This window comes from Oncorhynchus clarkii, chromosome 4 (assembly GCF_045791955.1).
Source record: "Oncorhynchus clarkii lewisi isolate Uvic-CL-2024 chromosome 4, UVic_Ocla_1.0, whole genome shotgun sequence".
In the NCBI taxonomy this organism is placed as follows: Eukaryota; Metazoa; Chordata; class Actinopteri; order Salmoniformes; family Salmonidae; genus Oncorhynchus; species Oncorhynchus clarkii.
Window position 1 is genome coordinate 6,646,673 of NC_092150.1, and position 127,868 is coordinate 6,774,540.

Below are 127,868 nucleotides of genomic sequence, written 5' to 3' on the forward strand. Positions count from 1 at the left end.
CCTGTCCCCTCCTCCCATCTCTGTTACTGTACCCCGTACCTGTCCCCTCCTCCCATCTCTGTTACTGTCCCCCGTACCTGTCCCCCCTCCTCCCATCTCTGTTACTGTCCCCCGTACCTGTCCCCTCCTCCCATCTCTGTTACTGTCCCCCGTACCTGTCCCCTCCTCCCATCTCTGTTACTGTCCCCCGTACCTGTCCCCTCCTCCCATCTCTGTTACTGTCCCCCGTACCTGTCCCCTCCTCCCATCTCTGTTACTGTCCCCCGTACCTGTCCCCTCCTCCCATCTCTGTTACTGTCCCCCGTACCTGTCCCCTCCTCCCATCTCTGTTACTGTCCCCCGTACCTGTCCCCTCCTCCCATCTCTGTTACTGTCCCCCGTACCTGTCCCCTCCTCCCATCTCTGTTACTGTCCCCCGTACCTGTCCCCTCCTCCCATCTCTGTTACTGTCCCCCGTACCTGTCCCCTCCTCCCATCTCTGTTACTGTCCCCCGTACCTGTCCCCTCCTCCCATCTCTGTTACTGTCCCCCGTACCTGTCCCCTCCTCCCATCTCTGTTACTGTCCCCCGTACCTGTCCCCTCCTCCCATCTCTGTTACTGTCCCCCGTACCTGTCCCCTCCTCCCATCTCTGTTACTGTCCCCCGTACCTGTCCCCTCCTCCCATCTCTGTTACTGTCCCCCGTACCTGTCCCCTCCTCCCATCTCTGTTACTGTCCCCCGTACCTGTCCCCTCCTCCCATCTCTGTTACTGTCCCCCCTCCCATCTCTGTACCCCCCGTACCTGTCCCCTCCTCCCATCTCTGTTACTGTCCCCCGTACCTGTCCCCTCCTCCCATCTCTGTTACTGTACCCCGTACCTGTCCCCTCCTCCCATCTCTGTTACTGTCCCCCGTACCTGTCCCCGGCCCCTCCTCCCATCTCTGTTACTGTCCCCCGTACCTGTCCCCTCCTCCCATCTCTGTTACTGTCCCCCGTACCTGTCCCCTCCTCCCATCTCTGTTACTGTCCCCCGTACCTGTCCCCTCCTCCCATCTCTGTTACTGTCCCCCGTACCTGTCCCCTCCTCCCATCTCTGTTACTGTCCCCCGTACCTGTCCCCTCCTCCCATCTCTGTTACTGTACCCCGTACCTGTCCCCTCCTCCCATCTCTGTTACTGTCCCCCGTACCTGTCCCCTCCTCCCATCTCTGTTACTGTCCCCCGTACCTGTCCCCTCCTCCCATCTCTGTTACTGTCCCCCGTACCTGTCCCCTCCTCCCATCTCTGTTACTGTACCCCGTACCTGTCCCCTCCTCCCATCTCTGTTACTGTCCCCCGTACCTGTCCCCTCCTCCCATCTCTGTTACTGTCCCCCGTACCTGTCCCCTCCTCCCATCTCTGTTACTGTCCCCCGTACCTGTCCCCTCCTCCCATCTCTGTTACTGTCCCCCGTACCTGTCCCCTCCTCCCATCTCTGTTACTGTCCCCCGTACCTGTCCCCTCCTCCCATCTCTGTTACTGTCCCCCGTACCTGTCCCCTCCTCCCATCTCTGTTACTGTCCCCCGTACCTGTCCCCTCCTCCCATCTCTGTTACTGTCCCCGTACCTGTCCCCTCCTCCCATCTCTGTTACTGTACCCCGTACCTGTCCCCTCCTCCCATCTCTGTTACTGTCCCCCGTACCTGTCCCCTCCTCCCATCTCTGTTACTGTCCCCCGTACCTGTCCCCTCCTCCCATCTCTGTTACTGTCCCCCGTACCTGTCCCCTCCTCCCATCTCTGTTACTGTCCCCCGTACCTGTCCCCTCCTCCCATCTCTGTTACTGTCCCCCGTACCTGTCCCCTCCTCCCATCTCTGTTACTGTCCCCCGTACCTGTCCCCTCCTCCCATCTCTGTTACTGTCCCCCGTACCTGTCCCCTCCTCCCATCTCTGTTACTGTCCCCCGTACCTGTCCCCTCCTCCCATCTCTGTTACTGTCCCCCGTACCTGTCCCCGGCTCCCATCTCTGTTACTGTCCCCCGTACCTGTCCCCTCCTCCCATCTCTGTTACTGTCCCCCGTACCTGTCCCCTCCTCCCATCTCTGTTACTGTACCCCGTACCTGTCCCCGGCTCCCATCTCTGTTACTGTCCCCCGTACCTGTCCCCTCCTCCCATCTCTGTTACTGTCCCCCGTACCTGTCCCCGGCTCCCATCTCTGTTACTGTCCCCCGTACCTGTCCCCTCCTCCCATCTCTGTTACTGTCCCCCGTACCTGTCCCCTCCTCCCATCTCTGTTACTGTACCCCGTACCTGTCCCCGGCTCCCATCTCTGTTACTGTACCCCGTACCTGTCCCCTGCTCCCATCTCTGTTACTGTCCCCCGTACCTGTCCCCGGCTCCCATCTCTGTTACTGTCCCCCGTACCTGTCCCCGGCTCCCATCTCTGTTACTGTACCCCGTACCTGTCCCCTCCTCCCATCTCTGTTACTGTACCCCGTACCTGTCCCCTCCTCCCATCTCTGTTACTGTCCCCCGTACCTGTCCCCTCCTCCCATCTCTGTTACTGTCCCCCGTACCTGTCCCCTCCTCCCATCTCTGTTACTGTCCCCCGTACCTGTCCCCTCCTCCCATCTCTGTTACTGTACCCCGTACCTGTCCCCTCCTCCCATCTCTGTTACTGTCCCCCGTACCTGTCCCCTCCTCCCATCTCTGTTACTGTCCCCCGTACCTGTCCCCTCCTCCCATCTCTGTTACTGTCCCCCGTACCTGTCCCCTCCTCCCATCTCTGTTACTGTCCCCCGTACCTGTCCCCTCCTCCCATCTCTGTTACTGTCCCCCGTACCTGTCCCCTCCTCCCATCTCTGTTACTGTCCCCCGTACCTGTCCCCTCCTCCCATCTCTGTTACTGTCCCCCGTACCTGTCCCCGGCTCCCATCTCTGTTACTGTCCCCCGTACCTGTCCCCTCCTCCCATCTCTGTTACTGTCCCCCGTACCTGTCCCCTCCTCCCATCTCTGTTACTGTCCCCCGTACCTGTCCCCGGCTCCCATCTCTGTTACTGTCCCCCGTACCTGTCCCCTCCTCCCATCTCTGTTACTGTCCCCCGTACCTGTCCCCTCCTCCCATCTCTGTTACTGTTCCCCGTACCTGTCCCCTCCTCCCATCTCTGTTACTGTACCCCGTACCTGTCCCCTCCTCCCATCTCTGTTACTGTCCCCCGTACCTGTCCCCGGCTCCCATCTCTGTTACTGTCCCCCGTACCTGTCCCCTCCTCCCATCTCTGTTACTGTCCCCCGTACCTGTCCCCTCCTCCCATCTCTGTTACTGTCCCCCGTACCTGTCCCCTCCTCCCATCTCTGTTACTGTCCCCCGTACCTGTCCCCTCCTCCCATCTCTGTTACTGTCCCCCGTACCTGTCCCCTCCTCCCATCTCTGTTACTGTACCCCGTACCTGTCCCCTCCTCCCATCTCTGTTACTGTACCCCGTACCTGTCCCCTCCTCCCATCTCTGTTACTGTCCCCCGTACCTGTCCCCTCCTCCCATCTCTGTTACTGTACCCCGTACCTGTCCCCTCCTCCCATCTCTGTTACTGTCCCCCGTACCTGTCCCCTCCTCCCATCTCTGTTACTGTCCCCCGTACCTGTCCCCTCCTCCCATCTCTGTTACTGTCCCCCGTACCTGTCCCCTCCTCCCATCTCTGTTACTGTACCCCGTACCTGTCCCCTCCTCCCATCTCTGTTACTGTCCCCCGTACCTGTCCCCTCCTCCCATCTCTGTTACTGTCCCCCGTACCTGTCCCCTCCTCCCATCTCTGTTACTGTACCCCGTACCTGTCCCCTCCTCCCATCTCTGTTACTGTACCCCGTACCTGTCCCCTCCTCCCATCTCTGTTACTGTACCCCGTACCTGTCCCCTCCTCCCATCTCTGTTACTGTACCCCGTACCTGTCCCCTCCTCCCATCTCTGTTACTGTACCCCGTACCTGTCCCCTCCTCCCATCTCTGTTACTGTCCCCCGTACCTGTCCCCGGCTCCCATCTCTGTTACTGTCCCCCGTACCTGTCCCCTCCTCCCATCTCTGTTACTGTACCCCGTACCTGTCCCCTCCTCCCATCTCTGTTACTGTCCCCCGTACCTGTCCCCTCCTCCCATCTCTGTTACTGTCCCCCGTACCTGTCCCCTCCTCCCATCTCTGTTACTGTCCCCCGTACCTGTCCCCTCCTCCCATCTCTGTTACTGTCCCCCGTACCTGTCCCCTCCTCCCATCTCTGTTACTGTCCCCCGTACCTGTCCCCTCCTCCCATCTCTGTTACTGTCCCCCGTACCTGTCCCCTCCTCCCATCTCTGTTACTGTCCCCCGTACCTGTCCCCTCCTCCCATCTCTGTTACTGTACCCCGTACCTGTCCCCTCCTCCCATCTCTGTTACTGTACCCCGTACCTGTCCCCTCCTCCCATCTCTGTTACTGTCCCCCGTACCTGTCCCCTCCTCCCATCTCTGTTACTGTCCCCGTACCTGTCCCCTCCTCCCATCTCTGTTACTGTCCCCCGTACCTGTCCCCTCCTCCCATCTCTGTTACTGTCCCCCGTACCTGTCCCCTCCTCCCATCTCTGTTACTGTCCCCCGTACCTGTCCCCTCCTCCCATCTCTGTTACTGTCCCCCGTACCTGTCCCCTCCTCCCATCTCTGTTACTGTCCCCCGTACCTGTCCCCTCCTCCCATCTCTGTTACTGTCCCCCGTACCTGTCCCCTCCTCCCATCTCTGTTACTGTCCCCCGTACCTGTCCCCTCCTCCCATCTCTGTTACTGTCCCCCGTACCTGTCCCCGGCTCCCATCTCTGTTACTGTCCCCCGTACCTGTCCCCTCCTCCCATCTCTGTTACTGTCCCCCGTACCTGTCCCCTCCTCCCATCTCTGTTACTGTCCCCCGTACCTGTCCCCTCCTCCCATCTCTGTTACTGTCCCCCGTACCTGTCCCCTCCTCCCATCTCTGTTACTGTCCCCCGTACCTGTCCCCTCCTCCCATCTCTGTTACTGTCCCCCGTACCTGTCCCCTCCTCCCATCTCTGTTACTGTCCCCCGTACCTGTCCCCTCCTCCCATCTCTGTTACTGTCCCCCGTACCTGTCCCCTCCTCCCATCTCTGTTACTGTCCCCCGTACCTGTCCCCTCCTCCCATCTCTGTTACTGTACCCCGTACCTGTCCCCTCCTCCCATCTCTGTTACTGTCCCCCGTACCTGTCCCCGGCTCCCATCTCTGTTACTGTCCCCCGTACCTGTCCCCTCCTCCCATCTCTGTTACTGTCCCCCGTACCTGTCCCCTCCTCCCATCTCTGTTACTGTCCCCCGTACCTGTCCCCTCCTCCCATCTCTGTTACTGTCCCCCGTACCTGTCCCCTCCTCCCATCTCTGTTACTGTCCCCCGTACCTGTCCCCTCCTCCCATCTCTGTTACTGTACCCCGTACCTGTCCCCTCCTCCCATCTCTGTTACTGTCCCCCGTACCTGTCCCCGGCTCCCATCTCTGGTACTGTCCCCCGTACCTGTCCCCGGCTCCCATCTCTGTTACTGTCCCCCGTACCTGTCCCCTCCTCCCATCTCTGTTACTGTCCCCCGTACCTGTCCCCTTCTCCCATCTCTGTTACTGTCCCCCGTACCTGTCCCCTCCTCCCATCTCTGGTACTGTCCCCCGTACCTGTCCCCGGCTCCCATCTCTGTTACTGTCCCCCGTACCTGTCCCCTCCTCCCATCTCTGTTACTGTCCCCCGTACCTGTCCCCGGCTCCCATCTCTGGTACTGTCCCCCGTACCTGTCCCCGGCTCCCATCTCTGTTACTGTCCCCCGTACCTGTCCCCTCCTCCCATCTCTGTTACTGTCCCCCGTACCTGTCCCCTCCTCCCATCTCTGTTACTGTCCCCCGTACCTGTCCCCTCCTCCCATCTCTGGTACTGTCCCCCGTACCTGTCCCCGGCTCCCATCTCTGTTACTGTCCCCCGTACCTGTCCCCTCCTCCCATCTCTGTTACTGTCCCCCGTACCTGTCCCCTCCTCCCATCTCTGTTACTGTCCCCCAGCTCCGCTTTCAGCTCTCCATCCAGCAGGAACCCTGGGCCCTGTCTGTTCCCTGTCACGTCTGTCCTGTGTCCTGTCCTGGCCATGAATGTGGGGAGAGACCTTACCTATCCAATTGTAATGTTTACTATGCAGAACAAGGGCTGCAGATCAGTTCACTACTGACTGTCTGCTCTCTTCTCGTCTCACTCTCATAGCACTCTCCATAGACACAGAATGACTAGAACGGACATGCCCATTCAAGTCATCGGTCCGTAATGGGTGGACGAGACTGGCGGCCATATTGAGTGCACCCGTTAAATTGCTGTGGTCTGAGGGCCTTTGTTCCTTTCTATGTCATTCTATTTCTACGTCGCTCTTCTTCTCTATGTGGCAGCTAGCCTATAGCAGCTTGCTATGACATGAGACACTCCGGTCCGGTCCAGTCCGGTCCGGTCCGGGTGCAGCTCACAACACAGCTGTGTATTCTGTGTTTGTCTTCCATGGACTTGGTACAGGCCAGTCACTGTCCTACGTGGCCGTCTGACTGTGCCGCTGTACTGTGGCACTGCTAGTGGTTCCTCTCGTTGCTTATTAAGTGATTCTATTGACGTATGTTCGTGTCTACCAAAAAATAACAATGGACAATAATAACGTTGTTTCCGTATAATGACTGTAAAGTAATATTGCCCTCAAAGCATGCTGATTCGTTAAAGCATTTTGGTTCATGTGTTGAACTGCAGCATATCTGGGAAGATGTTACCATTCGGAAGTTTGATAGAGGTTTAATTATCTCTATTTAAATCATGTAAAAAAATGCACGGTTGGTTTTGTTTTTTGTATTTTCTTGGATAGACAAAGTCCCTGTCTTTGATGCCTGGTTTACTGCACAGTGCGTTTCTATTCTGTGGGAGCTGAATGTTAGACATTTATTTATAATATTGCTGGTCTTGAGTTGTGGATGCTAATATGTGAATATGGTGTGTTGATATTACTACAGTTTTAACAAACCACAAAGTGTGTCACAAACATCACTCGTGCCTGTTGGTGCTGCAAATGCTTTGCTGTACATGTAAGAAAATGTTTCTTGTCATTTTTCTCCAGTAATGATTTACCACAACAAACTGAACTGTCTTGTCCCCCAAGGATTTCATTTGGAGGAATGTTGTGATGAGAAAAATATGAAAATATAAATTGCCAAATTCTGGCATTTTCCTCTGTTGATAGCTCTGCAAAGTAGAGGAAACCAACCCAACAGTGACATGTGAGTCCTGTAGGGAACTATACTGTACAGCCACTGGAGGGCAGTGAGTGCACTGGCAAATCTGTTCTTCCATGTACAGAATCGGTTTCCAATTGGCTACTGGAAGCAGAGAATCTGTTTTCTCACTGGCTACTGGAAGCAAATAATCTGTTTTCTCGTTGGCTACTGGAAGCAAAGAATCTGTTTTCTCGTTGGCTACTGGAAGCAGAGAATCTGTTTTCTCATTGGCTACTGGAAGCAGAGAATCTGTTTTCTCACTGGCTACTGGAAGCAGAGAATCTGTTTTCTCATTGGCTACTGGAAGCAGAGAATCTGTTTTCTCATTGGCTACTGGAAGCAGAGAATCTGTTTTCTCATAGGCTACTGGAAGCACTCAGAATGTGGCTGATTGTACATCCCAAATGGCACCCTATTCCCTTGGTAGTGCACTGCTTTTGAACAGGGCCCATAGGGAATAGGGTGCACTACTTTAGAACAGGGCCCATAGGGAATAGGGTGCACTACTTTAGAACAGGGCCCATAGGGAATAGGGTGCACTACTTTAGAACAGGGCCCATAGGGAATAGGGTGCACTACTTTAGAACAGGGCCCATAGGGAATAGGGTGCACTACTTTAGAACAGGGCCCATAGGGAATAGGGTGCACTACTTTAGAACAGGGCCCATAGGGAATAGGGTGCACTACTTTAGAACAGGGCCCATAGGGAATAGGGTGCACTACTTTAGAACAGGGCCCATAGGGAATAGGGTGCACTACTTTAGAACAGGGCCCATAGGGAATAGGGTGCACTACTTTAGAACAGGGCCCATAGGGAATAGGGAAACTGGGTCAGATTAGACATACCAGTGGCTTGGATGTTGTGGGTATCAGAGAGGAACATCCAGGCACTATACTATACATATTTCATACTTTCATGCCAAAATACATTAACAGCTCTCCAAATATCATTTGGTTTTCATTCTTAAATTGAGCTCAAATATTAAATACAGTCAGATTATTACATTCTGTATTGATTGAAAAACAACAACATAAATTAGAGGAATTAGTTTAGTTGTACCCGAGCAAACAATATGAAGTTCTGGGAACGTTCCGCTGAAAGTTAGCGAAAATCATGAGGATTTGAGGACACAATGTAACGTGTCCTAGACTGACTTTTGTGATGCCGCCATTCTTGGTGGTCGATTCTGATATTCTGAAATGTTCTGAAAGATCTGGACTATAGCAGCACGGTTTTGACCCTGAGGATTTCCAGGACAAGCATTTCAGGAGCATGACAGACACATACCATCTGTGAAAGTGCCAGTAGGCTAAGAAAATATAATAATATTTAGCAGGGAAACGAACCCACAATCCTGACATTAAAAGAACCATGCTCTACCAACTGAGTCATACAGGACCACAAGATCACATTCCCTTGTCCAACTAGTTTAAATATTCAATCACACCTTCTCTTTCCTTTTGGATTCGGCACTTTGGAGATATACAAAATATGATAGATTTAGGAAATGGGATTTGACCTAGCCCTGTTTCATTATAAACAACATTATAACTCTGTTTAGAGGTGACCTATCCCTATTTCATTATGAACAACCTCTGTTTAGAGGTGACCTAGCTCTATAGCATTATAAACAACCTCTGTCTAGAGGTGACCTATCCCTATTTCATTATAAACAACAATATAACTCTGTTTAGAGGTGACCTATCCCTATTTCATTATGAACAACTTCTGTTTAGAGGTGACCTAGCTCTATAGCATTATAAACAACCTCTGTCTAGAGGTGACCTATCCCTATTTCATTATAAACAACAATATAACTCTGTTTAGAGGTGACCTATCCCTATTTCATTATGAACAACCTCTGTTTAGAGGTGACCTAGCTCTATAGCATTATAAACAACCTCTGTCTAGAGCTGACCTATCCCTATTTCATTATAAACAACAATATAACTCTGTTTAGAGGTGACCTAGCGCTATTTCATTATGAACAACAATATACCTCTGTCTAGAGGTGACCTAGCCCTATTCCATTATAAACAACCTCTGTCTAGAGGTGACCTAGCCCTATTCCATTATAAACAACCTCTGTCTAGAGGTGACCTAGCCCTATTCCATTATAAACAACCTCTGTCTAGAGGTGACCTAGCCCTATTTCATTATAAACAACCTCTGTCTAGAGGTGACCTAGCCCTATTCCATTATAAACAACATCTGTTTAGAGTTGACCTAGCCCTATTTCATTATAAACAACCTCTGTCTAGAGGTGACCTAGCCCTATTTCATTATAAACAACCTCTGTCTAGAGGTGACCTATCCCTATTTCATTATAAACAACAATATAACTCTGTTTAGAGGTGACCTATCCCTATTTCATTATGAACAACCTCTGTTTAGAGGTGACCTAGCTCTATAGCATTATAAACAACCTCTGTCTAGAGCTGACCTATCCCTATTTCATTATAAACAACAATATAACTCTGTTTAGAGGTGACCTAGCCCTATTTCATTATGAACAACAATATACCTCTGTCTAGAGGTGACCTAGCCCTATTCCATTATAAACAACCTCTGTCTAGAGGTGACCTAGCCCTATTCCATTATAAACAACCTCTGTCTAGAGGTGACCTAGCCCTATTCCATTATAAACAACCTCTGTCTAGAGGTGACCTAGCCCTATTCCATTATAAACAACATCTGTTTAGAGTTGACCTAGCCCTATTTCATTATAAACAACCTCTGTCTAGAGGTGACCTAGCCCTATTCCATTATGAACAAAAGTTGAACTTAGAGAACTTAGAGTCACTGTTACTTTTATTGTAAATTATTTAACTTTTAATTTTTATTGTAAATGATTAAAATCTTACTTTTATTAATTATATTGCACTTTATCGTAAATGATTTAACTAACTTTTATTGTTAATGATTTAACTTTGAATTTATTGTAAATTACTTTAATGTTAAACCGTTATCATTTTCCAATGTACTTTTCTATGTATTGTATATACTGTTTACTTTCTATAAATGTCTTATTTTTTTCCAGTTTACTTTGCAACGTATGTTATTTTCAAATGTATTATTATTATTATTATCTATGATTGTGTATAATATTTTTTTTTAGCAATTCTGAATGCAATCGACCAGCATGACGCTCACCTCTCTGTACCCTGCAATCGAGGCAATGTAACCATAGAAATATAATTACAAGAACAGTATTCCTGTTCATTCTCCCTTGTTCTAATGGGCTTTGTCCCCGAAATCTAGAAATCATATATCTATGAATGTTAAAGAGAAAAAAAAATCCACTTTTTCCTCAGCTGTCCTCTGAATGTTTGGCAGGTGATTTAACTAAGTATCATATTTTCTTAGCTGCTATCAAATAAGACATTCATCTGCTATTTAAAAAATATATATTTTTGCACTCCTGCATTTGCATGACTATGATGCATCAACATTTATAAGTCAGTTGCTTATAAATTAAAGTCAATTAAAGTAAAGAAGCTGTTAATTTATTGTATCAAATGAACAGAGTTGATATTATTATAATCATCCGAAAATAACCCCAATCAGTCAGTACATCCACGAATAGTCAAGAATATTTTTATTTTGTATTTTTTTATACATATCACTGTTGCTATTGTCAGAATAAACTGTCCAACATATCAGTTAAAAACATTATTTGCTCAATATTAATTGATACAGTGCCTTCTGAAAGCATTCTGAAAGCAATTTACTTTTTCCCACATTCTGTTGTGTTACAGCATGAATTAAACATGGATCAAATGTAGATGTTGTGTTACTGATCTACACTCAATACCCCATAATATTCAAAGTGGAATTATGTTTTTAGATTATTTTTTAAAACAAATTAATTAAAAATGTAAATCTGAAATGTCTTGAGTCAATAAGTATTCAACCCATTTATTATGGTAAGCCTAAATAAGTTCAGGAGTCAACATTTGCTTAACAAGTCACATAAGTTGCATGGACTCACCCTGTGTGTAATAACAGTGTTTAACATGATTTATGAATGACTACCTCATCTCTGTACCCCACACATACAATTATCTCTAATTTCCCTCAGTCCAGCAAAGAATTTCAAACATCAATTCAACCACAAAGACCAGGGAGGTTTTCCAATTCCTCGCAAAGAAGGGCTCCTATTGGTCGATGGGTAAAACTATAAAAGCAGACATTGAACATCCCTTTGAGCATGGTGAACTTATTCATTACACTTTGGATGGTGTATCAATACACCCCAGTCACTACAAATATCCACGCTTCCTACAGTTACCTGGAGAGGAAGGAAAACTGCTCAGCGATTTCACCATGAGATCAAAGGTGACTGTAAACAGTTACAGAGTTTAAAGGATGTGGATAAGAGAAAACTGAAGATGGATCAACAACATTGTAGTTAACTCCACAATACTGACCTAAATGACTGAGTGAAAAGAAGGAAGCCTGTACAGAATCAAAAATATGACGAAACATCCTGTTTTCCAGAGTTTGGTGGCACCTTAATTGAGGAGGACAGTCTCGTGGTAATGGCTGGAGCGGAATTGGTGGCACCTTAATTGAGGAGGACAGTCTCGTGGTAATGGCTGGAGCGGAATTGGTGGAATGGCATCGAATACATCAAACACATGGTTTGATGCCATTCCATTTGTTTCGTTCCAGCCATTATAATGAGCCGTCCTCCTCTCAGCAACCTCCACTGATCCTGTTTGCAATAAGGCACTAAATTAAAACTGCAAAAAAATATGGCAAATCCAACACAACACATCACTGAGTATCACTCTTCATATTTTCAAGCAGGGTGATGGCTGCATCATGTTATGGGTATGCTTGTGATCGTTAAGGTCTAGAGAGTGTTTTAGGATAAAAAGAGGCAGAATAGAGCTAAGCAGAGGCAAAATCCTAGAGGAAAACCTGGTTCAGTCTGCTTTCCAACAGACAGTGGAGACAAATTCACCTTTAAGCAGGACAATAACCTAAAACACAAAGCCAAATATACACTGGAGTTGCTTACCGAGACGACATTGAATGTTCCTGTGTGGCCCAGTTATAATTTTGATTTAAATCTGCCTTAATATCTATGGCAACACTTGAAAATGGCTGTATAGCAATGTTTAACAACCAACTTGAAAGAGCTCGAATAATTGAAGCATTTTTTTAAAAGAATAATGTGCAAAAACTGTACTATCCAGCTGTGCAAATCTCTTAGAGACTTACCCAGAAAGACTCACAGCTGTAATCTCTGCCAAAGGTGATTCCAACATGTATTGACTCGGGGGGTGTGAATACATATGTAAATGAGATATTTCTGTATTTCATTTTCAATACATTTGTGAAAAGTGTCTAGAAAACATGTTTTCACGTTGTCATTACTTGCTGACGACTCTGTAAGTACAAGACACAGTCTCATCATACATTTACATATTTTGAGGATTGTTTTGTTTTGGCACTGATTGGCTGAGGAATGGTCAAACATTTTCCCTTCGATGTGATTGGACTGAAAAACACCTTCCCTTCGATGTGGTTGGTCATTTGAAATCTATGCATGTCGTAATCATGACTACAGCATCCATCTTGAACAGTGTCCAAAGGAGATATTAATTATTCGTGTTTTTTTAGTGCTGAGTCTGCATTAAATAGAGCTTACTTGTGTTAAGTCTATAAATCACTGATTAGTGTCTTGGAAAAACATGTCACTATTCTGTCCTACAAAAAAAATAGTTTCTTATTTCATCATGATTGATCGTACATGATGTTTGTCAGTCAAGATAATGGATTGTTGATTGATTGTATAATACCCTGATTGATGTACAAGGCTGATATTTCTTCCCGAGACATATTGTGACGAAGAGCATTTTGTTCGCATTGTGTTTTCATATGTCATCATAATGCTTATTAGTGTTTCTGGGACGGACGCAACGAAACCTTCCTTGGTTGAAGCTTAAGGCCTAGATCCAATCAGACCAAGAGTTAACGGCCGATAGCCAACACCCGCATAGCCGATGTTTCGGAGGTGTCGCTGTAAAGCTGAATTTGAGATGAATTTCCACGATGCGGATTAAACAAAGCCCTAAAACTGTCAATTGGAATCTGGGTGGAAATATTGTTTTTGTTGATATTATTTTAGAACTCACCTGGTTAAAAAAATATTAATAAAAATATATAAATACAAAGATCAAATAATCTGGTGGGTCACATGGAAAGCACATAAAAAAATATATTTTTGCACCTTCAGGGGGACGGTTTCCAGGACACAGATTATTAAGACTAGTCCTGGACTAAATACCAAGATCAATGGAGAATCTCCATAAAACTATGGATTAGGATTAGTCTTAATCTGTTTTAGTCTTAAACCCTGAAACGGACCCTAAAGGTGTTTGATGAGGAAGCACAGTAGACCATAGATTTACTATCTACACGATGTCATCCGTTTTTCTAACATGAGGTATGTCAATACTGCACACTGTTATCACCTCACCCCTATGGAAAAGCATACCAGAATATGTACAAAGAAAATGATCGTGTGATGTAACATAATCAGATTTGGATATCACCCTTTTTCTGTAATAAATCATGGCTCTTTTAAATCAACTGCTTCTCGGGATGTTATTATGTGTTACTTCATATTCACACACCTCATTTTGCACTCTAGGTGCTTGGAGTACAAAGTCAACGAAGCAAATGAAAAGAATTGGCTCTGTGGCACTCTTCATTACTTTTTGTTTTACAGAGTGAACTAGACTGGTGGTGAGTAGAAGACAGAAGTCACTGCTCTTATCATGTAGTCACTAATCATCTTTGTTTTAATAGAGTGAACTAGACTGGTGGTGAGTAGAAGACAGAAGTCACTGCTCTTATCATGTAGTCACTAATCATCTTTGTTTTAATAGAGTGAACTAGACTGGTGGTGAGTAGAAGACAGAAGTCACTGCTCTTATCATGTAGTCACTAATCATCTTTGTTTTAATAGAGTAAACTAGACTGGTGGTGAGTAGAAGACAGAAGTCACTGCTCTTATCATGTAGTCACTAATCATCTTTGTTTTAATAGAGTGAACTAGACTGGTGGTGAGTAGAAGACAGAAGTTACTGCTCTTATCATGTAGTCACTAATTATCTTTGTTTTAATAGAGTGAACTAGACTGGTGGTGAGTAGGAGACGAGAGTTACTGCTCTTATCACGTAGTCACTAATCATCTTTGTTTTAATAGAGTGAACTAGACTGGTGGTGAGTAGAAGACAGAAGTTACTGCTCTTATCATGTAGTCACTAATCATCTTTGTTTTAATAGAGTGAACTAGACTGGTGGTGAGTAGAAGACAGAAGTTACTGCTCTTATCATGTAGTCACTAATCATCTTTGTTTTAATAGAGTGAACTAGACTGGTGGTGAGTAGGAGACGAGAGTTACTGCTCTTATCATGTAGTCACTAAACATCTTTGTTTTAATAGAGTGAACTAGACTGGTGGTGAGTAGGAGACAAGAGTTACTGCTCTTATCACGTAGTCATTAATCATCTTTGTTTTAATAAGGTTAGGGAAAGGGTTAGCTAAAAGGATTACGGTTAGGGGAAGGGTTAAGATTAGGAGAAGGGTTAGCTAACAGGGTTAAGGTTAGGGGAAGGGTTAAGATTAGAAGAAGGGTTAGCTAACAGGGTTAGGGTTATAAGAAGGGTTAGCTAACAGGGTTAAGGTTAGTGGAAGGGTTAAGATTAGGAGAAGGGTTAGCTAACAGGGTTAGGGTTATAAGAAGGGTTAGCTAACAGGGTTAAGGTTAGTGGAAGGGTTAAGATTAGGAGAAGGGTTAGCTAACAGGGTTAGGGTTATAAGAAGGGTTAGCTAACAGGGTAAGGGTTATAAGAAGGGTTAGCTAACCGGGTTAAGGTTAGTGGAAGGGTTAACGTTAGGAGAAGGGTTAGCTAACAGGGTAAGGGTTATAAGAAGGGTTAACTAACCGGGTGAAGGTTAGGGTTATGAGAAGGGTTAGCTAACAAGGTTAGGGTTATGAGAAGGGTTAGCTAACAGGGTTAGGGTTATGAGAAGGGTTAGCTAACAGGGTTAGGAGAAGGGTTAGCTAACAGGGCTAGGGTTATGAGAAGGGTTAACTAAACGGGTTAAGGTTAGTGGAAGGGGTAGCTAAATGGGTTAATGTTAGGAGAAGGGTTATGCTATGCTATGTAGTTGCAAAGTAGCAAGCTGTTCAAATGTTGTCTGTGATGAGGTTCGAACTCACAACTTTTGTTTTGCTAGATGCTGGCATTATCTGCCTACCCATCCACCACGACTAGCCATTAAATAACCATCTGTACGTTTACTATGTCAGTTCTAGTCAATGAGACCGGGCTGGATATACTGACCACAAGTTAGACCCACTGCAGTAAATACATGGCAGACTTTCCTTCCCAGGTCATTCAATAATGAGTTAATTATTAACGGTGTGGTTCTCACTGATGCTGTACATATAATCAATGGTTGTCTAAATGGCCTTTGTGTGATTGTAAAGTACCACATGCATTGCCTAGTATATTAAATGGCAGTTCTAGTTGAATCATTCCATCCATTTGTGTTGGACTATTTATTTTACTAGGCAAGTCAGTTAAAAACAAATTCTTATTTTCAATGACGGCCTAGGAACAGTGGGTTAACTGCCTGTTCAGGGGCAGAACGACAGATTTGTACCTTGTCAGCTCTGGGATTTAAACTTGCAACCTTCCGGTTACTAGCCCAACATTCTAACCACTAGGCTACCCTGCCTCCCATGTTTTGGACTATAACTAGACAGGGAATGTAATGGCACAAATGCCCTGTTTATACCTGCCACTAACACGCCGTGTCCTTCCTCCTGATCCTGTCCGTTTACACTTACAAGATCTGAATGAAATCGGATCACAATGCGTCTTTTCATCATCTACACCGGTCTATAAAGGTGGGCACAATCAGAATGTGGACATAGAACCAGGTTTAAACGGGGTTAGGGAGTACTGGAACCACAGTGGGTCATAACTCAGAGGTTTAGACCACTTTCCCTGTTATCAGACGGCAGCCAATGATCCTGCTATCTCTGATCTCATCCTGTCGATGAATGTCTCTCCCAAGGTGGCTGCGCTGCACTGCAGACCAACGAGATACAACGAGATAGAGATACAACGACATACAACGAGATACAACGAGATACTCTGAGTGGACAAAATATTAGGAACATTCCATAACAGACTGACCAGGTGACTCCAGGTGACTCCAGGTGACTCCAGGTGAATCCAGGTGAAAGATATGATCCCTTATTGATGTCACCTGTTCAATCCACTTCAATCAGTGTAGATGAAGGGGGAGGAGACAGGTTAAAGAAGGATTTATTAGCCTTGAGACATGGATTGTGTATGTGTGCCATTCAGAGGGTGAGATAATTGAGACATGGATTGTGTATGTGTGCCATTCAGAGGGTGAGATAATTGAGACATGGATTGTGTATGTGTGCCATTCAGAGGGTGAGATAATTGAGACATGGATTGTGTATGTGTGCCATTCAGAGGGTGAGATAATTGAGACATGGATTGTGTATGTGTGCCATTCAGAGGGTGAGATAATTGAGACATGGATTGTGTATGTGTGCCATTCAGAGGGTGAGATAATTGAGACATGGATTGTGTATGTGTGCCATTCAGAGGGTGAGATAATTGAGACATGGATTGTGTATGTGTGCCATTCAGAGGGTGAGATAATTGAGACATGGATTGTGTATGTGTGCCATTCAGAGGGTGAGATAATTGAGACATGGATTGTGTATGTGTGCCATTCAGAGGGTGAGATAATTGAGACATGGATTGTGTATGTGTGCCATTCAGAGGGTGAGATAATTGAGACATGGATTGTGTATGTGTGCCATTCAGAGGGTGAGATAATTGAGACATGGATTGTGTATGTGTGCCATTCAGAGGGTGAGATAATTGAGACATGGATTGTGTATGTGTGCCATTCAGAGGGTGAGATAATTGAGACATGGATTGTGTATGTGTGCCATTCAGAGGGTGAGATAATTGAGACATGGATTGTGTATGTGTGCCATTCAGAGGGTGAGATAATTGAGACATGGATTGTGTATGTGTGCCATTCAGAGGGTGAGATAATTGAGACATGGATTGTGTATGTGTGCCATTCAGAGGGTGAGATAATTGAGACATGGATTGTGTATGTGTGCCATTCAGAGGGTGAGATAATTGAGACATGGATTGTGTATGTGTGCCATTCAGAGGGTGAGATAATTGAGACATGGATTGTGTATGTGTGCCATTCAGAGGGTGAGATAATTGAGACATGGATTGTGTATGTGTGCCATTCAGAGGGTGAATGGGCAAGACAAAATATTTAAGTGCCTTTGAACAGGGTATGGTAGTAGGTGCCAGGAGCACCGGTTTGAGTCAAGAACTGAAACCCTCCTGGGTATTTCATGCTCAATAGTTTCCTGTGTATCAAGAATGGTCAAACCACCCAAAGGACATTCAGCCAACTTGACACAACTGTGGGAAGCACTGGAGTCAACAAGGGCCAGCATCCCTGTGGAAGGCTTTCGACACCTTGTAGAGTCCCAAGCCCTGACAAATTGAGGCTGTTCACTGGGCAGAAAAAGGGGTGTGCAACTCAAAATTAGGAAGGTGTTCCAAATGTTTTGTGCATTTAGTGTATCATACTAGACAACACATCTCATCTAAAAACACTGACCCCTAGTGGTCTGATAATTGACTTTGATCTCCTGCTCTTTTCATACATTTCTAAATGAACATATTATTTCCACAGCTTAGTCTTCCAAATTAACATATTATTTCCACAGCTTAGTCTTCTAAATTAACATATTATTTCCACAGCTTAGTCTTCTGAATGAACATATTATTTCCACAGCTTAGTCTTCCAAATGAACATATTATTTCCACAGCTTAGTCTTCTAAATTAACATATTATTTCCACAGCTTAGTCTTCTAAATTAACATATTATTTCCACAGCTTAGTCTTCTAAATTAACATATTATTTCCACAGCTTAGTCTTCCAAATTAACATATTATTTCCACAGCTTAGTCTTCTAAATTAACATATTATTTCCACAGCTTAGTCTTCTAAATTAACATATTATTTCCACAGCTTAGTCTTCTAAATGAACATATTATTTCCACAGCTTAATCTTCTAAATTAACATATTATTTCCACAGCTTAGTCTTCTAAATGAACATATTATTTCCACAGCTTAGTCTTCTAAATTAACATATTATTTCCACAGCTTAGTCTTCTAAATTAACATATTATTTCCACAGCTTAGTCTTCTAAATTAACATATTATTTCCACAGCTTAGTCTTCTAAATTAACATATTATTTCCACAGCTTAGTCTTCTAAATTAACATATTATTTCCACAGCTTAGTCTTCCAAATTAACATATTATTTCCACAGCTTAGTCTTCTAAATTAACATATTATTTCCACAGCTTAGTCTTCTAAATTAACATATTATTTCCACAGCTTAGTCTTCTGAATGAACATATTATTTCCACAGCTTAGTCTTCTAAATTAACATATTATTTCCACAGCTTAGTCTTCTAAATTAACATATTATTTCCACAGCTTAGTCTTCTGAATGAACATATTATTTCCACAGCTTAGTCTTCTGAATTAACATATTATTTCCACAGCTTAGTCTTCTAAATTAACATATTATTTCCACAGCTTAGTCTTCTAAATTAACATATTATTTCCACAGCTTAGTCTTCTAAATTAACATATTATTTCCACAGCTTAGTCTTCTAAATGAACATATTATTTCCACAGCTTAGTCTTCTAAATTAACATATTATTTCCACAGCTTAGTCTTCTGAATGAACATATTATTTCCACAGCTTAGTCTTCTAAATGAACATATTATTTCCACAGCTTAGTCTTCCAAATTAACATATTATTTCCACAGCTTAGTCTTCTAAATGAACATATTATTTCCACAGCTTAGTCTTCCAAATTAACATATTATTTCCACAGCTTAGTCTTCTAAATTAACATATTATTTCCACAGCTTAGTCTTCTAAATTAACATATTATTTCCACAGCTTAGTCTTCAAAATTAACATATGGATTTCCACAGCTTAGTATATTAAATTAACATATTATTTCCACAGCTTAGTCTTGTAAATGAACATATTATTTCCACAGCTTAGTCTTCCAAATTAACATATTATTTCCACAGCTTAGTCTTCTAAATTAACATATTATTTCCACACCCCTTATTGTCATTGGTTGCAAATTAACATATTATTGTCTACAGCCTGGTTCAAGCATTCAACATTAACATATTATTTTTAACCCAATACGCTGCATCTCAGTGCTAGAGGCGTTACAGACCCTGCAGGGTAGCTTATTTAGAGCGTTGGACTAGTAACTTGCCAAATGAGGTACAAATTATTTCTTCCCCTGAACAAGGCAGTTAACCCACTGTTCCTAGGCCGTCATTGAAAATAAGAATTTGTTCTTAACTGACTTGCCTAGTCTTCTAAATTAAAAAAATTACATATTATTTCCTCTTTAGCTTATAGTCTTGGCCCTAAATTAACATATTATTTCCATGACAGCTTAGGCTTCATGCCAAATGAACCTTGGGAAGAGATGGCGTTGAGCTGGTCCGAGTCTGCTGGGTCAGTCATAGCCAGGTCGTACTATCACCTTTTGGGTAAGACCCAGGTGCAGACAGAGTCGAAGTAACAACATTTATTATTCTAACAGGGGCATGCAAAAGGACAGGTCAATGGCAGGCAGAAGTCAGGCAGAGGTCAGTAATACAGATAGATGGGGCAAAGGTACAGGATGGCAGGCAGGCTCAGGTCAGGGAGTGGTCAGTAATTCAGATAGGTGGGGCAAAGGTACAGGATGGCAGGCAGGCTCAGGTCAGGGAGTGGTCAGTAATTCAGATAGGTGGGGCAAAGGTACAGGATGGCAGGCAGGCTCAGGTCAGGCAGAGGTCAGTAATTCAGATAGGTGGGGCAAAGGTACAGGATGGCAGGCAGGCTCAGGTCAGGGAGTGGTCAGTAATTTAGATAGGTGGGGCAAAGGTACAGGATGGCAGGCAGGCTCAGGTCAGGGAGTGGTCAGTAATTCAGATAGGTGGGGCAAAGGTACAGGATGGCAGGCACGCTCAGGTCAGGGAGTGGTCAGTGGTCAATTCAGATAGGTGGGGCAAAGGTACAGGATGGCAGGCAGGCTCAGGCAGGGAGTGGTCAGTAATTCAGATAGGTGGGGCAAAGGTACAGGATGGCAGGCACGCTCAGGTCAGGGAGTGGTCAGTAATTCAGATAGGTGGGGCAAAGGTACAGGATGGCAGGCAGGCTCAAGACAAACAGGAATGGTCAAAACCAGGAAACTAGAAAACAGGAACTATAGCAAAGCCAGAGGCAAAGGGGAAAAAAACCACTGGTAGGTCTGACGAACATAACGAACTGGCAGCAGACAACACAGGTATAAATACACAGGGGATAATGGGGGAAATGGGTGACACCTGGAGGGGGTTGGAGACAATCACAAAGACAGGTGAAACAGATTAGGGTGTGACAACACCGGCCAACCCTAACGACGATGGGCCAATTGTGCTCCGCCCTATGGAACTCCCAATCACAGCCGGTTGTGATACAGCCTGGATTCAAACCAGGGAGTCTGTAGTGACACCTCTAGCACTGAGATGCAGTGTCTTAGACCGCTGAACCAGTGTCTGTAGTGACGCCTCTAGCACTGAGATGCAGTGTTTTAGACCGCTGAACCAGGGTCTGTAGTGACGCCTCTAGCACTGAGATGCAGTGTTTTAGACCGCTGAACCAGGGTCTGTAGTGACGCCTCTAGCACTGAGATGCAGTGTTTTAGACCGCTGAACCAGGGTCTGTAGTGACGCCTCTAGCACTGAGATGCAGTGTTTTAGACCGCTGAACCAGGGTCTGTAGTGACACCTCTAGCACTGAGATGCAGTGTTTTAGACCGCTGAACCAGGGTCTGTAATGACGCCTCTAGCACTGAGATGCAGTGTTTTAGACCGCTGAACCAGGGTCTGTAGTGACGCCTCTAGCACTGAGATGCAGTGTTTTAGACCGCTGAACCAGGGTCTGTAGTGGCGCCTCTAGCACTGAGCTGCAGTGTTTTAGACAGCTGAACCAGGGTCTGTAGTGACGCCTCTAGCACTGAGATGCAGTGTTTTAGACCGCTGAACCAGGGTCTGTAGTGACGCCTCTAGCACTGAGATGCAGTGTTTTAGACCGCTGAACCAGGGTCTGTAGTGACGCCTCTAGCACTGAGATGCAGTGTTTTAGACCGCTGAACCAGGGTCTGTAGTGACGCCTCTAGCACTGAGATGCAGTGTTTTAGACCGCTGAACCAGGGTCTGTAGTGACGCCTCTAGCACTGAGATGCAGTGTTTTAGAACCGCTGAACCACTCGGGAGCCCAGATCTATACGATGCATAGATCTGCCACGGCCAGTATCACTGTCTCCTCTCACAGAGGGTCAGAGTCTGAATGGACCGGCTATCTTGTATTGTATAATCGTTACATTCCACAACCACAAGAGCAACGGTTCGTATCATCATTTTATTTTTCAAAAATATCTTGATGGTACTATCATGATCAGTAAACTTCAAGAACATCAAAACATTTCCCATCAAATACAATCTTGTATCTTAATGCTCATGTTGTTTTTTTAATACACACAAAAGCAAACCTGCATACATACATTTTCTAAATCGACATTTACACTTTATTTTGTTATCAATGGGTACAAACAGTAAAACTACTACACGATTGCCCTTTGAAAATGTGAGAATGCACATCCTTGTTATTTTAATGTATTACAACTTAGCTTGGGGTATATCCTAACTTTGGGACTCCTGTCGAATTTTCACTTGGCCATGCATTGACGTCAATGGGAGAGTCAGTGAAAGATAGACTTAAGTAGAAGTTAGAATTCATCCCTTAAAGTTTGGCTATTATTGTTCTTCTGTGTTCTTTTATTTTTTTTTTAGAACCAGCATCAAAAGGTCAAAGGTACAGGAAGATATTTTAGGAGAGTAACTTCTCTCCTCTTTTAATAGCAAGCAATAACACCGAACAATTCATTATTGGGACAAAAAAGATCATTTTGTAACTGTTGACATTTTGGAGGAAGAAGGAGGAAGAGGAGGACCGAAGACAAGAAGAACTGAATTCCTCCACAGTAAACAGTCACCATCCGACCCCCTCCAGCTGGAGAACCAGAGCCAATGTCTTTCTGTCTGTTTCTTTCTTTGTGCAGTCAGACACACAGCACTGACAGATCTTAGTTCTTAGTCCCTGGGGAACGTCTCCTGTCCAGTCAGAACAGAAAAACATCTCTTTTTCATAGAAGAAACAAGACTTAGGAGGGATGAGAGTCCTGTCACTGGAGATTCTGGCAGACACTGAATGTCACAAACTCCTGTATTCAACTCAAATAGTAGTTGATTTCTATGGGGTCACACACAGCCGTTCTCGTGTCGGGGCTTGCGTTGCGGCCTCTCTACCATGGTGTGAGGGACAGGGGGGTATAGGGAAGGAGCCAGGGTGCACAGGAAGCCGGCCAATAGGGTGAGACCTAGGCCCCCCCATGCGCAGAACATGGACCAACCGTATCCGTGACTGATGTCCTCTGGTATCCCATACATGTAGCGAGGATAACGGGACAGTTGGAAGTTGATCCCTGATACACATGTACACAGAGAGATGATACAGCACGTTCCTGATGGGACAGAGAGAGAAGAGGGTGAGAGAGACAGAGACAGAGACAGAGAGAGAGACAGAGAGAGGGTGAGAGAGACAGAGAGGGTGAGAGAGAAAGAGAGAGGGAGAGAGAGAGACAGAGAGAGTGAGAGAGAGAGGGTCAGAGAGAGGGTGAGAGAGACAGAGAGAGGAGGAGAGACAGAGAGAGGATGAGAGAGAGGAGGAGAGACAGAGAGAGGGTGAGAGAGATGAGGAGAGACAGAGAGAGGGTGAGAGAGACAGAGAGGGTGAGAGAGAGGAAGAGAGACAGAGAGAGGGAGAGAGAGACAGAGAGAGGGTGAGAGAGACAAAGAGAGACAGAGAGAGGGTGAGAGAGAGAGAGACAGAGAGAGGGTGAGAGAGGAAGAGAGACAGAGAGGGAGAGAGAGAGAGAGAGAGGGAGAGAGGGTGAGAGAGAGGAAGAGAGACAGAGAGAGGGAGAGAGAGACAGAGAGAGGGTGAGATAGAGAGAGAGACAGAGAGGGTGAGAGAGAGGAAGAGAGACAGAGAGAGGGTGAGAGAAAGGAAGAGAGACAGAGAGAGGGAGAGAGAGACAGAGAGAGGGTGAGAGAGAGAGAGAGGGAGAGAGGGTGAGAGAGAGGAAGAGAGACAGAGAGAGGGAGAGAGAGACAGAGAGAGGGTGAGAGAAAGAGACAGAGAGAGGGTGAGAGAGAGGAAGAGAGACAGAGAGAGGGAGAGAGAGACAGAGAGAGAGGGAGAGAGTATATACAAGACTGTTTCATGCATTTATTGATGGTATTACAAGACCGTTTCAAGGTTTTTACTGCTAACCTACAAAGCATTACATGGGCTTGTTCCTACCTATCTTTCCGATTTGGTCCTGCCGTACATACCTACACTTATGCTACGGTCACAAGACGCAGGCCTCCTAACTGTCCCTAGAATTTCTAAGCAAACAGCTGGAGGCAGGGCTTTCTCCTATAGAGCTCCATTTTTATGGAATGGTCTGCCTACCCATGTGAGAGACGTAAACTCGGTCTCAACCTTTAAGTCTTTACTGAAGACTCATCTCTGATATGATTGAGTGTAGTCTGGCCCAGGAGTGTGAAGGTGAACAGAAAGGCTCTGGAGCAACAAACCGCCCTTGCTGTCTCTGCCTGGCCGGTTCCCCTCTCTCCACTGGGATTCTCTGCCTCGAACCCTATTACAGGGGCTGAGTCACTGACTTACTAGGGCTCTTTCATACCGTCCCTAGGAGGGGTGCGTCACTTGAGAGGGTTAAGTCACTGACGTGATCTTCCTGTCTGGGTTGGCGCCCCCCCTTGGGTTGTGCCGTGGCGGAGATCTTTGTGGGCTATACTCTTTGGCCTTGTCTCAGGATGGTAAGTTGGTGGTTGAAGATATCCCTCTAGTGGTGTGGGGGCTGTGCTTTGGCAAAGTGGGTGGGGTTATATCCTTCCTGTTTGGCCCTGTCTGGGGGTATCATCGGATGGGGCCACAGTGTCTCCTGACCCCTCCTGTCTCAGCCTCCAGTATTTATGCTGCAGTAGTTTATGTGTCGGGGGGCTAGGGTCAGTTTGTTATATCTGGAGTACTTCTCCTGTCCTATCCGGTGTCCTGTGTGAATTTAAGTATGCTCTCTCTAATTCTCTCTTTCTTTCTCTCTCTCGGGGGACCTGAGCCCTGGGACCATGCCTCAGGACTACCTGACATGATGACTCCTTGCTGTCCCCAGTCCACCTGGCCGTGCTGCTGCTCCAGTTTCAACTGTTCTGCCTGCGGCTATGGAACCCTGACCTGTTCACTGGACGTGCTACCTGTCCCAGACCTGCTGTTTTCAACTCTCTAGATACGGCAGGAGCGGTAGAGATATTCTTAATGATCGGCTATGAAAAGCCAACTGACATTTACTCCTGAGGTGCTGACTTGCTGCACCCTCGACAACTACTGTGATTATTATTATTTGATCATGCTGGTCATTTATGAACATTTGAACATCTTGGCCATGTTCTGTTATAATCTCCACCCGGCACAGCCAGAAGAGGACTGGCCACACCTCATAGCCTGGTTCCTCTCTAGGTTTCTTCCTAGGTTTTGGCCTTTCTAGGGAGTTTTTCCTAGCCATCGTGCTTCTACACCTGCATTGCTTGCTGTTTGGGGTTTTAGGCTGGGTTTCTGTACAGCACTTTGAGATATCAGCTGATGTAAGAAAGGCTATAGAAATAAATTTGATTTGATATTAGAGTGACTTCTGAATTCCAAATCGAACCCTAGTCCCTACTCCCTAACCACTCTTGCAGATCTGAGAGGATTTGATAGGTGGAAGCACTATGGTGACATTCCCACCAAGCCAATTAGAGGGCAGGGCAGGTAGCCTAGCCTATCCTAGCATTTAGAGCGCTGGGCAAGTAACCAAAATGTTGCTAGTTCAAATACCTGAGCAGACAACGTGAAAAGTCTGTCGATGTGCCCTTGAGCAAGGCACTTAACCCTAATTTGCTCCAGGGGTGCCGTACTACTATGGCTGACGCTGTAAAACAACACATTTAACTGCACCTATCTGATGTGAGTATAGGGGCTAGAACAGAGGTAGATTCAGAATATGTCTGCCCAGTAGGACGATGCCTCACTCTCCATAACAAACACTGTACCCCCCCCCCAGTGGTACTTTATGGTATTGCTATGTATTCTGAAAACATCATTTGTCATTCACCTCCTATGAGGAAGAGCAGTCCATAGTGTGCGTGTGTTCTCTCAGAACCTACCTCCCATGAGAAACAGGAGTCCAGCTACGTACTGCATCAGGTCATGCTGCTGACAGCAGCCCAGAGCTCCGATCACCCAGCCGAACAGGATGATGGACACCGCCATGCCGATGAAGCTGGCTGTCATTCTCTGCAGGTCTACACAAGGGGAGAGAGGAATTTGGGATGAAGAAATCAAGACGTCGACATAGTATTAAAATCATTTATTTTGCTGTGGTGGTGGCAATTTAGTTAGACTGAAGGGTTGGAATTACACATTGACTGTTGAGGGTACTCAATGTCTCTTGGGAGTAATTGATGTCAATAATCTTTGACAATTGTGGGAGGGCCCACATTGATATTCCAATTCTAATGGATGGGGGAAGGGCTGATTTGGATAACACATTATTTGGATAGTCCATCTGTAGATGCTCTACAGAATAGCAGTAAAATTTCAAATAACTATCTACTAACCCTAACCCTTACCCATATTCTAAACCCAACCCTAACCTTAGTAAGCAGTTGCTTATCCTTACCCATATTCTAAACCCAACCCTAACCTTAGTAAGCAGTTGCTTATCCTTACCCATATTCTAAACCCAACCCTAACCTTAGGTAGCAGTTGCTTATGAACAGATAGTATGGCTATCTACTAACCCTAACCCTTACCCATGTTCTAAACCCAACCCTAACCTTAGTAAGCAGTTGCTTATAAACAGATAGTATGGCTATCCGGGCTATCAACAAACTCTGTAAATAAAGTGTGACCCAGGTGTGTTCTGGGGGTTTCCCAGACACCCTTTAACCCCACTGTGTTTCCAACCAACCAGGCGCCATTTTGTAGGCTCTTTCTAATTCCCCCAGACCTAGATTGAAAAAGGGTTTACGATGGTAACTTACGGAGTGCGTGCCACTCATCCTGACCAATAGTCTTGGTTATATTGATGCTCAGATGTCTGGGGAGGGCTAAAGAAGAGTAGTAGTATTTTATCGGTACGCAGCGTTGAACCAAACCTGCAGAGAAGGAACAAAAACAACACGTAGTTTCAAAGTGTACAGGGCTCTCTTGGAAAAAATTTATTTTTTTTAAATCTCAATGTGACTCCCTGTTTAAATAAAGGTTAAATAAAAAAATAGAGAGGCCATATTGAAATTACACATATTTTTGCATATGTAGCCTACCTAGATTTTTTTTTTTTTTAAGAACTAGCAGCATGAACCATAGTTTCACCACATATACTCACATACAGTGTCAGTGTTAGTATGCAGTGTTTTTACATTGGCCTATGGTCTTAGTTTCAGTTCTGTAGCCTATAGGTTTTAATCCATAAATACCAAACAGACAAGTGGGGCCTATTCTAGTACAATATGACCCCATGAACACACTGACATAATGTTGAGATGACACAAATAAATCAAACGTCAACATTTGTGTCACATTGGTGTGTTTGGGGGCGGCAGGTAGCCTAGTGGTTAGAACGTTGGTCCATGTAACCGAGAGGTTGGTCGCTGGTTCGAATCCCCGAGCTGACAAGGTAAAAATCTGTCGTTCTGAACAAGGCAGTTACAACACTGTTCCCCGGTAGGCTGTCATTGTAAATAATAATTTATACTTAACTGACTTGCCTTGTTAAAAATAAATTAAAGTCACTGTTTTATGAAATGATGGCTGAAATGCCGTGCTGTTGTTGTTGCTGCGTAGGCCTTGAATGTGGGCGGACCGCTAACCGCTAGATCAGCACTCAGCACCTCGGATAGCACCTCATGCAGAGCTCAAATTCCGATGGTGATTCGCTCTATTCACCACATCAATGAGCATGAATACGCCTTGTAAACAGACTACAATGCCACTGACATTATATATAAACAATATATTGTGTTGTGACGTGATCAAATGATGACACCTTTAAAGATAAGATCCTCTGTCTCCAGGTCGAATCCCTCTCGATGGCATTTCCTCCACAGCCCGGAGATGGTGGAGTTGTACTGCCGACTGCAGAGAGACTCCATGGCCGGGGCAGGGGGCAAAAAGTGCCGCTTAGCCCGCAGGAGAACTCCCCCACTCGACCCCTTCCTCTCCACGTTATTCTCCTTCGGTAACATACGTAGTGGGAGATTCTGGTTGGAGATATAGATGAATCCAGGGTCGTTTCTTTTGTTGGAATAATTCTTACAACGTTCCTTGTGCCTCCTCGCATCCGTCTCGTACCAATTGTCAGTACATATTGCGACTGCTATGAGCCCCAGAGCGCAAAAAGACAAAAACAGTCCCGCCACCGTCAATGTCCTCATAGCAGACATGATGTTCCACGGCGCGCGGTTTAGAAGAGATGCCTCCTGTTCTACGCCCGGAGGGTTCCAGCCGCCTGGATAATTCCTTCCACTGGACAGCAATCAATGGTTCGTGGGGGGGGATGTCGTCGCTCTCTGCCGCAGCACCAAGATTATAATACTGTGATGACCGTATCACGATATAATCCTAGGCCATTATTGACAACGGATCACAAATACTATCGTTAATTGTCCCAGCACGACCAAATACCAACATTACGTTGTATAAAATTGTTTTGTTTTTTAAAAAAGCATTCGGTGATTTATATCAGGACGGGCCTGTATTTTGGTTCATTTCTCTCTTGCTGTGGGTCTGTCCAATATTGCTCGAGGGATTTATTAGCGAGTCCACTAGTCGATGCCAGCAGATGGAGACAGAGCAAACATTTGATAATGCATGGGCCAACACAATATAATTGTATGTTCACTGTTCATATAGTCAAATAAATAAAGTACGAGATAGAGTTTACAGTACATTTAACAGAATAGTGTTAGGACTGATACCCAAACAACTCAGCACATTGCCACCCTTCAGATAGCTATGTTTGTTTCTCTCTACCCTTCAGGTAGCTATGTTTGTTTCTCTCTACCCTTCAGGTAGCCATGTTTGTTTCTCTCCACCCTTCAGGTAGCCATGTTTGTTTCTCTCTACCCTTCGGGCAGCCATGTTTGTTTCTCTCTACCCTTCAGGTAGCCATGTTTGTTTCTCTCTACCCTTCGGGTAGCCATGTTTGTTTCTCTCTACCCTTCAGGTAGCCATGTTTGTTTCTCTCCACCCTTCAGGTAGCCATGTTAGTTTCTCTCTACCCTTCAGGTAGCCATGTTTGTTTCTGTGGGGCCGGCTGGAGATGAGCTGTGTTGAGTTTGTTTGGTGGTTGGTGAGTCTGGTTGGAATGGCTGCTGCAACCCTTGTGTCTTTGAGTCATGAGAGAAAGAGAGAGACATATAGGGGTTTTCTCTAACTGACCTCATCAGGTGTTTTTCCATAATTTAAGATTAGTTTAGCTGAGACAAATTATTCATCCAAAATGGCACCCTATTCTCTATATAATGCACTACTTTTGACCAACGCCCTATTGCTCGTGGTCAAAAGTAGTGCATTATACAGACATAGGATCTTAATTTGAGCCAGTTTGCTACAAAAGGATAATAATCCTGCAGCAACAGGAAATGTGAATTATTATGTGAATTATAATTATTGGACATATTTGTAGGGGTTGATACACTTTTTTGTAAGGAAAATTAAAGTCTGAAATTTTAAAGTGGAAATTCCACATTTCAGAAGCTTTTTTTAAACCTCAAATACACGACAAGTTTTAAAATGTCCTGCATTGCAGGAAGGTTCTCCTGCAACGTGACCAAATTAAGATCCTACATCTGTACCGGGAAACGGTTGCCATTGGGGACTGAGACAGGGCCCTGGTCAAACGTAGCCCTCTAAGAGTGCCTATGGGTTCTGGTCTAAAGTAGTGCACTACATAGGGAATAGGGTTCTATAGGGCTCTGGTCTAAAGTAGTGCACTACATAGGGAATAGGGTTCCATAGGGCTCTGGTCTAAAGTAGTTCACTATATAGGGAATAGGGTTCCATAGGGCTCTGGTCTAAAGTAGTGCACTGTATAGGGAATAGGGTGCCATTGAGTACTGAGAGACAGTTGCTGTGGAGATGCTTTGAGAGTTGTGTAAGAGAGAGACGGTGTTTTCTGCAGATCTAACAACCTTCCTGCAGGGACAAGAATATACACTCTAACATGTCGGGGAAAAAAAACACAAGAATCTTCACACATTGGCATTAATAGGAGGTTCTGTTACTGATGATACTAGCCTCTTGTTTAATAAAGCAGATTTAGACAAAAAATATAGTTAAAAAAATAATAATAATAATCTGGGGTCCAAAAACAACCAATGTAACAACAGGTCTGAGGCCAGCAATATGATGCAACTGTCCAAAACAAAACTGTGTTTCCACCAATCATGAGAATGATGATGTCTTTCTGTACCATCACGTACGTAACTATACAATTCAATCCATGCATCTTGGTTCCCAGGCATCTTTGGGTTGTGGTGGCTTGCAGTTGTTTTTCTCATTGTCATGACTCGTGTATCTAATAAGGAATTGAATCTGTTAGTTCAATCACAGTTCCTCATTTAAGAGAGTGTGTGTGTGTGTGTGTGTGTGTGTGTGTGTGTGTGTGTGTGTGTGTGTGTGTGTGTGTGTGTGTGTGTGTGTGTGTGTGTGTGTGTGTGTGTGTGTGTGTGTGTGTAAATGTGTGTGTGTAAATGTGTGTGTATGTATTTATGTGTGTGTGTATGTACACTACCATTCAAAAGTTTAGGGTCACTTAGAAAATCTCCTTGTTTTTGAAAGAAAAGCACATTTTCTGTCCATTAAAATAACATCAAATTGTTTAGAAATACAGTGTAGATATTGTTAATGTTGTAAATGACTATTTATATTTATTTATTCACTGTGTTCATTCAATCTATTTATCTGTAGCTCTATGTGTCACTGTGTCACTTCCTCCTATGTATTATTATAGGACAGGACCTTTAATTTAAAAAAAAGGGAACAAGTGCTTTTCCCAACTTCACTTTTGGTTCAGACTTCTCTCAAAACTCTTCAACAATAACCTCTTATCTAAGTCAATGTTTTGAAGTATTTACTGACAATACCATTATAAACAATATCACTGTTATATACAGTAGCTAGCTATAACTCTCCCACGAGTAAAAAACATGTTTTTTTATGTTCAGTTATTTTAGTGCATTTACCAGATATAATAGTTAAAATCCTGAAAGATAGGTTGAGTCATTGTTTAAAATCTTGTCAGAAAAGCAGTGAGACCAAACCCATGAATGTGAATATGATTGGTTCACATCCTCTGACAAATCAGCAACTGTCAGGAATTGGATAAAGGTGATAGAAGTGGAAGTAGAGTAATGGTGTCGGTTTTAATGCTCTCAGCATTGTTTTTCAGCTCTGTTTGATCTGACAGTGGTCAACTGTCAACATTTGTATACAAACTTTAAAAAAAAGGATTTCAATCAGAATTTCAATCAGAAATTCAAGGGAATTAAATCTAAAGGATATTTCTCAGTTAGTTCATGTAATCGGAACTGTGTGTTTTTTAAAAGCGCTAAACTCACAAGGCTCTTCTAAAGTCATCTCCATGCATATGATGGAAAGCTACATCATATCATCTGTAAGTATTTTGTGTGCATTTTGTTTGTTGCAAATGTGGCTGTGAAATGTGTTAAAAGTACATGTGAAATATGCCAAAATGTGGGTAAATTGTCAATTTACGAGCTGTTCTTTATGATTTTTGTTAAATATATAATAAACTTTGTATTTATATCCAATGAGATGTGTATTACATTGTACAATTGGCCCAGCGTCGCCCATGTTTGGCCGTCATTGTAAATATGAATTTATTCTTAACTGACTTGCCTAGTTAAATAAAGTTTAAATAAATAAATTATATATATATATATATATATATATATATATATATATACACACACTACCGTTCAAAAGTTTGGGATCACTTAGAAATGTCCTAGTCTTTGAAAGAAGAGCACATTTTCCGTCCACTAAAAATAACATCAAATTGATCAGAAACACAGATTGCAAAAGATTGTGTTTCAAAGAATGGGTAATTCTATATACTGTAGGCTGAGTACATGTCTTACTAGTGAGATATATACTGTATATATACACTACCGCCACTTAGAAATGTCCTTGTTTTTGAAAAAATTTAATAATTTAAATTAAAATAACATCAAATTGATCAGAAATACAGTGTAGACATTGTTAATGTTGTAAATGACTATTGTAGCTGGAAACGGCTGATTTTTTAATGGAATATCTACATAGGTGCACAGAGGCCCATTATCAGCAGCCATCACTCCTGTGTTCCAATGGCACACTGTGTTAGCTAATCTAAGTTTATCGTTTAATAAAAGGCAAATGTATAATTAGAAAACCCTTTTGCAATTATGTTAGCACAACTTGATAAACAGACCCGCAAAACACCAGTCTCAACGTCAACAGTGAAGAGGCGACTCCGGGATGCTGGCCTTCTAGGCAGAGTAGCAAAGAAAAAGCCATATTTCGAACTGGCCAATAAGAAGAAAAGATTAAGACGGCAAAAGAACACAGACACGGGACAGAGGAACTCTGCCAGGAAGGCCAGCATCCCGGAGTCACCTCTTCACTGTTAATGTTGAGACTGGACAGAGGAACTCTGCCTAGAAGGCCAGCATCCCGGAGTTGCCTCTTCACTGTTGACATTGAGACTGGACAGAGGAACTCTGCCTTGAAGGCCAGCATCCCGGAGTCACCTCTTCACTGTTGACGTTGACACTGGACAGAGGAACTCTGCCTAGAAGGCCAGCATCCCGGAGTCACCTCTTCACTGTTGACGTTGACACTGGACAGAGGAACTCTGCCTAGAAGGCCAGCATCCCGGAGTCACCTCTTCACTGTTGACGTTGACACTGGACAGAGGAACTCTGCCTTGAAGGCCAGCATCCCGGAGTCACCTCTTCACTGTTAATGTTGAGACTGGACAGAGGAACTCTGCCTAGAAGGCCAGCATCCCGGAGTCACCTCTTCACTGTTGACATTGACACTGGACAGAGGAACTCTGCCTAGAAGGCCAGCATCCCGGAGTCACCTCTTCACTGTTGACGTTGACACTGGACAGAGGAACTCTGCCTAGAAGGCCAGCATCCCGGAGTCACCTCTTCACTGTTGACGTTGACACTGGACAGAGGAACTCTGCCTAGAAGGCCAGCATCCCGGAGTCACCTCTTCACTGTTGACGTTGACACTGGACAGAGGAACTCTGCCTAGAAGGCCAGCATCCCGGAGTCACCTCTTCACTGTTAATGTTGAGACTGGACAGAGGAACTCTGCCTAGAAGGCCAGCAGCCCGGAGTCACCTCTTCACTGTTGACGTTGACACTGGACAGAGGAACTCTGCCTTGAAGGCCAGCATCCCGGAGTCACCTCTTCACTGTTAATGTTGAGACTGGACAGAGGAACTCTGCCTAGAAGGCCAGCATCCCGGAGTCACCTCTTCACTGTTGACATTGAGACTGGACAGAGGAACTCTGCCTAGAAGGCCAGCATCCCGGAGTCACCTCTTCACTGTTGACATTGACACTGGACAGAGGAACTCTGCCTAGAAGGCCAGCATCCCGGAGTCACCTCTTCACTGTTGACGTTGACACTGGACAGAGGAACTCTGCCTAGAAGGCCAGCATCCCGGAGTTGCCTCTTCACTGTTGACGTTGAGACTGGTGTTTTGCGGGTACTATTTAATGAAGCTGCCAGTTGAAGACTTGTGAGGTGTCTGTTTCTCAAATTAGACAATCCAATGTACTTGTCCTCTTGCTCAGTTGTGCACCGGGGCCTCCCACTCCTCTTTCTATTCTGGTTAGAGACAGTTTGCGCTGTTCTGTGAAGGGAGTAGTGCACAGCATTGTACGAGATATTCCGTTTCTTGGCAATTTCTCGCATGGAATAGCCTTCATTTCTCAGAACAAGAATAGACTGACGAGTTTCAGAAGAAAGTTCTTTGTTTCCTGTAATCGAACCCACAACTGCCGATGCTCCAGATACTCAACTAGTCCAGTTTTATTGCTTCTTTAATCAGAACAACAGTTTTCAGCTGTGCTAACATAATTGCAAAACGGTTTTCTAATGATCAATTAGCCTTTTAAAATGATATAATAGGATTAGCTAACACAACGTGTCATTGGAACACAGGAGTGATGGCTGCTGATAATGGGCCTCTGTATGCCTATGTAGATATTCCATTTTAAAAAATCAGCCGTTTCCAGCTACAATAGTCATTTACAACATTAACAATGTCTACACTGTATTTCTGATCCAAATTATTTAATTTTTTCAAAAACAAGGACATTTCTAAGTGGCGGTAGTGTATATATACAGTATATATCTCACTAGTAAGATATGTACTCAGCCTACAGTATATAGAATTACCCATTCTTTGAAACACAATCTTTTGCAATCTACCTTAATTTTTGACATGTATGAGATCTTTCTTTCCCAAAGGCATCCGAAGAAATAATCTCATATGAACCCGAGAATTATAGATCACCAGTAGAGATATACTCGTATCTCACCAATGTTGGAGAACTTCACGACGGTGGGTGGCAAAAACACACTATGAACATGGTGATAAAGATTCACTCGTTAAATACTGAATAGCTGTCCGATAAGGTTGCGATCAATTCAATTCAGTCAGTTTCACAAGTAAACAATTGAAATTCCAATTGTCCTCATTGAAAATAAATTACGTTACTTAAAGCCTGACAGTAAAATGCTTTTTTAACTAGTTGTAAGCATGTATGTATGAGCCTTTATAATGTCTCATATCAATGCTTATAATATGTTGTGTCTCTCTTATGGTTTAGAAAACGGTTGGGACTACCACTCTGACAGAGGCATGCACCAGAGTGACTTGTTGGACACTTCCTCACAAGAGAGTCACCTGACAGAGCTCCAGAGTGTCCATTCCCAACAACTCCTCCACCCCTATCGCTACCCCGATACCGACACCCTCCATCTGCCACTAGTAGACCCAGGACTGGGACCCCTAACCCTAACCTCACAGGTTAGTTCAACTCTAGTAAACCCAGGACTGGGACCCCAAACCCCACAGGTTAGTCCAACTCTAGTAGACCCAGGACTGGGACCCCTAACCCCACAGGTTAGTCCAACTCTAGTAGACCCAGGACTTGGACCCCTAACTCCACAGGTTAGTCCAAGTCTAGTAGACCCAGGACTGGGACCCTTACCCATCTCCCCACAGGTTAGTCCAACTCTAGTAAACCCAGGACTGGGACCCCTAACCCCACAGGTTAGATCAACTCTAGTAAACCCAGGACTGGAACCCCTAACCCCACAGGTTAGTTCAACTCTAGTAGACCCAGGACTGGGACCCCTAACCCCACAGGTTAGTCCAACTCTAGTAGACCCAGGACTGGGACCCCGAACCCCACAGGTTAGTCCAACTCTAGTAAACCCAGGACTGGGACCCCAAACCCCACAGGTTAGTCCAACTCTAGTAAACCCAGGACTGGGACCCCAAACCCCACAGGTTAGTCCAACTCTAGTAGACCCAGGACTGGGACCCCTAACCCCACAGGTTAGTCCAACTCTAGTAGACCCAGGAATGGGACCCTTACCCATCTCCCCACAGGTTAGTCCAACTCTAGTAGACCCAGGACTGGGACCCCTAACCCCACAGGTTAGATCAACTCTAGTAGACCCAGGACTGGGACCCCTAACCCCACAGGTTAGTTCAACTCTAGTAAACCCAGGACTGGAACCCTTAACCCCACAGGTTAGTTCAACTCTAGTAGACCCAGGACTGGGACCCCTAACCCCACAGGTTAGTCCAACTCTAGTAGACCCAGGACTGGGACCCCGAACCCCACAGGTTAGTCCAACTCTAGTAAACCCAGGACTGGGACCCCAAACCCCACAGGTTAGTCCAACTCTAGTAAACCCAGGACTAGGACCCCAAACCCCACAGGTTAGTCCAACTCTAGTAGACCCAGGACTGGGACCCCAAAACCCACAGGTTAGTCCAACTCTAGTAGACCCAGGACTGGGACCCCCTAACCCCACAGGTTAGTTCAACTCTAGTAGACCCAGGACTGGGACCCCTAACCCCACAGGTTAGTTCAACTCTAGTAAACCCAGAACTGGAACCCCTAACCCCACAGGTTAGTTCAACTCTAGTAGACCCAGGACTGGGACCCCTAACCCCACAGGTTAGTCCAACTCTAGTAAACCCAGGACTGGGACCCTTACCCATCTCCCCACCCTTACCCATCTCCCCACAGGTTAGTCCAACTCTAGTAGACCCAGGACTGGGACCCTTACCCATCTCCCCACAGGTTAGTCCAACTCTAGTAGACCCAGGACTGGGACCCTTACCCATCTCCCCACAGGTTAGTCCAACTCTAGTAGACCCAGGAATGGGACCCCTAACCCCACAGGTTAGTCCAACTCTAGTAGACCCAGGAATGGGACCCCTAACCCCACAGGTTAGTCCAACTCTAGTAGACCCAGGAATGGGACCCTTACCCATCTCCCCACAGGTTAGTCCTACTCTGTCTCTGATTGTCTTGGCAACTTATGCTGTATGTATAATAAAATGAGCATTTCAGAGGAGAACAGTGTCAAAGTTGTGAAAAATATAAAATACGTATTGGCATAAAGCAACTCTGACAGATGACCTAACATGCAGCCCATGATGAAAGATTCCAAGGCCTTTTATGGTATAGTGGTATACATGATTACTATCAACAATGTACAATATCTAGAGAGGTTAGTATAGTGGTATACATGATTACTATCAACAATGTACAATATCTAGAGAAGTTAGTATAGTGGTATACATGATTACTATCAACAATGTACAATATCTAGAGATAATACTCTCTGTATTTGAGAGGGAGTACAGAAAGGGGACTGGATGTTATGTGATGTTATGTCTACACAGTTGTCTGTGCTGACAGTGGGTTGCTCAAAGATGCGCTTTTTTTCTGAGCGAGGGTACGTTTAGCCACGACCACTAGCCTAGCAGGGGAAAGAGCAGCAGAATAGTGCACACTCACCAACCGCTGGGCTGTGGATAGTCTAGGCTACACCTCAGTTACTCAACCTCCTTATTGAGACATCATCTGAGGCACTGCTGTGAGTGGGGGAGGAAAACATGGAGAATGGCTTTGGAGGCTATAGAAGAATGGCTTTGGGAGCTATAGAAGAATGGCTTTGGAGGCTATAGAAGAATGGCTTTGGGGGCTATAGGAGAATGGCTTTGGGGGCTATAGGAGAATGGCTTTGGGGGCTATAGGAGAATGGCTTTGGAGGCTATAGAAGAATGGCTTTGGGGGCTATAGGAGAATGGCTTTGGGGGCTATAGGAGAATGGCTTTGGGGGCTATAGGAGAATGGCTTTGGAGGCTATAGGAGAATGGTGTTGGAAGCTATAGGAGAATGGCTTTGGGGGCTATAGGAGAATGGCTTTGGGGGCTATAGGAGAATGGCTTTGGGGGCTATAGAAGAATGGCTTTGGAGGCTATAGGAGAATGGCTTTGGGGGCTATAGGAGAATGGCTTTGGGGGCTATAGAAGAATGGCTTTGGAGGCTATAGAAGAATGCTTTGGGGGCTATAGGAGAATAGCTTTGGAGGCTATAGAATAATGCTTTGAGGGCTATAGGAGAATGGCTTTGGAGGCTATAGGAGAATGGCTTTGGAGGCTATAGAAGAATGCTTTGGGGGCTATAGGAGAATGGCTTTGGAGGCTATAGAAGAATGCTTTGGGGGCTATAGGAGAATGGCTTTGGAGGCTATAGAAGAATGGCTTTGGAGGTTATAGAAGAATGCTTTGGGGGCTATAGGAGAATGCTTTGGGGGCTATAGGAGAATGCTTTGGGGGCTATAGGAGAATGGCTTTGGAGGCTATAGAAGAATGCTTTGGGGGCTATAGAAGAATGGCTTTGGGGGCTATAGGAGAATGGCTTTGGGGGCTATAGGAGAATGGCTTTGGGGGCTATAGGAGAATGGCTTTGGGGGCTATAGGAGAATGGCTTTGGAGGCTATAGGAGAATGGCTTTGGGGGCTATAGGAGAATGGCTTTGGAGGCTATAGGAGAATGGCTTTGGGGGCTATAGGATAATGGCTTTGGGGGTTATAGGAGAATGGCTTTGGGGGCTATAGAAGAATGGCTTTGGAGGTTATAGAATAATGGCTTTGGAGGCTATAGGATAATGGCTTTGGAGGCTATAGGATAATGGCTTTGGTGGCTATAGGATAATGGCTTTGGGGGCTATAGAAGAATGCTTTGGGGGCTATAGAAGAATGGCTTAGGAGGCTATAGAATAATGGCTTTGGAGGCTATAGGATAATGGCTTTGGTGGCTATAGGAGAATGGCTTTGGGGGCTATAGAAGAATTGCTTTGGGGGCTATAGAAGAATGGCTTTGGGGGCTATAGAAGAATGTTTTGGGGGCTATAGGAGAATGGTTTGGGGGCTATAGGAGAATGGCTTTGGAGGCTATAGGAGAATGGCTTTGGGGGCTATAGGAGAATGGCTTTGGAGGCTATAGGAGAATGGCTTTGGGGCTATAGGATAATGGCTTTGCATTTGTGATAAGAAGTGAATCCCCACAGAATGACGTAAAAAACATCAGTCTCTAAAGCATTTGGCCTGGACTTTTAAGGGTATTTTTCAGTTACGACTGTCTGTCCATTGTGCTTTTGACAATTGCTTTTAGATTATATTTAGTTGACCTTCCACTACTTCCTCTTTCAGTGAGATGCCGGCCCATTTTGTCATTTTCAAAGTAACACAGTCCAACAGTCTCTCAGGCCAGTCTACTAAGCAACGGTTATTTATACAGGAGGTATGTAGTTGATCACCAAATCACAGAGTAATAAAAGCAAACACAATACTAAGCCTAACAGAATCAAGGTCTTGTTTTTTTTTAAACTCTGCATTGTTGGGCACGTAAGCAAGCATTTCACGGTTAAGTCTACATCCGTTGTGTTCGGCGCATGTGACAAATACAATTTTATTTGAAATATTTCTATTTCAGTGGGCCTGCCTAGATAAAGAGAGTTTCCATCCTTTCATCCGGGAACTTGTGCTCAAAATGGCTCCCCAATGTGTTATATGTCATATAGATGCTAAATAAAACATACAGTACAACCATCCATCAAATGATCTGTCCATTCTTCTCCACAGATGCCTTATTGCAGCCGTACAGTGTATTACCATCAGCAGGCTCCCGTGTCCCCTAGCCGCTACTGCTCAGAGGAAGAGGGACCTGGGGGCCACAGCCCCACCCTGGAGGTGTCTGAGGGAGAGGAGGACTACGGAGACCATATCCCCTCTGGGGGAGACTCCAGTAAATCCTGACTAACTGACTGACTGATTGACTGTCTGACTGATTGACGGAGTGACTGACTGATTGACTGACTGATCTGGCTGACTGTCTGGTTGACTGACTGATCTGACTGATTGACTGACTTATTGTCTGACTGATCTGGCTGACTGTCTGACTGACTGTCTGACAGATTGACTGACTAATTGTCTGACTGACTGATTGACTGACTGATTGTCTGACTGACTGACTAACTAATTGTCTGACTGACTGATTGGCTGACTGACTGATTGACTGACTGATTGACTGACTGATTGACTGACTAATTGTCTGACTGACTGATTGACTGATCTGGCTGACTGACTAATTGTCTGACTGACTGATTGACTGACTAATTGTCTGACTAATTGTCTGACTGACTGATTGACTGACTAATTGTCTGACTGATTGACTGACTGATTGACTGACTAATTGTCTGACTGACTGATCTGGCTGACTGACTAATTGTCTGTCTGACTGATTGACTGACTGATTGACTGACTGATTGACTGATCTGGCTGACTGACTGATGGACTGACTAATTGTCTGACTGACTGATTGACTAACTAATTGTCTGACTGATTGACTGACTGATTGACTGACTAATTGTCTGACTGACTGATCTGGCTGACTGACTAATTGTCTGTCTGACTGATTGACTGACTGATTGACTGACTGATTGACTGATCTGGCTGACTGACTGATGGACTGACTAATTGTCTGACTGACTGATTGACTGACTGATTGACTGATATGGCTAATCTGGCCCACTTCTGGACCATAATTCTAACTGGGCCATAATACCTGGTAGATGTGGGCTGGATTTGGGCCATAATAGTTTTGTTGTCTGGGTAGTGTCCTATTCCGTACAGGGATCACTGTCAATGCAGAAGATTTACTATAATAATTATAATCCAAAAATAACCAACAATACATTTTAACCGGAGTATGGGCATGTGGAAACGAGTGGGTGTGTCGAAAGGAGTGGGCGTTTCAAAAGCAAGCAGCTAATTGGTCAGATATTACTGCTCTGCTTAACCAATCTGCCTTTTAGCTAACCCTAAAACTTTTCCTAACCTTACCCTAATTATCCTAACCTGCTACGTTAATTATCCTAACCTGCTTCGGAAGTTCTCCTAACCAGCTACAAAAAGTCAATTCTGACATAAACTGTATACCATCTAGTCAAAACCTCTAACCTATAGCAGAGCGCGTTTGACACACTCACTCCTTTCCACACGCCCACTACTCCAGGGTGCAGGTACCCTTAGTTGAAAATGGAGAAATTATGAGAAAATGGAATCCCATATGAATTCCTTATCTCCAATATCCAAACGATATCTCCCTATCCAGGTAGCAAGAGGAAGATCCGGCTGTACCAGTTCCTCCTGGATCTGCTGAAGAAAGGAGACATGAAGGATAGCGTGTGGTGGGTGGAAAGAGAGAAAGGTATCTTCCAGTTCTCTTCTAAACACAAGGAGACTCTGGCCAATCGATGGGGCATGCAAAAAGGAAACAGGAAGAAGATGACCTATCAGAAGATGGCCAGGGCCCTGCGGAACTACGGCAAGACGGGAGAAATCAAAAAAGTCAAGAAGAAACTGACCTACCAGTTCAGTTCAGAGGTACTGAGGAAAGTCTCAACTACAGAGAGGAGGCACTTCCCTCACTAAGGATACCAGAGATTGTTTATGTAATGCCTCTTTATACAGGCTTTGGGTTTAGATCTACCCTCACTGATATGCATTGCAAATAGGACAATCAAATCAAAAATCTAATTTGATTGGTCACATAAACATGTTTAACAGATGTTATTGCGGGTGTAGCTAAATGCTTGTGTTCTTAGCTCCAACAGTGCAGTAATATCTAACGATACACAAAAATACACACAAACCTAAAAGTTATAATGACTTTTCCCTGTTCACCCACGACTGCGTGGCCAAACACGACTCCAACACCATCATTAAGTTTTCTGACGACACAACAGTGGTAGGCCTGATCACCGACAACGATGAGACGGCCTATAGGGAGGAGCAGGACAACAACCTCTCCCTCAATGTGAGCAAGACAAAGGAGCTGATCGTGGACTACAGGAAAAGGCGGGCCGAACAGGCCCCCATTATCATCGACGGGGCTGTAGTGGAGCGGGTTGAGAGCTTCAAGTTCCTTGGTGTTCACATCACCAACGAACTCTCATGGTCCAAACATACCAAGACAGTCGTGAAGAGGGCAGGACAAAACCTTTTCCCCCTCAGGAGACCGAAAAGATTTGGCATGGGCCCCCAGATCCTCAAAAGGTTCTACAGCTGCACCATCGAGAGCATCCTGACCGGTTGCATCACCGCCTGGTATGGCAACTGCTCGGCATCTGATCGTAAGGCGCTACAGAGGGTAGTGCGAACGGCCCAGTACATCACTGTGGCCAAGCTTCCTGCCATCCAAGACCTATATAATAGGCGGTGTCAGAGGAAAGCCCATACAATTGTCAGAGAGTCCAGTCCCCCAAGTTATAGACTGTTTTCTCTGCTACTGCACGGCAAGCAGTACCGGAGCACCAATTCTAGGACCAAAAGTCTACTCAACAACTTCTACCCCCAAGCCATTAGACTGCTGAACAATTTTTTTAAATCGCCACCGGACAATTTACATTGACACCCCCCACCCCCGACTCGGGACCGGTGCCCCTGTATATAGCTGCGTTATTGTTATTCTTATTGTGTTACTTTTTATTTTAGTCTAACTTGGTAAATATTTTCTTCTTCTTGAACTGCACTGTTGGTTAAGGGGTTGTAAAGTAAAGCATTTCACGGTAAAGTCTACACTTGTTGTATTTGGCGCATGTGGCAAATAAAGTTTGATTTGATTTGACTGTCTACTGTAGTTCTATGTCATCACATTTAAAATGATACTCTAGAGAAAATCAGGTAGCCTTAAACGTGTTTATGTTTCGACTTAATTGAACATGTCGTCACATTCTGCGTTGCATCATCTTGCTCCTGACTCTCTATCTTTGGTGCTGTGAAGGAAAAAAGCAAACTATATGCTTTGCAAATGCTGCACTTCTTAGACAATCAGTGAGTGGAATGGAAGATGGATTTTAACCCCAAAATATGGAAACACTAGTCTATCATGAGTAAAGAATGGAAACACTAGTCTATCATGAGTAAAGACAATGGAAACACTAGTCTATCATGAGTATAGACAATGGAAACACTAGTCTATCATGAGTAAAGAATGGAAACACTAGTCTATCATGAGTATAGACAATGGAAACACTAGTCTATCATGAGAAAAGAATGGAAACACTAGTCTATCATGAGTAAAGACAATGGAAACACTAGTCTATCATGAGTATAGACAATGGAAACACTAGTCTATCATGAGTATAGACAATGGAAACACTAGTCTATCATGAGTATAGACAATGGAAACACTAGTCTATCATGAGTATAGACAATGGAAACACTAGTCTATCATGAGTAAAGACAATGGAAACACTAGTCTATCATGAGTATAGACAATGGAAACACTAGTCTATCATGAGTATAGACAATGGAAACACTAGTCTATCATGAGTATAGACAATGGAAACACTAGTCTATCATGAGTAAAGACAATGGAAACACTAGTCTATCATGAGTATAGACAATGGAAACACTAGTCTATCATGAGTAAAGACAATGGAAACACTAGTCTATCATGAGTATAGACAATGGAAACACTAGTCTATCATGAGTAAAGACAATGGAAACACTAGTCTATCATGAGTATAGACAATGGAAACACTAGTCTATCATGAGTAAAGAATGGAAACACTAGTCTATCATGAGTATAGACAATGGAAACACTAGTCTATCATGAGTATAGACAATGGAAACACTAGTCTATCATGAGTATAGACAATGGAAACACTAGTCTATCATGAGTAAAGACAATGGAAACACTAGTCTATCATGAGTATAGACAATGGAAACACTAGTATATCATGAGTAAAGACAATGGAAACACTAGTCTATCATGAGTATAGACAATGGAAACACTAGTCTATCATGAGTATAGACAATGGAAACACTAGTCTATCATGAGTATAGACAATGGAAACACTAGTCTATCATGAGTATAGACAATGGAAACACTAGTCTATCATGAGTATAGACAATGGAAACACTAGTCTATCATGAGTAAAGACAATGGAAACACTAGTCTATCATGAGTATAGACAATGGAAACACTAGTCTATCATGAGTAAAGAATGGAAACACTAGTCTATCATGAGTATAGACAATGGAAACACTAGTCTATCATGAGTAAAGACAATGGAAACACTAGTCTATCATGAGTATAGACAATGGAAACACTAGTCTATCATGAGTAAAGAATGGAAACACTAGTCTATCATGAGTATAGACAATGGAAACACTAGTCTATCATGAGTAAAGACAATGGAAACACTAGTCTATCATGAGTATAGACAATGGAAACACTAGTCTATCATGAGTAAAGACAATGGAAACACTAGTCTATCATGAGTATAGACAATGGAAACACTAGTCTATCATGAGTATAGACAATGGAAACACTAGTCTATCATGAGTATAGACAATGGAAACACTAGTCTATCATGAGTAAAGACAATGGAAACACTAGTCTATCATGAGTATAGACAATGGAAACACTAGTCTATCATGAGTAAAGAATGGAAACACTAGTCTATCATGAGTATAGACAATGGAAACACTAGTCTATCATGAGTATAGACAATGGAAACACTAGTCTATCATGAGTATAGACAATGGAACACTAGTCTATCATGAGTATAGACAATGGAAACACTAGTCTATCATGAGTAAAGACAATGGAAACACTAGTCTATCATGAGTATAGACAATGGAAACACTAGTCTATCATGAGTAAAGAATGGAAACACTAGTCTATCATGAGTATAGACAATGGAAACACTAGTCTATCATGAGTATAGACAATGGAAACACTAGTCTATCATGAGTATAGACAATGGAAACACTAGTCTATCATGAGTAAAGACAATGGAAACACTAGTCTATCATGAGTATAGACAATGGAAACACTAGTCTATCATGAGTAAAGACAATGGAAACACTAGTCTATCATGAGTATAGACAATGGAAACAGTAGTCTATCATGAGTATAGACAATGGAAACAGTAGTCTATCATGAGTAAAGAATAGAAACACTAGTCTATCATGAGTATAGACAATGGAAACACTAGTCTATCATGAGTAAAGACAATGGAAACACTAGTCTATCATGAGTAAAGACAATGGAAACACTAGTCTATCATGAGTAAAGAATGGAAACACTAGTCTATCATGAGTAAAGAATGGAAACACTAGTCTATCATGAGTAAAGAATGGAAACACTAGTCTATCATGAGTAAAGAATGGAAACTCTAGTCTATCATGAGTAAAGAATGGAAACACTAGTCTATCATGAGTAAAGAAGGAGCAGAAGAGTGGCAGCAATCATAATTTTTCCCCTGTTATCATGCTCTACCTTCAACCTCCTCCTCGGTCTGATCACTTCAATAGATGATAAAAAGGGAACCAATCTCAGGTCAGTTTTGGGGCGTATGCCTATACTGGTTTGGAAACAGTTCTGAAACAAAGGGTATGGCAGGTCTTAATCCCTTTTAGTTTCATTTAGAGTGTAAATTACAGTAGTTAGTTAATGCCTCAACAGTAATGCACAGGCTTATAGACATATATTCAAATACAAATGACTATTCATATTATAACTATAGCAGCTAATATATGTTATTTTCAGGTAATAAGATATTCAGCTATGATTGCTGTCCCCTCAATAATAAAAATCAAAGGTGAGCTCTTCAAGTCGTCAAACGCTGTGGCCACGCCCACAGAAAGCAGTTTATTGACGTATTCTCCATATCGGCCAATAGAAAGCGAGGCCACGTTTCGGTGCAGAATTTGAACAGAGTCGCAGACGGCAAAACGACGCTTGGACACAGATAGCAACCTTTCATTTGTTGTATTGTGTTAAAAGAGACGTATTTAGTTAAGGTAACACAAAATAAAAATCCCCGGTGGAATATAACCATGAGGAGAAGGTTAGTCCCCCAAAATTGTGTGTGTGGGTTGCTGTGTTTGGATGATGTCCTTGACTGTTGTTAACGTTAGCTAGCTAACTAATAAGGAGAGCTAGCATAGCATACTAAACAACGTTAAATAAATGAATGTTGGCACACAGTGCTTCAGTAGCTAACGTTATCCCGTCGGTAATAACTAACATTAGTTACGCTACCGTTACTACTGTAGTACCTAACTGGTTAACTTTATCTGGCTAGCTAAATTGGGCTACACGGCTAACTAACCGTTTGGGAATCGCCTTAACTTGATATTAAAATGATAAGCTGCCATAACTAGCTAGCTAACGTTACTGTAAAGTATGTAAAGATGAGCTAACGTTAGCTAAACATATGTTTTTAAATACAATGGATAGTTTAACTAGATGGACTGTTTTGGCAACTCAATTAACCTAGTTGACTAACCTGTTTAGCCTGCCAAGAGGAATGTCAATCAACCAGCTACCGATCAGACAAAATGTCCATGACAACTTGGCTACAGTAGCTACGTGTCACCTGACACCGTCGAGAACCTGCTCAGTTACTCTGATGATCAACAACAAGCACTGCAATGCACACAAAATAATATATGGAGAGTGTTAACCTAATCTGTACTCTTTCCTATAGTTGCAGGCTGCAGCATTCATAACACATTTATGTGACATTCTTTCTTTCACCTGCTTAAAATGTTCCTCTACAGTGAAGTCCATGCTGCAGAATCTGTGGCATGTCTGAATCGAGCCCTGAACCAGTTGAAGGACATCTGGGAAGAAATAGGCATTCCAGAGGACCAGCGACTACAGAGGACTGATGTAGTCAAGAAACACATCAAAGTGAGTTTGGGTTCTTTCCAAAAGATGATTACGGTAGTTTGCTAGCCTGCTACAAGATCTGTTTGTGCTGCCTTGTGGCTTACTAAACTCCCTTGGTCATTGCCATGCATTGTTGTGACAATGACCATAGTAGTTGACAAATGGCAAGACAGTACAAAATGAGCTGGAGCCAGGACGGTAAAGTCACTTATTAACCAATGGGATGTATTTTGACCTGTGTGTGTTCTATTCTACTAGGGCTTGCTGGACATGATGATCGCAGAGGAGGACAGTTTAAGGAAGAGATTGATGAGCAGCATAGAGTCCTGTCGCAAAGAGCTGGATGTTCTGTGCACTGAGCTTCAACTATCCCCCTTTGAGGTCCACTTCTCTCTTGACTTAAGCTTATTCCTTCTAGCTACTAGTGGGGCAATGAGCCTACGGAGTGCATCTCCAGATTTTTGTATTTTGAGGTAACAAACTCGTGAAAAATATGCATTTTTCTGTCTTTAGAATCCAAATTGGTACACGCAATATTGTTACAGTAAAGATATTTTACTTGTATCTTTTGCTATGTGACCTGGATTTTTTTTAAACTATAGAAATGAAGGATTCTAGCTTTATTACCTCAAATATTTTTCATTGTGCTCCTGATTTTTTTTTTGTGTGTGCCTACATCTTCCAAATTAGGCTCATATGCTCCTCGTAGAAAAAGGTCAGCGTAGAGCCGTGTGTTACTTCATTATCCTAATGTTTCAGCTTGTTAATGTTCCTTTCAACCCGTCTCGATGTCCCTATAGGAGGACGAGGGGAAGACGATGCTGCAGCTGGAGAAGGACATCCGGTCACGGCTGGAGGTGATGATGAAACAGAAGAGTCAGAGGGTTAAAGACCTGAAGACTCTGTACAAGCAGGACCGGGAGCTGTGTGACATCATGTGTTCAGTTCCCTTCTGTATCGACATGGACTCTGTCCCATCCCTGGAACAGCTGGACAGCTACCACTCCTACCTGAATGATCTCACTAAAGAGAAGGTATGTCTGCATCATCCTTCATGGTATTCATACATGTCCATTTGGGGGCGGGGCCTTTTTTTCTTGGTCAGTTTGTGGTTAATGGCGTTGGGCCAGTAGCCGAACGGTCAATGTTTTGAATCACCGAGCTGACTAGGTTAAAATCTGTCTGTGTCCTTGAGCAAGGCACTTAACCATAATTGCTCATGTAACTCGCTCTGGATAAGAACGTCTGCTAAATGACTAAAATATACAAGTAGAATTAACTATTTATGGCCCTAAGAATAGTATGATGTACAATAGACATAGGAAAGAGGGCCTGTCACTTAAGCACAGCAAACCCAATATACACAGATTTCTTTTAGATTAATTTGAGAATTGCAGCATTGTATGTTTGAAGAGGCATGAAGTGATACAATTCGGTTGCATATTTAATAGTGCTGAGCGATTAACCAACATTTCTGTCAATTTTTTGGTTTTTAACTTCTTATGGCTGGGGGCAGTATTGAGTAGCTTGGATGAATAAGGTGCCCAGAGTAAACTGCCTGCTACTCAGTCCCAGTTGCTAATATTTGCATATTTTTAGTATATTTGGATAGAAAACACTCTGAATTTCTAAAATTGTTTGAATGATGTCTGTGAGTATAACAGAACTCGTATGGCAGGCAAAAACCTGAGAAAAAATCCAACCAGGAAGTGGGAAATCTGAGATTAGTTGTTTTTCAACTCATTCCCTATTGAATACAGTGGGATATTGGTCATGTTGCACTTCCTAAGGCTAATAACTAGATGTCAACAGTCTTTAGAAACTTGTTTGAGGCTTCTACTGTAAAGGATGGGCTCATACGGGCTCTTTGAGTCAGTGGTCTGGCAGAGTGCCACAAGCTCGTGACGCTCGTTCACGTGAGAGGTAGCTCGCGTTCCATTGTTTTTCTACAGACAAAGGAATTCTCCGGTTGGAACATTATTGAAGATTTACGTTAAAAACATCCTAAAGATTGATTCTATACATCGTTTGACATGTTTCTACGGACTGTAACGGAACTTTTTGACATTTCGTGTGCTCCTAGTGAATGCGCTTCGTGAGGTTAGATTTGTTTACAAAACGTGCTAACAAAAGTAGCTATTTGGACATAAATGATGGACATTGTTGAACAAAACAAACATTTATTGTGGAACTGGGATTCCTGGGAGTGCATTCTGAGGAAGATCAGCAAAGGTGGTGAATATTTATAATGCTATTTCTGACTTCTGTTGAAGCCAACATGGCGGATATCTGTTTGGCTGGTTTGGTTTCTGAGCGCCGTACTCAGATTATTGCATGGTTTGCTTTTTACCGTAAAGTGTTTTTGAAATCGGACACAGCGGTTGTATTAATAAGGAGAAGTGTATCTAAAGTTCCATGCATAACACTTTTATTTTCATCAACATTTATTATGAGAATTTCTGTAAATTGATGTGGCTCTCTGCAAAAATCACCAGATGTTTTTGGAACTACTGAACATAACGCGCCAAAGTATACTGAGATTTTTTAAAATATAAATATGAACTTTATCGAACAAAACATGTATTGTGTAACATGAAGTCCTACGAGTGTCATCTGATGAAGATCATCAAAGGTTAGTGATTAATTCTATCTCTCTTTCTGATTTTTGTGACTTCTCTTTGGCTGGAAAAATGGCTGTGTTTTTCTGTGACTTGGCTCTGACCTAACATAATCGTTTGGTGCTTTCGCCGTAAAGACTATTTGAAATCGGACACTGTGGTGGGATTAACAAGAAGGGTATCTTTAAAATGATGTGAAATACTTCTATGTTTGAGGAATTTTAATTATGGGATTTCTGTTTTTGATTTTGGCGCACCGAACATGTTAAGAGTGGCCTTTTATTGTCCCCCAGCACAAGGTGCACCTGTGTAATGATCATGCTGTTTTAATCAGCTTCTTGATATGCCACACCTGTCAGGTGGATGGATTATCTTGGCAAAGGAGAAATGCTCACTAACAGGAATGTAAATACATTTGCGCACAACATTAGAGAAATAAGCTTTTTGTGTGTATGGAACATTTCTGTGATCTTTTATTTTCAGCTCTTGAAACACGTGACCAACACTTTGAATGTTGCATTTTATATGTTCATTCTGACAATCTTTGTGTAAGTTGAGATTTGTGCTCTTCACTGTATGTTCCAGGATCGTCGCCACGGTGAGTTTGTGGGTATCAAGCGTCAGATCATTGTGTGTATGGAGGAGCTGGACCAGCTGCCAGACACCAGCTTTGAGAGGGACGTGGTGTGTGAGGACGAGGAGGCCTTCTGTCTGTCCAGCGACAACATCACAGCTCTCCAACTGCTGCTGGGACAGGTGAGACCTGGGCATACAGCCCTTTTCATGTACAGTCACCATTTTCTCTTATTTTCTGTCAGAATGCTTCAATTATTTAAAGATGTGCCATATTGATTACAATGGCGCAGGAGAAGAGGCTGATGTTCCACGTGTCCCCAACCTATTGTGTTTTTATTTATTTTTTTAAATTTGCGTTGTTAATAACTTATTTTGTGCATAATGTTGCCGCTACCGTTTGTTATGACCAAAAATAACTACTGGACATCAGGACTGCGATTTACTCATCACTGGCAGAATCCTTTTTTTTCCTTTAACGAGTCCGACGTGAACGATATACTGCTTTCTCCGGAACAGGCCCAAATCCCCGTGATTTGCGTGAAGAGGAGGCGGAGAAAAGGGGGCCAGAGGGCGGGCTGCCTTTGGAGAATTTGTAGGCGATCGAATAAACCCCCAATTCCTTCTATTCTGCTAGCAAACGTGCTCTCTTTGAACAATAAAATAGGTGACCTACGCGGAAGATTAAATTACCAACTGGACTTTCAAAACTGTAATATCTTATGCTTCACGGAGTCGTGGCTGAACGACGACATTATCAACATACAGCCGGCTGGTTATACGCTGTACCGGCAGGATAGAACAGCGGCGTCTGGTAAGACGAGGGGATCCTCAAACACGGACCCCTCGGGTGCGTTCTCAGTCCCCTCCTGTATTCCCTGTTCACTCATGACTGGACAGACAACAAAAAAAGCCAATACCGATTAATCAGACGATTTATTTTTATATATTTGTATTAATGACAATTACAACAATACTGAATGAACACTTATTTTAACTTAATATAATACATCAATAAAATCAATTTAGCCTCAAATAAATAATGAAATTTGGTTGAAATAATGCAAAAACAAAGTGTTGGAGAAGAAAGTAAAAGTGCAATATGTGCCATGTAAGAAAGCTAACGTTTAAGTTCCTTGCTCAGAACATGAGAACATATGAAAGTTGGTGGTTCCTTTTATCATGAGACTTCAATATTCCAAGGTAAGAAGTTTTAGGTTGTAGTTATTATAGGACTATTTCTCTCTATACCATTTGTATTTCATATACCTTTAACTATTGGATGTTCTTATAGGCACTTTAGTATTGCCGGTGTAACAGTATAGCTTCCATCCCCCTCCTCGCTCCTACCTGGGCTCGAACCAGGAACACATCGACAACAGCCACCCTCAAAGCAGCGTTACCCATGCAGAGCAAGGGGAACAACTACTCCAAGTCTCAGAGCGAGTGATGTTTGAAACGCTATCAGCGCGCACCCCGCTAACTAGCTAGCCATTTCACATCGGTTACACCAGCCTAATCTCGGGAGTTGATAGGCTTGAAGTTATAAACAGCTCAATGCTTGAAGCATTGCAAAGAGCTGCTGGCAAAACGCACGAAAGTGCTGTTTGAATGAATGCTTACAAGCCTGCTGGTGCCTATCAAATCATAGACTTAGTTATAACATAATAACACACAGAAACACGAGCCTTGGGTCATTAATGTGGTTGAATCCAGAAACTATCATCTCGAAAACAAGACGTTTTTTCTTTCAGTGAAAGGAATATATTTTATCTAACGGGTGGCGTCCATAAGTCTAAATATTCCTGTTACATTGCACAACCTTCAATGTTATGTCATAATTACGTAAAATGCTGGCAAATTAGTTCGTAAAGAGCCAGGCGGCCCAGACTGTTGCATATACCCTGACTCTGCGTGCAATGAACGCAAGAGAAGTGACACAATTTCACCTGGTTAATATTGCCTGCTAACCTTCTTTTAGCTAAATATGCAGGTTTAAAAATATATACTTCTGTGTATTGATTTTAAGAAAGGCATTGGTGTTTATGGTTAGGTACACGTTGGAGCAACAACAGTCCTTTTTCGTGAATGCGCACCGCATCGATTATATGCAACGCAGGACACGCTAGATAAACTAGTAATATCATCAACCATGTGTAGTGATAACTAGTGATTATGATTGATTGTTTATTATATGATAAATGTAATGCTAGCTAGCAACTTACCTTGGCTTCTTACTGCATTCGCGTAACAGGCAGGCTCCTCGTGAGGCAGGTGGATAGAGCGTTGGGACTAGTTAACCGTAAGGTTGCAAGATTGAATCCCTGAGCTGACAAGGTACAAATCTGTCGTTCTTCCCCTGAAAAAGGAAGTTAACCCACTGTTCCTAGGCCGTCATTAAAAATAAGAATGTGTTCTTAACTGACTTGCCTAGTTAAATAAAGGTATTTTAAAAAAAAAACGCCCAAATCGGCATCCAAAAATACCGATTTCCGATTGTTATGAAAACTTGAAATCGGCCCTAATTAATCGGCCATTCCGATTTAATTGGTCGACCTCTACTACAGAGGGTAGTGAGAACGGCCCAGTACATCACTGGGGCCAAGCTTCCTGCCATCCAGGACCTCTATACCAGGCGGTGTCAGAGGAAGGCCCTAAAAATTGTCAGACTCCAGCTGCCCTAGTCATAGACTGTTCTCTCTGCTACAACATGGCAAGTGGTACCGGATCACCAAGAGGCTTCTATAAAACAGCTTATACCCCCAAGCCATAAGACTCCTGAACATCTAATCAAATGGCTACCCAGACTATTTTCATTGCCTCCCCCCCCCCCCTTTACACCTCTGCTACTCTCTGTTGTTGTCATCTATGCATAGTCACTTAATAACTCTACCTACATGTATACATTACCTCAACTAACCGGTGCTCCCGCACATTGACTCTGTACCGATACCCCCCCCTGTGTATAGTCTCCACATTGACTCTGTACCGGTACCCCCACTGTGTATAGTCTCCACATTGACTCTGTACCGGTACCCCCCCTGTGTATAGTCTCCACATTGACTCTGTACCGGTACCCCCCCTGTGTATAGTCTCCACATTGACTCTGTACCGGTACCCCCCCTGTGTATAGTCTCCACATTGACTCTGTACCGGTACCCCCCCTGTGTATAGTCTCCACATTGACTCTGTACCGGTACCCCCTGTGTATAGTCTCGCTATTGTTATTTTACTGCTGCTCTTTAATTACTTGTTACTTTTATTTCTTATTCTTATCCATATTTTTTTAACTGCATTGTTGTTTAGGGACTCGTAAGTAAGCATTTCACTGCAAGGTCTACACTTGTGACTAATAAAATTTGATATTGTAAGAGCAATTTTCTGACTGTTTTTAGGCTTGCGTTTTAGTTTAAACTTTCTCTTGGGATGATTTCACTCTTGTTGGGTGGTATTTGATACAGCTACATAACGATCAGATAAATGTTTACAAATGTAACACAGAAGCCCATTTGTCCATCAAAACAACACTTTACATTTTACCTTTAACTAGGCAAGTCAGTTAAGAACAAATTCTTATTTTCAATGACGGCCTAAGAACAGTGGGTTAACTGCCTGTTCAGGGGCAGAACGACAGATTTGTACCTTGTCAGCTCGGGGATTTGAACTTGCAACCTTCCGGTTACTAGTCCAACGCTCTAACCACTAGGCTACTCTGCCGCCCCTGACCATACTTATTGTTGTGTTATTGTCAGCTGGAGGATCGCAAGACGGAGAACGAGCTAGTGTGTAGCTCCTACCGCGCTAAGATCCAGGAGCTGTGGGAGAGGCTGCAGGTGCCCCAGGAGGAGAGAGATGGCATGTCAGAACACATGGTCCAGTCCAGGACGAAGAACATGGATGCTGTGAGTTTAACATTTAAGGTTGAATTCCTGGACTGGACCATGTGTTCTGAAAATTCTAAATTTTGGTTGGGGGGGATTCCTGCTTATTCCCTCCTGATTCCAGGAATCTTCTCACCAGGATTTCTGGGAAACTAGGGAATTATGGGGAAGTTACTGGAATTTTGCAACACTACATAATTCTTGTTTGGTAGGTCCTGTAAAGTGGAAACAAAGTGGAGGAACCTCCAGCACTATGCTATACCTATCCAGACCCTTATTACAATTTTAAATTTTTTTTTTTTTAACATTTTGCATTTGCAAGGACTGCCTTTTCTGAATTGAATGAATCAGTAGGTTTTGTATCCCCCCCCCGCTACCCCGCTCCCCAGTTACAAGCTGAGTGCCGGCGTCTGGAGCAGCTGAAGATCAAGAACATGAGCAATGTGGTAGAAGCCATCAGGGCCGAGGTGGCTCTGCTCTGGGAGAGGTGTTTCTACAGCCTGGAGCAGAGACAAGCCTTCACACCCTACTATGGTGGTCAGTTGTTGTTTGTAAATACAGTATCGTAGTTACGTATTTTGATTGGAATGTACTACTGGGTTTCTCATGAAACCTGGTCCCTGTTATGACTCTAATGTCCCGGGTGGTGTTCATTTGGTACATCACAGAGAAACGTTTTGCAAATTAATATGGTGTTTCTTATTAGACAATAGTCCAGGTCGTCCCCGCCTTGTTTGTCAGTTGTCTTCCATTTTGGTGACCAATGAACGAACACAACCCTGGTTGTCCGACTGAGATTGATAAATAACACACTGGTACTTTATTCCCTCAGACGACTACACTGAGGAGATGCTGAACCTACACCAGGAGGAGCTCCGGAGTCTGAAGAAGCACTACGAGGACCACAGGGAGCTGTTTGAAGGAGTAACCAGGTGGCAAGACAGCTGGACTCTGTTCCTACAACTGGAGGTGAGCACTTTTTTAGTGAGGAATATGATTACAAATCTTTAATCTCAGTCTGTTTTGTGTATATTGTGTCCGTGACATCACCTTCCATCTGTCATCACGCTGAACCCCACCCTTCACTTTTCCACTGACGCACGAGTTTCGGGTGTGTTTCTCAAGTGAATGTATTTGTCAAGATCATGGTTGAATTCTCCACAGAAAAAGGCAACGGATCCTTCTAGATTTAACAACCGAGGAGGGAACCTTCTTAAAGAGGAGAAGCAGAGGGCCGAGCTGCAGAAAAGCCTGCCGAAGGTGAGGCTAAGTAGTGTTCTTCAGATTGTCATGTTAATTGGTTATTTCTCTACCCACAAGGCTCTCTGACCTGAATAGCTGGCCTGTTTTTCTTTATGTGTTCTATATTTCTGTGTTTTTATTTATTTATTGTGACACCTCAGGGGCCATTAAAGAGAGGCACATTAACTTAAAACATGTTCTCTCGTGTGTTCCAGTTGGAGAAGAGCCTGAAGACCCAGATAGACCTATGGGAGGAGGAGCAGTACAGAGAGTTCCTGGTTAACGGACAACGGTTCCTCCAGTATGTACAGGAACAGTGGGAACTACTGCGGCTGGAGAAGGAGAGAGAGAAGAATGAGAGGGTAAGATGAGACAAACGGCCCTGTTTCAATGGTTTTAGATGAGACAAACGGCCCTGTTTCAATGGTTTTAGATGAGACAAAATGGCCCTGTTTCAATGATGTTAGATGAGACAAACGGCCCTGTTTCAATGCTTTTAGATGAGACAAAATGGCCCTGTTTCAATGCTTTTAGATGAGACAAACGGCCCTGTTTCAATGGTTTTAGATGAGACAAACGGCCCTGTTTCAATGCTTTTAGATGAGACAAAATGGCCCTGTTTCAATGGTTTTAGATGAGCCAAACGGCCCTGTTTCAATGGTTTTAGATGAGACAAACGGCCCTGTTTCAATGATTTTAGATGAGACAAACGGCCCTGTTTCAATGATTTTAGATGAGCCAAACGGCCCTGTTTCAATGGTTTTAGATGAGACAAACGGCCCTGTTTCAATGATTTTAGATGAGACAAACGGCCCTGTTTCAATGATTTTAGATGAGACAAACGGCCCTGTTTCAATGATTTTAGATGAGACAAACGGCCCTGTTTCAATGGTTTTAGATGAGCCAAACGGCCCTGTTTCAATGGTTTTAGATGAGCCAAAATGGCCCTGTTTCAATGGTTTTAGATGAGACAAAACGACCCTGTTTGGGCACTTTTAATGTGCTTCCTTCCTCCCCTTGAGGCAATCACTGATCTCACTTGATTAGATTGATGAGATTGAAGTCTATGTCTGTCTCCTCGACACAGCTTTCCCCAACCATGTCATAATCAGATCAGTGATTTATTCTAGGAAGGGGAGGGGGGGGGGGGGGGGGTTGCGATTCAAACACGGACTATTTCCAGTTTTTTTCTAGTATAGAGTGAATCTGGTTCCCATGAGAAATACTGACTGTGATCTGTGAAACAAACAGCAACTGAAGAAGAACCAGCAGATAGAACAAGACATGCTGTACGGTACTGCTCAACGAACCCCCTCCAAAAGACGTCTTGCAGAGACCCCTACGCCTGGCAAAGCAAGAAAGGTAAACCAGTTGATTTGACACCAATGGGGTTGTTTTTGTGATCAAATTAAAGCTAGTATGGGAGGGGGTTTGGGGGGGGGGGGGGTGCTGTGGGATTATTCAAGATAATTTCTGAAGAGGTAGGGTTTCAGATGTTTTTGGAAGATGGGAAGAGACTGCTGTCCTAGCTTCAGGGGGAAGCTGGTTGCACTATTGGGGTGACAAGACAGAGAAGCGCTTGGACTGGGCTGACTGGCCTCACGTAGGGATGGGTGGGAGGGCAAAGAGACCATTGATTGGCTTGGGATGTTGGGTTTGAGCAGAGCCTAACGGTAGTGAGGGGCAGTTCCTCCTCAACAACCATAATGTCTAGTCTGGGTTAAAAACCACGACCCGGAATGTCTAGTCTGGGTTAAAAACGGAGCAATGTGTGAATTGTCGTTTTCTCCTTTCCTCAGCTGAATGCAACTAGCAGTATCTCCAGTTCTACTCCTAACAGCACCTTCCGCTCTGCCTTCGGCGGAACCATGTGCCAGTCGCCAGTCCTCAGACCACCTATGTCTGCCAGCAAGGTTAGTACACACACACACACACACACACACACAGAGTCCCCGGTCCTCAGACCACCTACGACTGTCAGCATGGTTAGTACACAGAGTCCCCGGTCCTCAGACCACAGACTGTCAGCATGGTTAGTACACAGAGTCCCCGGTCCTCAGACCAGACTGTCAGCATGGTTAGTACACAGAGTCCCCGGTCCTCAGACCAGACTGTCAGCATGGTCGGATCCCCTTATGATCATCACCGACAGTGTTTGTTTGTCCTTGTCATCTCATAAGGATCCAGTCTCAATAACAGCCACGTTGAGTCAGTTGAAGAGGGGAAACATGGTAACAACATGAGACTCATGGCATGCTTAAAACGAGTAACAGACACTATTATACCCGAGAACACTAACACCCCCCCCCCCCCCCCCCCCCTCCCAGATTCCTCTGAGGACCCCTGGTCGTGTTGGAAGAACCCCCCACACAGTGGAACGCAACAAGGAGAACGTCTCCCACCTGAACGGTACGGCGCTGAGAACCCCTGCCTCGCGCTGTAACATCACCGTTAACTCTGTGGCCAGCACCTATTCGGAATTTTCGGTAATTTCCCTAGGTCATCACCTACCGGCCAATCATAAACCCAGCAACACACAATCCAGTCAGAGATACGTGGCTATGCATGTCTGTACAGTGAGAGAATTGCACCAGTCTTATACACTTAAAGGAAAGATTCACCCATTTTTCGATGTCATATTGTTTTTGTGCATCTCAGAGTTGATGTTCTATCGATTACCTGGGTCATTTCATGTGTATCTGAGTTATTGGCGTTCAAGCAGGTAGAAATCCATCCTGTATTAACGTACCACAGTGATAGTCTCTCACTACACAGGAAGTTAATAGGGAGTCTCTCGCTCTACACAGGAAGTTAATAGGAAGTCTCTCTCTCTACACAGGAAGTTAATAGGAAGTCTCTCTCTCTACACAGGAAGTTAATAGGAAGTCTCTCTCTCTACACAGGAAGTTAATAGGAAGTCTCTCTCACTACACTGGAAGTGACTTCCGGCGCCGACAGAGATGGCCGCCTCGCTTCGCGTTCCTAGGAAACTATGCAGTTTTTTGTTTTTTTACGTGTTATTTCTTACATTAGTACCCCAGGTCATCTTAGGTTTCATTACATACAGTCGAGAAGAACTACTGAATATAAGATCAGCATCAACTCACCATCAGTACGACCAAGAATATGTTTTTCGCGACGCGGATCCTGTGTTCTGCCTTACAAACAGGACAACGGAGTGGATCCTATGCAGCGACCCAAAAAAACGACTCCGAAAGAGAGGGAAACGAGGCGGTCTACTGGTCAGACTCCGGAGACGGGCACAGCGCGCACCACTCCCTAGCATTCTTCTTGCCAATGTCCAGTCTCTTGACAACAAGGTTGATGAAATCCGAGCAAGGGTAGCATTCCAGAGGGACATCAGAGACTGTAACGTTCTTTGCTTCACGGAAACGTGGCTTACTGGAGAGACGCAATCCGAAGCGGTGCAGCCAACAGGTTTCTCCACGCATCGCGCAGACAGGAAAAAACATCTTTCTGGTAAAAAGAGGGGCGGGGGCGTATGCCTTATGACTAACGTGACATGGTGCGATGAAAGAAACATACAGGAACTCAAATCCTTCTGTTCACCTGATTTAGAATTCCTCACAATCAAATGTAGACCGCATTATCTACCAAGAGAATTCTCTTCGATTATAATCACAGCCGTATATATCCCCCCCCAAGCAGACACATCGATGGCTCTGAACGAACTTTATTTAACTCTCTGCAAACTGGAAACAATTTATCCGGAGGCTGCATTCATTGTAGCTGGGGATTTTAACAAGGCTAATCTGAAAACAAGACTCCCCAAATTTTATCAGCATATCGATTGCGCAACCAGGGGAGGAAAGACCTTGGACCATTGTTACTCTAACTTCCGCGACGCATATAAGGCCCTGCCCCGCCCCCCTTTCGGAAAAGCTGACCACGACTCCATTTTGTTGATCCCTGCCTACAGACAGAAACTAAAACAAGAGGCTCCCACGCTGAGGTCTGTCCAACGCTGGTCCGACCAAGCTGACTCCACACTCCAAGACTGCTTCCATCACGTGGACTGGGAGATGTTTCGTATTGCGTCAGATAACAACATTGACGAATACGCTGATTCGGTGTGCGAGTTCATTAGAACGTGCGTTGAAGATGTCGTTCCCATAGCAACGATTAAAACATTCCCTAACCAGAAACCGTGGATTGATGGCAGCATTCGTGTGAAACTGAAAGCGCGAACCACTGCTTTTAATCAGGGCAAGGTGTCTGGTAACATGACCGAATACAAACAGTGCAGCTATTCCCTCCGCAAGGCTATCAAACAAGCTAAGCGCCAGTACAGAGACAAAGTAGAATCTCAATTCAACGGCTCAGACACAAGAGGCATGTGGCAGGGTCTACAGTCAATCACGGACTACAGGAAGAAACCCAGCCCAGTCACGGACCAGGATGTCTTGCTCCCAGGCAGACTAAATAACTTTTTTGCCCGCTTTGAGGACAATACAGTGCCACTGACACGGGCTGCAACGAAAACATGCGGTCTCTCCTTCACTGCAGCCGAGGTGAGTAAGACATTTAAACGTGTTAACCCTCGCAAGGCTGCAGGCCCAGATGGCATCCCCAGCCGCGCCCTCAGAGCATGCGCAGACCAGCTGGCCGGTGTGTTTACGGACATATTCAATCAATCCCTATACCAGTCTGCTGTTCCCACATGCTTCAAGAGGGCCACCATTGTTCCTGTTCCCAAGAAAGCTAAGGTAACTGAGCTAAATGACTACCGCCCCGTAGCACTCACATCCGTCATCATGAAGTGCTTTGAGAGACTAGTCAAGGACCATATCACCTCCACCCTACCTGACACCCTAGACCCACTCCAATTTGCTTACCGCCCAAATAGGTCCACAGACGATGCAATCTCAACCACACTGCACACTGCCCTAACCCATCTGGACAAGAGGAATACCTATGTGAGAATGCTGTTCATCGACTACAGCTCGGCATTCAACACCATAGTACCCTCCAAGCTCGTCATCAAGCTCGAGACCCTGGGTCTCGACCCCGCCCTGTGCAACTGGGTACTGGACTTCCTGACGGGCCGCCCCCAGGTGGTGAGGGTAGGCAACAACATCTCCTCCCCGCTGATCCTCAACACTGGGGCCCCACAAGGTTGCGTTCTGAGCCCTCTCCTGTACTCCCTGTTCACCCACGACTGCGTGGCCACGCACGCCTCCAACTCAATCATCAAGTTTGCGGACGACACAACAGTGGTAGGCTTGATTACCAACAACGATGAGACGGCCTACAGGGAGGAGGTGAGGGCCCTCGGAGTGTGGTGTCAGGAAAACAACCTCACACTCAACGTCAACAAAACTAAGGAGATGATTGTGGACTTCAGGAAACAGCAGAGGGAACACCCCCCTATCCACATCGATGGAACAGTAGTGGAGAGGGTAGCAAGTTTTAAGTTCCTCGGCATACACATCACAGACAAACTGAATTGGTCCACTCACACAGACAGCATCGTGAAGAAGGCGCAGCAGCGCCTCTTCAACCTCAGGAGGCTGAAGAAATTCGGCTTGTCACCAAAAGCACTCACAAACTTCTACAGATGCACAATCGAGAGCATCCTGGCGGGCTGTATCACCGCCTGGTATGGCAACTGCACCGCCCTCAACCGTAAGGCTCTCCAGAGGGTAGTGAGGTCTGCACAACGCATCACCGGGGGCAAACTACCTGCCCTCCAGGACACCTACACCACCCGATGTCACAGGAAGGCCATAAAGATCATCAAGGACATCAACCACCCGAGCCACTGCCTGTTCACCCCGCTATCATCCAGAAGGCGAGGTCAGTACAGGTGCATCAAAGCTGGGACCGAGAGACTGAAAAACAGCTTCTATCTCAAGGCCATCAGACTGTTAAACAGCCACCACTAACACTGAGTGGCTGCTGCCAACACACTGACACTGACTCAACTCCAGCCACTTTAATAATGGGAATTGATGGGAAATGATGTAAATATATCACTAGCCACTTTAAACAATGCTACCTTATATAAATGTTACTTACCCTACATTATTCATCTCATACGCATACGTATATACTGTACTCTATATCATCGACGGTATCCTTATGTAATACATGTATCACTAGCCACTTTATACTATACTATGCCACTTTGTTTACATACTCATCTCATTTGTACATACTGTACCCGATACCATCTACTGTATCTTGCCTATGCTGCTCTGTACCATCACTCATTCATATATCCTTATGTACATATTCTTTATCCCCTTACACTGTGTACAAGACAGTAGTTTTGGAATTGTTAGTTAGATTACTTGTTATTACTGCATTGTCGGAACTAGAAGCACAAGCATTTCGCTACACTCGCATTAACATCTGCTAACCATGTGTATGTGACAAATAAAATTTGATTTGATTTGATTTGAAGTTAATAGGAAGTCTCTCACTACACTGGAAGTTAATAGGAAGTCTCTCTCTCTACACAGGAAGTTAATAGGAAGTCTCTCACTACACTGGAAGTTAATAGGAAGTCTCTCACTACACTGGAAGTTAATAGGAAGTCTCTCTCTCTACAGAGGAAGTTAATAGGAAGTCTCTCACTACACTGGAAGTTAATAGGAAGTCTCTCTCTCTACACAGGAAGTTAATAGGAAGTATCTCTCTACACAGGAAGTTAATAGGAATACAACGCTTAGATCATTAAAACGTCTATCATACATGTCAGATTTCAATACTGGCTGATGTCATAACTCGGGAAGATGTCTTCTCTCCAATAAGACAATCTTTTTTTTTTTGCTATATTCTTTAATCGTGCTCCCGAGTGGTGCAGCTGTCTAATGTACTGCATCTCAGAGGTGTCACTACAGTCCCTGGTTCGAATCCAGGCTGTATCACATCCGGCCGTGATTGGGAGTCCCATAGGGCGGCCGCACAATTGGCCGTCATTGTAAATAAGAATTTGGTTCTTAACTGACTTGCCTAGATAAATAAACATTTGACACTAAATTAGAGGAATATGTGGTTTTAGGTGAATTTTTCCTTTAAGTGAAAGCAAGCTGTCATGAATAGGTAATAGGTTTCCTCTGACCGTCTAACTCTACATTCTATTTTAGAAGGATTTTGTCAACATTGAATCCACCGCCATTACCAGGTCTGTATGATTGGACATTTACTTGACACCGTAACAATCAGTGAGGCTCACCATGCTAAGTTGCTAACCAAGGTTGCATGCTGAAGTTATGCCTACTTTTCAGCTTTGACTAACGGAGTGCAACCGAGAGCCTGGTCCGGTTCGGTTGGCCTAACCATCTTGTGAGGAACAATATTCACATTGAAGATCAAACGTACACTGTTGAACTGGGCCGTGTTGCTGGGTTTTCATATGGACTTTTATCACAAGGTTTTTAGTTAAACTATTGTCACCTAGCCATGTTATTCTGTGTCTTCTATCCCTCTTCACATTTACAATAACCTTCTGGGTTTGTTTTTTTTTGCACACTGCACAGGAAGGGATGTTCCACTCACCTTCTCCAAGACAGATTTTCCTTCCTGTGTTTTGTCCTCGTGTAACGTACAGGACCAGTATGTACTGCATTTTTGTATTAGTAACTTTTTATTCTCCTCCTCCTCCAGCGAGATCTCTCAAAAGCTTCCAAATCTAATGTCAAGACAGGACATCTGAACTCTACTGGCACTCGTCTCTGAGCTGAAGGATCAGACAGAACCACACCTGACCCTGAATCATCTGACGGTTTCTGTCCGGGTCCATTTCTGCATGTCCAGATGAAGGGAATCTGTTAACACCTACTGAATGTAACTGCAATGAGAACAGGAACTTGCACCCCTCTCTCGGAGTCTCTCAGCTCAAATGTTCTTCTAGCACTGCTGAGGTTTCACTTGTCGTCATCTCTGAGGGCTCTGAACGACTACCGTGATCCTGAATCCTCCATCTCTGAACTACTACCGTGATCCTGAATCCTCCATCTCTGAACTACTACCGTGATCCTGAATCCTCCATCTCTGAACTACTACCGTGATCCTCCATCTCTCTGAGGGCTCTGAACTACTACCGTGATCCTGAATCCTCCATCTCTGAACTACTACCGTGATCCTGAATCCTCCATCTCTGAACTACTACCGTGATCCTCCATCTCTCTGAGGGCTCTGAACTACTACCGTGATCCTGAATCCTCCATCTCTGAACTACTACCGTGATCCTCCATCTCTCTGAGGGCTCTGAACTACTACCGTGATCCTGAATCCTCCATCTCTGAACTACTACCGTGATCCTCCATCTCTCTGAGGGCTCTGAACTACTACCGTGATCCTGAATCCTCCATCTCTGAACTACTACCGTGATCCTCCATCTCTCTGAGGGCTCTGAACTACTACCGTGATCCTGAATCCTCCATCTCTGAACTACTACCGTGATCCTCCATCTCTCTGAGGGCTCTGAACTACTACTGTGATCCTGAATCCTCCATCTCTGAACTACTACCGTGATCCTCCATCTCTCTGAGGGCTCTGAACTACTACCGTGATCCTGAATCCTCCATCTCTGAACTACTACCGTGATCCTCCATCTCTCTGAGGGCTCTGAACTACTGCTGTGATCCTGAATCCTCCATCTCTGAACTACTACCGTGATCCTGAATCCTCCATCTCTCTGAGGGCTCTGAACTACTACCGTGATCCTCCATCTCTCTGAGGGCTCTGAACTACTGCTGTGATCCTGAATCCTCCATCTCTGAACTACTACCGTGATCCTGAATCCTCCATCTCTCTGAGGGCTCTGAACTACTACCGTGATCCTCCATCTCTCTGAGGGCTCTGAACTACTGCTGTGATCCTGAATCCCACATCTCTCTGAGGGCTCTGAACTACTACCGTGATCCTGAATCCTCCATCTCACTGAGGGCTCTGAACGACTACCGTGATCCTGAATCCTCCATCTCACTGAGGGCTCTGAACTACTACCGTGATCCTCCATCTCTCTGAGGGCACTGAACTACTACCGTGATCCTGAATCCTCCATCTCTCTGAGGGCTCTGAACTACTACCGTGATCCTCCATCTCTCTGAGGGCTCTGAACTACTGCTGTGATCCTGAATCCTCCATCTCTGAACTACTACCGTGATCCTGAATCCTCCATCTCTGAACTACTACCGTGATCCCGAATCCTCCATCTCTGAACTACTACCGTGATCCTGAATCCTCCATCTCTGAACTACTACCGTGATCCTCCATCTCTCTGAGGGCTCTGAACTACTACCGTGATCCTGAATCCTCCATCTCTGAACTACTACCGTGATCCTGAATCCTCCATCTCTGAACTACTACCGTGATCCTCCATCTCTCTGAGGGCTCTGAACTACTACCGTGATCCTCCATCTCTCTGAGGGCACTGAACTACTACCGTGATCCTCCATCTCTCTGAGGGCTCTGAACTACTACCGTGATCCTGAATCCTCCATCTCTGAACTACTACCGTGATCCTCCATCTCTCTGAGGGCTCTGAACTACTACCGTGATCCTGAATCCTCCATCTCTCTGAGGGCTCTGAACTACTACCGTGATCCTCCATCTCTCTGAACGACTACCGTGATCCTGAATCCTCCATCTCTCTGAGGGCTCTGAACGACTACCGTGATCCTGAATCCTCCATCTCTGAACGACTACCGTGATCCTGAATCCTCCATCTCTGAACGACTACCGTGATCCCGACTCCTCCATCTCTCTGAGGGCTCTGAACTATACTTTCTGGCCTCAGGTCTTCCCAGTTTATATTGTCTGTGTCCCATTTCTACATGGAGATGTCAACACCTACTGAATGTACTGAACTCGACTCATTTGTCCGAAGATTTGTATTATATTCATTCTTCTCTGATCTCTGAGCTGAATGAAACATTGGGAGGACTTGCTAGACCTGGAAAAACAGTTTTCATTCAACTTTTAACATCCTCTATATAGCACTCCCAATTTATTATTTTTTTAATCATCCATGTTGGTAGTAGAGTACATTTTTGTACTTCTTATGGGGGGCTTGTAGCAAATGATGATCATTCTGCCATATAAACATTGGCTTTACACTACATTTTCAGTCACCTTTTCCATTTTGGGGGGGGGGTACCACTGTGACATCGCAAAGGCATACTCCTTGACTGTTGATGATTTGCAAACCGTAATTAAATATTTCCAAATGAGCATCCATTTCTGTTGTCTTAATGTTTTTACAGTATTGTGAAAAAAAGTCAAGGCAGTCGGCATGAAAATAAATGTTTACTCACAAATCAATAATCCATCATATCCATATTCTGATGGAGTAAAACCCCATGGCTGTGTTCATAAAAGGACTGCCACACACTTTTGTTTTGTGTTTCAAAATGTTATGCTACAGTGTGCCCTAGTGAACATGACCCATTTAAAAGGTTACTATATTGCTGCACATTTATCAGCGGTATAATGGGCTCTATTTAATCTGTATCACTGAAGCATTATTTCACGGTATTTTCCGATTAAGCCGACAATCTGCAGCGTTTACCGTGAATGTGGGAACATTGCCCTCAATTTGAATTTCTGCGATTACAGAATAAATAGAGCCCTCCGTTGTGTCATGAGATCCTCCAGGGCCTTCTCCCTGTGGTTCTCGTGGACCAGTAGAACCTCTTGTATAACAGCCATTAGTTGTGCTGTGTCATGAGATCCCCCAGGACCCTCTCCCTGTGGTTCTCGTGGACCAGTAGAACCTCTTGTATATCAGCCATTAGTTGTGCTGTGTCATGAGATCCCCCAGGGCCCTCTCCGTGTGGTTCTCGTGGACCAGTAGAACCTCTCGTATATCAGCCATGAGATCCTCCAGGGCCCTCTCCCTGTGGTTCTCGTGGACCAGTAGAACCTCTTGTATAACAGCCATTAGTTGTGCTGTGTCATGAGATCCCCCAGGGCCCTCTCCCTGTGGTTCTCTGGGACCAGTAGAACCTCTCATATCAGCCATGAGATCCTCCAGGGCCTTCTCCCTGTGGTTCTCGTGGACCAGTAGAACCTCTTGTATAACAGCCATTAGTTGTGCTGTGTCATTAGATCCTCCAGGGCCCTCTCCCTGTGGTTCTCGTGGACCAGTAGAACCTCTTTGATGGCACTCTGCTGGAAGCCCATCTCATTGAACTGAGCCAGGAGCTGCAGGAACTCACCAGCCTGGAATAAGAATTCATTATGGAGTGGCATTAAACAAAATGTAATTAACGTTTGCAAGATTTTGCATTTATGGGCTGGTTTCCCCTACCCAGTTTATGCCTAGTCTTGCAATAAAGATCCTCAATGGAAAAATGATTATTTAACCTTTAACTAGGCAAGTCAATTATTAAGAACAAATTCTTATTCACAATGACGGTCTACCAAAAGGCAAAGGGCCTCCTTCGGGGGCTGGGATTAAAAATAAATAAATATAGGACCAAACACACTACATGGTACAAACATTATTGGGCACAGTCAACAGAACAAAGGGCAAGAAGGTAGAGGAGACAATACTTCACGCAAAGCAGCCACAACTGTCAGTAAGAGTGTCCATGATTGAGTCTTTAAATGAAGAGATGGAGATAAAACTGTCCAGTTTGAGTGTTTGGAGGAGCGAGCCAGGGACGTGTGTGCTTTGGGGACCTTTAACAGAATGTGACTGGCAGAACGGGTGTTGTATGTGGAGGATGAGATCTGCAGTAGATATCTCAGATAGGGGAGAGTGAGGCCTAAGGGTTTTTTATAGATAAGCATCAACCAGTGGGTCTTGCGACGGGTATGCAGAGACGACCAGTTTACAGAGGAGTATAGAGTGCAGTGATGTGTCCTATAAGAAGCATTGGTGGCAAATCTGATGGCCGAATTGTAAAGAACATCTAGCCACTCGAGAGCACCCTTACCTGCCGATCTATAAATTATGTCTCTGTAATCTAGCATGGGTAGGATGGTCATCTGAATCAGGGTTAGTTTGGCAGCTGGCGTGAAAGAGGAGCGATTACGATAGAGCAGGTATTCTCAAACTGGGGTTTCACAATGTCGTCGGGGGTACACCAAATAAAAATTATTCACATTTATTTTTAAGTGTAAAAAATAATATATATATATTTATTTTTTTACATTTTCAAACAATCCATACAGTCAGGGCTATACGTTTGGGTGAGTTTTTTTCCCCCTCGCCTGAGTAGCCTCGTTTCACTGCCAAAAATAAAATTAAAACCAACTAGTATTGTCAAATAATTAACATCTAATCACATTAACCGTTACTCTCTCGCGGGAATTTCACTAATGGTCCGTGTGTAGCCAAACATAGCTACTGCTCATTCCGTGTACTCGAAAATTTATAAAAGGTTAAAAAAAAAAAAAAAAAGTAAGGCCCGCGTCCATAGAGACACATAACAGCTCTACTGGTATCACTGCTACTAGTACTACACCAGCACCTGTCAACGATAGGGGCAGCAACCTTAAAGAAGATGTTTTTTGGGGTCAAGTTTGAGGAGCTTCTTTAGCCCCTCGGTCTCAGTGACCGCCTACAGGGAGAAACTTTGTAGTGGGGCAGAGGGAAAAGAGGGAGAAGCATCGGGGGATAGCCACATTAGAAGGGGTGGGAGATGAGGAAATGTTGGACGGGCAAGGAGGCATGGCTAAGTCAAATAGGAATACTGACTTAATGTGGTGATTAAAGAGTTCAGCCATGTGCTTCTTGTCAGTAACAACCACATCATCAACATTAAGGGACACAGGCAGCTGTGAGGAGGAGGATTTATACTCCAGGTTTTTAACTGTTTTCCAGAACTTCTTGGGGTTAGACCCACAGAGAAAGAACTGCTCCTTAAAGTAACTAACGTTGGCCTTCCGGATAGCCTGAGTGCACTTATTTCTCATTTGCCTGAACGAGAGCCAGTCAACCTTAGTATGCGTGAGAGCCTTTCGCCAAATGTAATTCTTGAGGTGGAGTAACTCTGCCAGGTCACGGTCAAACCAGGGGCTGAACCTGTTTTTAACTCTCATTTTCTTCATGGGGGTGTGTTTGGTAACAATACCACTGAAAATATAAAAAAATAAGGTCCAAGGGTCTTCGACAGAGGGGATCAAGCTGATTCTATACCATTTTACAGAGGCCAGTTCATGAAGGAAGGCTTGCTCATTAAAGTTGTTTAGCAAGTGTCTATGACAAATCAGGACAGGTCGTTTCACTGAGCAGCCGTTAGAACACAGGCTGTAAAACAGTGATCACTAAAATCATTACTGAAAACACCAGACTGATACCTATCAGGATTATTTGTGAAGATAACATCGAGGAGAGTAGCCTTTTATATTGAAAGTGCTTTTTGTCCGAGACCAGGTTTAGGCTTCTAGATTTAATCGGATCAAGCGATAGCAGACACCTGCATAATGAATGTTGTGACGTAGGATGCGGAACTATCAAATCGGTGAGCAGCTGCTATTATGTCATTGTCGCGAAGCCACACCCGCCCCGCCCCAGTGTTGACTATATAAATATTCTCAAATTGAAAAATCATGAAATTAAATCATGAGGATTTATATCATCATAATCGAGTCATGGATCACATCTCACATTCCAGTGTTCAAACGTGTAAACAAGGCTGCATGGGATTTCTGTTAATGCGACTCATGGCAGCCAATGTCTGCTTTCGGTATGGATTTGACAATTCCGATCCCGCCGAAACATTCGCTATGCTTTTTACTCTTAACTATTTAATTAATCTCTGTATTTAACAAGTTGACCAAGGTCTTAGTTTTGTCCTCACACGCCACTTTGATTAATTATTAAACTGTTTCACCCCGAACACATTATCTAGACTTTTGCAGGACCCAGTGTGGTTTTCCTGGAATTTGGGCTATTTAGAAAACGAAGTCGCTGGTGAAAATGTATTGGTCGAGGGTTGCGGGTTTTGGGGTTATTTCTAAGTTGCACCGCGGCCGCCATGTCATTTCTCTTTAAAAATATATATAACTCACTGTCACCTGCTGCTGACTGTCAGGCGGCGAGGCAGGCTGTTGCAGAGTGCGTGAGTGTTGGGGAGATAGAGGGGTGAATGTGTGTGTGTGTGTGTGTGTGTGTTGAGAGAGCACTACAGCTTTTGGCTGAGTCATTTGAGCGAGAGGAGAGAGAGAAGCACGTCGTGACAACTGTTTACCAGTTGTAGGTAATTAGGCTATTTAGATTGTCATTATGGAGACTCCTATTTCCAACCCCTTTTCCATAAAACATATTAATACGCTAGAACTGATGTGCATCAAGAAATAATGGAGACAGAGCGCTGGAAAACGACTGGGCGCATTACATAAATTCCCTCTGAGGTGGATTCTAATGTTGACTTTGCTTAAAGAAAACGGTATTGTGTTTTATGGCGAAGTGTTTTATGCATGCTCCGTTCTTGGGTTTTGGGGGCTTTCCGAGTGGAATTTTTTAAATAGAAGTTATGGAACTCCCACGCGTGGTTCTTTTTATGGGGAAAAGTGCTGAATGAAACTGACATTAAATGTGGAGAATGACACATTTGCCTCCGTTGGCCATCAAGTAGCTTATTAATTTATTGCAAATCAATTTGTGTAGCCTACCTTGAGTTGGCAAAACACTTGAATAAATAGCCTATAACTTCAGTTTGTTGTTGTAGCCTAGTGTTATTATGCAATAATTAATGGCATGTTTAGTTAATTACATGGGAAGTTATCCAATCTTAATCACATTTGCCGATCAGTTGTTAGAACGCATTAGATCGAAGGTAACAGTAGTCAGATTAGGCTACAGGTAAAAACGATGATTTATTTATTTTTTAAACACTGGCTGTTGTTGACAAGCATATTCAGTTCAAATACATATAATTAATATTTTATTCAGTGATTGAAATTATGACCCCATCCTCAGTAGCCTATTCCAGCAGGCTATTGGGAAACACAAGCACTTCAATCGCTATTCATGTTGAATAAATGAGTATGTTCATTTGAACTAAGCAAGCTGCTAAATCTTTTCAGTTCACATCTAGCCTAAATCTTTTCAGTTCACATCTAGCCTAAATCTTTTCAGTTCACATCTAGCCTACATCTTTTCAGTTCACATCTAGCCTAAATCTTTTCAGTTCACATCTAGCCTAAATCTTTTCAGTTCACATCTAGCCTAAATCTTTTCAGTTCACATCTAGCCTAAATCTTTTCAGTTCACATCTAGCCTAAATCTTTTCAGTTCACATCTAGCCTAAATCTTTTCAGTTCACATCTAGCCTAAATCTTGTCTAGGCCACTGCAGGCTATCTGCAATTAGATGTAGAGGCCTATCAGGGGCTATAGGTTCCCTGCCTTTATCTAAGCAAGCCATGGCAAAATTGAATTACAATCATAAACCCAGATTTTTTTATCTGTAGCCTATTGAAATAAGAAGTCCATCTTGCAAATGGGCCTTTTATAACGGTTTACAATCTTAACATCTGAAACATAATAACAACACAATTGCCAGAAAATAGCAAAACATTTCAGAGATTTTGAATTTCTCTGTCCAACTTTTATCACTCAAACTCTGTTGGATATATATATATATATATATATACATATATACCAATCAGCATTCAGGGCTCGAACCAGGTTTATATATATATACATATAGCAATCAGCATTCAGGGCTCGAACCAGGTTTATATATATATTTATATATATATATATATATACCAATCAGCATTCAGGGCTCGAACCAGGTTTATATATATACATATATAGCAATCAGCATTCAGGGCTCGAACCAGGTTTATATATATATATATATATATATAGCAATCAGCATTCAGAGCTCGAACCAGGTTTATATATATATATATAGCAATCAGCATTCAGGGCTCGAACCAGATTTCTATATATATATATATAGTTATGCACATGCGCGAAGGGGATTTATTTACAATTATAAACCTGGTTCGAGCCCTGAATGCTGATTGGTTGAAGGCCGTGGTATAAGAGACCATATACCAGGGGTATGACAAAAAATTACTTCTTACTGTTCTAATTACATTGGTAACCAGTTTATAATGGCGATAAGGCACCCCGGGGGGTTGTAGTACATGGCCAATATACCACGGCTAACGGCTGTATCCAGGCACTCCGTGTTGTGTCATGCATAAGAACAGCCCTTAGCAAAGTGCCTGGATCAATCAATCAAATGTATTTACAAAGCCTGTGGTATATTGGCCATATACCATACCCCTGTGTGCCTTATTGCTTAATCATAGCAGTCAAGTGAGTTAAATCGCCCTCCATTGATGGAAAATGATCTGGCGAGTTTAATAAGGGCAAATGATCTTTTCTCATGTCATAACTCGCAATAATTATTATTTTGAGGATAACCTCATTTTGCTTCTAACGCCGTTACGAGTTACTACGATATTCCTTCTATAATTGGCTCAATAATGTTATGGAAAAAGGCTTTGTCGTCTAAATTTGGCAACTCTCTTGCTGTGAAAAAAAAAATGGGGCTACTTTTCAAGCCTTTTGGGCGGGGTTTGAGCGGTCATTAGGTGAGAAATTTTAGCTAGACCTGGCAACCCTGGCAGGACCTCCTCCCCCAAAATAAGCTAAGTCACATTATACCTTCTCCCTAGCTCTCTGAGGTCTCTACTCCACCGGCTACGGGGTCTGAGCCTCCGAAGCCTCCCACCACTAGCTCTGACTAATTGAAAACACTAGTCATTGACAACTCCATTGCCCGCAATATGAGAATACAAAAATATCATACATTGTTTACCAGATGAAGATGGTGTTGGCTGAGGCTAAAACTGGCGGTGTTGATGGTACAGGGATATTGTTATCCGCGTCAACGCCAACGCTGTTTGGATGAAACAGTCAGAGGTCACCAAGCGCCACATAACTTCAGAGTGTAACTTAGCTAGAAAGATGTGTTGGCATCAAGTCATTGTCTCTGGCCCCCTCCCATTTAGGGGGAGTGATGAGCTCTACAGCAGAGTCTCTGGCCCCCTCCCATTTAGGGGGAGTGATGAGCTCTACAGCAGAGTCTCTGGCCCCCTCCCATTTAGGGGGAGTGATGAGCTCTACAGCAGAGTCTCTGGCCCCCTCCCATTTAGGGGGAGTGATAAGCTCTACAGCAGAGTCTCTGGCCCCCTCCCATTTAGGGGGAGTGATGAGCTCTACAGCAGAGTCTCTGGCCCCCTCCCATTTAGGGGGAGTGATGAGCTCTACAGCAGAGTCTCTGGCCCCCTCCCATTTAGGGGGAGTGATGAGCTCTACAGCAGAGTCTCTGGCCCCCTCCCATTTAGGGGGAGTGATAAGCTCTACAGCAGAGTCTCTGGCCCCCTCCCATTTAGGGGGAGTGATGAGCTCTACAGCAGAGTCTCTGGCCCCCTCCCATTTAGGGGGAGTGATGAGCTCTACAGCAGAGTCTCTGGCCCCCTCCCATTTAGGGGGAGTGATGAGCTCTACAGCAGAGTCTCTGGCCCCCTCCCATTTAGGGGGAGTGATGAGCTCTACAGCAGAGTCTCTGGCCCCCTCCCAGTTAGGGGGAGTGATGAGCTCTACAGCAGACTTGCACAACTCCATCGCTGGGTGAAAACGTTTTTTCTGATCCTCCCAAAAGATAGAATGTGTAGATTTACTGGCCCTCTTTCTGGGATTCCCCCACAAACAGGACCAAGTCTGGCCTGCTTAGGACTGACGAACTCCATCCAAGCTCGAGAGGCGTTCTCATCTTATTTATTAACATAGACAGGACTCTAACTCCTATAGTTCCACAATGAGGTAGGGTGCAGGCCAGGCAGCAGGCTGTTAGCCAGCCTGTCAGCTTAGTGGAGTCTACCACTAGCACAGTCAGTGTAGTCAGCTCAGCTATCCCCATTAACTTAACATTTTTTATTTTTTTTTATTTTAAATTTTTATTTCACCTTTATTTAACCAGGTAGGCAAGTTGAGAACAAGTTCTCATTTACAATTGCGACCATGGCGAACATGGCGGTGTTCACCTTAGAAATCTCACTGGAATAAAGACCTCCTCCATTTCCTGTCATTATTGAAAGAGATTGTGATAATAACTCACATTTCAAAATAGGACAAATGAATGTTTGATCCCTGACTTCTACTTAACGTTAGATCACTCACTGCCAAGGTAGTTATAGTCAGTCATAATCACTGACCATAACCTTGATGTGATTGGCCTGACTGAAACATGGCTTAAGCCTGATGAATTTACTGTGTTTAATGAGGCCTCTCCTCCTGGTTACACTAGTGATCATATCTCCTATGCAATCCCACAGTCGGAGGTGTAGCTAATATTTCTGAAAGAAAATTTCAATTGACAAAAAAAAGACTTTAATATTTTAAGCTTCTAGTCATGAAATCTATTTAGCATAATCAATCACTTTGAATTCCGATTGGATCTAGTAGTAAATATGAGATAATATTAACATTTTTGGTGACTTCAATTTTCACATGGAAAATTCCACAGACCCACTCCAAATGGCTTTCGGCGTCACCACTGACTCAGTGGGTTTTGTCCAACATGTCTCCGGACCTACGCATTAACACAGTCATAACGCTGGATCTAGTTTTGAGAGGTGGATGAAATATTGTCGATGTAAATGTTTTTCCTCATAATCCTGGAAAACCATCTTCTTATGTTTGCAATCGCAGCAACAAATAATCTGCTCAGACCCCAACCAGGGATTATCAAAAGCTGAGCTATAAATTCTCAGACAACACTAAGATTCCCGAGATGCCGTTCCAGACTTCCACCACCTACCCAAGGACATCGGAGTACAACAATCTGTTAATCACCTAACAGAGTATCTAAATTCAACCTTGCATAATACCCTAGATGCAGTCGCACTTCTAAAAACAAAAAAACATTTGTCAAAAGAAATACAGAAATCCTATACAGAAAATACCCGAGCACTGAAGCAAGCTTCCAAAAACTTGGACTGGAAATTGCGCTCCACCAAAATGGAAGTCTTCTGACTAGCTTGGAAAGACAGTTCCGTGCAATATCGAAGAGCCCTCACTGCTGCTCGATCAGCCTACTTTTCCAACCTGATGGAGGATAAAAACAATCCAACATGTATTTTTTGATACTGTCTCAAAGCTAACTAAAAAGCAGCATTCCCCAAGAGAGAATATCTTTCAATTCAGCAGTGATATATTCATGAACTTCTTCGACAGAAAGAGCATCATCATTAGAATGCAAATTATGGACTCCTCTTTGAATTGAAATATTTCTCAAAAACTCAGTTGTTCTGAGTCTGCAATGGAGACGTTTTTTAATCCTGTATCTCTCGACACATTCACAAAAATAATCATGGCCTTTAAACCTTCCAGCTGCCTACTGGACCCTATTCCAACTAAACTACTGAAAGAGCTGCTTCCTGTGCTTGGCCCTCATATGTTGAACATAATAAATGGCTCCCTATCCTCTGGATGTGTACCAAACTCACTAAAAGTGGAAGTAATAAAAGCCTCTCCTCAAAAAGCCAAACCTTGACCCAGATCTTTTTTCAAACTATTGGCCTATATCGAATCTCCCATTCCTCTCAACATTTTTTGAAAAATCTGTTGCACAGCAACTCACTGCCTTCCTGAAGACAACTAATGTATACGAAACTCTCCAGTCTGGTTTTAGACCTCATCATAGTACTGAGACCACACTCGTGAAGGTGGTAAATTACCTTTTAATGGCATCAGACCAAGGATCTGGATCTGTCCTCGTGCTCCTAGACCTTAGTGCTGCTTTTGATACCATTGATCACCACATTCTTTTGGAGAGATTGGAAACCCAAATTGGTCTACACGGACAAGTTCTGGCCCGGTTTAGATCTTATCTGTCGGAAAGATATCAGTTTGTCTCTGTGAATGGTTTGTCTTCTGACAAAGTTCCGTTTTAGGAACACTATTGTCTTCACTATACATTCTACCTCTTTGTGATGTCATTCGGAAACACAATGACAACTTTTACAGCTATTCGGACGACACACATCTGTGCGTTTCGATGAAACATGGTGAAGCCCCAAAATTGCCTGCCCTGGAAGCCTGTGTTTCAGACATAAGGAAGTGGATGGTGGCAAATGTTTTACTTTTAAACTCGAGACAAAACAGAGATGTTAGTTCTAGGTTCCAAGAAACAAAGAGATCTGCTGTTTGATCTGACAATTAATCTTGATGGTTATGCAGTCGTTTCAAATAAAACTTTGAAGGACCTCAGCGTTACTCTGGACCCTGATCTATATTTTAACGAACATATCAATAATATTTCAAGGGCAGTTTTTTTCCATCTTCGTAACATTGCAAAAACCTGAAACATTTTGATGCAGAAAAGCTAATCAATGCTATTATCACTTTTAGATTAGACTACTACAATGCTATACTCTCTGGGCTACCTGGATAAAGCACTAAATAAACTTCAGTTGGTGCTAAATACGGCGGCTAGAATCTTGACAAGAACCAAAAGTTTTGACTCACTACACTGGCTACCAACATGTTTCAAGCAGACCACCATAGTCCCTGTGCCCAAGAACACTAAGGTAACCTGCCTAAATGACTACCAACCCGTATCACTCACATCTGTAGCCATGAAGTGCTTAGAAAGGCTGGTCGTGGCTAACATCAACACCATTATCCCATAAACCCTAGACCCACTCCAATTTGCATACCGCTCCAACAGATCCACAGATGATGCAATCTATATTGCACTCCACACTGCCCTTTCACACATGGACAAAAGGAACACCTATGTGAGAAATGCTATTCATTGACTACAGCTTAGCGTTCAACACCCTAGTGCCCTCAAAGCTTATAACTAAGCTAAGGACCCTGGGATGAAACACCTCCCTCTGCAACTGGATCCTGGACTTCCTGACAGGCCGCCCCCAGGTGGTAAGGGTAGGTAACAAAACATCTGCCACGCTGATCCTCAACATGGGGTCCCCTCTGGGGGGCATGCTCAGTCCCCTCCTGTCCTCCCTGTTCACTCATGAATGCACGGCCAGGTATGGCTAGACTCCAACACTATCATTAAGTTTGCCGATGACACAATAGTGGTAGGCCTGATCACCAACAACGACGAGACAGCATTAAATGAGGAGGTCAGAGACCTGGCCATGTGGTGCCAGGACAACAACCTCTCCCTCAACGTGATCAAGACTAAGGAGATGATTGTGGACTACAGGAAAAGGAGGACAGAGCACATCCCCATTTTTATCGACAGGACTGTAGTGGAGCAGGTTGAGAGCTTCAAGTTCCTTGGTGTCCACATCACCAACAAACTAACATAGTCCAAGCACACAAAGACAGTCGTGAAGAGGGCACAACAAAACCTATTCCTCCTCAGGAGACTGAAAAGATTTGGCATGGGTCCTCAGATCCTCAAAAGGTTCTACAACTGCACCAAGGCACTACAGAGGGTAGTGCGAACGGCCCAGTACATTACTGGGGCCAAGCTTCCTGTTGTCTTGGACCTCTATACCAGGCGGTGTCAGAGGAAGGCCCTAAAAATTGTCAAAGACTCCAGCCACCCTAGTCATAGACTGTTCTCTCTGCTACCGCACGGCAAGCTGTACCAGAGTGCCACGTCCAGGTCCAAGAGGCTTCTAAGCAGCTTCTACCCACAAGCCATAAGACTCCTGAACATCTAATCAAATGACTACCCAGACTATTTGCATTGCCCCCCCCTCCCCCTTTACGCTGCTGCTACTCTCTGTTATTATCCATGCAAAAGTTACTTTAATATCGCTACCTACATGTACATTGGTGCAAAAAAGTATTTAGTCAGCCACCAATTGTGCAAGTTCTCCCACTTAAAAAGATGATAGAGGCCTGTAATTATCATCATAGGTACACTTCAACTATGACTATGACCTGCCTAGTTGCCTAGTTAAATAAAGGTAAAAACATAATAAATAAATAATAATAAATAGAGTCATTCGTCTGTGTCAGGGAAACCTGGCCCAATACTTTGACAGCAAAAAATTGCAGTTGCTTTGATATTAGCAGCAACAGAAATGGAATTCAAATTCAATCATTTAGAATGTGTAGAATCCTTTAGAATATGTATTGACAAGCTCACCTTGTTCTATGTATTGACAAGCTCACCTTGCTCTACGTATTGACAAGCTCACCTTGCTCTACGTATTGACAAGCTCACCTTCCTCTACGTATTGACAAGCTCACCTTGCTCAACGTATTGACAAGCTCACCTTGCTCTACGTATTGACAAGCTCACCTTGCTCTACGTATTGACAAGCTCACCTTGCTCTACGTATTGACAAGCTCACCTTGCTCTACGTATTGACAAGCTGACCTTGCTCTACGTATTGACAAGCTCACCTTGCTCTACGTATTGACAAGCTCACCTTGCTCAACGTATTGACAAGCTCACCTTGTTCTATGTATTGACAAGCTCACCTTGCTCTACGTATTGACAAGCTCACCTTGCTCTACGTATTGACAAGCTCACCTTGCTCTACGTATTGACAAGCTCACCTTCCTCTACGTATTGACAAGCTCACCTTGCTCAACGTATTGACAAGCTCACCTTGCTCTACGTATTGACAAGCTCACCTTGCTCTACGTATTGACAAGCTCACCTTGCTCTACGTATTGACAAGCTCACCTTGCTCTACGTATTGACAAGCTGACCTTGCTCTACGTATTGACAAGCTCACCTTGCTCTACGTATTGACAAGCTCACCTTGCTCAACGTATTGACAAGCTCACCTTGCTCTACGTATTGACAAGCTCACCTTGTTCTATGTATTGACAAGCTCACCTTGCTCTACGTATTGACAAGCTCACCTTGCTCTACGTATTGACAAGCTCACCTTGCTCTACGTATTGACAAGCTCACCTTGCTCAACGTATTGACAAGCTCACCTTGCTCTACGTATTGACAAGCTCACCTTGCTCTACGTATTGACAAGCTCACCTTGCTCTACGTATTGACAAGCTCACCTTGCTCTACGTATTGACAAGCTCACCTTGCTCTACGTATTGAGAAGCTCACCTTGCTCTACGTATTGACAAGCTCACCTTGCTCTACGTATTGACAAGCTCACCTTGCTCTACGTATTGACAAGCTCACCTTGCTCTACGTATTGACAAGCTCACCTTGCTCTACGTATTGACAAGCTCACCTTGCTCTATGTATTGACAAGCTCACCTTGCTCTACGTATTGACAAGCTCACCTTGCTCTACGTATTGACAAGCTCACCTTGCTCTACGTATTGACAAGCTCACCTTGCTCTATGTATTGACAAGCTCACCTTGCTCTACGTATTGACAAGCTCACCTTGCTCTACGTATTGAGAAGCTCACCTTGCTCTACATATTGAGAAGCTCACCTTGCTCTACGTATTGACAAGCTCACCTTGCTCTCACAGTTCTGGAACATCTCCATGGCCTCCTCCACCTGAGCCTCTTCGTAGCCCAGCGCACACAGACGGTCACTGGCAACCAGGTAACTCAGGATCTGTGAAGGAAAACAGGACCTTAGAGGTGAATATGACAGAAGGGGTGAACAAGTACAATATAAAAACGTGGTCTTCTTAAATCTATCTCTGGGTTAAATGCAATAGGTAGGCAGGTGGCACCGCAATAGGGCAATAGGTAGGTAGGTAGGTGGCACCGCAATAGGGCAATAGGTAGGTGGCACCGCAATAGGGCAATAGGTAGGTGGCACCGCAATAGGGCAATAGGTAGGTGGCACCGCAATAGGGCAATAGGTAGGTGGCACCGCAATAGGGCAATAGGTAGGTAGGTGGCACCGCAGTAGGGCAATAGGCAGGTGGCACCGCAATAGGGCAATAGGCAGGTGGCACCGCAATAGGGCAATAGGTAGGTGATGGCACCGCAGTAGGGCAATAGGTAGGTGGCACCGCAATAGGGCAATAGGTAGGTGGCACCGCAATAGGGCAATAGGTAGGTGGCACCGCAATAGGGCAATAGGTAGGTGGCACCGCAATAGGGCAATAGGTAGGTAGGTGGCACCGCAGTAGGGCAATAGGCAGGTGGCACCGCAATAGGGCAATAGGCAGGTGGCACCGCAATAGGGCAATAGGTAGGTAGATGGCACCGCAGTAGGGCAATAGGTAGGTGGCACCGCAATAGGGCAATAGGTAGGTGGCACCGCAATAGGGCAATAGGTAGGTGGCACCGCAATAGGGCAATAGGTAGGTAGGTGGCACCGCAATAGGGCAATAGGTAGGTGGCACCGCAATAGGGCAATAGGTAGGTAGGTAGGTAGGTGGCACCGCAATAGGGCAATAGGTAGGTGGCACCGCAATAGGGCAATAGGTATGTGGCACCGCAATAGGGCAATAGGTAGGTGGCACCGCAGTAGGGCAATAGGTAGGTAGGTGGCACCGCAATAGGGCAATAGGTAGGTAGGTGGCACCGCAGTATGGCAATAGGCAGGTGGCACCGCAATAGGGCAATAGGCAGGTGGCACCGCAGTAGGGCAATAGGCAGGTGGCGCCGCAATAGGGCAATAGGCAGGTGGCACCGCAATAGGGCAATAGGTAGGTAGGTGGCACCGCAATAGGGCAATAGGTAGGTAGGTGGCACCGCAGTAGGGCAATAGGCAGGTGGCACCGCAATAGGGCAATAGGCAGGTGGCACCGCAATAGGGCAATAGGTAGGTGGCACCGCAGTAGGGCAATAGGTAGGTGGCACCGCAATAGGGCAATAGGGCAATAGGTAGGTAGGTAGGTAGGTGGCACCGCAGTAGGGCAATAGGTAGGGGGCACCGCAATAGGGCAATAGGGCAATAGGTAGGTAGGTAGGTAGGTGGCACCGCAGTAGGGCAATAGGGCAATAGGTAGGTAGGTAGGTAGGTGGCACCGCAATAGGGCAATAGGCAGGTGGCACCGCAATAAGGCAATAGGCAGGTGGCACCGCAATAGGGCAATAGGTAGGTGGCACCGCAATAGGGCAATAGGTAGGTAGCACCGCAATAGGGCAATAGGTAGGTGGCACCGCAATAGGGCAATAGGTAGGTGGCACCGCAACAGGTAGTTAGGTAGGCAGCACCGCAATAGGGCAATAGGTAGGTAGGTAGGTAGGTAGGTAGGTAGGTAGGTGGGTGGGTAGGTAGTTAGCACCACAGTAGGGCAATAGGTAGGTAGGTGGGTAGGTAGGTGGGTGGGTAAGTGGGTAGGTAGATGGGTGGGTGGCACCGCAATAGGGCAATAGGTAGGTAGGTGGGTAGGTAGGTAGGTGGGTGGATGGGTAGGTGGGTGTGTGGATGGGTAGGTGGGTGGGTAGGCAGGTAGGTGGATGGGTAGGTGGCACCGCAATAGGTAGGTAGGTAGGTAGGTGTGGGTAGGTAGGTGGGTAGGCAGGTAGGTAGGTAGGTAGGTGGATGGGTAGGTGGCACCGCAATAGGTAGGTAGGTAGGTAGGTAGGTGGGTGGGTGGGTGGGTAGGTAGGTGGGTGGGTAGGTAGGTAGGTAGGTAGGTAGGTAGGTAGGTGGCACCGCAATAGGGCAGTAGGTAGGTAGGTAGGTAGGACCGCAATAGGGCAATAGGTAGGTAGGTAGGTGGGTAGGTGGGTGGGTGGGTGGATAGGCAGGTAGGTAGGTAGGTAGGTAGGTGGGTAGGTGGGTGGGTAGGTAGGTGGGTGGGTAGGTAGGTAGGTAGGTAGGTAGGTAGGTAGGTAGGTAGGTGGGTGGGTGGGTAGGTAGGTGGGTGGGTAGGTAGGTAGGTAGGTAGGTAGGTGGCACCGCAATAGGGCAGTAGGTAGGTAGGCAGGTTGGTAGGACCGCAATAGGGCAATAGGTAGGTAGGTAGGTAGGTAGGACCGCAATAGGGCAATAGGTAGGTAGGTGGGTAGGTAGGTAGGTAGGACCGCAATAGGGCAATAGGTAGGTAGGTGGGTGGGTGGGTGGGTAGGTAGGTAGGTAGGTGGCACCGCCAAGATTTTTCCTGTCAGCCCTGGAATTCAACCATCTGATTACTCTCTGACCTCAAGACTGACCCCCCCCTCCTCCCTCCAAGACCACTAGGGTTGTTGTCATGTCACAGCATGGGTAAGTAAAACTACCTGTTGTGGGTTGCGGTGGCCAGTCTTCTGCAAAGCCAGGATGGCAGTGTGTAGAGGGTAGCCCTGCTCAGTGATGGCCTCCAGTAGCTCTCTCTCTTCCTGACTTAGGGCCGTCAGCAACTCTGCAGATGAGTCACAGCCAATGCCGTGTGAGCTACGCGGACGCAGAGTCTAAAAGGAAGAAGAGTGACAGGCTAGAGTAAGGTTAAGTAGCCTGGGTAGGGTTTTAGTTTACTTCCTGAATTGACCAACAAACAAACAAAAACACTCACACTTGTCTTTCCATAATAGCACCGACTGATGTTAACTATTTTATTGAGGGAAAAAGTACTTACTATAAGTGTGATATGTTACATGTATGTTGATAACCATCTGGATAAGAACGTCTGCCAAAATGTCAAATGTAGCCCAAGGTGTAATTGAAATGGAATTGGAATGGAATCCTATCCCCTAATACAACCGTATAAGGTGTCTGTGTCTGTCCAGTCTATCACAGAGCAGAGGGATGTCATGTTTTGACCTAACAACAACACTAGCCACACAGACCTGGGAATAGGCTATACTTACAGTCTGCCTGTTGTTCTTGATTTCAGGGCCAGCTGAAGCGGGTCGTTGTGGCTGCTGTGGGGTCACAGAGTTTTTCCTTCCCGTTGACCACAAAGAACGCTGCCTCTTTCTGCTATAGTGCCTCTGATCGCCATGGCACTGGGGACTGCTAGCCTGACCATGGCACTGGGGACTGCTGGCCTGACCATGGCACTGAGGGCTACCGGCCCGCACAAAAGACTCTTCCAGGCCAGGGGACGATGCCACCTGCTGCTGGCTTCTGAAATCCTTCCTGCAGGGCCTCTGATCGCCATGGCACTGGGGACTGCTGTCCTGACCATGGCAAAGTGGGCTGATGGTACGCCCCTGCTCCTGTTTGAGCCCGGTGAATGACCCTTGCCTCCTGCAGTCCAGGACGGAGGAAGAGTTGGCCCTCCTGTTGCGACCCTGGTAGCCTCGACCTCCAGTGCAAGGCTGGTTAGAGTGGTGATGAGCCGAGGAAGAGCCTGAAGATCCAAGATGGTGGTCTTTGACTCTGGATAATGGGTGTTTTGGTGCAGAGCTTTGCGACCGTGGTCGTTCACCACCAGTGGAAGGCTGGTTAGAGTGGTGATGAGCCGAGGAAGATCCTGAAGATCCGACATGGTGGTCTTTGACTCTGGATAATGGGTGTTTTGGTGCAGAGCTTTGCGACGGAGGCCGTTCACCACCGTGATAGGCTCCACGGTGTGTCTTTGAGTCTGAGGCGTTATCTTCAGTGGAGGAGCCCTCGTCGTCTTCTGAGTAGCCAGCTTCGTCTTCCGAGTCGGAGACCATTAACTTGATTTTTCGGTGGCTATGCTGGCAGCGGTGGTGGGGGTGGGGTTGAGGGTGGTGGTTAAGGTGACGTGTGTCCACAGAGCTTAGGCTGTGGCTCCTTGGTCGGAGAGCAGAGCCCCGCAGATCACTGTTCCACCTTAAATAAAATAAAACTTTATTTACAGTGCATTTAAAACTACAACACACTTTACAGTAAAACGATAGAAATTAAGACAGCACAAACAAATCTGGGACCCAGGCTAAATTCGTGTGATTAAACTTTTAATTATTTTAGACAATAAAAGAGATAAACGAAGAACACAAAAACACCTGCTGGCCGAGCGCCTCTCCTGGGGACTGGAAAACATGAGCCAGTACGGAGGACAGGATGGGGGCGGGGCATCCCAGGGTCGGCAGCATCCTCCATGGAGCGCAGACATCACCCAGTTCTCTAAGGTGAACTCATACTGAAGAAGAACACTTTTTTTTGGTCCATTGTTGTCAGTTTAAGTGTCTTGCTCAAAAGGTACAATGGCAGGAAATTTTAAAATAGGCTACCTAGAATCCCACCAAATATGTTTTTGATGGACTCGGCAATCGAACCCTGCGCTTCAGTTGCTGGCCCAACTATAATATTTTTTATTGATTTATTTTTATTTATTTAACTAGGCAACTCAGGTAAGAACAAATTCTTATTCACAATGACAGCCTACCTCGGCAAAACCCTAACCCGAACGACACTGGGCAAATTGTGAGCCACCTTATGGGATTCCCAATTTCGGCCGGTTGTGATACAGCCTGAAATCAAACCAGGGTCTTTAATGACGCCTCTAGCACTGAGATGCAGTGCCTTAGACCGCTGCGCCATTGGGGAGCCCCAAGCCCCAATATCTAGGGTACCTGCCAGCATTATCACAAAACAATATCACATAGCCTACCAAAGCCATGTAACTAACCTCAGTGTCTTGTAGTATTTGGAGGTGGTCTGGTATGGTGAACTCTGGGGCCGTAACCAGCTCTATCTCTCCTCCCAGGGGCCCCAGCTCCTGTAGTGGCCCCAGAGGGCTCTTAAAGGGAACCTCCTCTAGAGTGGTCATCCTGTCTGTATACCCAGAACAAGAAAACCCACACACCCATACATTTACATAGAAAACTCAGGGAACAACATGAAGGCACACACGCACGTACATTTAAATAAACACACACACACACACATTTAAATATACAACACACAAACACACATTTAAATAAAACAACACACACACACACACACACACACATTTAAATATACAACACACAAACACACATTTAAATAAAACAACACAGTCACAGGCACGCACGCACACAAAGATGCACGCGCACTCACACACACACAGCATAGGGCAAAGCTAGAGTAGTACTCAATTCCTTGGTGAAATTAATTGAAATAGCAAATTCTGTCAGGTGAATGTTATGATGCCAGTGAAGGCAGCAATCAATAGTAATAGATGGCAGTTATCTTAAATTATTGATCACACACACATTCTTTTGCATTTTTCACAGGCAGTACTCACTCACCTCCCCTTTGGAAAAGTGTTGTCTCGCCAGTCCACCGTGTGTGTGTAAAGTGTTGACAGGGCAGGTGTACGCTGAATGACTTATATCTGGATAAATAGCCTAAGTATCAACACACGAGCTAATTCTCTTGATCACTTATAAGCCCCTGTCCTGTCTGACATCATCGGATGTGCCGTTGTTGACACCCTCATTACTGAGAACTACCCTTGGATGGAGTGGAAACCACGAAGGGAAATGAGGATAGCTAGTCAGTTGTAAACCTGAACATATTCAACTGAAATGTGTCTTCCACATTTAACCCAACCCCTCGGAATCAGAGAGGAGGGGGGGCTACCTGGGGGGGCTAGCTACCTTTAATGATGTACAGTGCATTCGGAAAGTATTCAGACTCCTTCCCTTTTTACACATTTTGTTACATTACAGCCTTATTCTAAAATGGGTTAAATTGTTTTTCCCCCTCATCAATCTACACACAATACCCCATTATGACATCACAATACCCCATAATGACATCACAATACCCCATAATGACATCACAATACCCCATTATGACAAAGCAAAAACAGGTTTAGATTTTTTTTAATTGCTAATTTCTAAAAAATAAATATATATATATATAATCATATTTCCATAAGTATTCAGATCGTTTTGGGATGGAACCCAGGATGTATATATCTATGATGGTTTATTTTCCAGGGAGGGGTGTCATGACGTTGGCCCTGGGGGGGGGGGGGGGGGGGGGGGGGGGGGGGGGGGTATACAGGATCTCTTTAACTATTCTTATTTAACCAGCCTGGTAACAGTATGTGTGCATTATGTGACCATTTGAGAGATGTATCAACATTTCCTGGAATTCAACAGTTTAAAAAGGGATTTTGAATTCCTTCTCAGTAAAACACCATTTTCACACGATAGCCGTTTCCCTGTAATCCCCACTTAACATGTTGTTTAGTCTAGAACTAAAAGGCAAGTCTGGGAAACCAACCCCATCGATTTACCCAACCTCCAGTTCTTGGCAATGTCTTCCTGGAAAGTAACAGGGAGTCCGAGGGAAGGAGAGGATTAGAGAAATGCTGATGTGTTGAGAAACAGGAACATGTTGTACAACACACTTTCAACACAGAGATTACACATGAGCTGCTTATGAGCTACATGGCCAGTTCTGCTCTCTAACGTGGCGGTAAACAATGGTAGTCATGGTGCCCTTCAGTGGTGCCATAGCGATGGTAGTCATGGGGCCCCTCAGGGGTGCCATAGCGATGGTAGTCATGGGGCCCCTCAGGGGTGCCATAGCGATGGTAGTCATGTTGCCCCTCAGTGGTGCCATAGCGATGGTAGTCATGGTACTACATGGCCAGTTCTGCTCTCTAACGTGGCGGTAAACAATGGTAGGTGCCCCTCAGTGGTGCCATAGCAATGGGGCCCCTAGGGGTGCCATGGTGCATGGTGCCCCTCAGTGGTGCCATAGCACATGGTACTACATGGCATTGCAACATGGAGGTAAACGATGGTAGTCATGGTGCCATAGCAATGGTAGTCATGGTGCCCCTCAGTGGTATCGCATTGCAAAATGGAAGCAAAGAAGCTTTGACACAATCTACATTGAGAGTGTTATAAACATGTAAGACAACAAATCATTCTGTACAGAGATATACATTTTATTTATAATATTTAAACAATCACATCAATAAATTGAGATTTTTACATGTTATTATGATTGCCCGTTGAGAAGAGAAGCATAAAAGGAACTGAAAAGGAACACAAACAATTGTATTATTATTATGGTGATTGTATTATAATAGCACATACCAGCATTACACGACAGAGAACAGCCATGGTTCAGTGTGGAGAGAAATAGTTAAAAAGGCTTAATTGCAGAAGAAGTGCCTAGTGATTGAGGGACCATTTTAGTAACACGACATACTGGAGCATTACTACAGGTGAGGTGGCGGGGGTGGCGGGTGTGAAGCTTGACCCAGACAGAGCAAAGTAAAACATTCAGAAAGAATATCAGAGTAAGAATCTAGGATCAGTTTATCCTTTTTAGATCAGAATGAATACTATTACATGGACCGGGAGCACCTGATCCTAGGTCAGCAACTCTGAAACCTTTTTGAATATCAAGCCCTTGCCTCGCTAGATATCGATCTAACAGTAGGTAACCCTGTGAGGTTAAAGAGAGCTGAAAAGGTACACTCCCTAGAGAGCGGGTTTCTAGAAGGGGGAGGATACAACACTGCAGAAATAAACATTCTCAACGTAAAAAAAGAAAGAGTCACTAGTCACTAAAAAGTCAAACGGTCAGCGTCTGAAAAAGCAGCCTATTCCTTATATAGTGCCCTATTTTTAACCAGAGGTCCTGGTCGAATAGGGTGCCATTTTGAACGCATCTCCACTCTGTTTAGTGTGCTGGAGTAGGGTGTAGTACGCTGTTATGATGTTTCCCCTAACGACAGGTGTGTTGCTGTGATACAAACGGATTCTAAACTGAAGCTTTAATACCGAAAATGTACAGGCCAGTTATGTTCATTATAAATTCCGTTAAAATAGCGGATAGGACGAAATACGGAGTTAAATTACTGACAGAAAACTTTTGGCACCAATTTAACTCCATAGAAAAAAAACATCACAATGATGATGTGCTCATTATGGAATATCATACATCTAGAGAGCTGGGTTCAAATACTACTTGAAATCATATCAAATACTTTAGCTGGGCTCAATTGAACTTCACTGTTGCAATGGAACTAACAGCATATTACCAAAAGTACAAATCTCACCCACCTGGTACTCTTAAGCAGGCCAGAGAAAACACTCCAAAGTATGTATGTATGTATGCATGTATGTATGTATGCATGTGAACAATTTCAAATAGTATTTGAACCCCGGTCTGCTGGTGACAGTCAGGGCATTAGTTGTATATTGTTATGTAACATTGACGATAACCATATCTACATGTACACACTACCTCAATCAGCCTGATTAACCGGTGTCTGTATGTAGCCTTGCTACTGTATATAGCCTCACTACTGTATATAGCCTGTCTTTTTACTGTTGTTTTATTTCTTTAGCTACCTATTGTTCACCTAACACCTTTTTTGCACTATTGGTTAGAGCCTGTAAGTAAGCATTTCACTGTATTGTGTTGTATTCAGCGCACGTGACAAATAAACTTTGATTTGATAGTAAAACAGAACATTCCTAGCCCTGGTTAAGTCTTCAAGTGTAAAATATGATCCCAGTCATGTTAAATTTGTTTCCATTGTCATTTCAATCTGTCATCGCCACAACACAAGAGGAGAGAGAGAACAGACAAATTACACTGCCTACCCCAACCATTTTTAAATATATACACTATAGCAGGTCCATTTTCATTTTCTAACAACTTAAATAATTAGCCTACTGTCCAATTCACAGGACCAAAAAAAAAAAGAAGGTACTTCTAGAGCTCAAATCCGTGTTGTTCATTATGAAAACACTTCCTCAGAGAAAGGGTTTTATGGTGTGGTTTTAGTAGTGGTCTACAGAGCCTGACGGAGGTCTGCTTAGATGGCTCAGGGGCTGGAATTCCAGGAACCTACAGTTGGCTTCCAAATGTTCTAGAAGGTGTTCTAAATGATTGTAGATGTGACAGTTGTTGAAATGAATGACTGGACAGGGGGAGGGAGATCCGATCAGTTGTTAGCTGCCGCATCCACCTGTCTGGGCCAGTTCTCCTCTTCAATACCAGAGTCGTAGTCCTCCTCTGCTGGAGCCCTGGAAATATATTTACATCACATTTGAGTCATTTAGGAGATTCTCTGCGCATAACTAAAACTGAGAGCGAGGTAGGGTTAGTTATGCAGAGAGAGGAAGAGGGTCAGTATTAGTGGCAGGGTCAGTATTAGTGGCAGGGTCAGTTATGCAGAGAGAGAGAGAGAGGGTCAGTATTAGTGGCAGGGTCAGTATTAGTGGCAGGGTCAAAATTAGTGGCAGGGTCAAGATTAGTGGCAGGGTCAAGATTAGTGGCAGGGTCAGTTATGCAGAGAGAGAGGGGGTCAGTATTAGTAGGAGGGTCAGTATTAGTGGCAGGGTCAGGATTAGTGGCAGGGTCAGTTATGCAGAGAGAGAGAGAGAGGGTCAGTATTAGTAGGAGGGTCAGTATTAGTGGCAGGGTCAGGATTAGTGGCAGGGTCAGTTATGCAGAGAGAGAGAGAGGGTCAGTATTAGTAGGAGGGTCAGTATTAGTTGCAGGGTCAGGATTAGTGGCAGGGTCAGGATTATGGTCAGGATTAGTGGCAGGGTCAGTATTAGTGGCAGGGTCAGGATTAGTGGCAGGGTCAGGATTAGTGGCAGGGTCAGGATTATGGTCAGGATTAGTGGCAGGGTCAGGATTATGGTCAGGATTAGTGGCAGGGTCAGGATTAGTGGCAGGGTCAGGATTAGTGGCAGGGTCAGGATTAGTGGCAAGGTCAAGATTATGGTCAGGATTAGTGGCAGGGTCAGGATTAGTGGCAGGGTCAAGATTAGTGGCAGGGTCAGGATTATGGTCAGGATTAGTGGCAGGGTCAGGATTATGGTCAGGATTAGTGGCAGGGTCAGTATTAGTGGCAGGGTCAGGATTAGTGGCAGGGTCAGGATTAGTGGCAGGGTCAGGATAAGTGGCAGGGTCAGGATTATGGTCAGGATTAGTGGCAGGGTCAGGATTAGTGGCAGGGTCAGGATTAGTGGCAGGGTCAGGATTAGTGGCAGGGTTAGTTATTTGGTCCTGTGTGGCTCAGTTGGTAGAGCATGGTGCTTGCAACGCCAGGGTTGTGGGTTTGATTCCCACAGGGGGGACCAGTATGAAAATATATGAACTCACTACTGTGAGTCGCTCTGGATAAGTGTTAGTTAGTGGTAGGGGAGCCGAGGTAGGGTTTAATGAGATGCGTTTTCACTTGGGAGCTTCAGGCCAGGGTTCTGTTCTTAATATACCCCTGACATGATGACACCAACAGGTAGGACCATAACACGGGAACTTCAGGTCAGGGTTCTGTTCTTAATATACCTCTGACATGATGAAACCAACAGGTAGGAACATAACACGGGAACTTCAGGTCAGGGTTCTGTTCTTAATATACCTCTGACATGATGAAACCAACAGGTAGGACCATAACACGGGAACTTCAGGTCAGGGTTCTGTTCTTAATATACCTCTGACATGATGAAACCAACAGGTAGGACCATAACACGGGAACTTCAGGTCAGGGTTCTGTTCTTAATATACCCCTGACATGATGAAACCAACAGGTAGGACCATAACACGGGAACTTCAGGTCAGGGTTCTGTTCTTAATATACCTCTGACATGATGACACCAACAGGTAGGACCTGCATGCCTGATGGGGTTGTTGTATACTTCTTCTTCCACCAGGCGAGTCAGTGAACAAGTCATTGTTATTTCCAATGACGGCCTGTTTTTTTTCCCTACGTTCTTTAGTGTAAAGTGTGTTTCTCTCTTCTTTTTTCAGCCTAACACTAATAAAACACTTGTCATTGTATAATATGATTTGAAAAGTGAGAATTAGAACCAAACAGGTGCTGACTAACCTGACGTATTGTGGTTCTGATTTGCCCAAGACGACGTCCTTGGTTAACTCCACAGACATGATGTCTGAACATGGCACCTCGAACATGGGCTCCAGAAGAAGCTTCTCCTGTAATAAAAAAAATAAAAATAAAAAAAAAAGAGAGACATTTCACACAGCAAACTGAAACAGGACATGGATATTAATGAATTAAAATTAACCTTCATGGTCACAGAAATCACTCACCATAATAGAAATATCACTTATATTTATCGTCATCAATTGAAGCCATTGTGTGTATGTTGTGACAGCTGATAAAATACTCAAATACAACTTATAGGAAGGAGCACATTGTCATCGTGCATCATTTTCTGTACTGACTGACCATGATGGACCTCAGGCCTCGGGCTCCAGTCTTTCTCTCCAGAGCCAGTCTGGCGATGGCCCTCAGAGCATCTGTGGTTACGTTCAGTTCACACTGGAACACAATGACAGAGAGAGGAACACACTGGAGGGTTAAAACAGGAACCGAGACACAGGAAAGAGTGAATGTGATACGCACATCTAAAAGACAAAAAAAAAAAAAGATTATGTTTCATTGTCACATACACTGGACAGGTGCAATGAAATGTGTTGTTTTACAGCGTCAGCCATAGTAGTACGGCACCCCTGGAGCAAATTAGGGTTAAGTGCCTTGCTCAACGGTGCATCGGCTGATTTTTCACCTTGTCACCTTGGGTATTCGAACCAGCGACCTTTCAGTTACTGGTCCAATGCTCTAACCACTAGGATACCTGCCACACTAGACTAAACATGACAAAAACACATCCTTGATTATTGACGATATTATCTGTGTGTTTGCTAAGTAGTAGCCAGCAGTACTTGTATGTGAGCTGTAGGTAGCCAGTAGATTCTCAGCAGGGGAGATGTGGAATCCAGTCCCGAGAAAGAAGGCCTTTCCTTCCTCACCTTGTCCATGCTGAACAGGGCCTGCTGCTGCTATTACCTTGTGTTACTACTACAGTGGTTCTTCCTGTAAAAGTTGCGTCATACTACAGCACACCTTGCGGGCTGCCGCAGAATTCTATGGCACGTTATTTAATTGTCAGCCATTGTTGCTAGTTTGACCACAAGAGGGCATCTTTGAGAAGCATTTGACTTTTTGTAATATTGGCTGTACTACTAGAGAATTTAAAACCTTTTTTAGTAAGAACATAGTATATAGGATTGATTAAGAAATGTAGCTTAATTAATTTGATTAATATTATGGTGTTTCTAGAAAAACAAAACCCTCAGGGTTTCTGTTAGGAAAATATGGCGCTGTACAACGTGACTGTTTCCAAACTCCAATTGTAGGCTAACCAATACCCAAATGAAGATTCAGTGAAAATAACAAATCTCATTGATTTAACACATATGATTGGTACATAATAAATTCGGTGACAATAAGATCATTTATCTGATTACGCTCATAAAACCACTGTCTCTATCGAATTATTATAATTTTTTGTTTATTTCTCTGTGCGTTAATTGGTGGGGATAAACAAGTCCACATAGCCTACTGTAGTCCACTACTTTTTTTAATGTCAACATTCGTTCAGAACAATTAGCTTGATGGCAAGAGATCATGTCGCTCTCAAAAAGTATCAAGAAGAAAAGTGGATAATGAAAACCGAAGTTTCAGAGAAGAATGTATAGAGATATGCGTTCATCTCTTCCCAATGCCAAGCCAGTGCGTCTTATTAGCAATGAAAATATCGCTGTTTGCAAACAATTCCAATCTCAAACTAATTAGGAATCGAAGCATAGAACTTTCAGTGGCCTTCCCGCCCCATATAGAGGCCCAACGCAGAAACTTTCAGTGGCCTTCCCGCCCCATATAGAGGCCCGACGCAGAAACATTGAATTGGTAATTGAGAGCTGCACACACCACTTTTTTTGCGGACATATTCCGTAACTTAAACAGGTTAAATCTGCAGTTTACAAGGAAGAGGGAAAACAGTCGTGGACATGGTGCAAAGGCCTTTACTTGGAAGCTTGAGTTGTTGGATTTGGACTTGTCCTCTGGAAGGCTACTGCACTTCAGCACACTGAAGAAACGACAGGCGGAGGGACCAGGCCGCAGCATCGTCACAGAGCTGATGGAAGACTTCAGCACACTGAAGAAACGACAGGCGGAGGGACCAGGCCGCAGCATCGTCACAGAGCTGATGGAACATTTCATCAAGCAGCTGAGGGACATCTTCTCCACCAGATTGGAAGATTACAGCATGTCTGCCCAAGGATATCATAGCGCTTGAACGTGATCCTTTCACAGTCCGCCCAGGTGGGGAATTCTCCTCCCTTGCTAAGAAAACGATACCCTCGCTGGATGAGTTTAACAAAAAAAAAACGTAAATATAACCTTTATTTAACAAAATGCCTCCAGCTGTCCATCACTACTGTAAATAAAAACAGAATATCTAAGGGGCTTTTATATAATTATAATGCAGGGTTAACAATTATAAAACTTTTTTCCAAAAGAACACGGACAGAGACACACACAAATACTGACGCTCCAGATACTCAACTAGTCTAAAGAAGGCCAGTTTTAATGCTTCTTTAAAATCAGTTTTTAGCTGTGCTAACATAATTGCAAAAAAAAAAAAAAGGTTTTCTAATGATCAATTAGCCTTTAAAAAATGATAAACTTGGATTAGCTAACACAACGTGCCATTGGAACACAGGAGTGATGGTTGCTGATAATGGGCTTCTGTACACCTATGTAGATATTCCATTAAAAAAAATCTACCGTTACCAGCTACAATAGTCATTTACAACATTAACAATGTCTACACTGTATTTCTGATCTATTTGATGCTATTTTAATGGACAAAGAAGTGCTTTTCTTTCTAAAACAAGGACATTTCTAAGTGACCCCAAACTTTTGAACGATAGTGTAGTTGTTCCCCTTGCTGTACAAGGGCCGCGGCTTTTGTGGAGCGATGGGTAACGGTGCTTCGAGGTTGACTGTTGTTGATGTGTGCAGAGTGTCCCTGGTTCGAGCCCAGGTAGGGGCGAGGAGAGGGATGGAAGCAAAGCTTTTACACAAGCCCAAACTATGAAAAAACAGCCCCAGACCTCCACCAAACTTTACATTTTGCACTATGCATCCGGGCAGGTAGCGTTCTCTTGGCATCCGCCAAACCCAGATTCGGCCGTCGGACTGCCAGATGGTGAAGCGTGATTCATCACTCCAGAGAACAGATTTCCACTGCTCCAGAGTCCAATAGCGGTGAGCTTTACACCACTTTCACTGACACTTGGCATTGCGCATGGAGATCTTAGGCTTCTTTGTGGAAGCTCCCGATGAACAGTTGTTGTGCTGACGTTGATTCCAGAGACTGTTTGGAACTCGGTAGGGAGTGTTGCAACCGAGGACAGATGATTTCGGCGCGCTACGTGCTTCAGCACTCGGCAGTCCCTTTCTGTGAGCTTGTGTGGCCTACCACTTCGCGGCTGAGCCGTTGTTGCTCCTAGACGTTTCCACTTCACAATGACAGCACTTACAGCTGACCAGGGCAGCTCTAACAGGGCAGAAATGTGACAAACTGACTTGTTGGTGACGGTGGCACGTTGAAAGTCACTGAGCTCTTCAGTAGGGCCATTTTACTGCCAGTGTTTACGGACATTGCATGGCTGTATGTGCTCGAGACCTGAAATCTCGAGCACATACAATCTTGAAAGCTGAATCCACTCATTTGAAGGGGTGTCCAGATACATTTGTGTATATTTTTTTTAACAGTTATGACAATTATTTTAGTTTCATGACAGTCTTCATCCCTAATCATGGGTTACACAGTGATACGTTAATTGTGCCAGCCCTAAGTACTACTAATTACCTTGTCCATGCTGAACCGGGCCTGGTACTGTGGTATGAGAGTGTTGGGTGGTTCTACTACTAATTACCTTGTCCGTACTGAACTGGGCCTGGTATTGGGGTATGACAGTGTTGGGTGGTTCTACTACTAATTACCTTGTCCGTACTGAACTGGGCCTGGTATTGGGGTATGACAGTGTTGGGTGGTTCTACTACTAATTACCTTGTCCATGCTGAACCGGGCCTGGTATTGGGGTATGACAGTGTTGGGTGGTTCTACTACTAATTACCTTGTCCATGCTGAACCGGGCCTGGTACTGTGGTATGACAGTGTTGGGTGGTTCTACTAATAATTACCTTGTCCATGCTGAACTGGGCCTGGTATTGGGGTATGACAGTGTTGTGTGGTTCTACTAATAATTACCTTGTCCATGCTGAACCGGGCCTGGTACTGTGGTATGACAGTGTTGGGTGGTTCTACTAATAATTACCTTGTCCATGCTGAACCGGGCCTGGTACTGTGGTATGACAGTGTTGGGTGGTTCTACTAATAATTACCTTGTCCATGCTGAACTGGGCCTGGTATTGGGGTATGACAGTGTTGGGTGGTTCTACTACTAATTACCTTGTCCATGCTGAACAGGGCCTGGTACTGTGGTATGACAGTGTTGGGTGGTTCTACTAATAATTACCTTGTCCATGCTGAACCGGGCCTGGTACTGTGGTATGACAGTGTTGGGTGGTTCTACTAATAATTACCTTGTCCATGCTGAACCGGGCCTGGTACTGTGGTATGACAGTGTTGGGTGGTTCTACTAATAATTACCTTGTCCATGCTGAACTGGGCCTGGTATTGGGGTATGACAGTGTTGGGTGATTCTACTACTAATTACCTTGTCCATGCTGAACAGGGCCTGGTACTGTGGTATGACGGCGTTGCGTGGTTCTGTCAGGATGCGGACCAGCGTCTCTTCATCCAGACTGTGTAGAGGCACCACCACAGGCAGACGCCCGACAAACTCCGGGATCATCCCAAACTCAATGAGGTCCCGGGCCTCCACGAGCTTCAGCAGCCGGTCCTTCTCCTCCATCTCTGCCACCATGTCGGTCTGTTCACTACTGTTAGCCAGGTCGGCTGCCGCCGCCGCACGACGACCCTTACCCATGTTGGAGGGCGTGCCAAAGCCCAGGTACTATACGGAGAAGAAGATTAGCGGGTGTGTTGAAGTCCAGCTACTAGACAAAAACTACAGAAAGTGATAACACTAAAACACTGAAGAAATTAGACATCTGGGGAAGATCGCCAGGTCTAGACATTCATGTTACATTCCTGAAAATAATACCTTAAAAAGGGACAAATAACTAAACTGCTCAGATAAGAGACACTCTTTGTTGACCAAGTATTTTAGAGAGGAAATAATCAGAGGACTATAGGCTTATTACAGGTCTGGGTGGATACACAGAGGACAATAGGCTTTTACAGGTCTGGGTGGATACACAGAGGACTATAGGCTTATTACAGGTCTGGGTGGATACACAGAGGACTATAGGCTTATTACAGGTCTGGGTGGATACACAGAGGACTATAGGCTTATTACAGGTCTGGGTGGATACACAAAGGACTATAGGCCCTTTACAGGTCTGGGTGGATACACAGAGGACTATAGGCTTTTTACAGGTCTGGGTGGATACACAGAGGACTATAGGCTTATTACAGGTCTGGGTGGATACACAGAGGACTATAGGCTTATTACAGGTCTGGGTGGATACACAGAGGACTATAGGCTTATTACTGGTCTGGGTGGATACACAGAGGACTATAGGCCTTTACAGGTCTGGGTGGATACACAGAGGACTATAGGCTTATTACAGGTCTGGGTGGATACACAGAGGACTATAGGCTTATTACAGGTCTGGGTGGATACACAGAGGACTATAGGCCTTTACAGGTCTGGGTGGATACACAGAGGACTATAGGCTTATTACAGGTCTGGGTGGATACACAGAGGACTATAGAATTATTACAGGTCTGGGTGGATACACAGAGGACTATAGGCTTATTACAGGTCTGGGTGGATACACAGAGGACTATAGGCTTATTACAGGTCTGGGTGGATACACAGAGGACTATAGGCTTATTACAGGTCTGGGTGGATACACAGAGGACTATAGGCCCTTTACAGGTCTGGGTGGATACACAGAGGACTATAGGCTTATTACAGGTCTGGGTGGATACACAGAGGACTATAGGCCCTATTACAGGTCTGGGTGGATACACAGAGGACTATAGGCTTATTACAGGTCTGGGTGGATACACAGAGGACTATAGCCCTATTACAGGTCTGGGTGGATACACAGAGGACTACAGCCTTTTACAGGTCTGGGTGGATACACAGAGGACTACAGCCCTTTACAGGTCTGGGTGGATACACAGAGGACTATAGGCTTATTACAGGTCTGGGTGGATACACAGAGGACTATAGGCTTTTACAGGTCTGGGTGGATACACAGAGGACTATAGCCCTTTACAGGTCTGAGTGGATACACAGAGGACTACAGCCTTTTACAGGTCTGGGTGGATACACAGAGGACTACAGCCCTTTACAGGTCTGGGTGGATACACAGAGGACTATAGGCTTATTACAGGTCTGGGTGGATACACAGAGGACTATAGGCTTTTACAGGTCTGGGTGGATACACAGAGGACTATAGGCTTATTACAGGTCTGGGTGGATACACAGAGGACTATAGGCCCTTTACAGGTCTGGGTGGATACACAGAGGACTACAACCTTTTACAGGTCTGGGTGGATACACAGAGGACTATAGGCTTTTTACAGGTCTGGGTGGATACACAGAGGACTATAGGCTTATTACAGGTCTGGGTGGATACACAGAGGACTATAGGCTTATTACAGGTCTGGGTGGATACACAGAGGACTATAGGCTTATTACAGGTCTGGGTGGATACACAGAGGACTATAGGCTTATTACAGGTCTGGGTGGATACACAGAGGACTATAGGCCCTTTACAGGTCTGGGTGGATACACAGAGGACTACAACCTTTTACAGGTCTGGGTGGATACACAGAGGACTATAGGCCCTTTACAGGTCTGGGTGGATACACAGAGGACTATAGGCTTATTACAGGTCTGGGTGGATACACAGAGGACTATAGGCTTATTACAGGTCTGGGTGGATACACAGAGGACTATAGGCTTATTACAGGTCTGGGTGGATACACAGAGGACTACAGCCCTTTACAGGTCTGGGTGGATACACAGAGGACTACAGCCTTTTACAGGTCTGGGTGGATACACAGAGGACTACAGCCCTTTACAGGTCTGGGTGGATACACAGAGGACTATAGGCTTATTACAGGTCTGGGTGGATACACAGAGGACTATAGGCTTTTACAGGTCTGGGTGGATACACAGAGGACTATAGCCCTTTACAGGTCTGAGTGGATACACAGAGGACTACAGCCTTTTACAGGTCTGGGTGGATACACAGAGGACTACAGCCCTTTACAGGTCTGGGTGGATACACAGAGGACTATAGCCCTTTACAGGTCTGGGTGGATACACAGAGGACTATAGGCTTTTTACAGGTCTGGGTGGATACACAGAGGACTATAGGCTTATTACAGGTCTGGGTGGATACACAGAGGACTATAGGCTTATTACAGGTCTGGGTGGATACACAGAGGACTACAGGCTTTTTACAGGTCTGGGTGGATACACAGAGGACTACAGGCTTTTACAGGTCTGGGTGGATACACAGAGGACTACAGGCTTTTTACAGGTCTGGGTGGATACACAGAGGACTACAGGCTTTTTACAGGTCTGGGTGGATACACAGAGGACTACAGCCTTTTTACAGGTCTGGGTGGATACACAGAGGACTATAGGCTTTTTACAGGTCTGGGTGGATACACAGAGGACTATAGGCTTTTACAGGTCTGGGTGGATACACAGAGGACTATAGCCCTTTACAGGTCTGAGTGGATACACAGAGGACTACAGCCTTTTACAGGTCTGGGTGGATACACAGAGGACTACAGCCCTTTACAGGTCTGGGTGGATACACAGAGGACTATAGCCCTTTACAGGTCTGGGTGGATACACAGAGGACTATAGGCTTTTTACAGGTCTGGGTGGATACACAGAGGACTATAGGCTTTTTACAGGTCTGGGTGGATACACAGAGGACTATAGGCTTATTACAGGTCTGGGTGGATACACAGAGGACTATAGGCTTTTTACAGGTCTGGGTGGATACACAGAGGACTACAGGCCTTTACAGGTCTGGGTGGATACACAGAGGACTACAGGCTTTTTACAGGTCTGGGTGGATACACAGAGGACTACAGGCTTTTTACAGGTCTGGGTGGATACACAGAGGACTACAGCCTTTTACAGGTCTGGGTGGATACACAGAGGACTATAGGCCTTTACAGGTCTGGGTGGATACACAGAGGACTACAGCCCTTTACAGGTCTGGGTGGATACACAGAGGACTATAGGCTTTTTACAGGTCTGGGTGGATACACAGAGGACTATAGGCTTTTTACAGGTCTGGGTGGATACACAGAGGACTACAGCCTTTTACAGGTCTGGGTGGATACACAGAGGACTATAGGCCTTTACAGGTCTGGGTGGATACACAGAGGACTATAGGCTTTTTACAGGTCTGGGTGGATACACAGAGGACTATAGGCTTTTTACAGGTCTGGGTGGATACACAGAGGACTATAGGCTTTTTACAGGTCTGGGTGGATACACAGAGGACTATAGGCTTTTTACAGGTCTGGGTGGATACACAGAGGACTACAACCTTTTACAGGTCTGGGTGGATACACAGAGGACTATAGGCTTTTTACAGGTCTGGGTGGATACACAGAGGACTACAGCCCTTTACAGGTCTTGGATTACAGGTCTGGGTGGATACACAGAGGACTATAGGCTTTTTACAGGTCTGGGTGGATACACAGAGGACTACAGCCCTTTACAGGTCTGGGTGGATACACAGAGGACTACAACCCTTTACAGGTCTGGGTGGATACACAGAGGACTATAGGCTTTTTACAGGTCTGGGTGGATACACAGAGGACTACAGCCTTATTACAGGTCTGGGTGGATACACAGAGGACTACAGCCCTTTACAGGTCTGGGTGGATACACAGAGGACTATAGGCTTTTTACAGGTCTGGGTGGATACACAGAGGACTATAGGCTTTTTACAGGTCTGGGTGGATACACAGAGGACTATTTAGGTCTTATTACTTTTTACAGGTCTGGGTGGATACACAGAGGACTATAGGCTTTTTACAGGTCTGGGTGGATACACAGAGGACTACAGCCCTTTACAGGTCTGGGTGGATACACAGAGGACTACAGCCTTTTACAGGTCTGGGTGGATACACAGAGGACTACAGCCTTATTACTGGTCTGGGTGGATACACAGAGGACTACAGCCTTATTACTGGTCTGGGTGGATACACAGAGGACTACAGCCCTTTTACAGGTCTGGGTGGATACACAGAGGACTACAGCCTTTTACAGGTCTGGGTGGATACACAGAGGACTACAGCCCGTTTACAGGTCTGGGTGGATACACAGAGGACTACAGCCCTTTTACAGGTCTGGGTGGATACACAGAGGACTACAGCCTTTTACAGGTCTGGGTGGATACACAGAGGACTACAGCCCGTTTACAGGTCTGGGTGGATACACAGAGGACTACAGCCCGTTTACTGGTCTGGGTGGATACACAGAGGAGGACTACAGCCCGTTTACTGGTCTGGGTGGATACACAGAGGACTACAGCCCGTTTACTGGTCTGTGTGGATACACAGAGGACTACAGCCTTTTACAGGTCTGGGTGGATACACAGAGGACTACAGCCTTTTACAGGTCTGGGTGGATACACAGAGGACTACAGCCCTTTACAGGTCTGGGTGGATACACAGAGGACTACAGCCTTTTACAGGTCTGGGTGGATACACAGAGGACTACAGCCTTATTACTGGTCTGGGTGGATACACAGAGGACTACAGCCTTATTACTGGTCTGGGTGGATACACAGAGGACTACAGCCCTTTACAGGTCTGGGTGGATACACAGAGGACTACAGCCTTATTACAGGTCAGGGTGGATACACAGAGGACTACAGCCTTTTACAGGTCAGGGTGGATACACAGAGGACTACAGCCTTTTACAGGTCTGGGTGGATACACAGAGGACTACAACCTTTTACAGGTCTGGGTGGATACACAGAGGGAAAATAATAATTATATTTCTTACTCACCTTTTCATTCTTCCGTCTGCTGACGATTCTGTCGAGTCCGTTGAAGGCCCCTGACGCTACGAACAGGATGTTAGTGGTGTCCACCTGCACCGTCTCTCCCCTCAACTTCCTGGAGTTCTTCTCTGGAACGTTCACTATCGTGCCCTCCAGGAGTTTGAGCAGACCCTACAAACAAAACGCTTGTCAAACACTAACGCCTCCCATACCATACACAATGCGTTGGAGTAGTAACCGAAAGGTTGCAAGTTCAAATCCTCGAGCTGACAAGGTGTCGTTCTGCCCCTGAACAGGCCGTCATTGAAAATAAGAATTTGTTCTTAACTGACTTGCCTAGTTAAATAAAGGTAAAATAATAAATAAAAGTATGTATTAGAGGTATGTAGAGGACGGCAGGTGTTTAAACATTAACTAAAGTATCCTTGTTTATTTAACTAGACAAGTCAGTTAACAACAAATTCTTATTTACAATGACGGCCTACCGGGGAACAGTGGGTTAACTGCCTTGTTCAGGGGGCAGAATGACAGAATGACAGTACCTTGTCAGCTCGGGCGAAACGATCTTGCAACCTTTCGGTTCCAAGTCCAACCCTCTAACCACTAGGCTACCTGCCGCCCCTACCCTCCAACCACTAGGCTACCTGCCGCCCCTACCCTCCAACCACTAGGCTACCTGCCGCCCCTACCCTCCAACCACTAGGCTACCTGCCGCCCCTACCCTCCAACCACTAGGCTACCTGCCGCCCCTACCCTCCAACCACTAGGCTACCTGCCGCCCCTACCCTCCAACCACTAGGCTACCTGCCGCCCCTACCCTCCAACCACTAGGCTACCTGCCGCCCCTACCCTCCAACCACTAGGCTACCTGCCGCCCCTACCCTCCAACCACTAGGCTACCTGCCGCCCCTACCCTCCAACCACTAGGCTACCTGCCGCCCCTACCCTCCAACCACTAGGCTACCTGCCGCCCCTACCCTCCAACCACTAGGCTACCTGCCGCCCCTACCCTCCAACCACTAGGCTACCTGCCGCCCCTACCCTCCAACCACTAGGCTACCTGCCGCCCCTACCCTCCAACCACTAGGCTACCTGCCGCCCCTACCCTCCAACCACTAGGCTACCTGCCGCCCCTACCCTCCAACCACTAGGCTACCTGCCGCCCCTACCCTCCAACCACTAGGCTACCTGCCGCCCCTACCCTCCAACCACTAGGCTACCTGCCGCCCCTACCCTCTAACCACTAGGCTACCTGCCGCCCCTACCCTCTAACCACTAGGCTACCTGCCGCCCCTAAATCATTTGAGGTATGTATCAGACGGCAGGTGTTTGAACATTAAATAAAGTGTCATACAGGGATGCAAAATGGTGAGGGCCTAAAAACGTTTTTGTTGCATCAAAACACGCAAAAAAATCCCTGCTAGGGGGAAATGTGAGCTTTAACTATTTAAACAACACAGAATGATGATCAGACTGTGTAAAATAAAAAGTGGTTCATGAGAACCTAACTCACAGCTTTTTTTAAAGAAAGCAATCCAATGTTATTTGTTGCCAAGACTTTACTGCAAACGACACTCAAATCAAACAATACACTCATATTGCAGTTAGCCAAACAATACACTCATATTGCAGTTAGCCAAACAATACACTAATATTGCAGTTAGCCAAAAAATACACTAATACTGCAGTTAGCCATGACAGCCTTTACAATAGAAGGCTTGTGGCCACACACATCTAAATTTTTCACTGGGGGGGGACGAAGACGACTCATCTTAAAGTAGAAATAGAGTAAAACAAACAAGCATTCTATTTTTAACTCAAAATATTTGGCCACTATAGTAGACATCGATCAAGTGCACAAGGCTACATGTGTGCAAAAATAACATTCACCGAGTTAAAAATGTAATAGTTCCCCCTCACTCACAGACAAGTGTTACTGTCATGTTCAACACAACAAAAGCAATATCATAGGGCTACACACTGCACATTATTACACTGTACACTTTCTGCCTGTGGACATCTGTTCTACAACGTGCCAGCAGAGCATGATACCCTTTGTGGCATAATTGATCTCTTTCAGGCAGAGAGTAACACCTGACATACCCATTTGTATCCACTGTATTGAAGAAGTGAGAAAGAGGGAAAGTGTGTGGTGTTCTTTTCACCTCTATAGTGGCAACCAACTTAAGCCAGGCCCAGCTCCAGCTACACTTCATCCCTGAATCCACTTGTTTAACAAGCAACTCCTCATTTTCATCTAATTCTCTCATTCTGAAAATTAACCACACATTGTAGAGGGAAAACATTGGTTCATAGATAGTAGTTAGTTTGTTAGCTAGTTATCTAGTCAACATTTCACACAGATTGCCAGGGTCCAGTAAGCAACGAACGCGTTATAACTTGGAAGGGCAAGGAGTCGTATACCAGTTAATACTATAGTGAATTGGTTAGGTTATTAATGTTAGCTTATCTGGTGTTGTAACGATAGCTAGCTAACGCTAGCTGTGACTTTATTAGCCAGTTCATTTTCACACTATAAACTAAATTATTTGATCAGATGTTGCTCAACATTTCTCTGGCTAGCTAATGGAGAATTCGATCCAGCTAACAAGATAACGTTACTTAATTAAAAATGCTAACAATACTTGTTCCACCACACTTTCTCCCTCACCTCAAACTTTCCAAATGGCAGTTTATTCTTTTCGGTTACAGCTCATGAAGTACGCTTCCTCACCTTCTCACCCCCATCTCCGTGGTCAGGCTTCTCAGGGGACGCGCTGCTGTAACTGGCAAACTGCCTTTCTACTCTCTGCTGTCTTCCCAGGGTGCACGCTGATGCTGTAACTGTCAAACTGCCTTTCTACTCTCTGCTGTCTTCCCAGGGTGCACGCTGATGCTGTAACTGTCAAACTGCCTTTCTACTCTCTGCTGTCTTCCCAGGGTGCACGCTGATGCTGTAACTGTCAAACTGCCTTTCTACTCTCTGCTGTCTTCCCAGGGTGCACGCTGATGCTGTAACTGTCAAACTGCCTTTCTACTCTCTGCTGTCTTCCCAGGGTGCACGCTGATGCTGTAACTGTCAAACTGCCTTTCTACTCTCTGCTGTCTTCCCAGGGTGCACGCTGATGCTGTAACTGTCAAACTGCCTTTCTACTCTCTGCTGTCTTCCCAGGGTGCACGCTGATGCTGTAACTGTCAAACTGCCTTTCTACTCTCTGCTGTCTTCCCAGGGTGCACGCTGATGCTGTAACTGTCAAACTGCCTTTCTACTCTCTGCTGTCTTCCCAGGGTGCACGCTGATGCTGTAACTGTCAAACTGCCTTTCTACTCTCTGCTGTCTTCCCAGGGTGCACGCTGATGCTGTAACTGTCAAACTGGTTGTCTCTTCTCTCTTCAGCAGCGTGCTGCATTCTGTTGTTATGTGGACGATTGGCTGAGACTTGGATACAGACAGTATAGCGGTAAACGCGCATCACTTGTTCACCTACAGCCAGTAGTGATCCAAAGCACCCCCCTCCATCGGATCTACACAAATCAGGTAGGTCACCTATTTTGTATTAAAAATGTCCAATTTCTGCTAAAGGTGACTAGTTTGCATCCCTGATCATTATTAGAGGTACGTAGATGACAGGGCGAGTGTTTGAACATTAACTAAAGTGTCATTATTAGAGGCACTGTAGTGTTAAAGATAGAGTTGAATACCTCCCTCTACACACTAGAGGCATCTACTAGACTTGTGGACAGCGTAGAACAGTACTGACCTGTTGTACACCCTCTCCTCCTACGTCTCTGAGCTGGTGGATCCCAGGAACACTGCCGATCTTGTCCACCTCATCGAGAAACACTATGCCTATTGTACAGGGGAAACCACAGAAAAAAATGACAACTTTATCGTCTAATGGGAATCAGAAATGGGTATTTTTTTTCTGTCCTAGGTTATTCCCAACCCCTCTCTATACATCACACACAGAGACAGACACACAGAGACAGAGACACAGAGAGAGTACAAGAGGCAGGAAACAGCACAGGGTCAGCTGTGGAACAACACGCTGGAGCAGGTTAGCTCAGTAAAAAAGTAGTTGTGATGTTCAGTTGAACGAGCTCTTTGCATACTGTTAAAAAAAAAGCAAAATGAGCGGTTAGAGAGAGATGAGCCAGCAACCGGACGGTTGCCAGTCCGAATCCCGGGTCTGACAGGCAAAAATCTGTCGGGAAGTGAGCTGGCAACCGAAGGGTTGCTGGTATCAACTCATAGATGCCATTGCCTGCCATTGTGCCCATTGAGCAAGGCACCCACCACAACAACTGCTCCAACCCAGAAACTGGGCACCCAGAAACTCTCCAACCTGGGTGTCTTTTGGAGGGGTAAGGACAAAACCATATATTGTTCAAAGGGGCTTATGTAATTAGGAAGTTGCAGAATAAAATTGCAGAACAGAGTCCAAATGCAGTTCTATTTTCATAATAATGGGGCTTGTAAAACAGGACTATTAAAGAGATTCTCCGGTACTTTTGTATAGTTTTTAGCCAGTATTTCTGAAAGTAGTGCTCACGAGCACATTTTGGTCCCCCAAAATGGTGTACTACGTCACATCATGTACAGAAAAATGCACCACGTCATTGCGCTCTCTCGCTCTCTCTCGCGCTCTCTCGCTCTCTCTCGCTCTCTCTCTGCTGTGTCCACTGAGCTGTTGGGCCCGCCGTGCAACGTCATTGGATAACGCAGGCCTCTTGCTCACTCAAATGCGAAGGGCTGAAGCTCATTGGCTAGAACTTGAATTGTTAGGGGGCTGGCCCATGCGGGGGGAAATGTAGGGAAAATGGCACGGTACATCTCCAAGAATACAGTTACTTTAACTGATTTGGTGGCTAATTGAGGTAAAACAGTAATTCTCCTCATAGATTATCCATGAACTGCACATTGACACATCCAGCCCCAAAAGCCAAATATTTTCTTAGTCGCCATAGTACCGGAGCATGTCTTTAAACAGTCGTAAAATAACCCAGAAAACAGAGTTTGTGATTCACCCACCTTGCTGTGCTTTATCCACAGAGTAGTTTGCATCCTGCAGCAGCTTGGCGATAACAGACTCGATATCCTCCCCCACGTAGCCAGCCTGGGTCAGGGTGGTACAATCACAGATGGCAAAAGGTACATCTAGACACTTGGCCAGGGTCTGGGCCAACAATGTCTTGCCTGGGAAAGTACAGTAAAGAATGTGTAAGGACAGTAAGGATGTATTTCACTGCCGTTTATTTGTTTGTTTGTAAATAGATAGATAGATAGATAGATAGATAGATAGATAGATAGATAGATAGATAGATAGATAGATATTTTTTTTTTATCATACTCGAGTTCTACTGAAATAATATCAGTGTAGATGAGGGAAGGGCAGGTTTAAATAAAACCACGACAGCCAGACAACCAGACAACCCAGTGCATGAATCAAATGATTTGCATTTGAATGGAGTGGAAAATGTCTGCCTTGTATCTGTAAGGTAAGTCACTTTAATGTTTCAAGCAGATTACACATATAACCTCCTGCCTGGTTGGCCCTGTCCGGGGGTATCTTTGGACGTGGCCACTATGTCCCCCGACTCCCCCTGTCTCAGCCTCCAGTATCTATGCTGCAATAGCCTATGTGCCGGGGGGCTAGGGTCAGACCGATACATCTGTTGAAATTCTCCTGTCTTATCTGGTGTCCTGTGTGAATTTAAGTATGCTCCCTCTAATTCTCTCTCTCTCCCTAGGACCATGTCTCAGGACTACCTGGTCTGACGACTCATGGCTGTCCCCAGTCCACCTGGTCGCGCTGCTGATCCAGTTTCAACTGTCCTGCCTTTGTCTGTGACAGACCCCCCCCCCAACCAAATCTTGCTTAAGGCCCTCAAAATGCTGAACTCTACCCAAATAAAATCAAATGTTATTGGTCACATACACATGGTTAGCAGATGTTAATGCGAGTGTAGAGAAATGCTTGAGCTTCTAGTTCCGACCGTGCAGTAATATCTAACAAGTAATCTAACGATTTCACAACTACCTTATACACACAAATCTAAAGGGGGGAATGAGAATATATACATATAAATATATGGATGAGCGATGGCCGAACAGCATAGACAAGATGCAGTAGATGGTATAGAATACAGTATATACATATGAGATGAGTAATGTAGAAATGTACCGTTTGTAACTAAAATAAAATGGCACCAAAAATGAATTAGAAGTGCCTTGGCTTTTTGTCCCAGGACATTGAAGGTACGAGCCACAACGCATTTAGTTCGTCTCACACTGATGCCAGAACCGATTTGATGACGTCACGAGTGATGCCAGAACCGGTTTGATGACGTCACGAGTGATGCCAGAACCGATTTGATGACGTCACGAGTGATGCCAGAACCGGTTTGATGACGTCACGAGTGATGCCAGAACCGGTTTGATGACGTCACGAGTGATGCCAGAACCGGTTTGATGATGTCACGAGTGATGCCAGAACCGGTTTGATGACGTCACGAGTGATGCCAGAACCGGTTTGATGACGTCACGAGTGATGCCAGAACCGGTTTGATGACGTCACGAGTGATGCCAGAACCGATTTGATGACGTCACGAGTGATGCCAGAACTGGTTTGATGACGTCACGAGTGATGCCAGAACTGGTTTGATGACGTCACGAGTGATGCCAGAACCGGTTTGATGACGTCACGAGTGATGCCAGAACCGGTTTGATGACATCACGAGTGATGCCAGAACCGGTTTGATGACGTCACGAGTGATGCCAGAACTGGTTTGATGACATCACGAGTAGTCTACTAACCTGATCCGGTGGGGCCTAGCAGCACGATGTTGCTCTTCTCCAGTTTGATGTCGGTGTGTGTGGAGTCTAACACGTCTCCGCCCCTCCTCTCCTGAGGAGCCTGCTGAGTGGCCTGTTGCTGCATGGAGGCTCCCAGGGCGTTGCCATGGGGACTGATCCCTGCTATTTGAAGGAGTTCTATAATGACAAACGTAAACAAAACAGTCATATTGTATATTTCAGTTCAGATTTGGCAGCAGGACAGTGGTGAATTCTAACCTGGTCCCAGATCGGTTTGATCCCTTGCCAAATGTCAACTCCACTGCCATCCTTGTCAAGCTTCTTCGGCATGACTGATTCCATAAAGGAGTTGGCGAGAGGGCAGAAAAAAAGACTGGCACCCAGGCTAAGGGAAATCCATTTTGGGTCAATGTTTCCCATCCCTCATTGCAATGACCAGGCAATAAAAGGTAACTTTTCTAAACAGGCTATGCAATGTTGGCCTACTCTCTGTGATCTGGCAACCTGAGTTGTATTAAAAGTATGTAATGTATTAATGAATTGTGTTATATATTTATAACAAGTTTGTGTCTTGTTTTTTTGTGTTTTTTTCCAGGCATGATATTGCATAATCTGGCTCTCTAGTTATAATGTGAAGTATCGGTATGTGTGGTGCTGCCTGCTGCCATTGCAGCAATAGGTCCAAGTTCAATCTAAAAATACATGCACCCTGCACTGAGCAGGGCCGAAGGCTTGGATAGATAGCAAGACTAGCCACCGTGCTTCTACACCTGCATTGCTTGCTGTTTGGGGTTTTAGGCTGTGTTTCTGTACAGCACTTTGAGATATCAGCTGATGTACAAAGGGCTATATAAATAAATGTGATTTGATTTGACTACAAATGTATTTTCTGGGTCATTAAGACACCTTATCTGTCCAGCATGGCGACTAGCTACATCGAGTTCACAACGTGCACACAGATTATTTATTACTGGGGCTGGGAATTGCCAGGGACCTCACAACACTATATTATCACCATACTGAGGGACCTCACCATACCATATTATCACCATACTGAGGGACCTCACCATACCATATTATCACCATACTGAGGGACCTCACCATACCATATTATCACCATACTGAGGGACCTCACCATACCATATTATCACCATACCATATTATCACCATACCATATTATCACCATACTGAGGGACCTCACCATATTATCACCATACTGAGGGACCTCACCATACCATATTATCACCATACCATATTATCACCATACTGAGGGACCTCACCATATTATCACCATACTGAGGGACCTCACCATACCATATTATCACCATACCATATTATCACCACACCATATTATCACCATACCATATTATCACCATACCATATTATCACCATACTGAGGGACCTCACCATACCATATTATCACCATACCATATTATCACCACACCATATTATCACCATACCATATTATCACTATACTGAGGGACCTCACCATACCATATTATCACCACACCATATTATCACCATACCATATTATCACCATACCATATTATCACCACACCATATTATCACCATACCATATTATCACCATACCATATTATCACCATACTGAGGGACCTCACCATACCATATTATCACCACACCATATTATCACCATACCATATTATCACCACACCATATTATCACCATACCATATTATCACCATACTGAGGGACCTCACTATACCATATTATCACCACACCATATTATCACCATACCATATTATCACCATACCATATTATCACCATACTGAGGGACCTCACCATACCATATTATCACCATACCATATTATCACCATACTGAGGGACCTCACCATATTATCACCATACTGAGGGACCTCACCATACCATATTATCACCATACCATATTATCACCATACTGAGGGACCTCACCATATTATCACCATACTGAGGGACCTCACCATACCATATTATCACCATACCATATTATCACCACACCATATTATCACCATACCATATTATCACTATACTGAGAGACCTCACCATACCATATTATCACCACACCATATTATCACCATACCATATTATCACCATACCATATTATCACCACACCATATTATCACCATACCATATTATCACCATACCATATTATCACCATACTGAGGGACCTCACCATACCATATTATCACCACACCATATTATCACCATACCATATTATCACCACACCATATTATCACCATACCATATTATCACCATACCATATCACCATACTATATTATCACCACACTGAGGGACCTCACCATACCATATTATCACCATACTGAGGGACCTCACCATACCATATTATCACCATACTGAGGGACCTCACCATACCATATTATCACCATACCATATTATCACCATACTGAGAGACCTCACCATACCATATTATCACCATACTGAGGGCCCTCGCCATACCATATTATCGCCATACCATATTATCACCATACCATATTATCACCATACTGAGGGACCTCACCATACCATATTATCACCACACCATTCTATATGTATTTCGATTCGACACTGTGATTATACTGTGCTTCGATGTTCCAAACATATTGGTCATCATATTATGTCTGCTGCAGAGAGACAAGAGAGAGTCATGAGAAGACCGAGTTTTGATCAGTCATGGAAATAACAGTGTGGAAATCTAATTGGCTCCCTATTACAAAAGATGGAGAACAAATTATGATGTGTTGGTGCAGGTACAGCCAACTAGTGCTAAAATAATATTGCGATTTTGTAAAAAAAAAAAAAAAAAACGATAAGATATAATATATCATCAAAATAATATCCTGATATGTAACTATCGATTTTTTCCACCTCCACTATTTATTACACTTAAAATCATAAATGGCAAATTATTTCTAAAATAATTAATCTAACACACCCGCAAAACGACAAGTCATTGACAACAAGATACTATGAGTTCTGTCTGTAAACTTTGGCATTTGAGCAAATTCTTGAAAATCTAAAAAGTGACATGTTTAAAATAGCCAATGATACGGAGAAAGCCAGGCAAGGAGGACCAATCAAATCACTTACTTGTGAATCTGTACTCATCCTCCCGTCTTCTCGTCTCTAGTTCTATAGAGAGGATGACATCATCATTATTATTATCACTGCAGCCTTGTAAGAGAGTATCCGATTCCACTGTGGATTCTTGTCATTATCATCTTGTTGAAATCCATTATCATCTTGTTGAAATCCATTATCATCTTGTTGAAATCCATTATCATCGTCCATTTAAGATGTTGACCGTGGGGGTAAAAGTAAATCATTGAGCAAATGCCAAATGATACAGACGAGAGCACCTTGGAGGTGACTGACATCTGAACAGGAGTTTCAGAACATTCTAGTAAAACAGTGGTTAGTATTTTGGTCATAATAATGAAAGTATAACACTGTTGCCTAATGAAATTCTACTATTCTGAAGTAAGCAAAAAAAAAATAATTAATTTTTTAAAAAGTGTTCAACCAAATGACTAACTGTACTGACCTCCGGGTGAGTGAGGCCTGTTTCTAACTAACAGTAGACTGTACTACTGACCTCGGGGTGAACAAGGCCTGTTTCTAACTAACAGTAGACTGTACTACTGACCTCGTGGAGTGAGCGAGGCCTGTTTCTAACTAACAGCAGACTGTACTACTGACCTCGTGGAGTGAGCGAGGCCTGTTTCTAACTAACAGTAGACTGTACTACTAGACTGTACTACTGACCTCGGGGTGACCGAGGCCTGTTTCTAACTAACAGTAGACTGTACTACTGACCTCGGGGTGAACGAGGCCTGTTTCTAACTAACAGTAGACTGTACTACTGACCTCGGGGTGACCGAGGCCTGTTTCTAACTAACAGTAGACTGTACTACTGACCTCGGGGTGAACGAGGCCTGTTTCTAACTAACAGTAGACTGTACTACTGACCTCGGGGTGACCGAGGCCTGTTTCTAACTAACAGTAGACTGTACTACTGACCTCCGGGTGAACGAGGCCTGTTTCTAACTAACAGTAGACTGTACTACTGACCTCGGGGTGAACGAGGCCTGTTTCTAACTAACAGTAGACTGTACTACTGACCTCGGGGTGACCGAGGCCTGTTTCTAACTAACAGTAGACTGTACTACTGACCTCGGGGTGAACGAGGCCTGTTTCTAACTAACAGTAGACTGTACTACTGACCTCGGGGTGAACGAGGCCTGTTTCTAACTAACAGTAGACTGTACTACTGACCTCGGGGTGAACAAGGCCTGTTTCTAACTAACAGTAGACTGTACTACTGACCTCGGGGTGAACAAGGCCTGTTTCTAACTAACAGTAGACTGTACTACTGACCTCGGGGTGACCGAGGCCTGTTTCTAACTAACAGTAGACTGTACTACTGACCTTGGGGTGACCGAGGCCTGTTTCTAACTAACAGTAGACTGTACTACTGACCTCCGGGTGAACAAGGCCTGTTTCTAACTAACAGTAGACTGTACTACTGACCTCGGGGTGAACGAGGCCTGTTTCTAACTAACAGTAGACTGTACTACTGACCTCGGGGTGAGCGAGGCCTGTTTCTAACTAACAGTAGACTGTACTACTGACCTCGGGGTGACCGAGGCCTGTTTCTAACTAACAGTAGACTGTACTACTGACCTCGGGGTGAGCGAGGCCTGTTTCTAACTAACAGTAGACTGTACTACTGACCTCAGGGTGAACGAGGCCTGTTTCTAACTAACAGTAGACTGTACTACTGACCTCGGGGTGACCGAGGCCTGTTTCTAACTAACAGTAGACTGTACTACTGACCTCCGGGTGAACGAGGCCTGTTTCTAACTAACAGTAGACTGTACTACTGACCTCGGGGTGAACGAGGCCTGTTTCTAACTAACAGTAGACTGTACTACTGACCTCGGGGTGACCGAGGCCTGTTTCTAACTAACAGTAGACTGTACTACTGACCTCGGGGTGAACGAGGCCTGTTTCTAACTAACAGTAGACTGTACTACTGACCTCGGGGTGAGCGAGGCCTGTTTCTAACTAACAGTAGACTGTACTACTGACCTCGTGGTGAACGAGGCCTGTTTCTAACTAACAGTAGACTGTACTACTGACCTCGTGGTGAACAAGGCCTGTTTCTAACTAACAGTAGACTGTACTACTGACCTCGGGGTGACCGAGGCCTGTTTCTAACTAACAGTAGACTGTACTACTGACCTCGGGGTGACCGAGGCCTGTTTCTAACTAACAGTAGACTGTACTACTGACCTCGGGGTGACCGAGGCCTGTTTCTAACTAACAGTAGACTGTACTACTGACCTCGGGGTGAACAAGGCCTGTTTCTAACTAACAGTAGACTGTACTACTGACCTCGTGGAGTGAGCGAGGCCTGTTTCTCCACCTCCACCTGTCTGCTCCCAGCAGGGATGTTGTTGTAGATTCTCTTGTAGTGATTATACACAGCTACCGCCAGCACTTTCTTAGCATAGGACTGACCCACTACGTACTTGTCCAGGTAGGCATAGATCTGAAAGGCAGGTTCATCGACTATAAGACAATATTACGTGGTCATACTTGCTCTTCATGACAAGTCTAACAATACATGAACTGTATCATAATGCATTATAAACTGGGTGGTTCGAGCACTGAATGCTGATTGGCTGACTGCTGTGGTATATCAGACCGTATACCACGTGTATGACAAAACATTTATTTGTACTGCTCTAATTACATTGGTAACCAGTTTATAATAGCAATAAGGCACCTCGGGGGTTTGTGGTATATAGCCAATGTACTCCACTTTGCGTCGTCGAGCCTAAGAACAGCCCTTAGCCGTGGTATATTGGCCATACACCACACCTACTCTGAACTTATTGCTTAATGACAGCACCAGGTATACCTGCAGCATTACCATAGTAGTTTCTGTTTAAGGATAATCATTACATCATAGAAACTAGAACCAGTTGTTGTTTGTTGTCGTTGGTGCTCGTACCTTTTTGAGTGGCGGGGGGAGGTTTCTGTGTGGCGGGGGAGGTTTCTGTGTGGCGGGGGAGGTTTCTGTGTGGCGGGGGAGGTCTCTGTGTGGCGGGGGGAGGTTTCTGTGTGGCGGGGGGGTTTCTGTGTGGCGGGGGAGGTTCTGTGTGGCGGGGGAGGTTTCTGTGTGGCGGGGGGAGGTTTCTGTGTGGCGGGGGAGGTTTCTGTGTGGCGGGGGGAGGTTTCTGTGTGGCGGGGGGAGGTTTCTGTGTGGCGGGGGGAGGTTTCTGTGTGGCGGGGGGAGGTTTCTGTGTGGCGGGGGGAGGTCTCTGTGTGGCGGGGGGAGGTTTCTGTGTGGCGGGGGGAGGTTTCTGTGTGGCGGGGGGAGGTTTCTGTGTGGCGGGGGGAGGTTTCTGTGTGGCGGGGGGAGGTTTCTGTGTGGCGGGGGGAGGTTTCTGTGTGGCAGGGGGAGGTTTCTGTGTGGCGGGAGGAGGTTTCTGTGTGGCGGGAGGAGGTTTCTGTGTGGCGGGAGGAGGTTTCTGTGTGGCGCGGAGAGGTTTCTGTGTAGACAGTAGACTGTACTACTGACCTCGGGGTGAACGAGGTTTCTGTGCTCGTACCTTTTTGGGTGGCGGGGGAGGTTTCTGTGCGAAGGCCATTTTGACAGCCTCAGCGGGCGACTCTGCTTCTTTATTCAGGCCCTTCTTAGAGTCCGTCTCAGAGAGAACCACGAAGAAGTGATGGCATTTCTCACACTTCACAAAACGTGTCGACGCTGAAGAGAAACAAACAAAAGTGAGAATATTGAAATGTTTCTTTATCGCGTTTCTGATTTAATAAAAACAGTAGTGACTGTGTGACAAGTCGATCATTTTATACGGCTGCTTTTTCTGCAACTGGAGTCTTTAGAAAACACAGCCCATGTGAATGGAGTATTTTTTAGGTCCTCACATACAAAGGTCTCCACATGTGTACATGGGTCTCCACATTTGGGACAGTGCAGCTGGTTACCCCCCTTCCCTGATCCACCAGAAGAGCCCGCCAATCTCTTTCCTTCACTGATGCTCTTCTGCATATATGATGGACACAAAGGGGGGGGGGGGGAGAGAGAGAGAGAGGGAGCGAGAGAGAGATTGTATCATGAATGCAACACAGCAGAAAAACATAATTTAGACACAGAGGAAACTTGTTTCTATGGACAGTAGCTATCACTTATTGAAACCACTGGGGTTTTAGCATGTATTACACTGACTCTACATTACTCTGACTTTACATATTACCGCAATCACTTTGTGTCCCTGCCCATTGACTCGGTACTGGTACTCCTTGTATATTACCTTGTTATTGTTGTTGTGTCCCTACCCATTGACTCGGTACTGGTACTCCTTGTATATTACCTTGTTATTGTTGTCGTGTCCCTACCCATTGACTCGGTACTGGTACTCCTTGTATATTACCTTGTTATTGTTGTATCGTCCCTGCCCATTGACTCGGTACTGGTATTCCTTGTATATTACCTTGTTATTGTGTTCCTATTACCTTTTTTATTTTGCTAATTTTCTTACTTTTAAACACTGCACTGTTGGGAAAAGGCTCCGAAATAAGCATTTCACGGTAAAGTCTACAGTTATTGTATTCGGCACATTTTGATTTATTAGAAAGTCTATTCTTGTGTCTTGTCAGGGTTTAGGGTTTAATTCCATTTCAGTTCAGTCATTAAAATTATGGCTGTCATCACTTAGCTTGTTCCCAGATCTGTTTATGCCGTCCTTCCACGTTGTTATGCCATGTTTGGCAATGAAAGACAGCACAAACTGATCTGGGTCCAAGCTAGTCACCAGAAAGAAAGAAAAAGGTGTCAAACAGACATGTCACAATCCAGTGGAATCAGGTTTACCTTTCCCCCATCGCCGGATCCATCCTTAGTCGTTCCATCTTTAGAGGCAAAACATACTGCAGTTTCATGGAAGGATCTCACTCGGACTATGCGAGGTAGAGGAGCTTCACGAAAACCCCAACCAGGTCTGCTCAAAGCATAGAGCTGAACCCGAGAACAAGACAGCCCTGTACAACAGAAACACCAGGCAACCAAATGTTTTGGCCGGTGTTATAATCCATTCACTTTGACATTTCAAAAAACAAACTTGCCCCAAAATGTCAACATCAACCATTGGTATTATGGAAATATAGCTAGCTGCCACCTCATTTGTGACATCGCACTACATTTTCTCACACCACCATGTATCATAAATGGATGCAACAGGTGACCTGTTTTCAAAACTTGTGCTGCGTCCACGTGCTAGTCGGAACTAGGAAAGTCTGACATTTTTGACTTGCTAACTGGTTGTAGTTATGCAACGTGCCGCATTCAACCAGTTATCAAGTCGGGAGAATTCAGTTCACGAGTTCCCGACTATCACATGAACACGGCAAAGTTCACGAGGTCAACGTCACATAACTTTAGCTTATCCACTGAAATAGAGCTAGCTACAGTGCCTTCACGCCATAACTTTTTCCACATTGTTGTTACAGCATGAATTTAAAATCGATTACATTGATATTTTGTTGTCACTGATATACACTCAATACCCCACAATGTCAGGGTGGAATTAAGTTTAGACATTTTTTTTAAATTAAAAGCTGAAATGCCTTGAGTCAATAAGTACTTTTCAACCCCTTTGTTATGGTAAGCCTAAATAAGTTCAGGCGTAAAAATGTGCTTAACAAGTAACATAAGTTGCATGGGCCCACTCTGTGTGCAATAATAGCGTTTAACGTGATTTTTAAATGACATCCCCATCTCTATACCCCACACATACAGATAATTGTAAGGTCCCTCAGTCGAGCAGTGAATTTCAAGCACAGATTCAACCACAAAGACCCGGGAGGTTTTCCAATGGTTCGCAAAAACAAATAAGCACACATTGAATGTCCCTTTGAGCATGGTGAAGTTATTAACTATACGTTGGATGGTGCATCAATATACCCAATCACTACAAAGTTACAGACGCCCTTCCTAACACAGTTTCCAGAAAGGAAGGAAACCACTCAGGGATTTCACCAAGAGGCCAATGGTGATTTTAAAACAGTTAGAGTTTAAGGCTGTGATATGAGATAATTGAGGATGTAACAAAAACACTGTAGTTACTGCACAATACTAACATAAATGACAGAGTGAAAATAAAGAGTGCATCATGTTTGCAAAAAGACATTAAGGTAAAACTGCAAAAACATGTAGCAAAGAAATTAACTTTATGTCCTGAATACAAAGCATCATGTTTGGGGCAAATCCAACACCACACATCCACTCTTCATATTTTCAAGCCTGGTGGTAGCTGCATCATGTTATGGGTATGCTTGTCATCGGCAAGGACTTTTTTTTTAGGATAAAAAGAAACAGAATAGAGCTAAGCACAGGCAAACAGACACTGGGAGACAAATTCAACTTTCAGCAGGACAATAACCTAAAACACAAGGCCAAATATACACTGGAGTTGCTTACCAACACAACATTGAATGTTTCTGAGGGGCCTAGTTACAGTTTAGACTTAAATGGTGTTTAAAATCTATGGCAAGACATAAAAATGGCTGTCTAGAGATAATCAACAAACTACTTGACAGAGCTTAAATATATTTTTAAAGAATAATGGACAAATATTGTACAATCCAGGTGTGAAAAGCTCTTGGAGACTTACCCAGAAAGACACAGCTGTAATCGCTGTCAAAGGTGATTCTAACGTATTGACTAAGGGGGTTGAATACTTGAATCTAATCAAGGTTAGTGTTTTATTTTAAAAAATAAAATAAAACAAGTTAGAATTGTTCTTTCTATTTTGTGTAGATAGTTGACAAAAAAAACGGACAATTCAATCCATTTTAATCTCACATTGTAACAACAGATTGTGGAAAAAGTCAAGTGGTGTGAATACTTTGCGAAGGCACTGTAATTTGCAGGTTAGCAAGTTAGCTAGCTAGCTAGCTAGCTAGCACAAGCGTTTAAGATGTAATGCGAATAAGTAGCTGTAGATATTACAATTTCTCAAGATTGCAATCTGTTCTTACCCCTCTGTGCTGAATTCAAGAATATCCTCGCGGCCGATGTGCATGGGCAAGACATACTTTAGTCAAGGTCTAGCAAATAAAAACAATGAAGCAGGATTAGCTAGCATGGATCATCTCGGACAGCTGCTAGATTTCACAGGCCACAGCTACAGTACCTAGCAAAGTTAAACAAATCTGACAAACTAAACTCCTTACTTACAATACAGTTAGCTAGCCATTCAAGTTCACCTGTCAACAGGTAGCTGACGTAGATACGTGCTAACTAGCTATTTTTTAAACAAAATGAACACCCCCTAGAGCTGGTAGGCCTGGCAATGTCTGATTTGGATTGGAGTGGGGCAGCTAGCAACTTAGCAAACGGGGCTAGCGATAGAAAAACAAGTGAGCATTCCGGAAGAGAGGTATAGTTAGCAGGTCAAAGAGAACTAAACCGTTAAACTGGCAAACTATGTGACATGTTTAAGACGCAAAAAAAATGTGTCTTGACAATTTAAAAAATATATATGGTTTGCTAACCAGCTAACGTTACCTGTCGACTCGTAAAAGAGCACGATGGAACCAAAACAAGTCTTGACAGTTTCTTCCGGAGTACAATTCCGTTGACACTGTAACTGTGTATGGTCGCAGGTCAACGGTGTCATACCAATGTCACTGTCCAGATAGCATGTGTAACCCTCTTCAACTCGGACCGATATTACCCCCCGTCCCGATACAGGTTGGACGACTGGCCCTGTGTGATATAACGTTTGATGTTAGTAGGTCAGGCAAATTGCAAGACCGAGGCCAGCAAAGCAACCCCCCCCCCCCTGTGTTATTACGTATTTCAGAACAGTGTTGTTGTCTGTCTGCGTCAGATAAATCCAAGTCGAGGGGAAGTGTAAAATGATTATTCCCTTGGATTGGTTTGAGGTCATTTCGTCACATAGGGTCATCTGCTGCCATCTACCGTGAAGGTGATTATTAACTTACTAAACCAGTTTCAGGACGGGACCGTCACATTCTAGGCCTACTCTCTTCTATAATGTACTGTATGTAGTGCGTTCTATTCTGAATTGTAGAGGAAATAAATGTGGAAGACTACTGTGCTGTTGTGGTGCACACTATCAGCTGAGCCTAAAGGGATTGTAGTACTCTGTCTGCTTGAAACATGCTTATGGTGACATTTCTCATTACACCTCTGCTGTCTTCAACCAAGATCTCAGCGATCACTGCCTCATTGCTTGCATCCATAATGGGTCAGCGGTCAAACGACCTCCACTCATCACTGTAAAACGCTCCCTGAAACACTTCAGCGAGCAGGCCTTTCTAATCGACCTGGCCGGGGTATCCTGGAAGGATATTGATCTCATCCCGTCAGTAGAGGATGCCTGGTTATTTTTTTTAAATGCCTTCCTAACCATCTTAAATAAGCATGCCTCATTCAAGAAATGTAGAACCAGGAACATATATAGCCCTTGGTTCTCCCCAGACCTGACTGCCCTTAACCAACACAAAAACATCCTATGGCGTTCTGCATTAGCATCGAACAGCCCCCGTGATATGCAGCTTTTCAGGGAAGCTAGAAACCATTATACACAAGCAGTTAGAAAAGCCAAGGCTAGCTTTTTCAAGCAGAAATTTGCTTCCTGCAACACTAACTCAAAAAAGTTCTGGGACACTGTAAAGTCCATGGAGAATAAGAAAACCTCCCAGCTGCCCACTGCACTGAAGAAACACTGTCACCACTGATAAATCATCATTGAGCTAGTCAACGCTGCCCCCTGAATTACAAACTTGGTCATCGCAACCAAAAAGTCTGGTGGAATCCGGACCTGTGTGGATCTTTGTGCCGTGAACAAGGCTGTTGTCCCAGATAAGTCCCCCTTGCCTACAGCCGAGAAGCTGACCTCACAATTTCATGGCTCCACAGTCTCCACCAAGCTCGATCTGCGTCAGGGTTATCTTCAGGTGCCCCTCCACCCAGCCAGCAGAGACCTCACAGCCTTTGTCAAACATGCTGGTGTGTTCAGATACACACGCATCCCTTTTGGACTTAGCTCCGCCCCCAGCTGCTTCCAGAAAGTGATGAGCACCATCCTCGCTGGAATACCCGGGGTGGGTATTAAAAATCCTACAATGTGATTTTCTGTCTGTCATAGTTGAAGTGTACCTATGATGAAAATTACAGGCCTCTCTCATCTTTTTAAGTGGGAGAACTTGCACAATTGGTGGCTGACTAAATACTTTTTGCACCACTGTATATCACTATATTCCCCCCCCCCAAAAAAATAAAATCTAAATTAAGATTTACCAAAGGTACCTGAAAAGTGTTCAGCCATCCAAATATGGTAATCATTCACCTGGACTGCATCTTGCATCCAAACACCCAAATGTAGTTTCCATTTTAGTTACATTTCTAGAGCATGTTATGTTTTTGATAATGCATGAAACACCTTTAAATATACACTTCAATATTTTCTGCTGGGGGGGGGTGCTCGTGAGCAAAAGTTTCAAGGTAAACACAAACTAGTGCAGTCAGGGAGGGCCTACAGAACAAGGTCACCACAGTCAGGGAGGGCCTACTGAACAAGGTCACCACAGTCAGGGAGGGCCTACAGAACTAGGTCACCACAGTCAGGGAGGGCCTACAGAACTAGGTCACCACAGTCAGGGAGGGCCTACAGAACTAGGTCACCACAGTCAGGGAGGGCCTACAGAACTAGGTCACCACAGTCAGGGAGGGCCTACTGAACTAGGTCACCACAGTCAGGGAGGGCCTACTGAACTAGGTCACCACAGTCAGGGAGGGCCTACTGAACAAGGTCACCACAGTCAGGGAGGGCCTACAGAACTAGGTCACCACAGTCAGGGAGGGCCTACAGAACAAGGTCACCACAGTCAGGGAGGGCCTACTGAACAAGGTCACCACAGTCAGGGAGGGCCTCTAGAACAAGGTCACCACAGTCAGGGAGGGCCTACAGAACTAGGTCACCACAGTCAGGGAGGGCCTACTGAACAAGGTCACCACAGTCAGGGAGGGCCTACTGAACTAGGTCACCACAGTCAGGGAGGGCCTACAGAACAAGGTCACCACAGTCAGGGAGGGCCTACAGAACTAGGTCACCACAGTCAGGGAGGGCCTACTGAACTAGGTCACCACAGTCAGGGAGGGCCTACAGAACAAGGTCACCACAGTCAGGGAGGGCCTACAGAACTAGGTCACCACAGTCAGGGAGGGACTACAGAACAAGGTAACATAACATAACATGCTCTAGAAATGTAACTAAAATGGAAACTACATTTGGGTGTTTGGATGCAAGATGCAGTCCAGGTGAATGATTACCATATTTGGATGGCTGAACACTTTTCAGGTACCTTTGGTAAATCTTAATTTAGATTTTATTTTTTTTGGGGGGGGGAGATATAGTGATATACAGTGGTGCAAAAAAAGTATTTAGTCAGCCACCAATTGTGCAAGTTCTCCCACTGAATAAGATGAGAGAGGCCTGTAATTTTCATCATAGGTACACTTCAACTATGACAGACAGAAAATCACATTGTAGGATTTTTAATACCCCCCCCTGGTATTCCAGCGAGGATGGTGCTCATCACCTTCTGGAAGCAGCTGGGGGCGGAGCTAAGTCCAAAAGGGATGCGTGTGTATCTGAACACACCAGCATGTTTGACAAAGGCTGTGAGGTCTCTGCTGGCTGGGTGGAGGGGCACCTGAAGATAACCCTGACGCAGGTCGAGCTTGGTGGAGACTGTGGAGCCATGAAATTGTGAGGTCAGCTCCTCGGCTGTAGGCAAGGGGGACTTATCTGGGACAACAGCCTTGTTCACGGCACAGAGATCCACACAGGTCCGGATTCCACCAGACTTTTTGGTTGCGATGACCAAGTTTGTAATTCAGGGGGCAGCGTTGACTGGCTCAATGATGATTTATCAGTGGTGACAGTGTTTCTTCAGTGCAGTGGGCAGCTGGGAGGAGGTTTTCTTATTCTCCATGGACTTTACAGTGTCCCAGAACTTTTTTGAGTTAGTGTTGCAGGAAGCAAATTTCTGCTTGAAAAAGCTAGCCTTGGCTTTTCTAACTGCCTGTGTATAATGGTTTCTAGCTTCCCTGAAAAGCTGCATATCACGAGGGCTGTTCGATGCTAATGCAGAACGCCATAGGATGTTTTTGTGTTGGTTAAGGGCAGTCAGGGAGGGGCTACTGAACAAGGTCACCACAGTCAGGGAGGGCCTACAGAACAAGGTCACCACAGTCAGGGAGGGCCTACAGAACTAGGTCACCACAGTCAGGGAGGGCCTACAGAACTAGGTCACCACAGTCAGGGAGGGCCTACAGAACTAGGTCCCCACAGTCAGGGAGGGCCTACTGAACTAGGTCACCACAGTCAGGGAGGGCCTACTGAACTAGGTCACCACAGTCAGGGAGGGCCTACAGAAGAAGGTCACCACAGTCAGGGAGGGCCTACAGAACAAGGTCACCACAGTCAGGGAGGGCCTACAGAACAAGGTCACCACAGTCAGGGAGGGCCTACTGAACAAGGTCACCACAGTCAGGGAGGGCCTACAGAACTAGGTCACCACAGTCAGGGAGGGCCTACAGAACAAGGTCACCACAGTCAGGGAGGGCCTACAGAACTAGGTCACCACAGTCAGGGAGGGCCTCTAGAACAAGGTCACCACAGTCAGGGAGGGCCTACTGAACAAGGTCACCACAGTCAGGGAGGGCCTACTGAACAAGGTCACCACAGTCAGGGAGGGCCTACAGAACTAGGTCACCACAGTCAGGGAGGGCCTACAGAACATGTCTGGGAAGACTGATTACCTGGATGGAGAATCAATGAGAAATTATCTTGTAGTAGATGGTATCCAGGAGAGCCAATAGTGAGACGTGCTGAATCAGAGGACAAAGTTCGAAAGCTGTTTTCTGAGGAGCTACAATTGGATCGACAGGTTGAGCTGGAATGTTCTCACCGGTCTGGGAAACCAGGGGGCACTAGTGGTGCCAATAGTGGTGCCAATGGAACCAGACCCGGGCCAATTGTAGTGGAATTCTTCAGGTTCAAAGATAAGCTTGCAGTCCTTGAAAAACCCAAGCGCCTTAAAAGGGTCTTTCATCTTCATCAATGAGGATTTCTCTGATTCAGTCCGTCAAAGAAGAAAGGAACTAATACCAGCCATGAAGGCTACAAGAGAACGAGGTGACATTGTACATCTGAGGTATGACAAATTGATTGTTAACTGTCCCTCCCAAGGAGTTAGGAGGAGCGACAGACACAAGTCATTCCAGTCCCCCCCCCCCACACACACACACACACAGCCTGAGTTTGTCTCTCAGATTACAACTGCCGATTCATGTTTGGATATATAAATACTTATATTTACCAAAGAAAGGTGTGTTCATTACTCACTTGAATATATGCAGTTTAAGGAACAAAATACAAGACATATGCTGTCTAGGGCAGTCAAACAATATTCATGTATTGGCAATATCAGAGACTCGCTTGGACTCTACTTTTGAAGATACTGAGATCTCTATACATGGATACAATTTGTTCAGGAGGGACAGAAATAGATATGGGGGGTGGAGTTGCAGTTTACATCCAGAGTCATACTCCAGCTAAACAATGTAAGGACTCAATGTTTAATGGATTAGAGGCACTATGGGTATAGGTGCATTGACCACATTTGAAACCAATACTAGGTGGTTTCTGCTATAGGCCACCTATTGCTGATGTTAAATATTTTGATGGAATTTGTGAAATGTTGGATAAGGTATCTGATGAAAATAGGGAAACATATTTCTGGGGCGATTTGAATATTTTTATTTTTTAACACCAACTGTCCAATGAGAAATAAACTTTTGTTCTGTTACATTCTGTAGATCCAACAGGACCCACTTACTTTTGTTCTGTTACATTCTGTAGATCCAACAGGACCCAATTTATTGTGTTCTGTTACATTCTGTAGATCCAACTGGACCCAATTCATTGTGTTCTGTTACATTCTGTAGATCCAACAGGAACTTGATCTAAAAGACAGAAAGAAAAGAGGAAAAGTGGGATCAAATTACAATAACAACTTAACCATTAGCTTCAGTTCACTTTCTAAGGGTAATCAGTTCCCACTAGGCAAAAACTGGTTGAATCAATGTTGTTTCCACGTCATTTCAACCCCCAAAAATCGATGTGATGACGTTGAATCAATGTTGTTTCCACGTCATTTCAACCCCCAAAAATCGATGTGATGACGTTGAATCAATGTTGTTTCCACGTCATTTCAACTCCCAAAAATCTATGTGACGACGTTGAATCAATGTTGTTTCCACGTCATTTCAACCCCCAAAAATCTATGTGATGACGTTGAATCAATGTTGTTTCCACGTCATTTCAACCTCCAAAAATCTGTGATGACGTTGAATCAATGTGGAAAACTGATTAGATTTGCAAAAAGTAATCAACGTAAGGACATTTTGTCTTTCTTTCATGGAGCTTTGAATCTAAACCCAATTAGTGGTTTGACTTTAATTTCCTGAGTCACTTTACATTTCTTCAGCCAAGTAGGTCCCTCTGTAGTTGAGCCAAGGCCCAAGGGATAGGATATGAGTATGGCAGAGAGAACCAAGCCACTGAAGGAGTCCCAAATGACACCCTACTCCCTATATAGGGCACTACTTTTGACCAGAGCCCTATGGACCCTGATCAAAAGTAGTGCACTATTTATGAAGTAGGGTGTCATTGAGCACCACTGCACATAGTTTCCCCATGACATACCGTCTAGAAAAACGCTCCGGCTGTGAATGGAACCCTACTTCCTATAGTGCAATTTGGATTGAGATTACTCTTGGCATTGGCATTACTCTCCGGACATTTATATAGGCTGGACAACTCTATAATAACTGGAAGTTCGGTAATTAGTTTGAAATTTCCTGATCTCCTATCCTTTTCATTTGCATTCACAGTTGGACATAGATGATCTACACACATGAGAAAATCCTATCCTCAATCCATGACCCCCCCCCCCTCCCCCAAGTCGACACAGCGATGGCTCTCAATGAACAACACTGGACTATGTGGAAACTGGAAATCGCATATCCTGAGGCAGATTATTTATTGTAGCTGGGGACTTTAATAAAGGACATCTGAGGAAAACGCTCCCAAAATTCTATCAACATATCTCCTGGGCTGTTACTAGCCTGCTATCACCCAGTGCCCTGCCATGAACCTTAGTCACTGTTACTAGTCTGCTATCACCCAGTGCCCTGCCCTGAACCTTAGTCACTGTTACTGACCAGCTACCACCCAGTACCCTGCCCTGAGCCTTAGTTACTGTTACTAGTCTGCTATCACCAAGTACCCTGCCCTGAACCTTAGTCACTGTTACTAGACGGCTACCACACGGTACTCTACCCTGAACCTTAGTCACTGTTACTAGACGGCTACCACACGGTACTCTACCCTGAACCTTAGTCACTGTTACTAGACGGCTACCACACGGTACTCTACCCTGAACCTTAGTCACTGTTACTAGCCTGCTATCACCCAGTACCCTGCCCTGAACCTTAGTCACTGTTACTAGACGGCTACCACACGGTACTCTACCCTGAACCTTAGTCACTGTTACTAGCCTGCTATCACCCAGTACCCTGCCCTGAACCTTAGTCACTGTTACTAGTCTGCTATCACCCAGTGCCCTGCCCTGAACCTTAGTCACTGTTACTGACCAGCTACCACCCAGTACCCTGCCCTGAGCCTTAGTTACTGTTACTAGTCTGCTATCACCAAGTACCCTGCCCTGAACCTTAGTCACTGTTACTAGACGGCTACCACACGGTACTCTACCCTGAACCTTAGTCACTGTTACTAGACGGCTACCACACGGTACTCTACCCTGAACCTTAGTCACTGTTACTAGACGGCTACCACACGGTACTCTACCCTGAACCTTAGTCACTGTTACTAGCCTGCTATCACCCAGTACCCTGCCCTGAACCTTAGTCACTGTTACTAGACGGCTACCGCACGGTACTCTACCCTGAATCTTAGTCACTGTTACTAGCCTGCTATCACCCAGTACCCTGCCCTGAACCTTAGTCACTGTTACTAGACGGCTACCACACGGTACTCTACCCTGAACCTTAGTCACTGTTACTAGACGGCTACCACACGGTACTCTACCCTGAACCTTAGTCACTGTTACTAGACGGCTATCACCCAGTACCCTGCCCTGAACCTTAGTCACTGTTACTAGACGGCTACCACACGGTACTCTACCCTGAACCTTAGTCACTGTTACTAGACGGCTACCACACGGTACTCTACCCTGAACCTTAGTCACTGTTACTAGACGGCTACCACACGGTACTCTACCCTGAACCTTAGAGACTGCTGACCTATTTGCATAGAGTCATTGAACACTAGTCACTTTAATAATGTTTACATACTGGTTTACCCACTTCATATGTACTGTATTCTAGTCAAGGCTCATCCTATATAAATACTACTTCTGTACTGTACACACCTTTCTATTCATATACTGTCCATACACACCATTATATATATATATACAGTGGGGCAAAAAAGTATTTAGTCAGCCACCAATTGTGCAAGTTCTCCCACTTAAAAAAGATGAGAGAGGCCTGTAATTTTCATCATAGGTGCACTTCAACTATGACAGACAAAATGAGAAAAAAAATCCAGAAAATCACATTGTAGGATTTTTAATGAATTTATTTGCAAATTATGGTGGAAAATAAGTATTTGGTCACCTACAAACCATCAAGATTTCTGACTCTCACAGACCTGTAAGTTATTCTTTAAGAGGCTCTTCTGTCCTCCACTCGTTACCTGTATTAATGGCACCTGTTTGAACTTGTTATCAGTATAAAAGACACCTGTCCACAACCTCAAACAGTCACACTCCAAACTCCACTATGGCCAAGACCAAAGAGCTGTCAAAGGACACCAGAAACAGAATTGTAGACCTGCACCAGGCTGGGAAGACTGAATCTGCAATAGGTAAGCAGCTTGGTTTGAAGAAATCAACTGTGGGAGCAATTATTAGGAAATGGAAGACATACAAGACCACTGATAATCTCCCTCGATCTGGGGCTCCACGCAAGATCTCACCCCGTGGGGTCAAAATGATCACAAGAACGGTGAGCAAAAATCCCAGAACCACACGGGGGGACCTAGTGAATGACCTGCAGAGAGCTGGGACCAAAGTAACAAAGCCTACCATCAGTAACACACTACGCCGCCAGGGACTCAAATCCTGCAGTGCCAGACGTGTCCCCCTGCTTAAGCCAGTACAGGTCCAGGCCCGTCTGAAGTTTGCTAGAGAGCATTTGGATGATCCAGAAGAAGATTGGGATAATGTCATATGATCAGATGAAACCAAAATATAACTTTTTGGTAAAAACTCAACTCTTTGTGTTTGGAGGACAAAGAATGCTGAGTTGCATCCAAAGAACACCATTCCTACTGTGAAGCATGGGGTGGAAACATCATGCATTGGGGCTGTTTTTCTGCAAAGGGACCAGGACAACTGATCCGTGTAAAGGAAAGAATGAATGGGGCCATGTATCGTGAGATTTTGAGTGAAAACCTCCTTCCATCAGCAAGGGCATTGAAGATGAAACTTGGCTGGGTCTTTCAGCATGACAATGATCCCAAACACACTGCCTGGGCAACGAAGGAGTGGCTTCGTAATAAGCATTTCAAGGGCCTGGAGTGGCCTAGCCAGTCTCCAGATCTCAACCCCATAGAAAATCTTTGGAGGGAGTTGAAAGTCCGTGTTGCCCAGCAACAGCCCCAAAACATCACTGCTCTAGAGGAGATCTGCATGGAGGAATGGGCCAAAATACCAGTAACAGTGTGTGAAAACCTTGTGAAGACTTACAGAAAACGTTTGACCTCTGTCATTGCCAACAAAGGGTATATAACAAAGTATTGAAATAAACTTTTGTTATTGACCAAATACTTATTTTCCACCATAATTTGCAAATAAATTAATAAAAAATCCTACAATGTGATTTTCTGGATTTTTCTTTCTCAATTTGTCTGTCATAGTTGAAGTGTACCTAAGATGAAAATTACAGGCCTCTCTCATCTTTTTAAGCGGGAGAACTTTTTTGCCCCACTGTACTGGTTTACCCACTTCATATGTACTGTATTCTAGTCAAGGCTCATCCTATATAAATACTACTTCTGTACTGTACACACCTTTCCTATTCATATACTGTCCATACACACCATTATATATATATATATATATATAATATATACAGTGCATTCAGGAAGTATTCTGACCCCTTGCCTTTTCCCACATTTTGTTACGCTACAGCCTTATTTGAAAATGGATGAAATAAAAATAAATCTCATCAATCTACACACAATACCCCATAACATCAAATTGAAAGCCAATCCTCAGTAAAAGGCACATGACAGCGCTCTTGGAGTTTCAGACCATGAGAAACAAGATTCTCTGGTCTGATGAAACCAAGATTGAGCAAAGTACAGAGAGATATTTTATGAAAACCTGCTCCAGAGCGATCAGGACCTCAAACTGGTGTGAAGGTTCACCTTCCAATGGGACAACGACTCTAAGCACACAGCCAAGACAACGCAGGAGTGGCTTCGGGACAAGTCTCTGAATGTCCATGAGTGGCCCAGCCAGGACTTGAACCCGATCAATAATCTCTGGTGAGACCTGAAAATAGCTGTGCAGCATCTCTCCCCATCCAGCCTGACAGAGCTTGAGAGGATTTGCAGAGAAGAACGGGGGAAACTCCCCAAATACAGGTGTGCCAAGCTTCTAGCGTCATGCCCAAGAAGACTGGAGGCTGTAATCGCTGCTAAATGTGCTTCAACAAAGTACTGAGTAAAGGGTCTGAATACTTATGTAAATGTAATATTTCCAGGGTTATTTGGTAATAAATCAGCAAAAATGTCAAAAATTCTGTTTTTGCTTTGTCATTATGGGGTATTGTGTGTAGATTGATGAGGAAAGAAAACTATTTAATCAATTTTAGAAAAGGCTGTAACCTAACAAAATGTGAAAAACTCAAAGGGGTCTGAATACTTTCCGAAGATACTGTATATACAGTATCAGTCAAAAGTTTGGACAGACCTACTCATTCAAGGGGTTTTCTTAATTTTTACTATGTTCTACACCGTATAATAATAGTGAAGACATCAAAACTGTGAAATAACACACATGTAATCATGGAGTAACCCCAAAAAAGTGTCAGAATATATTTTAGATTTTAGATTCTTCAAAGTAGCCACCCTTTGCCTTGATGACAGCTTTGCACACTCATTGCATTCTCTCAACCAGCTTTACCTGGAATGCTTTTCCAACAGTCTTGAAGGAGTTCCCACATATGCTGAGCACTTGTTGGCGGCTTTTCCTTCACTCTGTGATCCAACTTATCCCAAACCATCTAAATTGGGTTTAGATTGGGTGATTGTGGAGGCCAGGTCATCTGATGCAGCACTCCATCACTCTCCTTCTTGGTCAAATAGCCTTTACACAGCCTGGAGGTGTGATATATATCAGTGGAGGCTGGTGATGGAAGGACGGCTCATAGTAATGGTTGGAACACGTGTTTGCTGTATTTGAACACCTTCTCAGTGTTTTTAGATGATTTGTGTTGTCTAGTATGCTACACTGAATGTACAAAACATTAGGAACACCTTCTCAGTGTTTTTAGATGATTTGTGTTGTCTAGTATGCTACACTGAATGTACAAAACATTAGGAACACCTTCCTAATATTGAGTTGCACCCACCCACTTTTTTGCCCTCTGAACAGCCTCAATTTGTCAGGGCATGGACTCTGTTGTCGAAAGCGTTCCACAGGAATACTGTCCCATGTTGACTCCAATGCTTCCCACAGTTGTGTCAAGTTGTTTGGATGTCCTTTGGATGGTGGACCATTCTTGATACACACAGGAAACTGTTGACCGTGAAAAAACAGTGCACCTGGCACCTACTACCATACCTCGTTCAAAAGCACTTAAATCTTTTGTCTTGTCCAT

The 127,868-nt window shown here is 44.6% G+C and overlaps 5 protein-coding genes and 1 non-coding gene across 9 annotated transcripts; 3 read left to right on the top strand and 3 right to left on the bottom strand.

Annotated features, from left to right (window-relative positions):
• Positions 1-21,944: 21,944 nt before the first annotated feature.
• Positions 21,945-28,387, bottom strand: LOC139407541 (transmembrane protein 178B-like). Its single transcript, XM_071151359.1, has 4 exons — positions 27,667-28,387; positions 26,663-26,776; positions 25,784-25,921; positions 21,945-23,037 (listed from the first exon to the last, which is right to left on the bottom strand). Exons 1-4 carry the CDS (start codon positions 28,061-28,063, stop codon positions 22,775-22,777), a joined length of 912 nt encoding a protein of 303 aa, XP_071007460.1. The 5' UTR covers positions 28,064-28,387; the 3' UTR covers positions 21,945-22,774.
• Positions 28,388-30,992: 2,605 nt separating this feature from the next.
• Positions 30,993-41,933, top strand: LOC139406343 (transcription factor PU.1-like). Its single transcript, XM_071148851.1, has 5 exons — positions 30,993-31,296; positions 34,176-34,269; positions 34,538-34,737; positions 38,883-39,045; positions 40,414-41,933. Exons 1-5 carry the CDS (start codon positions 31,264-31,266, stop codon positions 40,731-40,733), a joined length of 810 nt encoding a protein of 269 aa, XP_071004952.1. The 5' UTR covers positions 30,993-31,263; the 3' UTR covers positions 40,734-41,933.
• Positions 41,934-45,041: 3,108 nt separating this feature from the next.
• Positions 45,042-62,053, top strand: LOC139407542 (protein regulator of cytokinesis 1-like). Of its 3 annotated transcripts, XM_071151360.1 has the most exons (15): positions 45,042-45,163; positions 45,879-46,011; positions 46,249-46,371; positions 46,791-47,024; positions 49,194-49,364; positions 52,934-53,083; positions 53,452-53,599; positions 53,895-54,031; positions 54,227-54,322; positions 54,520-54,666; positions 55,556-55,666; positions 56,104-56,217; positions 56,632-56,790; positions 61,417-61,454; positions 61,937-62,047. In XM_071151360.1, the coding sequence occupies exons 1-15, from the start codon at positions 45,153-45,155 to the stop codon at positions 61,983-61,985; spliced, it is 1,821 nt and encodes a 606-aa protein (XP_071007461.1). In that variant the 5' UTR covers positions 45,042-45,152; the 3' UTR covers positions 61,986-62,047. The 3 variants fall into 3 exon arrangements, with proteins under 3 accessions (XP_071007461.1, XP_071007462.1, XP_071007463.1); XM_071151361.1 differs by lacking the exon at positions 61,417-61,454 and having other exon boundaries at positions 61,937-62,053; XM_071151362.1 differs by lacking the exon at positions 61,417-61,454 and having other exon boundaries at positions 56,632-56,713.
• A 3,224-nt stretch (positions 62,054-65,277) lies between these two features.
• Positions 65,278-83,304, bottom strand: LOC139407476 (uncharacterized). The gene is made up of 7 exons (XM_071151272.1): positions 83,256-83,304; positions 82,655-82,800; positions 82,029-82,165; positions 80,922-81,855; positions 80,355-80,525; positions 77,683-77,784; positions 65,278-65,497 (listed from the first exon to the last, which is right to left on the bottom strand). Exons 2-7 carry the CDS (start codon positions 82,793-82,795, stop codon positions 65,363-65,365), a joined length of 1,620 nt encoding a protein of 539 aa, XP_071007373.1. The 5' UTR covers positions 82,796-82,800; positions 83,256-83,304; the 3' UTR covers positions 65,278-65,362.
• Positions 83,305-84,889: 1,585 nt separating this feature from the next.
• On the bottom strand, positions 84,890-116,721 carry LOC139406344 (ATP-dependent Clp protease ATP-binding subunit clpX-like, mitochondrial). 2 transcript variants are annotated; one of them, XM_071148852.1, is made up of 15 exons: positions 116,367-116,721; positions 115,838-115,906; positions 113,673-113,839; positions 112,727-112,844; positions 112,396-112,550; positions 111,173-111,329; positions 108,866-108,907; positions 105,783-105,959; positions 103,998-104,162; positions 102,727-102,815; positions 98,972-99,136; positions 93,556-93,855; positions 89,189-89,281; positions 88,826-88,932; positions 84,890-87,011 (listed from the first exon to the last, which is right to left on the bottom strand). In XM_071148852.1, the coding sequence occupies exons 2-15, from the start codon at positions 115,890-115,892 to the stop codon at positions 86,930-86,932; spliced, it is 1,872 nt and encodes a 623-aa protein (XP_071004953.1). In that variant the 5' UTR covers positions 115,893-115,906; positions 116,367-116,721; the 3' UTR covers positions 84,890-86,929. The 2 variants fall into 2 exon arrangements, with proteins under 2 accessions (XP_071004953.1, XP_071004954.1); XM_071148853.1 differs by having other exon boundaries at positions 116,037-116,605.
• On the top strand, positions 87,999-88,076 carry trnaa-ugc (transfer RNA alanine (anticodon UGC)). The gene has a single exon. It is a non-coding gene; the product is annotated as a tRNA-Ala (tRNA).
• Positions 116,722-127,868: the final 11,147 nt, after the last annotated feature.

Excerpts from the sequence above, each read along its gene's own strand:
- LOC139407541 (XM_071151359.1), bottom strand. The coding sequence starts at position 28,063 with ATGTCTGCTATGAGGACATTGACGGTGGCGGGACTGTTTTTGTCTTTT. Across the intron at positions 26,777-27,666 it reads AGAGGATCTTATCTTTAAAG|GTTTGGTTCAACGCTGCGTA; the intron begins GTGTCATCATTT and ends CCTTCTCTGCAG. Across the intron at positions 25,922-26,662 it reads GGATGAGTGGCACGCACTCC|ACCTGCAGAGAATGACAGCC; the intron begins GTAAGTTACCAT and ends CCCCTTGTGTAG.
- LOC139406343 (XM_071148851.1), top strand. The coding sequence starts at position 31,264 with ATGCATATGATGGAAAGCTACATCATATCATCT. Across the intron at positions 31,297-34,175 it reads AAAGCTACATCATATCATCT|GCATCCGAAGAAATAATCTC; the intron begins GTAAGTATTTTG and ends TCTTTCCCAAAG. Across the intron at positions 39,046-40,413 it reads CCCCTCTGGGGGAGACTCCA|GTAGCAAGAGGAAGATCCGG; the intron begins GTAAATCCTGAC and ends CTCCCTATCCAG.
- LOC139407542 (XM_071151360.1), top strand. Across the intron at positions 49,365-52,933 it reads TCCAACTGCTGCTGGGACAG|CTGGAGGATCGCAAGACGGA; the intron begins GTGAGACCTGGG and ends TGTTATTGTCAG. Across the intron at positions 56,218-56,631 it reads CACCTATGTCTGCCAGCAAG|ATTCCTCTGAGGACCCCTGG; the intron begins GTTAGTACACAC and ends CCCCCCTCCCAG.
- LOC139407476 (XM_071151272.1), bottom strand. The coding sequence starts at position 82,795 with ATGACCACTCTAGAGGAGGTTCCCTTTAAGAGCCCTCTGGGGCCACTA. Across the intron at positions 77,785-80,354 it reads GCCACCGCAACCCACAACAG|ATCCTGAGTTACCTGGTTGC; the intron begins GTAGTTTTACTT and ends TTTCCTTCACAG. Across the intron at positions 65,498-77,682 it reads TCCAGAACTGTGAGAGCAAG|GCTGGTGAGTTCCTGCAGCT; the intron begins GTGAGCTTGTCA and ends TTCTTATTCCAG.
- LOC139406344 (XM_071148852.1), bottom strand. The coding sequence starts at position 115,892 with ATGTCTTGCCCATGCACATCGGCCGCGAGGATATTCTTGAATTCAGCA. Across the intron at positions 104,163-105,782 it reads GCTAGGCCCCACCGGATCAG|GCAAGACATTGTTGGCCCAG; the intron begins GTTAGTAGACTA and ends GTACTTTCCCAG. Across the intron at positions 99,137-102,726 it reads GAGGAGAGGGTGTACAACAG|GGTCTGCTCAAACTCCTGGA; the intron begins GTCAGTACTGTT and ends TTTTGTTTGTAG.